The following is a 114,256-nucleotide window of genomic DNA, read 5'->3' on the forward strand; positions in this document are numbered from 1 at the left end:
TTAAACGCTGAGGCAAAAATCTATTAGATGAAAGTAAGTTCTGAAAACTGCTAATAATTTTTGTAATAATAATATAAAATGAAGAAAATGGCACTCTCTGCACGTCCCCAAACTATCAGGGGCTTATTTTAGATACACACTTTCTGATCACAAGTAAACATCATAGTCTAACATCTGTACAGTGCCATATGATGCAGAAAAAAACTGAACAAGATTCTGATTGCTGTGCAACCCCAAACTGAGTACTGACCTCGACCTGGTCACCCTGATGAAAATTGTCTGGCTCTGCCACTGTCTGTCTGTAGAAAGGTTCTAGGAGCTGTTTCTTCCCAGTGCCACAAAGCTTTGGAATGAAAACAATATAGTTGTAAATTATATGCTTTCTATGTGGTTTCCCAGAAACATATAGGCACTGATTGTTTTGTGTGTAGTGTATGTTTCCATATGTTAGTGTCAGTTTCTGTTTTGTGAATTTGAGTACAGTTTTGATTGTGCTTGGCTTTCTGTAATGCACCATGTTGTTCAGTGTATCGTTTCACACTGTCAGATAAATACTTTATCTTTTTTGCAAAAGATAATGAACCCTTTTGTTTCTTGAACAATATTGTATACAAACCTGTAGGTTGAAAACTGTCCTTGGGCCTTCTAAGCTGAAAGAGAATGAAAGATCCTAAAAGGTCAAAGCCCCAAAAATGTTTTTGTTTTTTCTTTCTTTATTTCTATTTTTTGGGGGGGAGAAGAGCCAAAGCTCACATTTGCATGCAGTAACATTGCAATAACACAGAAAGGCTGCTATAGACTTGTGTGTCTGACCTGTTGTTACTCCTGCAGGCTCTTATGTCCGAGACTAAAGTCTATGAGCATCCCCTGGATCAGATAAAAGCCCTCACTTTCATCCATTAAGATCTACTTTGTTTATTTCCTCGACTCGTGAGTCGCCCATATTCTGAACTGAGACTGGTGGTGAACTACCAGGGAGGTATGTGAGATTTTCCACAGTCAGTCACAAATAGTAACTTTCCATTGCATGGAACCAAGGTCCTTGCTGAGAGATTACTTTGATGTACCTTATCTGTCTCTGAGTGCCCTCACTGTTAAAAGGCAGCAAATTATAGCTCTAGAAAAGGCAGAGGGTATTTGCATGGGAGAAGAACGTCTTCATCAGAGTGAGGATTGACGGCCATTCACTGGCTATGGCATTGTTTACGTTTGAGACTACTAGCGTCCACATACATGTCTATCTGAGCCTGCTGGTGCACACATACAATATGTCAGTTGGTGCATCAGTGTCTGGATGCAAGCTGTGCCAGGCCCTGTTGCACAACGTCCCCAGAGACAGATGTTGCACTGTGATCTTCCGTTTCCCACACTTGATGAAATCATGGCTCATACAAGATAAGGAGCTGCTACAGAGGTGACACACATAACTGTCAACACAGCTGCAAGGTAAGCAAACACTGTATCAACGGATTTTCACGGATCACCGTAAACAGAGACATTTAACAAGAAGCATGATCGAACCCACATCAGAACCACCTTTGTTTCCCAAGTGCATACTCTGTATGCATAAACCACTGCAGATGATGGTGTGGTTAACAACATTTAGGCAATCCCATAAGGAGGGGACTGAGAAGGACAAATAGCAGTTCAGCATTCAGTGTTCTTTCTTCTTCTGTGGTTCCAGATGAGTCAGGGCCTGCTGAACCTGAGATAGAGCTAAAGAATCAAGAAAAGCCTGGAGAATGGCACAAGTTGGAGCAACGACCGGAGCTGAAGCCGGGTCCAAAGTACGGGATGGAGCTCAGGCTGGGTCTAGTGTTTAGGATACTAGGGCCAGTGCTGCACCAGATGACACTTTAGCAATTTCAAACATGGTTGCCAAAATATTTCATATCTATGAGCACAAGATTTGTGCTAAGTATAATAAAACACATGCTATTACACATATCAGAATCTATTACTGATTCAGATGAGGCATATGGCTCAGGTTTGGCCATGGCCATAGTAAAGGCTGGCCGACTGCCAACGCCTCGATGTGATTGTAGACTCTTAATGTTTGTAAAGGGGAAACAGGCAAACACTTTCCCCCTAGAGTAAATTCATGGGCTTAATGCATAACATACAACATACAACATAATACAGTAAATCTATATCATTCACAGTGCTGTCTACATATAAACTGTCTATGTTATGTTGAAGTCTGCTAACCACATATTTACACAGAAGCAACAGGCTATAGCATAGCATGGCTATGTTCTCACAACACCATGGAAATGAATACATGTGACCTAACCTGTGAGGTTTCAGACTGAAAGATAAATATATTGTGTTTTGTGTGATTGCATTTTTTTGGGGGTGGGATGGGGGGTGGGGTGGTCTGTCGTGACCTGCAGAAAGAAGAGTCAAGAACCTCAGTAGAGTAACCTAATATAGAAATCCAAGGTTTTACAATCTGTAAAGAGTTAGGAGGCGGCGGAGAAGAGGGTTTACAAATGGTTCTGGGCACATTTCCCACAAAGGCGGGAATTCCATCCTGGCTTCACCAATCTGGAGATGTTTACCTACAAAATGTGGAAGCATGATGCAGTGTCTATGTGTCAGTGTCGGCATGTGTATGTGTGTGTGTTTACAAGTGTGTGTGTGTGGTCAAAGGAGACCCTCGGCTCTCGTGACTCCGGCTAGGGATAGGGGGAGGGGGTGGGGAAGATACTATCAGGCCCTGATTTCTGTGGTTATGATGACATCCAGATAATAGCAGACGCACACACAGACACGCGCACACACAACAGATACACATGGCACGAGTGTCTCTCCTGCTCCGAGCCCGCCACCACCGGCCTCTCACGCACTTGCGCGCACACACTGAAACACAGACACACACACCAGAGTCTGAAAATTACAGCTTAGCATGCAAGCGTTGAGCAGATGGGTTGCCTAATGACTGTTGTGTACAGTGCAGAGGGAGTATGCTGCTTTCCCATTACACGTCCCCCTTACAACTAGACCCCAAAGCGCAAGTCTGGCTTTCATTTACTTTATGTCTTAACTGGCACTAGCATGACATATGTAAGTTGCAGGTGGTCAGACTATGAAAAAAAATAATGAAAACATATTGGAGACTGCTCTGCACTTGCCTTTTTTTGGAGGCGGGGAGAGGGGGAATCATCACTTGTCAAATGCAATGTGAAGTTTCTTACTTAGCATTGAATGACTTGATTAAATAACATCATCTCCTTGGTTTTTTTTAATACCTGTTTGTTTTCAAATGCAGCATAACGTGATGAAAGTCTTTTATAGTCAAAGCGTCTACAAACAACAATTCTTTCAGAAGAGAAGGCTTTAAATGACATCAGTGTGTTAGCGTGAGAGTCGAAGGTAGACTGCTGAGGATCTGTCATGATTGCTGTCAAGGGATGATTACTTTAAGATGATCTCATTTAATGATCTAATATTTTAAAAGATATCGCCCTACTCTCCTATCATTAAAGGGGGGATAATTTGCCTCTTAAAATCAACCTGGGCTCCTTTCCTTCTCCTCTGAGAATACTTGGACAATATCCTCCCGTCAGACGAATTCCAGAGAATACAATCAATTGAAATTGGAAACACTCAGAAGTACTCCATTATTAGAGCTAATACAAGGAGACAAAACTAAATTGACCAGTTTTGACCTGTATGATTTACTCTCTGAAGAGCATACCAGTCTTATGCTGTATTCACTGTTTTGCTACAGTTTCTTCCATTTCTACTCACTTTGACAGACATACTCTAAATAAAATAACAGAAACACCTGACCTGAAATCACCCATCGCACAAGAATTACTGAATATTCTACAGCTATTGTATCCTGGTGGTGTAGCCTTTCAGTTCAATGGTGACACACTGGTGGCAATGAGCTACTGTAATTATCTCATTAGGTGTAATACATTGTGCTACTTTTTTTGTCATTGATACAATAGCAAAAGCCATCTCTATAGACCTTCCCCTCCCACCAACATAAGGCAGATCAAACACAGATTTTTCCAGACAGTGAAGCAAAAATAGGTTAATTTAATGTAGATGTAATGTTGTTTTAGATATAGTTGGGGATATAAGAAATGTTTTCCAGCAGTAGGTTTTGTTTTTATTGTGTAATTCTATTGCTCAGACATTTATGGCGGAACCTAATTGGGATCCGAATAAAGAAAAAGATAAAAGAAAGTTATTTGTGAGGGCTGAGTTTATACACTTCCATATGAGCCCTCTAGTTTTCTTTTAACGTAGCTCAATGTTTTTAATTTACTTGCTTACTTAAACAATGATTTATTCAGAAGATCAGTTCAAGAAGTGCACAGTGAGTTAGGCATGTTACAGTGTTAGTGGTGTTTGGAGAGGGGTTGCTCTAGGAAGCAATGAGCCCTCAGGAAATTTTCGAAGATGTAGAAGGATGCTCCAAGTCGGATAGCATTTGAAAGCTCATTCCACCATTGGAGGAACCATAAACGACAACAGTCTGGACTCCGATAGCCTTGTGTCCAGGGAAGGCAGCGCCAGACGACGATGCTTGGAGGAACACGGTGGCCGAGAAGGAGCACAGGCCTGTACGACTGATTTCAAATAGATGTGTGTAGACCCAGAGGTGGCTCTGTAAACAAGCACTAGTTATTTGACTTTGATTCGAGCGGCCAAGTGTAACCAGTAGGTACAGTAAGAAGCAAGTTGTCAAACATGTATATACAGGATAATAGTTTTAGATTATAATTACTTTTCAGCAATTCCAAAACAGCATAGAGCGTCAATGCTGCTGCCCCATAGTCTCAATTTCCACTGATATGCCTGATGATTGATACCTAAAATACATGCTGTAACATCCAAAATATGTTAATAGCTCCATATAAAAAAATGGGATCATCTGACAAACACATTTACAGAGCCAAACCCACAAAGTGTATTGAAGAAGCACACATCAGGTCACACTCACAGCCTTACATTTACACGCACCTATCTTTATTACTGGCTGCTTTTAAGAGGCATCAGTCAGCAGCTCGCTCAGAGCCATATGAGAGTGTGATGGATGCTGTCTTCATGTGCGTGACCCCTCTTTATGCATGTTCAGTGGGTGCGTGTGGAAGAGACAATAGGGGGGAAAGGCCTGTCTGCAGGCTTGTCTATGCCTAATCTTCAGTTGCATGCAAAAGGTGGTGTGTCAGACAGCCATGAAGGTAACTTCAGATGGACAAACGGCCGCTCTGTATTACATCACTTTGTGAAGATGCCTTTGTTTCTGTGAAACCAAACACATGCACATGAATGACATGGCGAACTGGCTGTAATTGAGATGTCTGTGCAGGGAGGCGTGTTGAACTTCTGTTAGTCTCAGTTTCTCCCCTTCTCGCACGATATCTCATCCATGATACCTCCCTTCCCCATTCTCCTCTCTCTCCCCCTCCGTCTTCATCCTCATCACGCTGTCTCACTGTGAGGCGCAGTGCTGTGATATCCTATACAGTCTGCACTTTTGACCAACGGTCCTGGATAATGGTTTTCAGATTCTTCAAGGTGGCCTGAATCTGTGCCAGAGCTGAAAATGGAAAGCAAACACGAGTCCACCACCCTCTGTTCCTACTTAGCTCCAATGTAAGCTGATTATTCAGGTTCTTAGAAATTTCTGTCATGCTTTTTCATGTGAGATTCCCATCCCTCAATGGCTGCACAGACAGAGCGTGAGTTTGTTTTATTACCACCTGTCTTTATGTAATACAGTCAGCTATGGAGGAATCAGTCATTAGTTTCACAGGGGAGGCCACAAGAAATGTGCTGAAATACATCTTTGCGAAACCTGTGACCCAGGTCTGTACAATGAGATTAGCTGTCACAAGTTGTGTGTGGATCATTAAACACAGCGTTGTCCAAAGTCTCACATGAATTATTCTGGGTGCTTTAACAAGCTCTCCTCACATCCCACATGGCCTTGGTGTGTGGTTCCTCCTGACCACAGAACTATGTTTACTCTACCAGCCTCCTTTCTTTCTAGTCTTACAATTGTTGTGGTTTTGGAGCTGCCTGAGACTTGTCTAGCAATCCATGAGTCCACCATGGTGTTACTACTGGACAACAGAAAAAGTGAAATTAAATATTGTAATGCCTTGGTGGTATCTTTCATTGCTAGGGAATTTGCTATGTAAACAGCCAATATTTCAATCAGATCAATGACACATAATCCCTGTGAGGTCCTGGTGGGCATGCAATTATTGGACAGCTGGGGCTATTTTCTATGAATTCATGCCAAAGTACAGACGTCTGGGAAAAGCCTGAGATCTGGGGCTTGTTGATGACTCCACCAGAGTTGATGCGAAACATCTAAAATTAAGTAGAAAACATCCTGCAGCATGAAAATAAAGGAGAAAATTACGAATCACCTTTGTTTCATTCAGTTCAGTATAAAGATTTCTAGTCACTGACGTGTTATGTGGTTGGTTCAGTCTTTGTTTTTATAGGTTTTTTTGTTTGTTTGTTTGTTTGATTTGCTAAGCAATTATATGGGTGGGCAGTCACACAGACGTAAGCAATTGCGTCACTGTTCAAAACACTGAGATGTTTTAGCACTGTGCTGACTGACCTGGTCTTCAGTTCGGTCTACTTCTGCTTCAAACTGTTTTACAAAGTTCAGTACAAAACTAGACCTATATAAACACTCTATAAGGTTAACAGCTCAGGAACCACCTATCTGCAAAGAGTTACTGCATCACTGTTTCGGTTCATTTTATGGCCGTTGTATGCCTTTTATATAGCTTTCAATACAGACAGAAAAGGAGACTGGAGGGAGAAAGATGGCAAACGGAAAACAACAAACATACAAGCCAGTTGCGGTTAATGTTCAACCCCTTGGCCCTTTGGCCACCAATGGACATCTGCATCATGATTATTTATGTGAATTACAGGGTCTTTCAGTAAACTTTTATATGGAATTAGCTACTGTATATAATGACGCTGACAATGACACAATAAGTCACCAGTGAGGGGTCTACTGATTCAGTAGACTTAGCTCAGATTGATGATTTGGTGATAAAGATTCATTGACCACATACTGAAAATTTCCACCTGAATTGAGGGTCAGAGTAGAACTTCCACAAAGTGGACTGCTGGTATCTCGTTCAGATCTCCTGAAGTTCTCATGATTTTCAACTTGTAATTAATGTAATTGATTGGACAGCTCTAACAAAAAGGTGCCTCTGCTGCCCCTTATTGTTGTCGAAGTGAGTTTACACATCCTACCAAGATACTGTACATCCTGATGCCCTTTTCGTTTCTGCACCCAAACTTCCATCCAGCCCTTTTACTGAGCCCCTCAAAGAGCACCGTGCCCGCTGTTTGTGCAGACCAGAAATGTTAAGACCACCTTCAGGAATATGGCAACCTATGCTGCCTGTTTCAAAAACATGCAATGCACCATAGTGAGCTGGGTTCAGACAGCTGCCCTAAACACCTGCAGGTTTTGCAACATCACTGTAATGTTCTCCACTGCAGCCCCTGAGCTACACTGCTCTTCGGTAGAGATGAGTGGTGTGACCACATAGAAGTCACACAGCAGAAAATATATTGATGAGCTCTGAAACTGATTGATGTACACGTTCCATGTTAGAGGATCACACAGTCTAAGTGTGTCCAATTGCTGAGTAAGGCCAGCAGTGGGCTGGAGAAGAAATATAACTCTCGGGGCTTGCATGAATTGTGTAATTTTAAAGATTTGATAGAGCCAGATTTTTGAAGCACGCACAGTGCATCCACAAGTGTGTGTTTTGTTTTGTTTTTTTATCAAAAATTATGTCAGTGAAAAAATCTCTTAATGAAGTCCATCACAACCTTCAGTCTATTATTACAATTTTTATAAGAAGTGAAATAAAGAAGGAGAAAACTGCACGCTTACCTAATTTTTTTTCAACTTTTATGTGAGCGCTTTTCTTTTCTGTGTGCACGCCATCCGTATGTGTTTTTGTGAAGTCCCCCTCTCACTCCCCCAACCACTTACACCATCCTATACCTCACCCACCTCCAGCTGCATAGGTGTGAGGTGTGTGTCCTAGTGTGACAGGAGCAGGGCAGGCGTTACTACAGTCCTAAAAGGTGATGAGGCCAGTAAATGTGCGCTGAGGGGTGGTCTGTGAGCCTGCCCCGGCTTTGGCAGGACCCCTGGGCCCAAATTGAAAGCAGACGTGTTTGGAGTTCATTCTCTGAGTTACTACTGTTCAATTGTGATTTACAAGAGTGTGTGAGATATGGAAATCTCTCACGCAACTCAAGATATGGGCTGAGTGAAAGCACATTGTGAAACAGGCCCCTCCACCCTGTGGGAAGGACTAATCTGTAAACTCATGCTATCCCTCCATTTGGTCAGGACTGTTTATTCAGTGTTTTCATCCTTTCAGCCTGTCATCTTCTCAAATAGGGGAACAATGTCCTATTTGGCTAATGGGAAAAGCATGCCAGAAAAGCTTTTCTGCTAGGGGTGCAAGGCTGAATTTTGGAGGGGGTTGGTTAATGCGACCAGGATAAGGAAACCAGTACTATCCTCTATGAACAAATACATGACATAAGATAGCATCCATAAATTCACGAAAAGTATTTAGTAATTAATATCAGCACTTTCTATTCACCTCTGAATAAGATTATTGTGTACTGCTGGTCCCCACATTTTCTATGCAGTTTTTCTGTTTACTCACAGACATTTTTGTCCAATACAATCTAAGCCACAGTACCTGCAATTTCATAAACATTTTCAAAATTAAAACAATAATATTTACACATTTTTAAACATTGCAGAAATACTGACCAGTTGAGTCACCTTTTGGATAATTGCTCACAGTATTTGGTTTCACCTGGGAAACATCTTAGGAGAAAACTGATTTAAATCCAGTGACTAATGTCTCTATTAAATTAGGACTAGTTAAACCTAATTTGTCATCAGGTATAAACAAATTAAAGTAGATAACCACATGTTTTTTAAATTCATGCATCATTATAGTCATCTGGAGGATGTGAAAACACAAAACCTGGCACAGACTATAGCCTGATCTCCACACTCTACTATTAAGAGATATGGCTCAGCTTGTTGAGTTTCACCTGTCCTATTTGACAATACCAACAAATGTGGCTCAAAACAGACTCTGCACACTACATGTACAGTAAAGCTGGCATATTTTCCAAGTTTTGACGATGGCTGACTCAAATAAACAGTTTCTGTACAGCCAGAAACAACACCTCTGCAATCTTTGCACTAGTTCAGAAGTCTTTTCAGTTACCTTCAACAGCCGAAAAAGAAGGCAACATGTGGAAAGTTACAGACTTTAAGTAATAAAAACTACAATAAAGATGCATAAAACAAAACTGCAATATCATGCACAGCACTGAAAAAATAAAAAAAACACTGATTACATTGTTCATATGGGTTAATTTAGTAACTGCTTTAATATTTTACTCAATAATATTAACTGTTTTCACTGTGCGTGCTTTGTTTCTAAGCAGAGTGGCTGTTAAATAAATGTTTCAAGTGCTTTTTATGACTAATTCCCAACAACAGATGTCACAGGTAAACAGAAACACATGTTTCCCTCATAGGTTTAGTAGTTTGTTTTGTTGGAGCGGACGACAGCAGCACACCTTTGGTTAGAAACCAGGCCAGTTCAGGACATAACTGTTCACAAAAGTTATTTCCTCTGGCCTGTGTCCTGGCCTCTTGCATGCACATTGCCTCACAAGGGTCTCCGTTGGACACACACACCCAAACACATATACACATACACAGCACACACCAGCCTCTGTCCTGCAGACAACACCTGCTCTCCACACGAACAACTCCTGTTCATCTATGTGTGTCTTGCTACAAAAGTCTCCTCCCCCTGTGGCAAATCTTGGCTTCGCAGGTGATAGAAGACTTAAATGAAACGCTGAGAAACGCTGACCTGTGACCTGGCTGGAATAATGCTTAGCCAGAGACATTGATGTGCAGTGCAAGATGAGAGTCACAACAAGATAAATGGAGGAAACCCTGGTGTGATGCCATTGTGTAAATCATCATCTAATCACCTAGCAAGCTCAAGGCCAATCACACAAGGCAGACAGAGAAACTTACTGGCGAGTTAGTTTCTATCAGGAATTCATTTAGGGGTAATGTGTCTGTTCTCCTTCCAACATCAGCTCCTGTTCTCCAGCTCTGTTCTCCAGCCTCTCCAACCTCCACCATTAAAAAGACATCCATCCTTACAATGAGACAGAGAGGGAGGCACGACAGAGATTGAAAGGCACTGTTATCTAAAGAGCCACAGACAGTGGTGCTTTACTTGTCAAAAATAAAACCACATGGACACATCACACGGACACAGGCGAGCCTTGGCATGCGCACACACTCAAATAATTCTGATTGACTTACATATAACATCTGTATAGACGATCCAGCTACACAAACACTCGTGAATGATGGAATGCAATGTGAATTGTGGATGCAAATAAACGTGTAAATACCACAGAGATTATGTTCAGTGCTGAAAGCAACAGATATAAACTTGATTAAAAATGGATTTTGCTCTGTGTTTTGATAAATCCTTGCATATACTATAAACTCCTAGTTGTATATGTGATATGTGCGTGTGTGTGTGTGTGTGTGTGTGTGTGTGTGTGTGTGTGTGTGCACTCATGAATCCATGAACTTGTCAGCCTTTTGTAATGAGGGTTATGAAAATAAAACACAAAATACTGGCTCTCGCTAACTTCTATCATAACAGATGACACAGACATTCCTCTCAGAAGCCAATGAACAGTTGAGTGACTCAGTGTTATGGTTATGGCTCCACTAAAGCCAGTAGCTATGAGAAGATTAAGGAGGACTTCAGATGGATCCAAAACGAGCTCTGCCCCAGAAGGAATTTTATTTGGCCTTTCGCTTGAGGGAGATTAATTCTGATCATGAGTCCTTTTTGTCTGCTTATTATTTTCACTAATTACCGTTGCTGATACGGAATTGAAGGGCAGCTGATTAGTGTGTGTTGTGTGCCTTATGACCGGCTGGAGGTGTCTCCACTCTCTGCCTCCCTTGCTGGCCTCTCCTGCTGTCTGTATGTCTGTAACAACTCCAAACCACACCACAACTCAAGTGTTCCATACAAGTGATTCACAGAACATTCACTTTCTTTGTTTGTTTTTTTTGGGCTTAGGGTTTTTAAGTGAATCTACTGTCAGGGCACACATTTTATTTTTGGATTTTGAGACTACAAACACTTGTGTTGTCCATGTGCCAAGTGAAAAGTGAAAGTTAGAACGCAAGAAAGAAGAGCTCTTATGGAAAAGATACCGTATCCTTACCTGGACCCTGGAAGTTGATTATAAATAGTAATTTGTTCAATAAAACTGAGGCCAATCAAGACCAATCACTACAAATGTGACCCTTACAGTATCATTCTTTTCCCATGGTACAAAGTGCCTGGCATTGCTTCTATTTTGTGATGAAAGAGATTAAACATTAGAGTGGGCAGTTCCTGTCAACATAGCTCAGCCAGCGTGGTCTCAGACAAATTCCAAAAACTTCATCTAATTTGTACTGAGAAGGCACCTTGCACGTATGCTAATGCCACAGCAGAGCCTAGAAACAGCTACGACTGACAAAGTGTAGCTGGAGCTGATCATAGGCCTGACAGTGCACAGGCTGTGCCACTTTCAGTGCCCCTCTGTAACTGAGCTCCTGCACTTTGTGTTTTTGAACAGATTTAGTGCTTAGTGGTTACTTCAAGGTCTCCTGCTACACTGAAACTTTAGTGTTGTCCCTCAGTTGTTGTTAGTTGGGATAAAAGTGCCTGTCAAATGAATAAATCTAAGTGTAGACCAATAAGAGCTGAGCCTGATATGGTCTTTTATGGCCACCGTCCATCTGACAACATGGACTACAAGTACCCTATGGAGTCTTTGATCACTAGTGGCACACTGGAGCAATATTTTTCTGAGAGGGTCGCAGTGTTGTTTTGTAGGTGCGACAAAACACATGTTGTCAATGGTTTTATATTATTACACTGATCTCCAGGTCGCTCTAATGCATCAAGAGGCAAAGAAGACTGCTAGTGAGTACACGTAGACATAAATAGCGGGTTTTTCAAAAAAAAAAAAAATGGCTTTACAAACATTTTAAGAGGAAGAAAATGCATTCAACACATTTGTTAGGATTCAGGGATACATACAATATTCCTTCCCCACCAATGGCAGTGGTGGAAGACGTACTCAGATATTTTATTTCAGTGATAGCGCACTGTAAAAATATTGCATTACAAGTCATAGTCCTACATTCAAAATCTTACTCAAGTTAAAGTACACAAGTATGATCATCATAAGTATGATCAAAAGTACATGAAGAATGATCATCGAAATTGCATTGTTAATATTGATGCATCAGTGTGTAAGTAGCATTTTACTGCTGTAGCTGCACAAGGTGGAGCCAGTTTTAACCACTTCATACTTAATTTAGCCCAGTCGTTGCCAACATAAGGGCTGGGCCCCTTCAAAGAGTCACAAAGTAAATCTAAAAGGTCATGAGATGATTAATGAAAGAGGAAAGTAAAAACAAAGTTCTGATACACAAATCTGTTTTCAGTTTTTGGACATTTCTCTAATCTTTCTGGATAATTTTTCCTCTTTTTGGCTTTAAACAGTTATTTAAATAAAACCATCTGAGAGGTTTAGAGGGGAAGTGTCTCTAACAACTCATAGACATTTGAAAACATGACAAAAGAACCCTTTTTGCATGATTTTACAAGCTAGAAAACTAAGCGTACATTTTAGTAAGTAACTACAGCAGATAAATGTAATGAAGTAAAAAGTACCATATTTATCTATAAAATGTAGTGGAGTAGTAGCATAAAATGGAAATGCCCAAGTAAAGTTGAAATACCTCAAAACTTTAAATAAGTACAGTAACTAACCACTGAAGATGCAACAGTTACCCTACAACAGAACACAGAACTTTTCTGTAAAAGTTCTGTTTACCACTGAGATCACTTAGCTTTCCAGACAAACAGAAACAGGTGAAATACCTTTTATGAAATATAAGACAATGTGGCCACTATGCTGTGTTAGTATCCATTTCTGTGTGCATTAAAATGAAAAACTAAATACATAATTTGTGTAAAATGTAAAATTTATTATTGATTTAACCTAATAGTTTTTGAGGGCAACATCAGTGTTACATTATTCAGCAGGACTGCATAAATTGATAGCAGAACATGAAATCACAAAGTACTGAAAACAAATCTGCACCACCACCTCTGTCAACATATGTTTCTGTATTATAAAGTATAGTATCTCTATAACATTACTTTAATATCTATGTAGAAAATTCAAACACTACTTATCTGGTAGGATTGAGTGAGTTTGACATACTGTCATTCTTGAATGTAATGTCTAACATCAGTATAATATATAGTATAGTCATAAACGAACATTTGCCTGACAACCGTAGATTTAATTTATCACATCATGTTGCAACATATGTTCTGTTGTAGTTACTCCACAGTGAGTTTATCTTTTTTTCATGTGATATCAGTATTACAGAGCCAGAGCATCTGTTAAGAGGCTCTCCACATAACAAGGGAGAGATCCATCAAGAACAACTCTAGAAAGACTAAAACAGTTTTGTCCCCAAGCCCCCCAGGACACCAGCCCTCCTTTCCCCCCTCTGATGCCAGATTCATGCCAGGTTCATTAAGTGCCCCATTTAGCTCAGTGAAGCCCCACGCATGGCTCTTTTCATGAAGTTAATATGCTTGGTGTGTTTGAACCTCATGCATGTTATTATCACTGCACCCTGCTGTTTGAATCCCCCCTCCATTTTTTATGATTAGGCTAGAATGTGCTGCACCTAGATGAGCCATGGCATTTTATTAGCACGCTATTTGTTACTGTGTTTTTAAAAGCATGTTGTGCAGGAGTTTTAACATGTTATTATTGTAAAAAACCTGCACTCCAGCTGCATGGCCAGAGAAACACAGACAGGCGCAGTTAACGTGACAAAGAGGCAATCACCAGAGATAGGCGGTGAAGTGAGAGAAACAGGACAGAGAGAGTAATGAAGAGAGTCAGAGTAGTAATGAGACACTCATCTGGAAGTATTTTGTGTCAAAGAGGAAAGCAATTGTGGTTCTGTAAAAAGTCGTGACAGCAATCTCCTACAGTACAGAGCCTTATCTGAGGCATTAATTTCAGATAATTCTTTAAATAAAGCTCTTTTTAGATAACACACAGCTGCTGGGAGTAATTATGATCATAATTTATCTAGATAGTCCAGTGCTCATACTCAACTTACCGACAAGTGATATTTTTTCAGTAGAAACGAGACCACAAAACCCAGAATGTACTAATAAAACAGGTAGATATATTCAAAGCTATAGGCTATTTTATTATATATACTATATTGTCTATTAGCTGCAAATGATTTGTATGTAACAAGCTACTTTTTGACACCTGATAGTTAGCAGAACATCTAGTTAAAAAGCTAAAATCTGTATATTGTACCGCAACCATTCATTTGGAGTCAACACATTTTCCAAAACCTATGGTGTTTGCAAACTGAGGGCATTTGGATGTAAATTTACTCAAAACATTAAATACACACCTGGATGTGAAGAAAGAGAAAGGCGGCAAGACCTCCATGTCCATGATCCTTGGCTTGTAGTTTAAATTTGGCATGGAATTTAGCATTTAGCATTTTACAGATTTTCATGGTTTTCTCAGTAGGCATATTTTCTAATAAACAATTTACTTGAGAGACAATTGTACTGTGAAGGTTATAGGCTTCAAATTCAGACATGAAGGTTAACAAAAACTGAGTGGTGCTTCATGTGGACGTGACCGCAGCCATTTAACCTACCAAGAATTGGCTGAACAGAGCAAACGGCACCAAGAAAGAAATAACAACAGACAAATACAAGGATCATAGAAAAATGTACCTTTTACCACCCGTGGTTTTGCTTGTGAGACAACTGCACTATGTCGAGCCTCAAAGACTGTTAGCGCTATGAAAAATGACATCAGTGTAATGCAACATGTACCATATATGTTGAAAGATTGCTCTGTTGTTTATTTTCATTATGTTCATCTTCCTATTTTACAGTTAATGGCAGCACATATAGCTGAAATCTTTAGGACTGATTCTATGAGTCTATAGCCATGCTTGCAGCTCTCTGAGTCTCTACAGTAGTGCTTTGAGCTAAATTTGACATTAGATTTTTATTCATTTTGTCCAAAGTGATGTATAAATGAGATTAAATCCAAGCAACAAGTGATCAAGGAGAAGTCTTTGAGATACAGTGCCTTAACACTCATTTCATGTTCCACCTGGCACAAGCTTGCATGCAAATGAAGAAAAGAAGAGAGGAGGACAGAGAGAGAGAAGGGACATTAGGTGAGTGAGTACTCTCAGAGGAGGTAGTTTCCTGCTTCACTTCAATGAAAGTAGGAGTAGTCATCCTTCAAATGAATGAGAGAACTTGGGTAGGTGCTGAGCTAATGGCTAACCCATAGCTGTGCATTACTGATGTGAACCTAAAGCAAGCAGCAACAAGTTGCTGGAGAGTAATAAAAAGTTTAGTGACATAAGCTGATTGAAGACTACACATGCTGCCATATTTTGGACCAGAGGTTTTATTGTGCATGACATTCATTCTGAACTTTTCTGGTTGTAAAATCAAGGTATCGGAAAAAGTAAAATTCTGATCTGATGATGGTGCTAGATGGTGCTACATGAGTTAAGAGATCACCAAACTTATTATAGTTCATACCTTATAGGAGGACATCAATGTTTGTGCCAGATTTCAAGGCTATTCATCCAACAGTCATCAAGGTATCTTTCTCAAACCACAAACCACAATTGTTAAACTCACTGTGCCACTGGAAGAAAAGTCAGGGAATCGTGAAACCCATTAGTATGCATCTACTGGCAATAATGAACGTCTATACAAGATTTCATAATACATCTAATAGATACAGTTTTCAGTCAGGATCAAACTGGTTGTCTCTGCCCAAGTAAAAAAAAGCGATGCCACTAATGTGGATAAAAATGTAGTAATTTTCAAAATATTCAGCCAGTCCAAGTAATAAATCCTTGGAAAGGTCATTCATCCCAAGGGTATAACAATTTGTTTTACTTTAGATGGACCACACCAAAAAGGAGTGAGTGTTGAAAAGTGGGAGCAGAAAATTCGGATTAGTGCAGTAGATCTACATGAGAGCTTGTAACTGCAAATGTTCGAGACTCCTCTCATTGCATCAGGAAAGACATTCAGTGCTCATACTGGCAGAGATAGTCAAATCCATGTTGATCCAATCCTCAGTACATATAGAGTTAATGTAAATAAATAGAGAAAGACAGAGAGTGGAAAATGCTGCAGAGATAGATGTAGATAAATTCAGTTACATGAGACACCACAGAACTGTCAGGCCATGCATGATTTTCATATTATAAAAGAGAATTTAAGACTCAGAGTTTGAGAAGCATGTCTCTTCCTAAGCTCTACTATCACTCACCCATTGCAGTGCTAAGAGTTGGGTTATTTCAGTGCATTTGATCCAGCTAAGATGGGGATGTTGTTGTCACACAATACCAAAAAAAGATCAGGACACTACTAGTCTGAGAATATTCTGGGAATTGGTTTGTTCATATAAAAAACCTATGTACCATAAATATAGCTTCAAAATTGTATTGTGTGACCAAAAACTATATTCTTTGTCTAAATCTATAGGAAAATATACCCTAGTCTGCAAACATAATGATTCTTTCAGTCTTTCTGACACTAAGTGGATTTGAGAGGACAATGGCAACCTTTAAAAATTGTAGTATTTGTATTTTTCATTCAGGTCTAAACAGCATTGACTGGACTGAGAAATGGATTGGTTGGCAGTATGATGGAAATGACATGTGGCTACACAGTCTGACTGTTGTCGCTGAAATACACTAAATACAAGAGATAGAGACTGTATTTGAGCACAAAATAAATATGTGCTCAATACTAAATGCCATTTCTACATACAAAAAACAAATGTGCTGGCCAAACACAACCTGAGGGAGATTGGCAGGAGTGAAATCCCATATGTAAGAAGAGAATATGGCATTAGATGAGAGATGGCAACAAGGTTCTTTTCCTACAAAGAAAGTGGTCAACTACAAAATCACAGGGTGCACAAAATGACTCACTTATACCCCGGAAAACAGCTGGTATCTTTTCTTCATGCATTTATGCGTCAAATTATAAATCAAAACCGAATTAGACGTTTCTATGTAAACTGTCCACTGTTCTGAGTCAGAAACTCAAAGAGCTTATTTTAGAACATGTTTCTCCTTTAAAGCCACGCAGGCAGAGCATGTTTTTATAAGTAAGGCTCTGCTTTTTCTGATACATGAACAGATATGGTGAGCAGTTAAGACTGTGATCCCTAACAGCTGTTCCTGCATTAGATGGGATCAGCATATTCCCCTGACAGCAAAGCACAACGCCGGTTCACATTCTCTAACAAGGCCGATTACACCGGCTCTAATGCACTGCAACTGCCTACAGCATCATGAAGTATTCCTCCAAACAAATCAGAGCATGTTATACAGAAAATTGACTCATGGAGCCATGTTGTCATTAAATCACATTTTTTTCAATAATAATATCACTAATTATGACATTTTAAGTATTCGTTTCAGGTTATCAAGTGTTGAGTGAATAAAGTGACAAAGTCAAAAAGATCTTTCTGTACATTTTTTAAGTTGTTTTTTCATCGCTGTTAAAAGGGAACCAGTTGCAATGAAATTTTGTTCAATTGTGCACTGTCCAGCGTAGTTTTGAATAACAATAAAGATGATTTGAGTTTGAGTTTGAAATGTGGAAATATTGTTGTTATTATGTGACTTTCAGTGGTGGAAGAAATACTGAGATATTCACATAGGTAAAGGTTTAATAAAATAACCGGAATCATTCTTTAATACAATGATCTTTGTTTTTATATGTAAAATCTGTGAGTATATACAAGATGTGTGCTGTTGAATAATCATCCAATTCATTGTTATCTAACATGAACAGAAATATTACAGAAATTATTCGCTTAGACATGATGTCATGATCTTTTAAAAGGTAAGAGGTTGTCCTTTTTATAATATTTGCTTTGTGCACATCGATGTAACATATGTGCTGGCCATGAATATAGATTTGTCACTCACATACAGTCTAGGTACAGGACCTGTGGGTACAGGTTAACGTTACATTTCAAAAGCAAACAATGCCCTCAGTGTGGTGTTCACATCAGGTTTGACAGTATATATCTAATTCAGTACACTCAGGCTGCATGCACAAGAAGTCCCTGTGTGCAGCAGCAAACACATTTATTGAAACTACATCAGCAACTTAGATCTAACACCTCAGGCCACACAGGGACAGCAAAACTGACAACCTGAGCTGTGACCATGTGTCACCTTTTACAGCACTAACACTCGTGTGTCAGCAGGACCCAGGAAGAGACACTTCAAAGAGCCAAGCAGAGAGGCAGAGTGTGAGTGTGAGTGTGAGTGTTTGGGTGTGTGTGCGCACGCGCGCGTCTGTAACACTGTGTATACGCGTGCTGTGTTAACAGAGTACTGCAAATCCTGCTGTCACAGACAAAGCTTCACTATTCCCTTTGTACACTACCTTAAATGGTGAGTACAGCCTCAACATTTGAAAACCTGTTGTTGTAGTGAGACAGTGTTTAAATTGTGAAAAATGTATTTTTGGACATATCTGATCTGTATAAAACAATTTAAGATGAAAAAGAATCTGAACTAAAGGAAGTAAAAGCATGTCATATTTGCTAAGATTAAGCTTTTCTTGACATGAAAATATTACTTTTCATCTCTTTCTCATAATTCAAAATAATGGCTGCATATCATTGAGAGAAGGTGATGTTGGCTTGGGAGAGACATGATATTGGCTGGAAAAGCTCTGTTCCTGGTGTAGTGAAGACATTTCACTTTTTTAACTGAACTGGCTTTTCAAGCTGTTCAAAGGTTTACTGCTATTTTACAAAAAGAGGTGTTGCACTGTTGTGTATGTGCGTGCATGTGTGAGTGTGTAGTGTGTGTGTGTTTGTAAGCTACAGTTATTTATAGTTAGAGCTAATGTTGTGAGGCTCCATCCCTAGAGATCCCCAATTATCATGGAATTTAGAAAGCAAAAGCTAAACCCAAACAGTCTAAAACAGTGCTAAGAATAGACTGACCTTAGACATAATCCATTCTCCCAGCATAATGCAGTCATATCACTAGAAAACAGGGTAAAGAGCACATACACACATACAGACAGACACAGAGGCTCTTCTCCCTCCAGGAATGCTTTTAGACTTTTCAGAGCAGACACTGTGTGTAGGCAGATGTCGCAGCAGTAATAGTGGAAACTATCATAAATTCTGGATTTGTGTGCTAACACTCCAAGAGGTCCTTGGGATACAAGAGAGTGATAAATCACATAGCATTATTCTTTTGGATTGGAAACAACTTGTTGAACAACTGCTTATCTGGTGAGCCCTCAGACAATGAAGTGATGTGAGAGTCGCATGACAAGATTTTAATTAGAAAGTTCCCAGAAAGACAAATCCTACAATGATGTATTTCATTCAGAAAAATAAACCACTAAAACAATGACTTTTTCTAAGTAAAACGGTGCAATAGTATAGGAAAAGTTAGATATAAGCCAAATAGACACTTAAACTTCACAAAACACAGCAACAAATAACGTCAGTGATGAAGCAGGCACACTGTGAGGCTCTGAGACCAGAGCTGGAAGTTAGTCTGAATCTGGAGTTGGAATGGGATTTGAGTTCATTGTGAGCTTGCATGTTTGCGTGTTTCACTGCAATCATCTAAACCCTCACTGACTCTGTACTGGCCTCAACAACATTCAACATAACATTCAACAATGGGAATCGATTAAACTGAGCTGTAAGATTTTAAGCGCTGACCTCTGCTCGGCAGAACAGCACTTAAGTCGGACAGAAAAGGAGAAGAGAAAGAGAGAGATAAACAAAGTAGCTAGACAGACTGATGGGAATGAAACATACAGTCATTGAGATTTAAAGAGGCTCACTCACGCAGGTCTAGTGTGCCTGCCTCACGGCCACTGCACTTCCTATGCTACTGTAAACTCCAGACAGTGCTGGGGCCTTTGATCCTTCAACAGCAGCAGGCAGCCATTCTGGCTATAAAACCAAACTACCTGCAAATATACACATACCTGTGTGCACGCTCGCTGATGCACACACAGACACGCATGCATAAGTTTTAAGTACAAGTACCTTCTGATAATATATACTATGATGTGTCAACTGAGGACGCACACGCAGCTTTTAAGTCTCAGTTTACAGGAATGCTAGTCCTTTGAAGTAGACTTATGATGCTTTTATTGTGGCATTACATTACTCTACAATTTCATTACTACACAAAGTAATATGATTACCTCTACTAATTTGACTACTACTAATACAATAATCATTATTGTAATAATGAGAGAAGAAAGGGTAACAAGAAAGAAACAAAAGACTAAACTAAAAGAACAGTGTGTCTAAATGAGTTTTGATTTAAGTGTTGTGATTTATAATCTGATATAGATGAGAGTAAGTGAGTAAGTCCTCAGGGAGATCATTTTACGGTCTCAGGGCTCTGATAGCAAAAGCACTAAAAGTAAGAGACATTTGACAAGAATAACAGGTGACTAGTTTTGCCACTAATGCTTGGGAAAAACAGTTCCTGTAACAAAGATAATTAATCCATTCAGGGGTTAAAAACTGATCTAGTCAAAGCAAAGGTCACATGCATAAGCCCAAAAATCTCTCAAGCACAAATGCAAAAGAAAATCTGAGGTCTGCCAAGTCTACACTTTCCTCATCTCCCCTCTCCTCATCATGTGAGGTCAGTGATGCCGTCCTTAACCTGTGAACTTGGCGGTCTTGTAAAAACTCCACAAAGAGTTTCATTAAACTGCCACAATCAAATACTCAAGAGGTGTTCCAGTGGTATGCAAAGCACCTTTCAGATACTAAAGTTTGTACCTTAACATTTTCACACAACTCGGTTTTCATTACATGCCATTACTAGCCTCTATCTTAGGAGCAATTTTACTTGTAGGTCCCTACCAGGTGCTACCTGGCCCTGACAACATAGCTCCAAGGGTCATGCAAACCCCCTCCACCATTAGAGGGTGGCAACTTATGGATAATGGTTCTGTAAAATTCTCATAAGCAGCTAAATTATCTTTTATTTGCAACATATTGTCCCATATGTAATGGAATCATGCTTTTATTTCTTTTGAAAAATGAATTGACCAAAATCTAGGATTTTGCCGTAATCTTAATATCTAGTTCTCTGGTATTTGCAATGTGATGGCTGCTGTTGTTAAGTATTATTTCCTTTGAGTCCATAAGAGTGTGAACAGTCTCTGTGGTGTTACTAGGGACAGCAGAACAGGCCAGAGTGACACCTAATAGATCAGGTCTTTACGACCACCAGTTTAGAGATGAGAAGGAGACCTGCTGCGGCCAGAAGTCTCTCTCTCTCAGGCCTGCAGCCCTGACCTCCCTGGGGGAGCGCGTCATTAGGGCCCATATAAACTTTTGAAGTCGTGAGTCCAAGGAAAGGCCAGGTATGTAAGGCAATAAATTGTGACTTTAAATACAAACACGAAAAGTGAAAGAGTGCATGACCCCTGACACGGAGATGACTACTTCTGAGCAGTTATGTCCTCTGTTTTTCTCCCCTCGGATGGATACCTGTCAGCCATAACTTATTGCTTCCCACTGTTACACTCAATAAGAATGAGAACTAAAGGGTGTCTTTGAAGCTTTTTTTTTTTTTTTTTTAACTTGCGTCAATAAATCCTTACCAATGATTCAGTGGAACTACGTAAAACCACTAATTAATTGTGACATTTAAAATGATAGGGAAGGAATTCTTCAAAGCTTAGTCATTAGAGCAAATATCTTAACCATCAGTTAAGTGAATGTGAGTCACTGTGAGTTCTGTAACATGCAAAAAGCTCAAACCTATTAAAGAGCAACATGTTTCTTCGAAATGCTAGAGAGGTTGTAGTAAGTTCTGCAAGAGTGAGCGTGCATGCAAATGTTCTTAAAGTACTTAGGAGCGCATACCAAGGAGAGCCTGCTATTCTAAGAGTTTGTAGCTCCCTCTCATGTCCAGCGGGTGAGTGACAGCAAGAGGCAGGAAAGAGGGTGTTTCTCCACTGCATCTCGGCCAGGGACAGCTGACTGGTTGGGATCTAATTGCTCTCAAGTGAGGTCAGCAGGAGGCATTTATCTAAGCAGAGTGCACAGCGACAGTGGAAGATGCACAGAGTCGGCCTGCCAGAAACAGGGAGACATCCATGGGAATTGACAGAAGCTCCCAGCTCTTGTTTAGCTTTACTGCATTACTGGATTTGGTTTACAACTGAGGCTACAGCTGTAGAACTAAAGAGTCTTCAGCTTAAAACTCTTGCTGAAAAGGAGCACACCTCTGACATCTCCTGTCATCCCAGAGAGCACATGTAAGTCATTAAACTATGGACTATGAACTATTTTTTTTAACAATACAAGCAGCATAGTTTGTTTGTCTGTAGGTACATACTGTATGTATATTGATACACAGGAGATTATAGACCATAGCATAGCAATCCAACAGCACCGATGCAATATTTCTGTCCTATGTCAGGGAGACATGTTTCTGTCAAAGTACACCACAGAATTTTTTTTGATTTACTGCTAGAAAATGTACAATACATTCATATGGACACAGAAAACCAAAAGCTATTTTAAGGGTGTTGATAATTTACGGGAGCTCTCCTATGGAATTGGCTGAATCCCAGAAACAAAATTACTTACTGTAACTGTGAGTATAATATTTTTTTCCCATCTGCATTAGCTAGACTCAAACAGGTCTACTTTTTTTTCACAGTGACATCCTGCATAACATTTCCTGAACTGGATTATGACATCCCTTGTCAGACTATGGTCTCAAGAGGATGGAGCAGTCAAAGCGCACCGTCACTGAATAACACTGTCACTCGTCTTCTCCCTCTTCAGACCACTCTCCAGCTTCAGCAACCCCCAACCACCTTCACACAGTCTCCTTTGCAACCACACCGACTCAACGTCCCACCAGGACTACGACTACTGCGGAAACAGGGATCCGGAGGTCACAGCACAAGGGTCACAAGTCAGGGTTCAGGGGGGGTCGCTGGGCTGAGGGATAGTGCGCAGATCTCTATCTCACATTTCAGTATGTTGTTCACTGATCCCCACTGCATTGTATTATAATGCGCAAATGGATGCTGACATGGAACCTTCAAAATCTGTTCTCGGGACTGTACCTGCACGCAATCTTTCTGTTTGGCAGTGTGTGTGTGGTCTACAGTGACTGCACTCCAGAGCAACTTGCCGCCATCATGAACTGCTCCAAACATGAGCGCCACACCAGGAACTACGACTACATGGAGGGAGGAGATGTGCGTATCCGACAGCTGTTTAGCCGCACGCAGTGGTTCCTAACAATTGATGACAGAGGCAATATCAATGGGACTCAAGATCCCACCGACTGCTACAGTAAGGATGGCTCTTTTTGTCTAATTATAATACCAATGGTCTGCATTTATTAGGAATTAAAAACACACACAAAAACAAATGTGAAATAACTTGAATGCAATTGGGAAGTAGGACTGCAGAGTTAAGTTGTGAAATCTTTCCACTGAATCAGTAAAGAACCTTTGGCCTGTCAAGGTGACAGAAGCACGTGGGAGGTGTTATTGTACGCAGTTCTAAACAGTGTAATCACAGTGTTAATAACTTATGTATCTCTGTTAAAGCAGCCAAAGTGACAGTGGTAAAATGAAGCAGGTGGGGATTTTGGCTTGTTAAACCATAACATCATCTAAACACAGGCTGTAATGAAGTAAACTGAAGGGTCTCAGAGACTGATGGGTGCCAGGCTTGTGTGACTTCGGACTCACACTGGCACAAACTCACATTTGCTCAGCCTGATTTACTCTTCTACAAACTTACAAGTGTCAGGATGAAATCTGAAGACTAAGAATTGGCATGAAAAATAATGAAAAATGATATTTGGTTACTTACACAGAGGCAGACACCATATTGTGTCAAATTTAAAACTACTGTTCTAAACAAAGAAAGTAAAATTTGTAAAATAATACATGCTAGTTAGGTGTTATGGCTAATTTTACTTGCTTGCCATTGTAACTGACACTGTAAATTGTTAAAATGGCTACTTTAGAGCCAACATTTTTCAAAGCTCATGCGTTTAGACACTACTGGAAATCTCTGTCATGGTGAGGATGTTTTAAGTGGTTATCATTTCCTCCTATCTGACAGTGCGGCTGTGGCTGGAATGTTGGCTTCACAGAGAGATGCCTCATGGAAAAGATGCTTGTGCAACAACTGGCAATGAAAACACAAAAAATTGATACACCCATATGTGGCTGACAATCGCACGCTAAAAGCACAGAGACATTAAACCAATAAGTCTTTGAAGAGACCGGCATGGTTTAGATGTACAGTACATGTAATAAATTAGTGATTCATACTTTTTGGGTGAAGTAAGCAAGAAGTCCTGAAAAGACAACTGCATAAAGAGAAAGCAAAAAAGAAGAGGCCAAAATGAGAAACTTGGAGCTGCATTATTTTTGGCTTCTACATTCTGTGTGCCTCCGCAGTAAAAATATAGGCCTACTTCCATCTCTTGCACCACAACAAGTTTTTTCTTACTTTATTATATTTCAAAGGATTGTTTTGATGAAAAATCAAAATGTCTCCAAGGCAGATTTTGTTATTTCACCAAAGCTTTTTGCAATGTACAGAGAACTAAAATGTCACACACTGTCAACACTGATACTGGGCAACACAGACAAAAAATGTTTCTGTGTGCTGCCCAGGGGTATTACAATAACTTCCAGTAAAATTTTGTTCTGAATGTGTAAACAAACCCATGTTTCATATATGATAACAGATAGATTTACTACTAACAATGTAGAAAATGGTAAGTACAAACACATGTAGGTTTGTGTCTAAGTGAAAGACCATGACATAGTTTAACCAAAAAATGTGATAATAATATCAATAAAAACTTGTGTTAAGCCACAGCAAAGAGCAGATGTAAAACTTCCAACAGTATGAAAACTAGAAAACAGGATATTCAAGGACAGTAACTACTATATACAGTATTTAAAAAGTAGTAGTATCTTTTAGTTTTTATGTTGCCACTCAGATTATGGAGTAAGAGACCTGGTGTCAGGTGCAGCCAAATAAGAATAACACAGAGACTTATTGTATCCTATATTCACTTTCAATTCACTATAATTTGGTAAATGCCTAACTATAATACTGTAGTTTCAGTGCTGATAAATTTTGATAAAATAATCATTGCATTTATAGACAAAGTGAATAAAAATTATTCACATTAATTTGCCAGACATTACATGCTCTATATAATTACAAGGCATTTACTCTAAACACAGTCAATATTGATCTAATTGCACAATAACACACTGTTCCTGGAAGGCTGTCTGCAACATCCCTAAACACGCATGTAAACTCTGGATTCAAACTCTGTTCATAAAAAGCAGAATTAGGGATTACCCACAAGTTAGTTTACTTAGCCAGGGGCTGGACCAAGGAGTGATGACAAATCTGTTCAAGCTGAGGATAGCCTGAGAGACTATCCGCATCAGAGCCAAAATGTTAACAGTATGTGTGTGTGGAAATGTGTTCCATCTTACCACAGCAGACCAAACAGCTGTAGCTGTTACTTGTAGGGAAATACAAACTGTCACTTGTGGGAATAGCACTTACATGCTATAAGATCACACCATAAGATGCTATGCTTCTTAACAGCCATAAAAACACACTAGTCTAGTGAAATCCAGTGGTGTGACATGCAATTGCATCTGAAATGAATGATAAGCAGGCTTTGAATTTATATAAGGGGGGGATTACAGAACTTTGTGATCACCTTCACCTCAAGTCACAGAAATAAAATCAAACAGGGGAACAGAAAAAGCTGGGTTAAACAAATACAAGCCACAGTCAAAGGGCAGTGATAGTAATATCAAGTGTAAGCAGAGCACAAACAACATTCCACAATTGGGAGACTGCCATCTGTTTGTGATCTAGCAAACGCTAAAACGCAGCATGCTCAATGTCAGTCTGAAAAGCTTTAATAGACTTCTTCCCCATTTCCTCTGCCTGCATGTCAAATGAGAGAACATTTACAATATGTAAAAATTAACTGCAAGGTTTTTAAGCTTTTAAAAGTCTGTGATTTGGATCTCATTTGCATCCTTGAAATGCATATGTTACTCACTTTTACTGTTACTATTTTGAATTAGGTTTTGGAGTTTTCTTACTGTATACATGAGCTGTGTTTCTATTTTTAAAGATATAATTAATTTTAACCTTTCAGTCTAAAGTCTAAAGACACTACCTTCATTGTGTTTCAATGACTAGACTGATAGACTGGTGCTATTTGCTTCAACAAATATTTTAAGTTTATAAAACCAGAATGGTACTCAGTACTATGCATACCTCCGCCAAGGCCAAACAATCCTACAAGTCTTTGTATGTCTTATAGCAGACAAACCATAATGATCCATATATTATTCCCTGAGAAACTGACCAAAATGTCAAAATGTTAAGGAAAGTGAAAAACAAGTCCTGGATCTGCCCTTTTAACCAGATCTTCATCAAAATTTAATGGGCTCTCCCTTGGCCCATGCCCCATCCCTCCACCAAGTTTGGTGCAAATTGGTTCAGTCCTTTTTGTTTAATCCTGCTGACAAATAAATAAACAGACACTGGTGAAAACATTACCTCCTTGGCAGAGGTAATAATAAAAAGATCACGAACCAAAATAGTTAGCGTAAGTGGTTTTTCTCTCCCACAGATTTGAAGGGCAGGCCTAAAGTGTAGCGTGCAAAGCACATGCAAGGAGGTAGTTTTCTCAGTCCCAGGAGAGAGAGGCCTAATCTGTCTCCCATATGTGCTATGGCATAGGTTGTGGTTTGTGTAACGGCCACCCAGGCCAGTTAACAAGGCTTGAATAAAGCCAGAGAGACCACAGACTGATTAAGCACAGGAACTTCCATCCTGTTGGTTAATGAAGATGAATGTCGAGTGCAGTGTGGAGCTGAAGTGAAGGCTGGATGATGATAGTGTCTTATCTGTCCTGTAATATGTGTCATTTCCCCTAACTGTGTGAATGTCTGGCAGGTATCCTGGAGATCAGGACAGTGTCTGAGGGGGGCATACTGGCCATCAAAGGTGTGAAAAGTCAGCGTTACATATCCATGAACAAGGCTGGAGTGCTGCAAGGCAAGGTAATATTTTACATCTGTGAGAAAAATCATAAACTGCTTTCAGCAAATCAATGAATACAAGTATGGCAAAACATCCATTTGAATGTCCAAATGCTGGCCACTGCAGACTGTAATATATTGAGGCTTTTATATCTTTCCATTATAGGATACCTACAATGAAAACTGCAACTTCAAAGAGGTTTTCCTAGAAAACTACTTCAATGCTTACTCCTCGGCAAAGTGGACTAAAAATGGAAAAGAAATGTTCATAGCCCTGTCGCAGAAGGGAAAACCAATACGAGGGAAGAAGACCAGGAGGGAGCATATAGCATCTCACTTCATTCCTATGAAATGCAGGGAGGAGGAGAGGAGGGCAGAATGAAAAAAGCAAAGGACTAAGTTGCAATTTGTGTATGATTTGAGTCACGTATTATATATGTAAACAGACACATGTAAACTCATTACCAAATCACACTCCACTCTCCTCAAGTTGTAGATTAGTTGTGTAATGTTCCATAATATGTTGTCATTTTCATTTGAGAAAACAACAGATATCAGATGGGCACATTCAAGTATTTCAAACATCCTCAAATAAGATGCTGAAATGAGAAAATATTTGAAATAGCTTCAACTGGTACACAAACTGTAAAACCACTAAAGTCTACTCAATGTTATTGTTATTTTGAGTTAAATATTGTATTTCCTTATAAAACAGTTAAGTGTTTTCTTATAAAACAGCAAAATATATTACGCACAGTCGGGACTGTATCCTTTTCCAAAGATGATCTACACTCAGCCAGATGTGGAGACCTGTGTGATCAACATAAAGGTCCGGAAGAGAGATTTGGTTTGACTTAGATGTGCTGAAGCAAGCTGGACTTGTCTTTTTAGTACAAGTGCTCAGAGCACACAAAACATAGGCACACTAAATACAATCACAACAGCATGTTCAGTGAAATTAGAGTACGTAGGACCATCTGTTTGTGGATGACCTGTTTTGATCTGTCTGTTCTTCTTGCATTGATAACCAGACTCTGGTCAAATGCATTGTAGCTGCTCACTGACTCCCTCTTCATTATCATGTGATTTTGAAATGCTAAAATATTCTGCTGCTGCTGAAAAGCTATACAGATTAAAACACAAAGTGAACAACAAAATAAATGTGTATGTTATGCAATCTCTTTCTATCAGAGTTAAAAATCTTGTACACTAAAAGGTCGTGTATTTATTTATAGATTTTTTTAAAGTTTCTATTAAAGGCGCTATATGTCTCTTTAAACGAAACAATGGCTGAGGCTCTGGGTAAGTAAAGAGCTGTTAATGCAAATCTTGGCTATGTAGCAACAGCAAAAACTTACATATAGCACCTTTGCGCAATCCCTGTTTCTTGCAATGTCCATTATTCAACCTGGATTATTTACTGTGAAATTGTTGAAGTATAACATTACAGACTGCATTCATGGTTTTTTTGACTACAAGGCAGAACAAAAGGCTTCCCATTAAACTCACAGGACTTAGCTTATTGAGTTAATTTAGTTTATATATTAACAAGTAATGGCCCACATACACATCTTTTTGATGTCATTTTTCCAATATTCACAAGCACTTTTTCCTTCTTTGATCAACGGTTTTTGAGAAAAATATCTGGTACTGATATCTTTATCTAAAGTACAACCTACGTCTGTGAGAAGTGTTAATCCTCAGTGAATCTGGCAGTACTAGCAACCCTTTAACATTATGCAACTTCAGGAAGATAAATCTTTATATGAACTGAGCAACAAGCTCTGGAGTATGATGAAGAGGGAATTTTATTCTGCTGACACACTGTCACAAACATTCAATACACCCTAATTAACTCAATAAATCAACTTGGAGAAATAAACAAGTTTTTTTTACTGTCTGTATGGTGACCATTAATAAGAAAGATGACTGTTATTCAATCACATCTTTTTAAGTATTTGTAATCTCAAGTCTAAATTGGCCTCATTTTTAGTACACGATAAAACTGTATAAAATGTACAATCTTCTGTTTGCAGTGATTTTGATCTTACTGGAAAATGACCGTTCAGGGGTTAGTCTTAACCTAATCTATGAATATCATTTGATAAAATTAAGGTTATTCAGCCTCTAATGCTATAATTCACACAAGCCTGCAGAGAAAATGTAATACGCATTACTGTTGCAAACTCTGATATTATCACAGTCCCCTGGAGATATTAAGCAGTCCATTTCTCAGCTTAGCCGATCTGACGACAAGATAATCAAATCTGTTGATGTTGTCTTTAAAAATATTGAATACACATTGGAAAGAAACGTTTGGGAAAACTTTAGTCTCCTTGGACAATCCTACGCACATGATATACATGAATAAGATCACTTAGTGTGATAAGGGAGGGTGAGATGTGGTAATACAACTCCAGGATAAATCAATTAATTTATGATGGAAGATAAAAATACATCAACATGGTCAAATGTCATACTAATTCCCTCTGAGTTTATAGTGTATTGAGTCTAAGTAGAGTCTTGTCTGTGTAGAAAAATATTGCAGACATATTGGCAGGGTTCCCACACCATACATTTACATGTATATACATGTAAAGCCATGCGTGCAGGCACACAAACACACAATACCACAGAGCGTGAGCTTTACCTTTTGCCTGGGGTCACATCTGGCTTGGAGAACCCCTGTCAGATAAAGACAGTCAAATTGAGAGAGCAAACCCCTGAAATACGTTTGACCCAAACAACATCTGAGCAAGGTGAAGGCTTCTGCCAAGTCACGCAAAGTTAGTCTTAGCAGATAATTTGTAACATGCTCAAAATGTAAACACATTTCAGACTCAAGGCTGTGTATTCCCAGCAGGACGAGGGGAGGCTGAATCCAACGAGAATGAGAGAGAACTGTCATAGACGTGAGGCTACAGACTTCCAAGAGACAAGACGCAACACATGCACGCCAGACACATAAATTATACACACAAGGTGATCCAAGACCCACAGATTTTGTTTAATAAAATGCTCCTGAAATCACAAATCTTTTTAATGCTGTTTTTATTTTTTTTATTATTTTTTTTTTACAAATGGTGGGATTCCTGTGCACTTGTCTTCATCTGTTGTGCATTAGAGTTATCAAATAGCAAAATTATGGAACCAGCTACACTCTTGCCAGCAATGACATAAAGTTTCTTTAGAATAAAATATATTGCCTTGTAATATTGTAGAAGCTAATTACTTAACATGGATTATTTAAACAGCATGTCTCAATAGTTTTTATTTTGTATTATTAATAATTACAAATCAGCAATTGCTTGCCAGATGTAGTCATAACTTAAGGTCTAATGTCTTGGCTATTATTTGATGGAATCCAAAATTCAACATTAGCCAATAGCATGTCAGTAGATACAGTGGTCTGCTATGGTTTTCAAGTACAGCCACAGTACAGTTTTACAAATTCTAATATCAGGTTAGAGTTGTGTTACTGTTTGTAAGTCTGTGCTTCTTTATTTCCTTTTCTCAGAAAACTAGCTGAAGAGCTACTGTGCAGTTTGATGGACCTCCTGGGATGAATAATTATTCTCTGACAATGATTTACTGCTCATTGCAATGCTTCAAAACAGCAGTATTATATTTGCATTTGTTTGGAAGCATGAACACAGAAAACCACATGTCCCATATTACAAACAGCATGTGCAGACAAGGGCAACGTCTGCAGGGAGGTTGAAGGAAGTCTGACACTGGCTGCGAACAGCACTGCAGGCGAGGATGGAGCAAGACAAACAGAGAAGGGGGAGGATGAGAAAGTAACGGCAAGTGAAGATGAACAGAGAGAGAGGCTGGGGAGTCTCGTGCGATGTGGAGAGGTGGTCTTGGGGCAGCAGGAGAAAGGGGAGGCCCCAGGGGGGAGGGGTAACACGCAGCTGAACTTGATACATTTCAGGGCCGTAAACCTTCATTTCCCCAGAGGAAATCTGTGGTTATGCAACCTGGGGAATTCTGTGTTTGCAGCCCTTAGCACGGAACCCCCAGAACACCACATCATTGTGAAAGAGGATCAGGACCTCCAGCAACTCACCACAACATTGCACTTTCCCTGACAGTGAATTAAATCCTCACAGAGAAATAAAAAGTTATGATTAAAAGAAGATGTTTATAATCCCCTACAAGATTTAAGTCTTAAAAGAACACTCACTTATTCAGTCACCACTGAGTCCATCACAGAACTGAAGTAAAAATAAAAAAACAGAACTGGCACTGTTGACTTTTATTGGCTATTTTAACCATGGTAAATTAGGAAAGCATTGTGGACCAACAACAAATAAAACAAAAACCTCAAATGTCCAAATACAATTCTCCAGGAGCAAATGATACTGTTCAACTCAAAATTCTACCAGACTAGTGGAACAATGTAGATACTGTATGTACACCACATTTTTAAACATGAAAACTCCAAATGGGTCCAAGTTTTCTACCTTTTGGAGGTTGCAGAGGTCAACAGCTGACAGGCTAGAGACATAGAATAGACATAGCCATAGAATTCAAGTGAAATGCTATAGTGCCTCTCTAAGTTTTCAGATATAACGCAGATGACTTCCTTGCCGTATGAAGACACTGATTGTTTTTTAGCCAACATCATATTTATGAAACTTCACAAGGCACCACATGCTCCACAATTATGGTCATGTTTGGAGTCTTTCTCAACTCAAGCTCTGCTTTCAGTGACTTAAAGCTACACATATAATATTGTTTTTGTGCTGATTCTTGCTGGCGTGTAGTGTTAATCCAGGTGATTTTCCCAACATCACACATATTCTGTGCAAAAAGAGCTGAATTCTGTGGCCACCTCCCAGCCATGATGAAATGGCTAAGATTCTGTATAACTCATTCACTGATTGGCCCAGGTGTGGTGGCAGTTTCCGCACCCACTTTTATGTCACATACTACATTACCATGACTCTGCACAAGTGTCTGCCCCAACTTGGCCCACAGATATTCTGGCTGGGAGGAGCCAAGCAGAAATCAAGGGCGAACATACTTTTAAAATGTGCGCAAGTATCCCACTTTTGGACATATAATTTGGAAAGTAAGGGAAGTTTGTTTGGTTTCAGGCTCTTCATAACTTGTGTTTTTGGTTTAAAAATCACTGACTCGTGTTCATATATACCTAATCTGTTTATGTCTCAGTTATCATTGCAATTTCATATCTACAGAACTGAGCTACTCCATTTGGTCACAGATACAAAACCATTTTACGTTTGCAAGCTTGACAAATGATGATGCTATGTTTCATACATTGTATCAACATCAGTTTGTGAGGCAGATGTTGGCTACTCAGGTCAGCTCTCTGTCCAACAAATATTCTGCCAACTGCACAACAGCACTGAAGTTTTTCAGAGTTAGAGGGAACTTGAAGACAAGTCTTCAGTGGTTATTTCAGAGGTCCTGGGGGTGTACAAAATTCCTTTCAAATAAACTGCTTTGACAAGTTGACATCTCAGCAGCTTTTTAAATGAGGAATACTGGCAATGATTAAGAAAGCTTTTCAAACCCTGCTGATACATTAAGGTTAGTGGATTGGAACTACATTCTAACGAATAAATAGCCCCAATGAAAACTATTGACAGCAGGGTCTGTGGATTATCTAGATAAACAGAGTCATTGTTGTTGGAAAGATGTGCTGTGTTTTGGTTTTTGTTTTTTGACCAAAGAAAATTTTGTGTACCCACATTGTGTTCCCATATTGATGTTTCAAAAGGGGGAAGACTCAAAACAGTTTGGAGTTTCCAAGGCTTAATACCAGTTGAAGTGAGGAAATGTTTTTTGTGATTTGCGTGGATTGCACCTTTAAATAATTAAATTAAGTGAGGTTGACTTCTTTTTTGTGGCATTTTAAGCTCTATCCAGCTAAATATAAGTGAAGGAAGGTTTGCAACCCTTTAAGACCACTTTATCATTTATGTGTAAAACCTTTGGTTTCGGCATGCTGGATTCTCGGTTTACTTTTACAAATATAACATGGGTGCCTGGAGGGTTTTTTTAATCGTCCAGTTATCCCGGCACATGTACACAAATCAATGCACATGAATACATGTATGCAAAAGTGGAGCACTGAGTTTATTTCTCACCATGAACAGGGTTCTCTTTATCTCCAGTTGTGGGACTGAGTCAACTCAAATTCTTGTCTTTCCATGAAAAGAGTTTGGGCTTCATACCTGAAAACCACACCATGCAACTGTTAAAAAAACTCACATGATGTCAAATATGGAAAGACGATCAGTCTGAAAACCACTGCAAACACGTATCATCAGTGGGTAGGTACCTGAGATCCAGATGGTCACCAGGTCAGACAGGTATCTCTTGAAGCTGTCAACCAGTCATTCTTTTATTTCAGGGAATGTTCAATAAAATGCTGTGTTGACTGCTTGCGCTGGGCAGCTAGGATACACCTGAAAGACCATATTTTAAATATTAGATTCTTATATTTTTATTTGTCTGACTGTATTTAAAACCAGCAACAGCAAAATACAGAGGAAAATAATGCATCACTAACAGTCCCCTTTGAACTTTATCTGGACGGCTGTCAAGAGTAAGACAAACATTCCTGAAATGTGGTCAGACAGTTTGTTTTTTCATTCCTCTGTGTAAGACTAAACAGAAAACAACGGAAAATGAATGAATTTTAATGAAAAGACATGTCAGGAACAGTCAATCCATTCAAGTATGACGCAGGCAGATGGATCTCAACCATCATATTGTTGTGTCTAGCTGTGTGACAATTTAATACCAAAGGCAACACAGAGCATCAAGAACAAAAGATAAAAGACGTCAGGATATCCTGTCTGTGGAAGCTAAAACAGCACATTTTAGAAAGTCTGTTAAATTTTAGAAAACAGAGTTACTTTGCAACTGTGGAGGAAGAACCATCAGATGATGTCTTTAAGCACATATTGTACAAAGAAGACACAAAGACAGGCTTCTTTGCAACACAGCCTGCAGTGATGACAGGTAAGCCTGGTGTGAATAATATGACTAATATTGATACACTTGTGTTTCACTGCCATGATTCTCAAAGCAGCCTGGCACACAGTGCACATTTGGCAGGTTTCTGATTGTTTGGAATCTAATATCACAGACACTGGAAGGTCTCATTCGATACACATCTGTTTGCCATGCAGGTCTGCGTGCGATTGTCTGTTTCATAAAAAGTGTTCAGGTATCTTTGAAATCTGACATAAAACAATCTGTTTTACATCACATCAAGCACATCTGGCTTTGAACAAGACAAATTCATATTAATATTTTAAACTAGATTTCCCTTTGATCAGCCATATTGGGGAAATATCTGTGAAACCAGAATTTTACTAATGCAACCTTAAAGGGGAGCAGCTGCCTATATTAGAATGACTGGGTGCAGAGCATCCCAGATTTTTCCTTTGTAGTGGAATAAAAAGCATATCATAATAATTAAACTGAACTACCATTTTATTTGACTCTGTTATTCACTCTTATTCATATTATTTCAATAGCTGAAAAATCTGAGATGTGGATAACAGTTCAAAGGTATCCAGGCTGTAGTGAAAACATTAATTCAGAACTGTCAACAGAGCACGAAATGAGACTACAACACACATCACACAATAAGGTCTCTGTAATTTAGTGATAGTATCACAAAATCTGACAATTTAAGATTACAAATAATGTCACATCTTTGATGTGACATTACCATCTTTGAACATACACCAGAATGATGGACAGGAAGTCCACTATTCTCAATTCACATAGTAAAGTTTAAGTAGATGTCAGAGAGTTGCAGCTTCTGAGGAGAAAGTCAGATGCTTTGGCGCTATTTTATGTACATTTGACCTTTTATGTACTTGGGTTAATCAAAAAAGAAATATTCTTAACAACCACTAATCATTCACAGGCAGACATTTACTGTGGGCAGGGGAGCATGTTTTGAAAAAAATGTAGAATGTGGAAACAGTGAATGGGCAGCAAAAAACTGGAAAAAGTTCAGAGTAAAAGCTGCAAAAGTTCAGTAAAAAAGACATTTCAAGGGTTTATGTCATTCAGTCACATGTGGCTGAATGGTGTATAAATGAATTTTAGCTAGCTATGTTAACTCCAGTTAAATACATTTAGCTAAAGATAAACCTAGCTAAAAACAGCTAAACTGAGTCTTGTTCTGTAGTAAATCATATGTTATACTGTTCAGTTTTTGTTGAAACACTTTTAAAGAGATGTTAATTCAAATGTATGATAATTTTGGATGTAGTTTGTGGTTCTGCTGAGCTGTATTCCGTTAAACAGAGAGGAGTTACAGTTATTAGTCTACAGGCTCATAAAGTTGAATCAACAAAACAGTTTCGACACAAAACTCGTCATTCATGAGGGAGGATTTATTGCAGGACTGTTGACTTCATTAGTTTTAGCCAGGTGTTCCTAATAAACTGTCAGCTAACAACAAATAACTACACATAAGTACTATTTCATCTGTGGGAGGCGATAAATTACAAGGCTCGGGAGGAGATTCTGGGGGATATTATGTTTGTTTCCCAGTCTATATGTGTTTTCCCTTACCTTAAAATGAACTCTCACAACACCTGATTAGTTATCTCTGCAAGCCCCCACCGTTTACCGGTCTCTCATTCAGAACACTATTTCCGGCGTAGAAGAAGACGCTCACGCATTTATACGTAAGTTATACCGACAGTCACGTTTTTATCGGAACTAATGAGAGGACAACACATTGCTCGCAACTCAGCCGAACTACACAAACGTCTGTTTTCATCTGCTCTTTGTTATTATCTAACTTAAGCCGCTATGAGTAGTGTCTGCCAGTGCCAGCCGAGGCGACAGATGTTGTGCATAATAGCATGCTAACAGAAGCTAGCATGTCGACTGTGCTAAAACGCTAGCTGCAGTAAATTTAAAGTACTGTTATATCGTCTCACTGAGCTAACATGAAGATAGCGAGGGGAGAGAGGCATAAAATTAACTGAATGTGTGCTCTCTCACGTAGTAATCACTGAGTCCTGTGTTGTCGCTTGTGTTTAGCTCATTTTACATTCATTCATTAGCTTCGTCACATTAGCTGATGTTTGCCAGAGGTGGAGGGAATATCAGTTTTCTGGGGTGGACAGGAAATAACAGAATCACCTGCCTAACAAAATACAGTTCAACAGCAACACAAACTGCAACCTCCTAAACAACCGTAAAGTTGAGTCATCACCTCTCTGAAACAGCTTCAACATGAATTTTATAACTTTAATGAAGACTGTTTATTACAGGACTGTTGTATTAGACAGCATTACTTTTAGCCAGGTGTTCTTAAAAATCAAACAATTGAGTATATGTCATTAGATTACTATTTGTGATGCATCATGTGTTAGTGCTGTTAGACTGCTCTACTAAACTAAAGGTAATTGTCAGTATTTCATTAAAATGTTTCTATTATTTTCTTAATTAATTGATGATTTGTTAGTAAAAATTCAGAAAATAGTAATAAATGTTGTCACAACTAGCCTTGACACATTCATAGTGCTTGTTTTGTCTGACCAATGGTCCAAACATTAAAATGATAAAAAATAGACATTAAAGTAATTAAAAAGAAATCCACAAATTTTCACACTTGGGAAGCTGTAACTGTCAAATATCTGGTATTATTCCAATAGTTTCCAATGAACGTTCTATCAATCAACTAATTATTTCAGCTCTGCTTATGTATATAGTTAGCAAATTGTATGATTTTAAAGATGACAATGAGGTTTTTACCAGGAAAATAAAACAACTGCCAGAAAAGCCAAGGAAACATTAAATGTATAGATCAGCTGAAAAGAATAAAATGAGGGAAAATGACAAATATAATAGCAAGAAATAATGATCGTAAACACTGATCAAAATAGAAGCCATAATTTTACACACACACACACACACACACACACATATATATATATATATATATATATATATGCATGCCTACTTATTCACACACAATAGCCAGTTAATAAAATCAGTCATCAGCCTACATATAAAATGTAATTCTCATTCAGTCAATGTGATATTTTTGTGAAATCCAATGAATTAAAACTGGCCAAATACTTATGGACCAGGCTGTGTACAAGTCAAAGTCTTGCAGCTAATTTCAGTGTCAAGGTGCCCCAAGTTTTCTCATGTGAGACTAGATTATGTGTCCTTATAGCCAGAAAAAGACAGCATGTAAGCTACATTGTATTGTAATCACAGTATTAATAGTATTATGTGAGCTTTTTATTAACAACCCCCAGCTTGTTTAATGACTTTTCCACATTATCGGGCACCTCACCTTTAAAGTTATGTAAATGTTGGATCATTTCTTTCTGCTAATATTTGCATAATTTGTTTTGTCATTCTTGTTCAGCTATGAATGTAGGGTCTGCATACTTCAGCACTGGTCTGTCAACATTTAAAGAGCAAGCATGAGCAGCCTGGATCAAAACCAGCATCTCCATCCCAGTTGCCGTGACAAAACAACAGTCTCTAGTGATTCATCAGGCACTCGTGAGCTTGCCAAGCAGCCTCTTCAAGGTCTAAAATTGGCATCACATGCAGTGCTGGAGAAAGCGCAGCAGAGGGGCAGGTTGAAGTGCTCTAAATGTGGAGGATCAAGGATGTTTTTCTGCTACACATGTTGCTCATTAGTGGGTGTCAGCCTGCAAGAAATCCCCTTAATCAAGGTCAGTAAGAGGTTAGGACTCACTTGATTGTTCTTTTAAGAGAGGCCTTCAGCTGTGGAGTTTCTGTAATAGTAGTATCATAATGTAGTGGAAAATGTTAAGTCATGTCTTTTTATGTCAGATCTATGAAATTTTTGCTCATGGTGTGGTTGAAATGTAACTGTCTCCTATGTATTGTATGTTGTGCTCAGCTTCCTGTGAAGATAGACATCATCAAGCATCCAAATGAGACAGATGGCAAGAGCACCGCCATCCACGCCAAGATCCTCGCACCCAGCGATGTCACCATATACACCTATCCCTGCATACCTGAGTACGACAAGGACAAAGTGAGTTATTTTTCATCACAAAAAAATTTAGTTTATTGAACTCTTACATGTTTAAGTATCATTGTGAAGCTCTACTCTTTATGCCTGCAACTAAAGACTAATATCATTATCGATTACCCATCATTTTCCAGATTAATTAATTGACTCTATAGAATCAAAAAAGACAGGAAATAGTGAATACTACTGGTTATGTTTTTCTCAAGTTACATTGTCTATCTGCTCAAGAGTCCATATCACCAAAGATGTTCAATTTTCTATCACATAACACAAACATAATTCCACAAAATAAAGAAGCATAAACAAACTAAACTAAATGAATATTTAGTATTTTGTGTTTGAAAAATAAAAGTTAATTTGATTATCAAAAAAGCCGCAGAATATTTTCTTTTTATCAACTAATCAGTCAACCAGTTTTTCAGCTGTTTTCCTCCTTATTGTTTTCATATCTATGCTGCACAGTTCTCTTCTTTTATTTGTTAGGAAAACTCCATTGTCACTGCACCTTATATCCATTTATATTTTATTTTTATTGCAAGCAGATGCTTTTGAGTCATGTTCTGACACTGTTGCTATCCTCATTGATATTGAGGTAAATGCCTGTAACTGTACAGATCCATCGATCCTTGCAAATCTTCATGATGAAAAATTTTGAATTTTTTATAAAGTTAGGGGATAAAGTCAGTTGCTGTATTTTTATATTTCATGCTTGACAAGTTGCCAATGTCATGGCACTATTTATGTTAGGCATAATCAAATACAGAAATACAACTTTTGTATGTTTATTGTCTTTGACAGTTCTTCATCCTCACCTGTTTTACTTGTTTGAATAATCTTGAGTTTTTAGTTTTTTGACATTCTTTTTTTCTCCATCAAGTTGTATTACTTTTTCAGTCCTTCCTAAACTCAGCCATATGTAAATCACCACACTGTAGAAACAACATATTTTAAAAACATCTGTGTTTTGTACTGTAGTCTTGTTTTGTTTGATGGTGTTCCATTCTGAATCTGTGTTGTTTCTTCACCCTCTCTCCAGGTGGTGTTGGTGTTTCCTGGTCCAGGGGCTGTCTCAGTTCAAGACATGATGCAGTGTTTGCACGACAGGACTGACAGCAGGTCACGTGACTTTGACAAACCCTGCATTAAGAGGCTGAAATGTGAGGAAGTTCAAGGCTCCACACACACCGCAGAGAACCCGGAGTTGGGGACCCCAGATGAAGCAAAGGGCTTGGAGTCAAGGGCGTTTCCCCTGCAGAGGGTGGTCTTCATCGACAGCACATGGAACCAAACCAACAAGATCAGCACAGATGAGAGACTGCAAGGTAATCATAAAAGATTGCATTTGTGCTGCTTTTCAAAAAACTTTGACTGCTGGTGATTATTAGGGGCAAATATCGTTCACCCATAATGCTGTTTAACATGATCTCACTCTGTGTTCTCTTTCACTCACTGACTGACATGTGTTCTCCTCCAGATTTGCTCCAGGTTGAGCTGAAAATGAGGAAAACATGTTTCTGGCGCCATCAGAAGGGCAAACCAGACACCTACTTAGCTACTATTGAGGCTATTTATTATTTCCTCAAGGACTTCCACGAGCATTGCCTCGCTCAGGAGTATAACGGAGAATATGACAACCTTCTCTTCTTTTACTCCTACCTGCACTCAGTTGTCAACAAAGCCAAAATTTCTGCCGGAAAATGCTGAAGAATGCTGTGAAGAAAAACTGAAATCAGTTACATGAGACTATAATGAACTGTAGCTGAAGAGTAGGTTTGCATCCAAGCTCCAGTATGCCTGGCTGAGTGATATTTTATTTTGTAAGGGTGACTGCGACATCTATTTGTATAAGTGAGAGATAAAGCATTTTTGTTTTGTCTTTGTTAAACATGAATAAAGTGTGTTTTATACATGAGTAAATACAAGAAATATATTTTTGAAATCAAAGATCCTACAGCATTTTAACAAAACTGTCTGCAAAGTAACAGAGACAGTTAATTGGGGTTAAAACATAAAATGTAATAATGTGAAATAAAATAGACTTAAATAAGTTTAAATAATTTTTATTTACAAATCAGTACACATTTATGTTTGAGTTATTCATGTCCCTTATTTTCCCAAAAAATCATCTCATGAATTGTAGGTAATAGAATCACATTTGTTTGCAGACCCAATAAATCTGTTTTTCAAATATATATATATGTATATATAAACTGAAAGTTAATGCTGGAAATATAGTAATCTGTCAACCTGCCTCTGTGCTTGAGAACTACTGTACATGTTAGTAATGGCTGTTAACTAGTAGTAGGCCTCTCTGATCTTGGCTTGCAGGCTGTCACAGGTCTTCTTGGCATCTCCCAGCAACATTGATGTGTTGGGCTTGTAGAAAATGGGGTTATCTACTGCAGCGTAGCCCACACCCAAGGTACGCTTCATGACTATCACCTGGAGTAAAGTGTAAAAACAGTGCATGCAATTATGTTTGTCCAACTCCAAATGCAATTATATTGTTGGTGCATCAACAAACGCCAAAGGTAAGTTGAAAAAGGTAGACCAACCTGTTTGGACTTCCACACCTCCAGAACAGGCATTCCAGCAATTATAGAGTTGGGATCTTCTTGTGCTGCAGAGTTCACTGTGTCGTTGGCTCCAATGACCAGTGTCAAGTCGGTTTCTGTGGGCCAAAGACATTTACAGATTTATACCCTGAGACAGACGAACACGCAAACCGCTGGCCAAATGTTCTGCAATTGTCTTCACTAATGTTACTGGGTTCCCCAGCACCACACTTATCTCCCTCTGTCATAAACAGAAACATGTGTCTCAGACTGCATGCCTGGTTGCTAAGAAAACAAGACTGTTGCCCTGATAACATGGCATGTCTAAATATCAAGACGCAACACAAGGCTGCTACAAGTGGGGAATAAAGGGAGGGATGTGATTATTACACATAATTGATTGTGTAATATCATCTGACACCTTCCTGCCAAAGCGGCAAACATGCAGCAGTAGATATCCAAACAGCTCTCACTAGGATGTTATTTATGTTTACCTGGGAAGTCTTCATTGATCTCATCCATCTCCAGGACCACATCGTAGGGAACACCAGCCTCAGCCAAGAGGACATTCAGCTGGCCGGGCATACGACCGGCAACTGGGTGGATACCAAACCTGTTGGAGATGGGACATAAAATATTAATACTCATCAATACTTAGATCTAGGATAAGAATTTATTGTCTCTCTCAGGAGGAATTTGTCTCGGGCATTCAAGAGAAACACGGGTGTTGCAGCAGCACAAACCTGCTCCACATATGCATATATACTTTTGAATGATCTGCATGTAAAACTCACTTCTCCTGTATTAATGATGCAGTGTTAGCATGGTGTACCTGTCTCTTTCAAAACAAGTTCAGATTTATTGTAAGATGCACAGAAAAAAAAAACAAGCTGTGGTTAAGATTACATTGCATATTTTGTTACAATCTTGTGTTTACTTAGAAATACTATTGGCAAAATGTGATGTAACTACTTATCTCAGTACTATTTAGAAAAAATAGCACATTCATATTCTAAATCTGAAAACTAATAGCTATAATTGTGGCAGACAAGTATAAAGTTGCATAAAATGAAAATAATCATGTATTTGAAATTGTACTACAAAGGTACTTTTATCTGTATACTTACTAATAGCAGATAATGCAGATACTTCCCACAAATCAGTTGTTAGTTGTTTTTTGTTTAAAAGCCCAAATTAAAATAGTTATTTAAAGAAACTCCTGTGACTGTGGACTTTCAGTTTAACCCCAGCTGAGGACAGAGAAGCAGCAGTAATCTTGTTTATAAAGGAGACGAAGAGTGTAAGTGCCGACCCTCACCTGACAGTCTTTCCCTGCTCCCTCAGCATCTTCACCATGTCTGCAATTGGGTACTGAGCTTTGGCTGCACACAGACCCCAACCTAAACAAAAATATACAGAGAACAAATGTACAGTGGCCTGACAAATTGGATTCTTAATCTTAGGATATAATCAGCTTTATTATATAACTATCTAGAGGTCCTGTATTCCCTCTTTGGTTGTTTTTAGTTTATTATCCAATTTTCAAGCATTTCATATTCTGGATTTGTGCTCTTGTTTACTGCCCAATTGGAAGAAATAAGCATTTGACACAGTTATTGTTCATTCTTTCAACAGTCCAGCAGGGGTTCAACAACAATAAAACCAGTTATTCCTCTACTTTTGTCCTCCTTTCCCTCTCTTCATCAACCACAAGTCTCCTCTTTGTATTAAATCATAGTGGTCCACTGGTCTGAGAGACATTTTTCTAAAGAAAAGTTTTGTGTGTGTGGTGTGCATGTGGGTCCCCTGCGTGCAAAGAACTGCTTTCCCTGTGTCTGAGTAACCCCTGTTTAACCCTGGTGGTCAGGTACCTTGTAGAGTTCAGTATTACCCCTAATCGAGTTTTTTAAAGGCAGTCGCCCTTAACCCGTATCTTATAATTCCCCAGACAACTGGAGCCTTCTGTTTCCTCACTGCCGTGCTTTGTTGTTGACAGCGCATGGAGAAGTCTTGAATCTGGACTCAATAGCTCTTATGACTTTTCACTGTTTCTCTAATCAAACCAGCATGTTGGACCACACAGCTGTCCTTGCGTTGGTTTGGAGCCATTGGAAAACAACAGCAATCCAAGTATCCAAGTTATTCAGAGTGGTTCCTCTTGCTCAGGCCACTCAACAACTTCTCAGTTGTCGGACAAGTCTACCCTTTTCTGTTTAATAAATCAAGATGTTGTCAGCAGTTCACACTCAAAAATCAAACCCATCATCCTACTCTCTGCTAACAAACATGTACCAACACACTCACTTTATATACTGGATGGTGTGTCACAAGAGCACCGGTCCGTGGGATCATTTCTGGGCAAACTGCTCCCTCTTGTGGTCACCATGCTTCAGTATTCAGACTTTAATTAATTAGCACCATATCAATCAGTCTAAAGCCTCTCCAGAGCCACTGCACAAACACTTTCGATCCACATTTTGGCAGAGCAGTCAGGCACAGCCGTTCTGTCAGGTGAAGTTAATCAAATGAGAAAGAGCAATGATTTTATTGATCCAGACAGTCTAAAAAGCTGCAGCTGGAGAGCAGGCAGAGGAGGATCCACACGCTGTCCAGCAATGAGAGAGTCTGATATATTTAAGTTGTGTTCCACTTTAGTCTCTGTAAATCAACCAGTCAACCAAAACCTCTCTCTACACCTGTTTCTTTCAAAGGCTCCAGTTGTTTTCAGGAGTGTCTCCACTTTCTGCTGGAGAGGAGGCTTTTGCTAATGTATGAAACATGTATGCATGGTTTAAAATTATCAACAAAATGGTAAAATGTGTCTTTAGGTAGATTTAGGTAGACACTGGTTTAGTTGTAACTGAAATTCAATCACAGTTTATTCTCAAATTTAAATGAAGTATTTAAAACAACACTGTTGAGTAAGTCGTCTGTTGGACTAGCTCCACACACAATAACAGTAATAACCCTGGTGTTCCTCTTACGCGCTGATCGCTGACTGGCTTTGCCTTAAATTTAAAGGGGAACTCCACTGATTTTTCACATTAAAGTCTGTTCACAGGTCTTGGGTGTTACAAATGCATGTGCATAAAACGTTTTATAATCCTTTAGTCTCCCCAGAAGGATGTCTCTGAATGCATGGAATAAAAGAGAGTTCTGCTGCAACAATTTCAATTCTTTAAACACTTTTCTTTTTTTTTTTTACAAAAGACAAACATAAATATTAAATTGAACCTCTGTCACTGTTTCACACAGAATCTAATTCCACATAACAAGCAGTAAAATGCTCTAAAAATGTCCAAATTATTTTGGTGGGTAAAAAACAACCCTCGACATTCCTTACAAACACCCTGTGGACTCCCTACATCTTGTATTACATGTACCTGGTGTGATGATGATGTTGTTGGCCTCTTTGATTATGTCAATGGTCTGGTCCACGTTGACCTCAGTGTGAGTGCCAACAATTTCCATGGGCTTACCACCTGCTGTGGAGGTGGTGCCATATCCACCCAGGATCACATTGGGCAGGGAGCGGTTCATAGCCTTGGAGGAAAGGAGGAAAATAACTTTAGCACTAGCATATTGTGTGAGTTCACATGTGCGGCTGGATGTGTGTGTCTACTCACCACACACATAATGTAGGAGAGGATGGCACCAGAGGAGCCAATCAGGGCACCAACAATCGTCATGAGATTGTTGTCTAGTAGGAAACCTTCAGCACAGAGCGCCCATCCAGAGTAGCTGTTCAGCACGGTAATGACCACGGGCATGTCAGCGCCCCCGATAGCTGCTGTCAGGGTTACACCCTACAGGGACGTTGGGCAAGTTGCAAAGAAGTAAAACAAGGAGTTAGCAAAAACATTTGAGCCACTTAAACCACTTGAACCAATTAAAATTAACAAGGTATGCCTAATCAATAACAGCAGCCAAGACATTAAAGGTGCTATATGTACATTTTTGCTATCACTACATAGCCAACATTAGCATTAACAGATGTTTACTTCAGCCATTCATGCATTTGTGAGAAAAGAAGACAGAAGAAGAGAATAAATCCTCTGAGCAAGGGGTAAGGGAATGAACTTGCAACATTTCTTAAAGAAGGTATGTAAACAGCTGTTCAGGTGTACCCTCTCCTATGATGAAGTTTCTAGAGTATTTTATTATATAATATCAAATGTCACTCTGTGGATATAGTAAGTCACTGGCAAGGTACCAGCATTTTCTTCAAGTAAAAATATTATTTAATCCATGTATTTAAAAGAGTGATTAACATTTTAGCATGTTCCAAAAATAAATTGATGAAATGCATTTTTGCTGAAAGAAAATTTGTACATCCTTTTGTTTTGTTTTGTTTTAGCTTAGTAAAAACTCACCATAACAGTGGAAAGCCCAGACACTCCCAGTAGACACCCCATGCCAGTACCATAGCTGGAGCTGAGCATAAAAGGAATCATGCCTCCCATCGATGCTGCCATCAGACCGGCGTTCAAAACGTGTCGGCCCGGCAGCAGCAGGGGGGCGGAGTCGAGGATGCCTACAACCAAAAACATTTTCAGCAAACATTTTCAGAGAAATTACTGCCACTCTTCTGGAAGGCTAAAGGGAAATAATGTGACAAAATAAATCATGGCAGCACACTTTTCTCTTACGCAGTATCAAGAGTCTTTGAACCCCCAGAGTTCTCTGTGGAGGCCTCTAATCAGCTGTCTGAGAGTCTGTCCCATCCATAAATCAGACAGCAGTCCAACACCAACCACAGCCATTGCAGCCACTTCCCTTCCCTACCCATAACAAATTACCGGAAAGCCTCACATGTGTTCCTCTTGATCATTCGCACTGCAATGTAAATTAGCGACTGCTGACACATGCACACAAAGCACGAGTCCAGGCCTGGATTTACCAGAGGATCTTTGGCTTTGACTAGATGAAAAAGACAATCAATGCCAGAGGACGTAAAGCTCAGTGTGTATATATATCTACAGTATGGGCATATATGCTGCAGATGCTACAAATATTTAAATAAAATCCATAACCTTGAAGTTTGCCGTAGGCCACCAGTGATCCACTGAAGGTGACACCTCCAATGTAAGTGCCCAGATATGCCACTGTCTTGAGGACACCGGCGGCTGGATGAGTATCCAGGTGGGGGTACTCGATCATAAACTCGGCGATGCAGGTGAGGACTGCCGCCAACCCCACGAGGCTGTGGAAGGCCGCCACGAGCTGCGGCAAGTCTGAGATTTCAATACGCTTGGCAATGGTGAGACCTGCAGTCGCGATACAAAGATCAGCCCAAAAGAGGAGGAAAAAAAAGACATATTTCGGTAAATCTCAGTGAGTTACTATGTTTGGCTGAGTCAAATTCCAGACACCAAACTTCTCATGCACATTGGCTGAGTTTAAATACAGAAAAACATTTATGAAGTAAAAAATAAAAGTCTAAAGAAAAGAGAAAATGGTTAAAAGGCAAACACCTGTTTTCAGTTACAGGGCTTGATCTTCAAAGCAGAGCTGATGAGTCCTAAGTTAAGCATTTAAGTGTGTTTTCTTGAGAACATGGGGACACTGATATAACACTGAGTAAAGCCTCATGCTCTGCTGTCTGTGTGAGTGTGTGTTGACTACAACATCATTTATCTTCCTGCTTTCTCAAATCACTATTAACATGTACAACATTCAGAAACGAAGACGAAATCCACTCATCTCTGTATCTGGACAGGATGATTGATGTTCTGTTATGAATTAGCAAAAAATTCACACTCTTTCAAGACCAGTGGAGTCGCATGCAAAGTTAATACCATGTAACTCATCCATGATGGTCTTGTAGTTCTGTAAACACACTGTTGGACTTCAAAAGGAGCCATGCCCACGCTTTATTAATTTTGTTTCTTTTTAAATGGAAACCCAGAGACTCCTTGTTGGTATTGAGTTTCCCTGCCATGATAGCACAGCAGGCTTATTAGGGCTTTAAATGACAATAAGATCTGTTCAGAAAGTGCTGCGATGAGAATCAGCAACAGAGTAGGCATTTTGCAGCTTAAGAGTCTTGTCTATCAGCTATTTGAAAAGAGCAGAACACATCATGTATATTTCAATTGTGGACCCTCTAAACCAGGAATCTACCTACCTAGGGTTCCACCAGTGGCCATGGCCAGAGACATCTGAGACAGCAGCTCTGGTGAGGGTTTGAGGGCGCCGAGGGTGGCGGCGATGCCCCCCGCCACTCCCATCATGCCCAGGGCATTCCCCAAGCGACTGGTGCCCTGGGCAGAGAGTCCCGCCAGTGCACCAACACAACACAAGCCTGAGCCCAAGTACATCATCTGAGGTAAAAAAAAAAAAAAAAAAAAAAAAAAAAAAGAGAGAGCGAGAGAGAGAGAGAGAGAAAGAGAGAGAGAAAGAAAGAAAGAAAAAAACACACACACACACACACAAGACAGTTGTGTGGTGCTTGATTACAGTCATAGTCACAGTAAACGCAAGTCATAGTCAAGTATAGTCAAGTAAAAAACGTAATCAAAATATTCATTAGTGCTGAAAAGATTAGTTGATTAATCAATGACTTGATCTATAGAAAATGTAGTCAGTAAATTGTTTCAGTAATTAAAAAAAAATTGCTTGGGTGTTAATATATTAAATATCTTTGTGTTTGGTTGCACAAAAGAAGTTAAGAGACATCACCTTGGACATTTGTCATTGTAACACTCATCAATAAAATCATGTGTATTATGTGCGAGATGAACTACATTTGTCATATATGGTAAACAGTGGTTGCAACATTTATAAGAGAATTGAAAACAACTCAAAAAGTTCACTATGAACACAATCACAGTCGTCTAGAGTACCAACACTCTTTTGGGGGAACAAATGTGAGTGGAATGACAAGATGTACATCCCATCACCTGCTCAATGCTGTATCCAGCTGCAACCGAAGCTCCATATCCTCCAACAAATGCAGTTCCAGGCAGCAGATACAGGTAATTGTACTCAGGAGGGTCAGTGGGACGCTTGAACATATCCAACATCCTCTGGGTGATCAGAAAACCACCTGCACACACAAAGAAAACAATGACTTCTTTTTTGTTTTTTTGATTGGGAGGACAATGAATGTTCTCTATTGTTATTTTTGTGTTGGATATCAAACCGGCAATGTTGATGGAAGAAACGAAGGCAGCAGCCAGGGCAAGACTCTCAGGCAAGGTGGAGGGTGTGAGACCTCCACCCATCAGCACCAAACCTCCTACTGCCGTCAGACCTAACGGAGAGAACAGGCAGACAATAAAAAAAGGTTAAAGATTATATAACATCACTATAATTTGGCCATAACCACCTTATACTGACTCCTGACCTGAGATGGCGTTGGTGACAGACATGAGGGGTGAGTGCAGAGCAGGGGTCACGCCCCACACAGTGTGGTATCCCACAATCCCAGCCAAGCCGAAGGTTGTGACCATCTGAGTGAATGCAGTGTTGGGGGAGATGATGCCCAGAGCCAGACAGGTGGACACACCTACAAACAGACAGACAGAGCAGAGCAGTGTTGTTGTGTTTGTATGCCTCTGCACAGTTCTTTCCATACTGCTGTAGTGGGAAAAATGTGCAGTTGTTTATTTCCAGTCTCTGTTAACTATTAAAGCCATGGAATAACTCAACAGGAAAAACACACACACACGCATCTATATTTTTTTTAACAGGTTATGCAAGTGTGATTATTCATAGTTTCTCTGAAACTTCAAAGAACTGAAAAATATATTCTCCACTGTGCTTAATTATAATGGAGTGCCTAATTAAAAAGTTAATGATCTCAGTGCTCTTAGCAAATGTTTTTTTGTTGTCGTTGTTGTTGCAGTAAATCTTTACATTTGAGAGGCTTAAAATGTTTTATATTTTTGGCTTGAAAACAGACTTGCTAATTAATCTATAATCAAATTGGTTGCTGATTCATTCAGCTGATTCAACTGTTTCAGGTCTATATATACCTACATACTGGACAACAAAAATAAAGCATAAGAGTAAGAGATGAAGGAAAAATCTAACAGTTTTTTAATGTTTGAGAAATTTAGGCCAAGCAAAACTAAAGAATGTTATTATTACTTATTACTACTAACTGTATAATTTTCTGTATTTTTTCTTCAGTTGTAGTTGGACAGAATTGGTAAAAAAAAAAAAAAGTCTTACAGATCCTTTGTAAAATAACACAGTGCATTGTGCCTAATGTCTGGAAAACATGGATGTGTAATCATGTCTGACCTGCAGTGTAGACGCCAGCAGAGGTCATGGTGCGGTGGAAGGGAGAAATCGCCGCTGCTTTCTCAGCTTCCAACTCTATGACTGATTTCTGTTTTACGGGGGGCGGTGGGACTGTTTTTGGGAGCGGGGATGGGAACATGTTCTTGCCGTCCTGGATACACCAGAAAACACAAAAGGGAACCAGTGTGAGAAACACAGAGGACGTCCACAGAGTTTTGCGTGAGAAACACACATCAAGACATTTGGAGTCTCGCATTGTGGGAGATCTCGCCGGGCTGGTGGGAGCACTCATAATACAAACTCATGGACTGCACTGGAGATTACACTGAACAAACAGCAATCACGAACCAGTTACCAGTGGTTTTGAAAGATAAATCATCTTTTAAGGGGGCTGAATAACGCTCAGTTTAACGAGGGGTAAGCTGATATGTCCTGTTGAGGTTGCACGCCTTCTCTGCCATAAACAATGTGTCAAAGCCAAAATTCCTGGAAAAGTATATTTTGAAACGTTCATAACATTCTTGCCGGGATACAACATGAGCTATTCCCAGCTGGGATCTGGTTTTTAGTACTCATTTGGCACTGTATCCTAGCATGACAGGATCTGATAGCTCATGCTGAGAGTGAGGGAGGGATGCCAGTGGAGACGGAGGCTGCCAGTAGACAGAACAAATAAAAACCCACCTTCATAACAAGAGTCCCACGGATGACATGGTCGATTGTTCCATAGTCAAACTCATCTGTGGGCTCATAGTGGAAGTATTCCTTGTCTGGGCTAATGGCCTTCAGCAGCTTCAGTATGTTATTTGAATACAGAGTGCTGGCCTGGGTGGCCATGCGGCTGGGCAGGTCTGTGTAGCCAATGTGTGTTACTCCCTAGTCATTAAAAGAAAAGTATACCATTAGCCAATTTTACACATCATGAACAAAACACAAAGTCAGAATTTCTTCTGTTTCCAAACAGAAGACTCACCTTGTGAACATGCAGCTCACCAGGCCTGGTGGTCTCGATGTTGCCCCCTGCCTCTGCAGCCAAATCCACCACCACAGAGCCATCCTTCATAGACTCCACAAACTCCTTCTTGATCAGAATGGGAGCCCGCTTCCCTGCATGAGAACACCAGGAGACAGGGGGACAGGTGAGATGGATCAAATGTTCATAATATCACGCAGTCTGAGTAATAGGAAAGTCAGAGAACAATGGATCCACATTAACGCTGTATTAATCAATTTTTGGCCACAAAAGGGAAAGAAAAACATCTGAACGAGTATCAAAACACGCTTAGCGAGTTGCTATGGCTAACATGTTAGCAATTAATTTCCTACTTAGACAATCAATGCACCATTTGCATTTACTTTAAGTCTGGCCACCAGACACTGCAAGTTCCAGTATTGACTCTTTTTTCAGCTTTGATTTAGTCCCCATCAACCAAAAAAATAAAAATAAAAAATTAGGGTCTTTAGCCACTAGATGATCAACATTGTATGTTTACAAATCTGACAGGTGGTTTATCAAAGTTTTTTTTGTTGGAAACTGCTGCTGATGAGAGTTGTTGAGTCTTAACTATAAAGTGAATTTCCAGGCTGCAAAACCAAAATAATAAGCGAACAGAGACTAAAACTCTCAGCACACTTGCACACTTGCAGTTGGGGTTTGTCACTGTGAATGATCACTTGCATGTTTGTCATCTGGTTCTATGTTACTGTGCAAAAAAATTCTGATTAATGCAGCTTTAAACAACAAAAGATAAACAGAAAGAAGAAGAGGGTACTGGCGCAACTCACCTGGGATCAGGGCAGTGCTGATGAGAATGTCGACCTCTTTACACTGCTTGGCAAAAAGGGCCATCTCAGCCTCAATGAACTCTTTGGACATCTCCTTGGCGTAACCTCCAACTCCCTCGCCAGACTCTTTGATGTCTACTTCTAAAGGCTCTGCTCCAAATGACTTGAACTGCTCCAAGGCTGCTGGCCTGACAGGGAAGAAACAGTCAGGTTACTGTCAAAACCATGTTCATTGTAACTTTCATCACTCAGTCTGCAGTCTGAGATATGATGTCTTTTTTCCCCCACATCTTCTACCTGGTGTCAAATCCTCTGACTATGGCTCCCATCGACTTGGCTGCCCCTGCTGCTGCTAAACCTGCCACTCCACCTCCAATAACCAGGACCTGTGTACAGCAGAAACATCCATATATATTATTGTAAAGTTGTAGGGCAAGGAGACGGACACAGTCCACTGTTACACGTTTTGTTTGCAGTACACTGAGGAGAAAAGGAAAAGACTGAGGGAAGATGGAAATCACTCATGTTGGCTTGTGCGATATGTGGACCGTTACCTTAGCCGGGGGTACTTTTCCTGCAGCTGTGATCTGACCAGTAAAGAACCTGCCAAAGTGGTTGGCAGCCAGAACCACGGCTTTGTACCTAGAAAAAAAATATATTCAAGTTACGTTTACTTTAACTAGAGGTTCTTGAGCAGCTCCAAACATATGAATCTGCATGTAAATGTCTATTTGTCATTACCCAGCGATGTTAGCCATGGAGCTGAGTGCATCATAGCCCTGTGCGATGGTGACCCTCGGCACCTGGTCCATGGCCAGCACAGTGCTCTGTCTCTCTGACAGCTTCTTCATCAGGTCTGGGTTCTGTGCTGGATAGATGAAGCTCACCAAGGTGGAGTTGGGCTTCAGGAGGTCTACCTCGCTCAAACTGGGGGCTCTGACCTAAAGCAGAGAAGGATGTTGTAAATGATGCACAGAATGCACAGAACTGTCTCATTAGCAGATCAAAAAGCAGATGTGTACGAACCTTGAGGACCAAGTCCGAGCCGAGGGCTCCCTTGACGTCAGTGATGGTGGCTCCGGCATCTTTGTACAGCTGGTCGGAGAACTTGGATTCCTCCCCAGCTCCACTCTCCACCTGTACCTTGAATCCCTGTTTGACCAACGCCTGCACCCCGGCAGGTGACAACGCCACGCGACGCTCATTCTGTACCGTCTCCTTAGGAACGCCCACCACCACGTCCTTGTAGAGCACACCTGAACACACCAGCTGACAGTTGAGTTTGCAGTAGGTAAAAAGCCACAGACTGCATTTGCAAGTCTTTTTTGAAGCAAAAACAAAGCAAAAACATTTTCAAGTGAATATGACTAAATGAGTAAGATGACTAAATGTCTTTATCTTTTGGTGCAACAACACAGGAGAGTGTGCGTATGGAGCTTAGATTGTGTGGCTGCGAACAGTGTCAGGTTTCACATTTCTCTCCATACACGGCATGCTGACCTCGCCACCATGGAGACATTATTAGCAGGTGATTGGCTCTGAGCCAGTGCACACAGAGCGGCCTACACTCCCCGCACAGACACCCTCAAAATTCAAACTTAAAAGCCCTCAGCAACTTGACAAAACATTCACAAACACTCGATGACAAACGCCTCGCAAAACAGCACCGACTCCATAAACAGATGTTTGTGAATGGAGTCTGCAGGACTGCCATTAACATTTCAAATGTCACCTTTAACTGACCTCTCACATGTTCTTACATGTTAGCAGGGCCTACAGCTCAGCGAGCAAAGTTACTCCCTGGTCCACAGTAGTGTTCCCTATTTTGGGAACATCTCTAGCAACCTGCTGCAAGCAGTTCATGATCTGTGGAGTTTTCCACTCTTCTGGCCAGAAGGAGCGTGTCCTCGAGTGAACTGTTACTCTCTCATTCCTCAACTCAGACACAGGGGAAATCCAAACTGAAGAAAGTACACAAACCCCAGCCTGTCCTCTCTGTGAAAAATAATGTTAAGGTTAAGCTGAGAGATTTTAATAAAGCTGTGCAGCTTCCTTACCTCTGGAGGCCTTTTGGTCCCATAACACAGGGAAAGTCCTGAACTGTCTCCTTCCAGGTATCCTCTGACGCACCCCTCGCTGGAGGAAAACAACAGAAGAGCTGGAGATGCAGCGCAGGAGGGTCGACATGGCCACTGAGCGTCCGCCCTGAGACTCCCTCTGGCTCTTGAATATGAACCAAAACAAGCAGAGGCAGGCAATAAATTAAAACTACTTCTGCATCTACTGTCAAATAACAAAGAGCATTATAACCCCCCCCCTCTTCTCTGAGCAGGTCCTGAGCCCCACAGTCACACACTCACACTGTGCTGCGAGGCCTACAGACAGCAGAGTGACATTTCAGCTCTACAGGACACGACACACACACACAGGGCCCAGGGTTGATTACAGACTCCGGGCTTGTTCGCGAGATCTGGAATTATGACGGCACAGAGGGAAACTGTGCCAAGTCTGGCCTGGTTGTTGTGGGCAGCAGCAGAGAGTAGCGGGGCAGAGAAATAGATAAGTCAGATGAAATGTTGTGGGGCAAGAGGGGGACAACTCAGGACTCAGACATAGGCACATGAGAACTGTAAAAAAAAAAAAAGTGGTGTTTACAAAAACTTGTCTCTCTAAGAACACATAATTTCATTACCCAGAAAACAGATAAGAGTGCGGAAACTTGTAGTAGTCTGCTTGGTGTTTTGATTTCTGAGTCAAACCAGTTGTTTCTGATCATGTATTTGCTCTTTCTTTAATCCATTCATTCATTCACTCACTGAATCACATAGTCAGTCAGTGCCCTTCATCCTCCACCTCCTGATTCATTCCGAAATTAAAAGACTGCTTGATTGCGCTATGATTATTCTCAGACTTGCCTCTCAGATTTCCAGAAAGAGCAGGTTAATGGTTCAACTTTCCCTCTGCAGCAGGGTCACCTGTGAGACAGACGTCCTACCCAAAATTCCCTCGTCTGCTTGCGAGGACAGACAGACGACCTTCCGCAGTTTCGATATCACTGCTGCACTATTTATGTATAAATAGCAAGCCACGTGACTTCACTCATGACCACCCTTGAAGCAGATAAAACACTCCTGGAGAGGCTGCTTAAAAACACCGCCAGACTACCTGCGAGTTAAAGGCTGGATTAACATGATTATCAGAAATAGTCAGTGGTAATCAGTGTTGCCAGGTTTGACTGAAAATAAGTTGTCCAATCAGAGCCTAGAACCCGCCCAAATACCGTAAAACGCCCCAATTTTATTTTTCATTCAGGAGAGGAGTTTTTTGTACATCTTAGCAATCTGTAGTATAACATAAACAGATATAATGTATTGGTTTAGTGAGATACCTGTGGGCTACAATTTGAGCCCTGTTTTTTTAGCCTATGTTTGTTATATTCAGAAAATGAAGTATGCCGAATTCAATATTAGCACTTTCTGTTTGATATGTATCATTGTATACCAGATAATTATCAATAAATTAATTTGACGGTGAATAAAACTTAAAACCATGATGATTCTCAGGCAAGTTCTGAACAGTCTTTTTCGTGGTTTCTGGGCGGGTTTATGGGCATTTATTTGTGTTGGATATAAGAGATAATGATATCCTTGGTGATTAGAAGTCACGTTGAATCTAAAAATATGTGTATCATGTCTCTGTATTCAGTTTGACTGAGTTATGATTCGGGTTCTTGACACAAACTGTGGCTAAGAAGTTTAAAGAGGCCTACCTGAATTACCTCTGCTGCCGCATGCACCTGTGTCTTTGACCTCACTCAGTATCTTTGACTCCTCTCCCTCTGCTTCTCCTTACAGTTTAAAAAGCTCTAAAATAAAGTCAGTCCACCTCGGAAAACTGTATTTTCTTTTTTTGTACACACGGCGGCGCCAAAGCACCAGAGAAAAACACAGAAGTTACAAATTGATGGACGACCATGACTATTTCCTTGCTTTCAGTGGTGTGGGCCCCACATTTTAATACATTTATTGTCTCACTCTGGATCCTACACAGAGACACTGTTATTGTATTGTATTATGAAATTAATTCTCAACAGTCCTGTACCTTCAGAAACTTAAGGCTAAAACTCAAATATATACCGAGAAAGATATTAAAAGAGAATTAAGAATTAAAATTAAAAAGACGGAATGTGTAGATGAATAAATAAAATAAATATAATAATAACATAAAGCAATAATACACAATCTTATGCAATTTATTCATTGGCAAATATAACAGGAAATGATTAAAATAATTATTTAAAATCTTTTTTTTTTTTTCAAGATTACGCCTTATGTAAAAATATAATAAAAGCATTAAGATCAATTCATGTTCTTCGCTTGTCATTCTCGTACCAAACATTATTTCTTTCCTGGTAAATGCATTCAATAGATTAATGTGCAACGCGGAAACAGTTCCGTCTTTCACAGGACAAGGTTTTGGTTGGCCATCTAGTTTTAACGCCACATGGATTTTGTAAACACTAGTCGCTCTGTTGCTGTTGTCAGCACCGCTAACATTCATTTCATTTCAGCCACTAGTCAGTAATATCATCTTTTATCTGGTAAGTAACTGTGCGACAGTTTTTATTAAAATGTATTTATCGCTGCTAAGAGAGAAGTTTTGGCTAACAGCTAGTAGCATGTAGTCTATCTGATACTGTAGCTGTAGTAATGGCACTACAGCACAGCTTCACTCCTGTCTGTTGTTTTTGCACTTTTTAGCCTCAAATTTCATTGTTAATTATCTTATGAATCTCTATTGAGTAGTGAGTACACTTAGCACGTTTTATTTATATATCATAACGAGACAAGCTGTAAATAAAAGTGTTGATGCTTTAATATCTCATTCATGTCTGTAGGCTTCATGAAAGAAATGTTTTAACAGTGAAAAGCGTGAGGTAGCCAAAGTGAAGTGGACCCCAGGTGATTAATGCATTGTAAGAACTAACACTATGTGCTTGTCTTTCTTTATTTTACTGTCAGTGTGGTCAGTGGCTGCTGCAGGTCAATGAAGTCTCTGAGGCTGCTGTCAGTGGCTCCATCAGACCGGGGCTCCCAGAGATGCAGGCTGGGTCCGGGCTTGATGTCAGCGCTGGGTCTGAGTCTGGGCTCCCCGCTGCTGGTGTCTGTCCCCGGAGGAAGCTGCCTGTGCACCGCCTGGCCCAGGCCTGATCTGGCAGAGGGATTTCTGCAGATGGACCTGAAATGTTCCTCTCCCAGTCTGATGATCTCTCACCCTCCCACACACCTGAGCCTGGACCCCGACCAGCTCACACCCGTACCCTGCTCCAAACTGAAAGGTGTCAAGATAACTGTAGTAGTCCAGAGTGTTGATTTTAAGAAGCACACACCTCCTCGCATTGTTCATGAGCTTGTTAAAGACATGCTGAAAGGTGTACATGTCCACAAGAACCATGTGATAAACCTGGAGGATTTTGACACAGAGGTTAAATATGTTGTCATTGAAAGCATCAATCCGGAGTCTGCCAGCACTGGGTTTATCACCTCGAAAACTGGTGTGGAAATAGCTGGCATCCAGACGGTCCGGCATTACCGGAGCCGGCTGCAGGACCAGAACACGGTGTCACTAGGGGGTCTGGATGAGGTCAGCATGTACTCACTGTTAATGACATTATTGGTGTTCATTTGTAGAGTGTACTCCAAGTATGTGACACCTGTTTACTGTATTTTAGGTGAGTGCCTCCCTCAGAGAGATGCTGCAGCTGCCCCTGCTCTATCCAGGCACCCTGAGCTCTCTGGGTGTGTCGTGTCCCAGAGGTGTGCTTCTGGTGGGGCCTCCAGGTGTGGGCAAGACCCTGCTGGTCCGCAGAGTGGTGAGGGAGGTGGGGGCCAGCCTGGTGGTGGTCAGAGGGCCAGAGGTAAAAAAAAACAAAAACTAATCACATACTTTCATATACTCCATGTGATTTCATTACATTATTATGTTGATATTTTCATATGAAATGTATGCATCTATACATTTAACAAAATCCATGTTATACATCTAAAGTGTACTGAGACACTGTGATTTTATACCCAAATAAACTTACTTCCTGACATTTTTATCTGTTACTTTGTAACACACTGGCAGAATTTGTGCATAATTACAGTTTATTATTAGTAATAGTGATTGTTAATGATTATTTCAGGTGGTGGGATCACGGCCAGGTGAGAGTGAGGAGACATTGCGGGCCGTGTTCGAGCGGGCTCGATCTGCAGCTGAAGAGGGTCCCTGTGTGCTGTTCTTAGATGAGCTGGACTCTCTGTGTCCGAGGAGAACTGGCTCGTCGGCACCAGAAAACCGCCTGGTTGCTCAGCTCCTCACTCTGATGGACGGGATGGATCAGTCTGATCGCTTCCTCATCGTCGGAGCCACCAACCAGCCCGACCGCTTAGACCCAGCACTGCGAAGGCCTGGGAGGTTCGACAGAGAGGTACGGCGAAGGATGAAACCCATAAATCAATACGTAATAATGACAGTAAATCTCTTGAATTTTTCATCTTTGTTTCAGGTTATCATTGGAGCTCCCACCTTGCAGCAGAGAAAAGACATCTTGTCTGTTCTGTGCACAAGGATGCCTGTGTGTCCCAGTGTGGACATGGCTGAGCTTGCACAGAAAACTACAGGTTATGTAGGAGCAGACCTCAGTGCCCTTTGCAGGGAGGCTGCCATGCATGCTATACGGGAAAATTCAAAGGTAAATATTTCAGTGATGCACTGTATTATGTAGATATAAAACACTTAATATTTTATTGCTCGTAGGGTAACATTTTAGCTCCCTTTAGGTCAAACATGTAGTACTTTCTGTCAGAATATACCCAGATTGAATTGCAGTTCACACAGTATCTCAAATGTGTTACAGATGAGTTCATATTTCTCTGCTTTTTGGATCTTTGAATTTACAAGTGGGGAAACAACAACAGTACAATTGTTGCTGAACAGGAAAATCTCTCATTTATGCTCGACTTTACAGTTAGAGAAGACTATTATGGTGCTTATTTGGGAAGTGTAAAAACTTAGTCCCTCCAGAGTGTTGAAGACATAGATTTCTGCATGTTTTTTCTCATGCCTCTTTGACATTGTTGTCTGTAGGGTTCAGGAGAGCAGGCGATTTGTATGAAGCACTTCCAGGAGGCCCTGAAGTTGGTGGGTCCCTCCTGCCTGCGGAGTAGCCTGGGCAGGACAGAGCTCTCTTCAGTGTCTTGGGAGCAAATAGGAGGCCTGGATGAGGTCAAACTCAAACTAAGACAGGTAAACAGCTGGCAGTGCTTGAATTATACAGTGTAAAACACAAAGGGTCGTCATCTGAGCTTGTTTACTGATATTGAGCTAAAGTTTTTCCTGCAACTCAAAGACAAAACCCCACATTTGGACTTTATTGATTTTATTTCTCCTCCGTCTGTCCTGTCTTGTGTCTGAACATCAAAGAGTATCGAGTGGCCGATGATGTACCCCGAGGCATTTGTTCGCCTGGGTCTCAGTCGGCCCCGTGGCGTTCTGCTGTACGGACCTCCAGGATGTGCAAAGACGACACTTGTCAGGGCTGCAGCAACCTCTTCCCACTGTGCCTTCCTGTCTGTCAGTGGTGCTGACCTCTATTCTCCTTATGTCGGAGACTCAGAGAAGGCTTTAGCACAGGTACTTTCTTTTCACAGCCCGTAATAAGAACTGTGAACGGCTGCCGTGTTTGTGTCCTCCTGTCTGTTTCATCCATAAACACGTGCACCTGTCTATCCCTACGTAGCTGTTTCGGCAGGCTCGGGCCTGTGCTCCCTGTATCCTGTTCCTTGATGAGATTGACTCTCTGATTGGCTCGCGGTCAAACGGTCAGACGTCGAACAGCGTACACACACGACTCCTGTCTGTGCTCCTGAATGAGATGGATGGAGTTGGCCTGAAGACCTTAGAGAGGAGAGGGACGGAGAAGATCCTCCAAGCAGAGGGCGTGGAGGAAAATCACACAGAGGAACAGGTCAGATATCACACAGTTGTGTTTAAAACTCTCACCCCTCCTTCCACCTCTTAAATCACAACATCTGATCAATGTGAAGCTGTTTAGTGAACATGTTCTGATATGAGCTCTCTCACAGTTGGGCTACCAGGAAGTGTGCAACAATGATGTGATGGTTGTAGCCGCCACAAACAGACCTGACTGCTTAGACAGTGCGCTCCTCAGACCTGGCAGGCTCGACCACATCATTTATGTCCCACCACCTGACGAGCAGGTAAATCATATCTCCCATGTCAATGAAAATAGAAAACGTTAGGGCATAAAAGCAGCCCAACATTTTTAAAGGTAAATTAAAAGTTGATATAACTTTGTCATGTCTTTGTCAAATGCACAGAAAAAGCTATCTAACCTCACCTGCATCATTTTCTAGGCTCGACTTGCCATCCTGAGGGTGTGTACAAAGTCAATGCCTGTGGGTGCTGATGTGTGTCTGGAGGAGCTGGCAACAAAGACCAAGCTTTACTCTGGTGCTGACCTGGAAAATCTATGTAAAGAGGTAATGTGAAGCGCCACCGAAGACCTTTTTTTTTTTTTACATCTGGCTATAAAGTGCAGTGTTGATATTGTTGAAATATTTTTGTTTTCCAGGCTGCTCTGTTGGCGCTACAAGAAGAGAACATGGAGGCGTCTGTCATCAAACAAACTTGTTTCTTGGAGTCCCTCAAAAAAATGAGCCCCTCTCTCACTGCCCAGCAGATCCACTCATTTTACACAATACCACTCAGATGACAAACCACATGTGACCGTGTCCTCTGCATTGATAAATTGTATTATAACACAAAGATAAGTTTGAAATAAAATTTGTAAACCCTGACCGCTGGTGTCTTGTATTTTCTCTTGTTTTTTGTCACTGACAAGCACCCAAAATGACTGAGATCAAAGTGAAATGAAGTGAAACCATCTCACAACCATTGATTTTCAAATGCAGCCACAAGAGGGCGCTGCACACTTAGAAAATGTATTGATCACCAAAATGGATCTGTTGACGTATTGAACCTCACTGGTGCATTTCAGTGTAGGAAGCTCTGTCTGTCTACGTGCCTTTCACCTCGTACTACCCCTCATCCTGCCTACATCAGCCGGGCTCACAGGATGCTGCGCTGAGAGACGTCAAGGACTTCTTTGCAACAACAGGTGAGACCTGCCACACACAGCTGCCTCTATGACTTGTTGACTTTATTTCACTGAATGGACTCTCAGCTTCATTGTTAAGTGGAATTATTATACATTTCTCCTCAGGTATTTGAGAAAGCTGAAAAAATGAGTGGATTTTTCCAGCTGTTGAGAAAGAGAAAGGAGGTGAGTCATCTAGATTTGATTAAGTTAAATGATTTTGTATTGGTTTTATAGCCTGTGTAGGATATGTTATGCATTTTAATATTATAATGCACATGTAAAAACTTTTTTTTTTATGTGTGTGCCAGCTGATCCCTCTGGTCGGGTTCATGGCTTTTGCTGCAACAGGAGCTACCTCTGCTGCGATCTACTTTCTATTTACTAAACCTGATGTAATGTGAGTGTACTGTACTTTTTTTCCTCTTATTTTGATAAAACTATACTCCACTGTATTTATTTAAAAAAATGCACTTTACCCTTTCTACTGTTTTCATACTCTAACCTGACTTCTATCCATGCTTCTGGCATCTAACAAATGCCTAATTATAATTTTCATTCACTGTTTTTAGTTTGAATAAGACCAGAAACCCAGAACCATGGGAGAGAATAGACCCAACAAAACCCCAAAAGGTAACGACTAACATTACATAACATCTCTTAATGTTGTTATGGATGGTAGTAAATAGAATCTTCCAGGGTGCAGCTTCAATCTGCTGAGTCACTGAGGAGGAAATGTTATCAAATTAGGACCAGCCAGTTTATATCAGCACACAAGCTGGCACATGCCACCATGCAGCTTCTCATGTTATCTGTCTCTTTAAGTTGGTGTCGTACTTGTAAATAGGTCAGGTTAAGCCTAATTTTTATTTTTGGCATTTCACTGCAGCTCATCACCATAAATCAGCAGTGGAAACCAGTGGAGGAGCTGGAGCTGGTGAGGAAGCTCACCAAGTAAAGAAAAGGCGGGCATCTGCTAGAAAGGTCCACAGTCTGACTACCTGTCTGCCCCCCCATCAGTCTAACAGAATCCTTTCTGCACAAACTAGGACGCTTTGACACTCAGTGTGCGGAAATGCTTCTGCTCCACTGGTGGGGTTTCACCCTGCTAAGCCCAAGGACGCCCATCCACAGCAGTAGAAACCGGTGGTAACAGATATAACTCATACTGTCATGAAGTCAAGGTGAAAAAAGACTTAGTCTGGATTTGTGTGCGTAGATTTATATTGAATAAACTGCATTAATGTGACAGGGCAGTTGGTAGTCACTGCAACCCAGATACTCTTACGATAGATGTGAATGTACGATTATGTCTGATGTCTGAATATGAAGACACAAAATGTAAACTGAGTAAATAATGTACTGTACAGTGTCAATAAATTATTATTGTGATCAGAGTGTTGCTTCTGTTCTCAAAACTATAAACATATTTATGGAGAGATGAATATTCATGTTCTGTGTCACAGAGCTAATAGTGTTATCTTAGCATCATCCACCTCCCAGTGCTAATTAGTTAGATTTGGCCAGAAAACATGCTGAATCCCTTTTCTTAATGTAAATACAATACAAAGCATGGTAGAAGGAAAAGGCTGAATTGTTAACAAAGCCAATGAAAAGACCAAAACCAACAATGAAGATGAGGTCTGTTACGGTTCAAATGGCTTTTTTCACAGCAGACATTTGTCTTTGTGGGACAAACACAGATTTTAAAAAGCACTGACGACAGGTCAAGTGGGACAGTGAGCCGGCACATTCCAGGACCCTTGAACCAAAGCAGCTGCATTGAGTTCACCTATCACTGATTTAATAATTTACAGCTGTGTTTTTCTTACTGTGTCATATCAAAATGCCGTCTGAGAAAAAAGCTGTCCCAAAGCTATTAAAAACACGTAAAAAAAAAAGCCACATGATGAGCTGTATCTGAAATCCCTTGTTCACTCACCACACCCTGTTGTTTACTCAATAGTGAGCAGTAAAATTGAGATTTCAGACACAGCAATCATTATCATTTTGCACCATCACTGACAGGCAATGTAGGAGATCTGAGGGGGGATGAAGGAGGATGCCACCCTCCTCATTAGCAAATTGTATTCTCCTGATTAACCTTAGAAGGAGCTAAAATATGAGCAGGCAACACACTTTTCGTTTCCAGTGAAGAATGCAAACATTGCTTCAGCCAAATTAATATTACAAGTGGAATGAGAAACGCCCTGAGACTCTTGAACTCTTGAAACTTTTCATAAAATGTGTTGGTTGTGAAATGGCTTGGCTTCAGAAAAACCACATCTTGGTTAGCGACCTCCAGGCGATAGCATGTGAAAAAACATCACAAGCACGACTATGATGACTATCATGTTTATTTTCAGTTATGTTTTTTTTTTTTTTTTTTCTGAGATGAGTGTTTTTTCTAACTAACTTTAACTGACTATATTAGGCTATTTTCTGCTTTGCACATGTTCATTGCATGTCCTTCAAGGAATTGAAATGGTAAAAAAAAGAAATTCACAAGGGGTCATGTGGGTCATGTAACTTAAAATGGCCCTGCTTGAAGTGTATTGTGAGAAAACCCTGCCAACTCAGTCCACTGTATAAACAGTGGTTAAAAGACAATAGTAGAGACAGATGGATGATAAATGGATAAAATGGAATTTCAGAATTAAAATTGTCACAGTTGTGGTTCATGCGTCCAACAACAATGTCCTTTGGTGTAAATGGATGTGGGAGCAGGGGATGTTCCCATCGAGCCATTCCCCCTTTTAAAAGATAACAAATCACATACTGCTGAAAATGCTGAGCTGCTCATTGTGGGATTGTTGGCAGAAAGTATTGTATTTGCTGTAGACACCACTTCATTTGTTTCATTGTGGAATATTTGAGGGCACTACTTAGTGAATACATTTACACACTCATTCAGATACTCCAGTAAAATGGTGGACAGGAAATATAGTCCACTATATATTAAATAGGGAATGATCTCAGACACGGTTTATTTTGAGTGGATCCTACATGACTTGTAAATACACTAGAGCATCAAATGTGTATTAATGCACCACTGAAAATAGTCCCCAACAAATGCAATATTTACTCCCATTTGAGTAACACTTGCCAAAAGCTACCGTGCCCAGAAATGACTGAGCTTTTTATAAAATCTGTGACTCATTTCTGAAAGAATAGTTTAAGTTTTTGGGAATGATTTTGAGGAAATACACTTTTTAACTTTCACTTCCTTGGTAATGTTGGTGATTACAAGATCAACAATCTGCATAGTAAATACAAAGCTAATGCTAACAGTTGTTTAGCACAGCATTAGCTTAAACAGCTAGCTTGGCTCAGTCTAAAGATACCAAAATCATCCACTTTAAAGAGTACTAATTAACACATTATATCTTGTTTGTTTTATTCATACAAAAACTAAAATTTAAACAGAAGTTATTGCATCTAACTAGGACTTATTGAGCAGCTAACCCAAAACCACAACTTCTCATTTTTTATACTTTGTCTGTTGTCAGAAATAAAAAAAAAAAAAAAAAAAAAAGATTTAAAGTTAGTCAGTAAGCTTTAGAACCTCTGGTAATCTTATTTTGTTACTTTTGGACAGAGCCAGAGCCATTTCCAGTCTTTAAGCTATGCTTAGCTAAGCTAACCCTCTGTTGGCTCTAGCTTCATAGCTAATTAGGCAGGAGTGACAGGAGTATTGATCTCATTTCTCAGCAAGAAAGCCAGTAAGCGTGCTTCTAAAAATGTTGACCTATTCCTTTAAAGATTTATGTCTCTGGTAGGTTGTGGCCACAAACAGTGTGGAACAGTCAGAATGTAATGAGAAACTGAGAAGACACATTGTCGATATATGGGAGGACAGGTATAACAACTAACAGGTAAACGACAACAGTTCCTTCCCATTTAGTTGTCCTACTAAACCATGCCAGTTGTGAGCACAAAACTATTTCCATGGGAAAGGCACACCTAAAAGGAAAACAGCCGTTAATAATGTTATCAGATCTGGCTGTGCTTTCCCTGCTGTTCCAAATCACAATTCTTGTCGTCAAAAAGGTCTGACGTTTTAAACGACTGGGTTAAATCTAATTAATATTCTAATATTTAACATACCAAACAACCATCAGCAGATTGAGTTTGCTAAGTTAAGTTTGTTAAGTTATCATATAATTGTAAGCATGTATATGTGTGTAAATTTGAACATGTACATTTTCTTGTTGTTTGTTTGCAGACAAGAAAACGATGAGGTGTGGCCAGCTGGGACAGCTATAAAGTAATTACTGCCAAGCAATGGGTTAATGCACTCATCTGCTTAGTTTATGGCTGCATGGGCATTAAACACTCCCATTGTGTTTCATAAAATGAGACAATCCTCTTAACGTCCATCTCGTATCTCAGGGGAGAGAAAAAAAATATCTGAAAACTCTCCTGCAGTGTCATGACACACATAGCCTACTGGACTGTTGGCTGTGCCACGAATCTGAATGGATGTCTTATAAATTATTAAACAAGAGGTGTGAAGGTAGAAAGAGAGGACAGACATGGGTATTGTTTCCTGGTCTGTCTGGGTTGCTCTTTTCTCAGGAAACATTTTCCTCTTTGGTTTGACACACATACATATTAGCAAGGGTGTTTCACATTTAAAACACTTCCTTCCTCTTTGCTGCCTGTCAGTGTACAGTATATATATTTCTGATTTTCAATGCTATGTCAAGGCTGCACAATCACATTTCCTAGCTCTAGGGAATGTAAATAAGAGGCACTGTGGACGAGCACTGGCTTGTATCGTGGCTTGTATCATGTAGGCAAATACTCTGTTGGGGCAGGTGTCTGCTGCAGTCAGATCTTTATTTCGCCTATCAAGCTATGTGCAACTGTAAGGTTATTTAGGGAAACAAAGACGGAGGAGGAAGGATGTAGTGTGTGTGAGCTGCTGGAATTTGTGTACGTGACTAGGTCACACACATCATGACACCACAAACCATGTGACTTGTGAGTAAAACAGGTACTGCTCTTACAGAGCATGAGAGAGAGGTGGAATTCCCCATGTGTTATCGACAGTGGTACGCTCTGTTGCTTTGACAATGAAAACACTGTCACTGTTAGAAAGAAAGTGAACTCTTTTGACTTCTGTGACTGGTGGTCCTTAAAATAAAAACATACCTATTGTTTCTTTAATGTAGTCTAATGTAATAGAGTCAAACACTGGATACTGAGAGAGCTCAGTACAGCATTTTATGGCACTCTAAAGTAAAGGCAGGGCAGTCAGGTAGATGCTGTTAACTACTGGCTCTGCTGTAAGACAAACACAAATCTGGTTCATTGGTTTTATGTGAATACACCTGTTGCTTGGAAACACTCCCAGTCCTACACTCCCAGTTTACTCATGTTCACAATAATAAACCCTTGATGTGTCTGCATTGTTAGTATCATCCTTGTTTTGTCTGTAGTCAATGTGTCACTAGACAATAATTCACAAACAATATGTCTTGGGGTTGACATGTTAAAGGACTAACTAACCTATTTTCACCCAAATATTTATGGACTATACTGTATAGAACAGATATCTTTGGGTGGCTTTATTTACAAACCAGTTTCAGTTTTCATTAGATAAAGATGACATGAACTTGAATAACCCAAAGTTTTATGCTGCTGTTCAGCCCATGTGTGCACTAAGGGGAGTATATAGACAAGAGTAATGCTAACTATATATATATGTACATGTTATCTTCAAAATGATCCTGTCCTTTCATTTCTCTGCTGTGACAGAAGTGCACCACCTAGAGTTGGAAGGGGACAGCAACATATACAGCACAGCATAGTATGCATTCAGCTTCATTTCACAAAAATTCTGCGTTAAGGCCTGTTTTATGAATTTGCATTAATAAATTTAATTTAATTTATAATTGTGTGTTCTCACAATCAATAACAGAAATATGGGTGATTAGAGTAATACTAACCCTTCAGGAATTACCAGGCTGTTTCCTAACTTCAATTTGTCCAGACAAATTAGATAACAAGAGACACAAAAGATTAAATGCTTTATTACAAACAAAAACAGTGATCCAGTTCCTGATTTCCCTTGATGATTAAAATCTGAGACAGGGAAAGGTTTGCAATAAACCCCCCACAGCCTCTCAACACTTGACAGAGAAAACACTATAAACACCATAATTGGCAAATTTCAACTCACATCTTCCTCCCTCAAAACACTGCAACTCTGAAATACTGTAGATTTCACAAACTTGTCTGCATTAGTACACTGTCAGTCACTGATATGAAAAGAAAGCTGAATATATATGTATAGTGTGAGGCTGAAACCATACTGAAGTTGGTTCAACCGCTCTAGCATTTACCATTATTCAAAGTCAGTCACACTTTGATTGTCAGTTGCCTGCTCAGCACTATGAATTAAGAGACGTGCTAGAATAAAATATCAGTCAAAAAATTATTATTTGTTATTTTAACTGTTGGTCAGTGCAGCCAATGTGGACTACTTCGAAGAATATCTAAGATTCTTGTCTTTTTAAAAAAAAAAAAAAAATCTGCCTTACAACAGACTTTGGCTGAAGAATTTTAATAATTAAGTGCATTTGATGACATGTAAATTCTACTAAAGGGACACAATGATAAAGGTTTTTTGCCTCACTCATGCCAGTGGTGAGGAGTACAGCTTATATGTACTGTGACCACAGTTATTATCAAATGACATGAGGTACCTTTTCATCTGCTGACATCCTCGGTAAAATAATAAAAATCTTAGTCCTCTCAGTAACAAAAAGTTAAATTTACATCTGATGACAAAACATCAGCTGTGACAAATCAAACATTAAAATACAAAAAAAGTTACCTGCTGGAATAGGCTTTAATGGTGAATTAAGAGCAAGTTTTTTTTCTTCTCAGCTGAAGCATTGAACCTCCACTCCGAAAGCTGTGCAAGCATAAGGGCATCCGGTCCCTGGAGGCTTGTGGTGATCCTTTAATTAGAAACGTGCATCTGCCTTTGTTCCACTGACTGTCCTTTGGCACCAGTCTTTTTCCACCTATATAATGTATACTGTTGCTCCTGTGATGGCACTGCGCTGTGACAGCAGTGCGACATCCATCCAGACCCTTTTGTTTACTGTGTTCTCTGCCTTCTGGCAAAAAAAAAAGCACTGTGGAAGTCTATGTGTGAGCATGAGTCTCTCTTTAGGCGCTCGGCTGCTGGCAGTTTGCACAACTGCGCACCGGCCTCTGCCTGTGTGTCTGCACCTGCACTGTGCACCTGGTGATACCATGGGTGTGGAGCAACAGGTGGCGGGCCTTCGCCTGGACGTCCTCCCATTTGTCAGCACTAGAGGGCGCTGTGGACACAAAAATGCTTTTAAATATACATGAAAGGACTCACAGTGTCCCAACAGAACTGAGGTCAGCAATTACTTTTAACCATGATCCAGGTTTTTTCAGTGTTGCTGTTGGGAGGCCAACATTTTACAGGTGCAGTGGAAACACTGAACACTTATTGCAGAAGTTATTTTTCCTGTTACCATTGAAATGTTTAAATTAATACTTATTTGACAAAAATGAATAATTAATGTGAATATACTGTATGTTCTGTGTTACATTACAAGACTGGAGATGCAACTGACAATATGGACTATATTATATCTGTTATTCTTCTGGTAAGTTTATTTAACTTAGGAGGTGACTGTTATATTTATACTGTTAGACTTATGAAAAACATGATAATTTTCACGTAAACGCAGGTTATTAGATGTAAGGATGACAGTGAGTGTATTAAATTTGTCTTTGGTGAAAGGGAAACTAAAACTGAAATGGAATCCCTTTGTCAGTGAGACAACATTTTTTTGGAGGAAAAGATTTGACAATAAAAATATCTGCTGTCAAAAAGGTCTGTTCCATACTACATATTAATTCTAATGTATAGTGTACACACATCTCAAAGAACATAAACAGAAGAACAAAAGCTACAGCAGCAGCTAAGATCAACACGTCTAGGTCTGCAGGTCTATTCTGCTGCTGCTATCACTTTTGTTTCCTGTGGTGAGGCAAGTTGCACATGTTGCTCTGCTTTAACAATGTCCAAACAGCTCTCTTGTGGAGAATCTAGAGCCTGCTATACAGGAATATGAGGAAAGTGTTTACTGTTTCAACAACAAGGTTCACACCTCAGTACAGGTAAGATTTTCTGAGGGACCAACATGTGCTATAAACTACATTTGTGCAAGGCCATCAGAGAAGGTTTAGCACTCATTTCTGTTTTTTGAACATGGATGGAGCAGTGATACAGGGTGAGAGCCAAGGGAAGACCTTGCACTTAGGTTTCTTGAGAAATTAAAAAGAAAAATATTCTGTGGTCTAATGAACTTCAGACATGCTTCAACATGCTACATTTGGCAGAAACAAGTTTCAGCATCACATCCACCTCACATCATCCCTACCATGACGACTGACAGTGGCAGTATCACTTAAACAAAGATCAAAACCAAATACAAAAGAAATTTCAGACCAGACCTTGCTACAGTGGGATAAACATTTCTGCTTTGACAGGTTGCTGACATTGAATGCGCTGCCAAGTCATCCTTCAAACAGTCTAAATCAAAGTGGCCAAGCCAAAACACTGGGATGTAATCCTCTGAGAATCTGTGGGAGGACTTGAAGATAACTGTTCATGGACGCTTTTTATCCAATCTGACTGAGTTAGAAAAAAAACCTTGAAAACAAGTGACATGCCAAAATCCACAACCAGCAAACCAACGGGAACAAGTCCAACAACACTCCAAGATGTAATCGCTGCTAGTTGATATGCAATTCACCATGTAATCATATCATTGTATGTACTGTGGACAAAAAAGCAAAAGCAAAAAGTAGTCAATCTGAATGACTTTAGATTGACTTTAGGATTCTGAAAATATCACAACTAACAATTTTACCAAGCAGATTTGCATTTGCCAGGTGTGTAAACAGACTGGAAGTAATTCTCTGGATTGACTGGAATTTACGAAATCATACTTGGGAATATATTTCCTCATTTCCACAAATTTGTCTCCTATATTGGATGCACTGATGTTATGCTACTACTCACTGAGCTGGAGATGTACTAGTGCAGCAGTCATGTCACCAGTCAGTGCCCACACATTCAGCTCATCAACTGATTGGACATCCTCCAACTTCAAGAGGTCCTCTCTGATTCGCTGAGAATCCAGGTGCTTGGGAACACCTGACACCGTGAGATAAAAACACTGTTAATGCACTCACTCCACACTCTTAATACTAAACAACATAATCTGACATTGCCATGACTTACCCTCCAGCAAAATTAGTATTGTGTCTCGTATGATGCGGAATGTGGTGAAGATGACCAGAATGGAGAAGATGTAGGTACAGATGGGGTCTGCCAACTTTAACTCTGGCTGTGAAGACACAGGGTTACATCACATCAACAAATGCAAATTACTGCAGAGTTTCAGAGTCAGATATGGATGTTTGATATTCTAGGCAGATGAGAGGCAGTTCAACTAAGCCATCACCTGCATCTCCAACATAATTTTCAAATTCAATCAAACACTCTCTTAATTACTCCTCTCAAGTTATTTTGGTAATAAAATATTCTTTTACACTCAACGCAGTTGCAATTAATGGATAGCACTTAATTTCATGAGACTGTAAGTTTCCTGGAAAGAACCATATAATTTGGTATCAATGAGTCCTAAGCAACGATTCTAGGAAGTAACATTTAAAATAAACTGTGTTGACATTCAAAACAATTATTTTAAAAAGTCAGGGTACCTTAAAGCGGACAACGTAGGCAGCTATGAGCACCCCGACACTCTGGAGGAGGTCTCCCACTGCGTGGATGAAGGCTGCTCTGACAGCCAGGCTGCCATGTGGCCTCTGCTGGTGACCCGACCCAGCCGACTGAGAACCTGAGGCAGCTGCTGGGCCATGGGAGTGACCGTGGCCATGAGAGTGGAGGTGACCACCTTGGTTTAATAAGAAACCCATTCTAAAGGCAAGACAAGAAAACAAAGAAAGAGGGGTTTATTTTGAGCAATATCTTTATATATAATTTGTCCAATTCACATCATGGTTTCACTGACTTAAAAACAGCAGTCATTTATTCACCTTGACTGTGGTCAAACATTAAACAATGAGCATCAGCAACTTAAAGCTGTGAAGTGCAGTTTACACTGTACTTTGGACTGAACTATTAAAATTTGATGATAGTCTACACTCACAAGAACATATTCAGCATTGTTATGTCACAGTTTTCTTTAAACAGACATTTACATATGAGCGTTTCACTTACATAATATTGACAGCCACCCCCACAGCTGCAGTGATGAGCATCACATCTCCATCTATGTCGAAGTCTTGGTGTATTGTCCTCTGAACCGCCTCATAGACCAGTATGGCCGTCAGAATGTAAATGAGCATCACACTGAGGACTGCCGATACCACCTCTAGGCCAGGAAATAATCACAATCAGTTGTATGAACAAAGCACATTCATAACAGTAACAATAAAAGCCGTGAGAAAAACCTGATTTCAACAGGTGACTCTAAGACAGAAAGAATGTACCTTTTTGTATAGTTTATGAGTAAAGAATACAGTTCACGTAATAAGGATGAGGCAATTAAATATATTATTGGCGTACGTAACAATATCAGAATTATGCTCAATATATCAGTGAGATCTACCTGACAGATTTGCTGACACGATCTTTCAATTTAAATGATTCAGACAGTTAAAATTGTAGAATTTCTATCAATTCTCATGTCTGAAACCTTTCTGATGATTAAAAAGGTCAAAGCCCACCCCTGATGATATTTACTACAACCTCACACAAGATGGAAAGGCTCTAAGTGTCCATCCTACATACTGTTTCTGATTATAACTAATAATGTATCTTTACATAGATGGTACTGAGGATTTGTGATCATTCTACCACTTTTATACAATGGAAGATGCCTTCATTAGTCTCAGTTTATTCCTTGTTGAAAATAAATTAAATACTAAATTCATGCTATTCTCAGATTCCAGAGATCTAGGTATAAGAAAATCACCACTCTGACCAGCTTTAACTTAGAGAGTGTAACAGTTCAGATATCTTGGTATCTGACCTGAAGAGATGACATTACATTTAAATACAGTATCACATAGAAAACCTTGATGGTAAAGTAAAACAGAGGATAAGCAGAAACAGAACCAAATTCTCTCTAATGAATAGTAAGAGGACAATACAAGTCTCACTGCTGCATTTTATATAACCAAGGTAGGCTGGATGTGTTTATTACTTATAAAGCCCTTGTTGGACAATTGCCATCTTATACCTCCACTTTGCTGCTGCTCTGTATAAATAATGATTGTTTACATGAAACTTTTAGTTTTGCATCAGCTGACTTAGTGACAGTCTTTTACATCAGATGGATCCTTCAAAGCTCTCTTACAAAGGTTTTGAGGATCCACCTGCTGTAACTGTTTTATTCCATGGTGCTTATCTCCCAGACTGATCACAGACACTGGACAACAGTGTAATAAACCTACACAGGCAGTATTTTGATATAACATATCTGCATCAAACACTATGGTTACACTGTAATATATAAACGCCATTGGTGGAAACTAGACACACAGTGCAGTTGTAATTAAATTATTAATATCTATATTGGTAACAGCAGAGCTGACTGTGGGGATCTAAATTTACTTATGACTGATTCTAAAATGCCCTATCAGTAATCTGATCTGGATCGAACGCTGCTGAACACATGCTGTCTTCTGTTTGACTCACACTATATAGACCGAGTGGAGAGAAAAAGGGAAGTAAAAAGAAGAAGCGTGAAGGCTTGTGAAATCAGAGACATACCGAGGCGATGCAGTCCGAAGGTGTATCTCTTGGTGGGTGGCTTGGTGGAGAGCCAGAGGGCCAGCAGAGAAAACAAAATGCCCACCACATCTGCTAATATGTGCAAAGCGTCGGTCAGAATGGCCAAGCTGTTTGACACATAACCACCTGAAGGTAAAAGACAGTGTGATCAGTTAAAATGATAAATGCTGAGTGATATGAAATGATAAATGAGATCTATCTATGCTATTTGTGCAGGCACAGATTTTGAGAAACAAAACACAAGTTCAGATCGGTGTGACTCCATGGAGATATACTTCAACAGCAAAGTATGTAGTTAGATCTTCAGGTAATATGACAGATGCTCCTTGGAGCCACAGGAACATTTAAAGGTTTTTGGGGATAATAATAACAGCAGTTTGTAAACCGCAACATAAAGTAGTATATGATCCCCTAGGTGAACAGTCACACACTATCAGCAAAAACTTAATTGAAGAGGCTATGTTCTAGTCACCACTTTTCTATTAGAAACCACTGACTCATACAGAAAACAAAGGTCCTCTGTGGGCTGCAAAACTGAAAATGTCAAGCACATGTCAACCTGAAGGTTTTCAAAAAGGAGAATATATAACATGGTCATTTTTAAGTTTGTGCCATGGTTTTTTCCCTGGACAAGCACAAAAGCAAATCAGTAAGGCAGACTTTTAGAGTCCCTGCACAGAGGTTGAAATGATGGTTGGGCATGTAAAATCAATCACAGAGGCCTCTGACTGCTTTTCACCCGAAGAAACTGCAGCAACTGTGATCTCAATCTTGAGCTCAGAGATACAGATGATGACTTTGATAATATGAACACCTGTACAGTTCCTACTACAATCCTTCACAATAACTCTGAAACAAATACAACAAAATGTACTTTTTTCCATTTTTGTTGAGATGGCCAAGGATTCAACAATTTCTGAGGCAATACAGTGTGAATGTGTTGTATAGGATTGCATTATACATCCTGAGCTCAATTTACAATAATGAAAAAAATCCTTGCTATTTTCTAAAGATATTTAGGCTTGCAGATAGTTTTTAGTTGTTGAAAGATGTTTGTCCGTAGGGTGTCCCCCTGCTTACTCCCACAACCGCCTTACTTCCACAACACAGTAGAAGTAAATGTGATGAAAAAGTTCATTTAAAACAATGGACACAATCATGAGCAAGGGGAACTTCCACTGCCCTCTGTCTTGCCATGATCTCCATGACTCACAGTATTTAGAAGCTTGTCAACAAGAATACTAAGAGAAGTTTTTGAAAACTCAGTTTCCCCTCATTAACATGCAAATTTTTGCAGCAAGGCACAACAAAATCTAATCAGATAATCTTGAGGTTTAAAGTTTCTACTAAGTATTACTCGAGTTATTGTCTTCACAAGAATGCAACAACAGAGTCACAAGATGGTACATGGTATGTGGGGACATAAAAATAAACATTTCTTGTGAGAAGTAACACTGAGGAGCTCCATTTTATGGCAATTTCTACTGTAAACAGAGGCAGTGTGTGCATCAGGAAAAGTGGCCCATCTTTGCTATAAAATCTTTCTACAAAACCATGGGGGCTATGTGAGAAAATGCTGTTGATGTTTTACTACAAATTTCTAACAAATTAGTAATTAATTAAACGATTTAGACCCCCAAATGACACAGAGAAAACCTGGGCTTTTTAAGTAATCTGCTAATTGCCTTCAGCCTTGCACCTTGGAGGTGGACACTTTGAAGGACACTTAGGGCACTACTTTCTGCACTAGTTGCAGCCCTAATAAAATAAACATATAGTTTATTTCTGCACCTGCTTACCTATAATTTCACCTGTCATGAAAACTAAATACAGTATAGCTGCAATGACGAGCCTCCTCATCACCCTCCTGTGCTTGATCAGCTCCTTCTTCTTGGTGCAGTTATCACAGGGGTCCATGTTTAACCCCGGGCTGCCCACACTAGAGGAGGAGTCGATCAGGGAGTCATCATCATCGTCCGCCACCACCAGCGTGTTCACCGCCACCCCGTTGGACGGAGCTCCGGCAGAATAGTCCGACATCTCTCCGGACACCACCACCTTCAGCTTGTTGAATTTGGGCGTCTCATCCTCTACCAGCTCATCGGAAAAGTCAAAGGGAGCCGTGTCGCTCAGGTCCCAGTCGGTCCGCTCCCTCCTGAGAGCGGACCGCACCTTGCTGAAGAGCTTCCCACCTGACATCTTTAATAATTATGAGGGCGAGGTACAACCATGTAAACTTTATCTGTAGGTTACTGTCCTCCGGGGTAATCATTCACATTTTTGTAGAGGGGTCCGCGCTTGTTTTCCATCTTCGCACCTGGAGCAGCAACAAGAAATGAAAGTGACACCAATTAACTCACAGAAAAAATCAGTCCACGTCAGTAAATCTCGGCAATTTCATCCACGGTTATCACTATATTGTCACTGTGAAGTTGACATGTTTAAAAAACGCCCTTGAGTAACTCACATTCCCGCATGAACTGATAAACTTTAGTCCTCTTAAAAACAGGTTCGGCTAAACAGTAACAAGCTAGCTAGTAAAAATTAGCTGTCCTCTCATGTCAGTTAGCGACTGAAAAAAACAACTTCTGGTGTGGTAGTTCGTTAGGAAATAAGAGCCGGACTTACCTACACGTGTACGTTTCGGTGGTACAAACTTTGTTGGTTTTTAAATAAAAAACTTTCGTGGTAATTCTGGTGTAAACATCAGAGTCCAAACATCACCACCTCCCCACTCGGGAAGTCACCACCAGCAAGTTCGGTTTCGTCCGCAGTCACGTGATGACGCAAGGGTCACATGACGTCTGCTCAGACGCAGCAACAAACCGAAAATTTCACTAATCCTGGGTTTTCTTCTGTCTTAGGTCAACAAATCTCAACTCCACACAACTGCAGGCACTCTCAAATACACACTCAAACAGGTAAGATGGTGTCGAGTGATGTAGGGCGTGTACAGATTGTCTGGCTGCTAATAATGTGGCGTGAACATTGGGAAGCTGCTAAGCTAAACACTTCCTTAACGTGTAGATGCTCGGTATTTTTGATAAACTGTGACCCCGATGTAATACTTCATCTGAAAAAAGTGTGATAAAACCTCCATCTGATTGTCTCGGTGCCACTTTTCAGGTCATATAATCAAGTCTGGGTCAGCAGAGTCGCTGCATATGGAGGTAGAGGGGATGGAAGATGAAGGACCTTCGTCCCAGAGTGAACTTCCACAGAGTGAAGGTGTGTGTGTTTTGACGTGCTGCCTACCTGTCCACACCTGTCTGATCCTCATGCCTGAATGCCAATATAGGTTACATGAATCCAGTTTGTGCATCCACATTTACTAACTTGTAAGGAAGGGACCACGAACATCAAAACAATATCTAGAATTAAAGATGAAGTTCATACATGTACACATATAATCTACTAGAGGTGCTGTAATTAGTTGATTAAGTGATTAAGTCATTTGTTTAAGCGGTATTCAGTCGTAAACTGAATTTTAGAATCTGCGGATGTAACCTTGGAATCTGAGAAATTGCAACTGGCATTTCCCACGTTTTTTTTATAATATATATATATTATCATATTGTAATCATAATGAAAATAATTGATATTTGCAGCCCTAATATATACAGTGACGTTCAAAATGGTCAGTTAGTTTAGTAGTAAAAAATAAATAAAATGTGAGATGGACTGCGGAATATCTTCAGTACAGCTTTCAGTCCTTATTATGTCAAAGACATGACCTACAGTAGACATCTCAAAAGAATGCAGTCTTGCATCTCGTGCTGGCATTCAGAATAAAAGAGGTCAAAGGTAGTATGTCAGATTTCAAGTCCTTTTTTAAGCTAAAATTGGCACCGGGCCATGAAAAAATATATTGCCAGTAATTTGTTAATTAGGGGACTCACTAATCGCTTTGTACATTTTTTCTTACATGTTTGACAGATCTCCACTTGGTACAGCAGGGGTCTCTGCATCTGGAGAGCTCAGCCCCCGTAGAGAATGTGTTTGTGGATAAGAAAGCAGTGGACAAACTCACAGAGGGATTACTCTCTCACTACCTACCAGATCTACAGAACTCTAAACGAGCGCTTCAAGAGCTCACGTGAGTATTTCCTGGCTTGCTGTGTCATGAGTTATTACTTTTGCAACTAATGAAGTAGCATTAGATAATCACTGGAATACTTTACAGTGCTCCTTTTTTGGGCTGCTACTAATGCAACTGTTTCTAGGGCTGCAATTATTGTTCTTTTTGTTTTCTCGATTAATTGTTTGGTTTATAAAATATCTGTGAAAGTGGCAAGCACCTGTTTTAGGTGTAGATCAGGTAATTATGTGCCATAATGGGGGAAGTTTATGTCAGTTTTATTCTGACTAAAGACTCTTAACAGAGGTCACAAAGGTAATCATGCGATAAGAAGAACTGGATGGATGGGTTGAGCAGTTGAGTGCCATTGTTTCACTATCAACATGCTGGTGTTCACGTGTGTATTAAGCCATGTAAGAGAACCAATACTATGACAGCTTCACAAACATGCAATAATCCATGGGATACTTTTAAATATCCTGTCACTGGCATTTATTCATTTTTACTCTGTCAGATGTTTTAGTTTAGAATTTTCACTAGATGTCCTTAAACATGAGTAAAGCATGCATTTTTTCTTACCCTTCTTGTCTTTTTTCTTGCCTCAACCAGACAAAATCAGCTGATATTGTTAGACACACTGGACCAAGAAGTCACCAAGTTCAGAGAATGTAATGCCTTACTCGACCTCAATTCACTGGTATGTCTGGACTGAATTCTAATCTCATTTGTACACTTTCTGTTGTTTATACTCTGCACACCAGACAGCAGGAAAGTTTTCTAATCTAGCTTGTTTTCTCTCTCTTTAGTTTACAGAGGCGAAGGTTTACCACAATAAACTGGTGAACATAAGGAAAGAGATGATTATGCTCCACGAAAAGACAACTAAATTAAAGGTATCTCTCATCTGAGCCAGATCTAACATGAGTGTTTTGTTTGCATAGATAGTATAGTTGACCACATCTTCTAAGACAGGTTGTTGGATGATTAAATGTTGACTGGTTTCTCTCAGAAAAGAGCTTTGAAGCTGCAGCAGCTGAAGCAGAGGGAGGCACTGGAGAAGGAGCAGCAACGTGAGAAGGAGCTGGAGAGAGAGAGGCAGCTTATCGCCAAACCTGCTAAAAGAACGTAGGATCTCCCAAGTTCTGTATGCCTGCTGTATTAAAGGACCGTACAGGTGGTTTTGCATGTTTTGGCCTATTTATTACTTATTAACTATACATCACATTACTGCTGACCATTTTCCAAAGTGCAGATTTTTTTTTTTACTTTACCTTTATTTGGCAGAAAACAGTAGAAAATCAGACATGCACTGGGACGGCAGTGAACAGAGGAGATAAGACACAGCTACGATTTCCAACCACCTCACTCCTGGGGTTTTTGTGGTCATGATATATGCTTCTCAGGCTCCAACAGCCCAATGTGTTTCTCTGCCATCCTGACAGCCATTAAAATCTACTTGAAGCATGCTTGCTCTAAATTATTGCACAGTGCCACAGTTTAGACAGTAAAAGTAGAGATGATTTTATTGCTTTATTGCTTATCTCAAACAAACAGGTTCAAAGTGCAGGGCATTTTAATTGCAATTTTGACATCAGAAATTTGAGTCCAGGTGTCCCACCTGTTCAAACCTGCTGTTAGGAATTATATGACATTATTAAGATAAAACTGAGATTAAGTTTAGACATATTTTTTGTTTGTCTTTGTTTGAAAAGTGTTACAGAAAAGTCTGTAAATATCTGTTCTATCATTTACCTGACTTTTTGGTTGTTATCTGATAGCTTAACTCCTGTTGTTTCTTAATTTACATGGCGAATCCACCTTTATACCTACACTGCAGCAGGAACCAAACTCAGAGCAAGCCAGTCTTTATTGAAAGAAATGGACACAGTTGCTGTTCAAAAGTCCATAGAGAAATCTTAAAGACAGCAATATGCTTTGGAAAATGGTTCACTTCTCATAGACAGTGTATGTGATCCTTAGTAAAGGGGCTAAAACTTGCAAAAATTGATCCTTTCTTTCTGAGATTGCCAAGATCACCACAAACCAAAGACATGGACTAAATCGTTGAATGCTGGTATTTTCCACTATCAACCTCTGATGACACAAACTCAAGCACTTCCCAGAGAGTGGAACAAATTACTCAAAGACACTTTTGCAGCCATCAGACAATGTCCAGGAGGAGAGTCGGTGTGTTTGCTGTCTTTTGTTAAAGTATTAATATAAGTTGTTGTTCCTGGGTTTCAGGCCCTGTTAGTGTTGAATGTTATATTGTAACAGGTATGTTGTTTAAAATTTCAAATAGGTCTGCACTAAATTTGACTGACTGTATGTCTGGGGTCTAGATAATATGATAATTGATGATAATATGCACCAAACGTTGCCCACACCATACACAGCATCTGTAAATTTGTGAAACAGACCTTCCAAGAGGCTTCTATGCACTACCTACACCTGGTTTGTACCATTAATAATAAAAGCAATACAAACTGGTTTATGGTAAAGTGACTTACTTTTTTAGTTTTGGTACAACATCCTCTAAGCTGTAGACTATATGTGAGGATTATTATCCGCTGTAGTCCTGTTTGTCACAGTTGCAAGAGTCATGTCTTCAACTCCATAATGAGGTGTAAACTTCCTGTCATGATTTCGTCCGACCATCCATCCATTATCTGTACCGCTTATCCATTAAGGGTCGCGGGGGAGCTATCCTAGCTGATACTGGGCAAGAGGCGGGGTGCACTCTGGACAGATCGCCAGTCCTGTCATGAGCCTTACATGCAAAATTATCTATTATATGAAGTGTATTAAGCATCTCAGTCCACCAGGTGTCAGCAGAGGCCAGGTCCTTCCACCAGATCTGGCTGCAGGCATTTCTGCACCAGCTAACACTACGGGTGCACACCTTTAACCAGAAAAGAAAATCTGATTAGTGAGTTCACCCTAATTAAATCTTTGTGTAGTCTTTGCTTTTCATTTTTTGCACACGATTGTTTGTTCTGTGCTGTTTTGGGTGCAGGTGAATGTTGTTGACAGCAAGAAGAAAAGAGCAACAGGATTGATATTGGTTTTCTTGCTCTTGTTGGTTCCCACTTCAACCTCAGCCTTTCTCCCCATAAACCATGAGCTGTCAGTGAATTGGTAAACACCAGGCCAGTGTTTTCAACAAACATATTCTCTTTTCAGACGCATTTTATCCACCATTGTCACGTACCAGCTGAACAAAACAGGGAGTTTGTTGACAGAAAAGTAGGTTACATTCCTCTGTATACCAACACAACCATGCATCTGTCACACCCCCCTGCCATTTCGCATAAAACTCTAATTTTATACTCACTACTACAGCAGGAAACTCAGTCAAACCCAACATGGCTTGGCCCACCCCCGCACAGTCCTTCTTGGAGCAGAAACTACACCACAGTATGGCCATGAAGGGGTCCAGATTCAGAGAGAGGGGGCAACCTGATGAAAGTGAGGCACTGCAGTGGAAACCACATTGTGAATATAGTTTTCAGTACCTTGACTTTTGGCTTTTGTTTGACATTTTTTCTGTGTCTAAATACAGTGGCTCTGTATACGAAAGCCTTTTGCAACACTAATTGTTGTCGTTCATTTTTCTGAAACTGGGTCAGTGTAATGTGAAGACCAAAAAAGGAGAGAAGTTCTGCTTGAGTCTGTATTACACATGAATTATCTGTCATTTTTGTTTAATGTAGCACTATTCATCTATTTTATCTACCAGCAATGATTATGAAATGAGCAGATCCCCATTTCATTGCTGTGTTCAGATGATTTAACTTTGCAAATGAAGGTTGGGAGCACATGCAGTTCTGCTTAGGGCCCCACAGAGGCTTTTTTCTGGCCCTCGAGTCTCCAACCATGGAGAAATATACAAATCAATTGAATAAATAATCTTTACAAAAAACATTTGTAAACAAAATGTTTGTAAAACATTTAGGATTTGACTTCAGAATCTTTACTTAAAAGCTTTTTCATGAACTTCCAGTTGTATCTCGAAGTTCTCCAATTAATCTTGATTTCATTTATTCAGTTGAAAATTGCTTTTATTCCAAGAGGCCAAGATCTTGGTTCAAATTTTTTTGGTATCCTAATATTTTGGGAACTGAATCTGGTCTTGATAAGTTAACACTTTGATTGAATAGGGCTTTGTTCTTCCAGAAGGTGGGGGCGTATAAGGCCTCGGAGGTAGACAGCTCAGAGGAGCAGTGGTTTCCGAGGCTGGGCCCTGCTCCTCTAAGCATTTGGTTTTAACTTGTCTCTGCTTTTAGAAACTTGGCCGTCGGGGAAAACACAACCCCCCTCCTCCCCTCGCCAAAGCCACAAGCAAGTCACAGACATGGAGCAGCAGCAGTTGATGATGATGTTGTAGCGGGCGGCCTTCCTGTCTAAGTAAACAGTGATTCAGACGGGTGAGGAGTGGGAGGCTGTGGTCTGCATCAGACTGGCAGCACCAGGCCTCTCCCAGACCCACCATAACAGGATATGGTCCTGGAGCCCACACTGACGACGGTTGCATCATGTTATTATTTCCCTCAGGTTTTTACCATTTGGTTGGCGTGGTAGTATTCATGCACGCTGGGTCCCATGTGAAGAGCTGGACTGATGGTTCTGGAAAACATATCTCTCTGTGGTGTTTTTGACCAAAGTGACAGTGAATGAGGTTTCTTTCCCTTCTCAACCAGCTCTTATATAACTCTTCATGCGCAAGTCTGGATAAATGGGCATGGAGAACATTAGTAATTAGGTTTCTGTGACTCAACAGATGGTACAGAATAGATATTTAAACACAACAGTTTACTATGTAACCACCACATCTTTTCAAAACAATAATTATAAAACTCACATTTATTTGAACCTTGTGCATTGTTGGAAAGTAACTGAATAATACAATGACTCAAAAACTGGGCATTTTACTGGGTGTTTACTTCACTGTTTTTATTTTTATTTTATGATACTTGTACTTGTAGATTCTATTTCTTACTCCAGATTTTGCAGATTTTACATACATATTATCAGCTTATAAAATCGCACGTACTGTTATAGCAATACATAGATTTGTTCATTATGCTGTTGTCTATTTAGTTGCACAATACCAAAAAGACATTAAAATGGAGTAATAAAGTAAGTCCTTAATAAATGCTGTAATGGTGCATATTCCTAAACAAATTTTAAAGTTGTACTGACCAGCTGACACAGGGAGCCTGGAGCTTTCAAGGCCCAGTGAGTTCTGAACCACTTATTGTATGTTAATGGATCAGTGTTGATGATACAATAATAGAATAAAGCCAATGTAAACACTTTGGAAGGTGCTATTTTGCAAAATGTATAATCTTAACACCTCAGCGCACTGACCTTATAAAGCCTATGTAGCACTGTAACTAGTAGCTAAATATTTTCTCATTGTGGTGTTGCTACTTTTACCGAAGTAAACTATCTAAATACCTCTCCCACCACCTGCGAGCTGCAGTGACGGCAGTGAAATGTGTACAATTTAAGTGTCTAATGCCATGTATGGGTTACAGAGTGTCTTGTTGTGTCTGCACTGTGGTATAATTTCTCCCGAGGCCAGTTCCACTCAGCGTAAACACAGACAGAGTGGGTGAACCACAGCAGTCGTGAAGCTGTTTTCACATCAGCCCCACAGGTGCTGCGTTAACCCTGCTCAGCTCACTGCCATGCTGGCTCTGGAGGGTCACATGTTCAAAACAAGCCCTCACAACAACCCCAGTTGTCACAGAGGGTTTTATGGCACAAATGGCTGGTTTCACAGGCTCCTCTTAGACTGTAGTAAAAAGTAGTAAATATAGAAACATCTGTAGGCTGGAAAAGGAGGCTTTGAAGAACAGTGTACTTGTGGTGGAGGGAAAGAATGATTTGATTAAATGAAATGTGCCCTTTCCTTCTTGTTTTCTTTGGTTGGGTAACATAAGAAAACAGGAGGAAATATTCTAAAGGATGAACTGCAAAGCTGTGAGCGAGACAAAGAAATTGTTTTCAAAGAGGTGGCCACAGAATCACAGTCACCTCTACTGCCAGGATGGTTAGTGGTTTGCATGGCCATGTCCTGTCTGACCTGTGTGTGAGGTGGAGATGTGATAATCCAAACCTTAAATGTAAGGAGTTAGAGGTCTGAAGGGAGGATTTATAGTGTTGTTTATATGCTCTATTTGAGTCAGCCGCCGCAGACTGTTGCTTCCTCTGCTTTTTGGATGCACTGTGGAGAGGTGTGTAAGGAGACAGAGCAAGAGACAGGCGCAGCACAAACACACATACACCCAAGCAGACAGAAAGGCAAGCAGACGCATACACTCGCTCACATACATAAACAAGATCCAGTAAGAGCCAGTACTGCAACCCTCATAACCCTTGCTGTGGTGGTTGGTGTGGTTAAGAAAACTGCAGGGTTTGTGGAGGCCAGAGGCAGTATGGGTGTCAGAGGACGATGTCCTCCATCACTACGGCACAACTCTTCCGTGAAATATCATATATAAGGACAATAAGTTCACAGTAACCTAGTTTCTGGAAGCTAGGGCATATTACCTTATATTACATTTATATTATTGTTTTTATATTTAATATTCTGAGCTGTCCCTGATTAGACATTAGAAATTGCAGGGTAAAGTGTGGAAGGAAGGAAGTATTGCAGAAATAGAGGTGAGTAAAATGTAAGTAGCCATTTCTTAGTACAGATCAGTCTACACTTTTTCTTTTTCAGGGGAGGCCTTGCCAGCAGCAGTCAAGGTTACATAACTGCTTATCTCTCACATTCGAGTCTAGACCGACCAGCTTGCACACTTTGTTAAGTAACACCCTTTTTCAAATGAGTTAGCTACCCTTTGAGGAAATTAACACCATCTCATGATGATCTTTGGCATCAAAGTTGAGCATGTTATGAGTTACTGTCAACATGCCTAGCCACGGGAAGGATGTTAACACACGTTTGAGCAAGAGTCATGCAGGGAACGCTCGAAAAACGATATCTCTGTTTGTGACTTTGCAAAAATATACTTTCAAAACAAACTTTCTGCCGTTAAAAGTTTGGTCCAAAATAAAGAATTGCATTGTAAACACATGGAAGATTAGGTATTTTGGTGTTTCTCCCGCTCGACAACTAAAGTAGGCTACAGGAAATTCCCAAGATGGATGGGATTGTAACAACATCTCCCGCCTACTATCTCTCCCTCTCCCTTGATACATGTGAATTTCAGTGTGCCGGTCTGAATGATTCAACCCAGTCCATACAACAACCCATAAATTAAAGTTACATCTAACTTAAGCTTGACTGGTAGCACACAAAGAATAGAGTGTAAATTACACAGACTGTTTACTGTTTGTAGCTTGTGGTTGTGTAGTTGTGTGTTGAATAAATTTATGTTATAAGAACCTTGCGGCTCAACAATCACAGGCCACACTGGGAGAGCTGGAAGATTAGGAGAATGTGAACATTTCTGTGTGTGAAGACACATATAGCAGGTATGTTGTAATGCTCCAGAAAGGAAATGGGGAGGGTAAATACTGAGGAGTGTTTTGAGGCCATCACAATGCATAAATATGATAATAAAACCTCAATTATAAACTATAAGTGAATAACAGTACCAGGTTTGTGAAAACACAATTTAAATGCTTCATAAGACAGATGTTCAGTCTGTGCTGTTGCTGCAGAAACTCTGATATGTCAATAATCACACAGTCTGTCTGGAACCAGAGAAACCCATAAGAGCTGCTTTGTGCTCTGTGAATAATACAACACATGCTCTTTTTGTCAGACCTCCCCTTCTCCCTCATGCAGTGTAATATCAACATTTCAAGATTGTTTTATTCCAGGATGACACGCTGAGCAGTGGGAAAACAGTGACTATTCAATGGAAAAAGAGTCCCTGCAATAGATCTAAAAATATTATTGTGTAGTTTGTTTTAAAAGGCGTGTTTGTTATAAACAGCACACTTCACCTAAAAATAACTTAATCATTGATTCTGAATCTAAATGAATTCATAACATGTTGGAAAGGATCTTACTATAATGGATAATACACACAACAGCAAGAACCCACATGCAGAGCTACAGGAAGAAAAAAAATCAGGTCAAGAAGTAGTGGGCCGAGGTTTTCCGTACATCCAGCTCTGACCTACTTCCATACATTCCTATAGTAACATTACATAATGTGTACTTTCACGGCAGAGTGAGGACAGTGTGAAACTGATTTTACTCCCTTGCAGGCGCCTAATGCACCCATGACTCAGATAGTACCAGACTTCTGTGGATGCTAAAATTCAACTTTAATCAACTGTATTTTTCCATTACGGCTAAGTTAATACTGTACTGACACACATGGACAATATTAATGCATTGGCCTAATGGCACTGTATTGCATAACTGGACTAGCTGATGGTAGTTCATGTCATTTCAGTTAAAAATATTCTCTGCCTTTGCAGATAGAGACATTTGTGTTTAGCCCACACATGAATGACAGCCCTCCTCATATACACATAACGTAGGAATAAATACATATTACCATATGTGTGCCTGCAGTCATAATACATTAAGCTGTGTATGCAACCAAAAGCCACAGCTTCATGAAGCATCTGACAAATCTGTTGAGCTTATTTATTGCAGCTGGGGTAAAATCTTCAAAATAAGTATTTGCGTAAGGGAATAAATAACTGCTGTAAAAAACAGTCACTTTAAAAAAGTGGTGTAGGAGTTGAATAGGGCAGTCCATATTATTTTGTTTCCATTTGCTCCAAGTGATGGTCTGCTTGCATCCAGTGATGCTACTTTCCTGCCCAAAAAAGTGTACTCAGCTTGGTCTTGTTTACATCAGGTACCCAAACTAATGTATCACCAGGCTATCAGTATAGTGTTTTTGTAGAATACCACAAAATGCTCATCATATAGATGGTGATCTAATGTCTGACACTGAATTTCACATGAAGCCAGGTAGATCAAGTAGATTATATTTTTATTTTATGTTTTTGGTTTCGATCTGCATTATTACACAAGCTGTCGGTCTGTATAAGCAGGCAAATGGGGCCTTCGAAACTGTAACTTATTTACATGTTAATTTTGACTTTATTCCACGTAAATAGGCCCAAATGTGTCTGAATTTTGATAAGGGTTGTGCTCAAGACCCAAGGTCATATTCAATCGTGTGACTCCACTTATCACCTCACACCAACTGTTGCCTGGGAAAGAGATAGTGATAGCTGCCAGCGCACTGCACCTGACTTCGCAGCTAAGTGTTTAAGGGGGTACTACAGTGTATTGAAAAAAGTAACCATTTACAAATGTGCATTTTACACATGCCAAGATTCTTAAAGTAGTGGTTCTCAAAATTTATTTTGCAGGACTTGACTTTGTACTGCCTTACCACAGCTGGAGAATAGTGTTATTATTATTATTATTTTTTTTAATAATCACAAGAGCACAGAGTTGGCAGGAGGATCATTTATTGACCAAGTGCAACCATCCTCTGATCATATCCATCAACTCTCTTGGGAGTGTAGGCTGTAACAAAGCAATAAATATGGTAGATATAAAATCATGCCAGCATTTGATGCTGTTAGTTCAACATTTACATTTTCAAAAAAAACATAGCAGTCGGCTAAATGAGCTGCCAGGTAGAAACTTAAGGCAAGGCGGTCTTCTGCTTGCAGGTTGAGTATATGCTCCTTTTAGCTGATCGTATGACCTGCAATACAGAAAAAGAAATAATCAGAAACGTACATTTAGATAAAAAGATTTTGTTAACAGGACAGTCAGATGATTTGTGTACCTTTGTTTGTTAAAGAGACTTCTGGATGTTATTCAGGATGTCACCATAGACAAAGTTGAAAAGCTCCTCCTTTGACTTGGTTCCATCTAGCTGCGCTGTAATAGCAAACAGACATTTAATCAGAATGAGAAACTTTACAATAAGCAACAATACAAAGACATTATTTAAAAAAAAAAAAAAAAAAAAAAAAAAAAAAAAAAACACACACACACACTTACCAACGTCAACAGCTGATGCCTCCATGATGTTCTTGTGTTTCAGGTACATGGGCCAGACGTGGCCATCGAACAGGCCGGGGGGGTCTGGCACCGCATAGTTCCTAGAGCTGCAGAGAGACACCGCACCAGTTACATAAAGGTAATAAGACAGTCTAGACTACAAATGCCAATTAAGAACAGCGTATACACACTGAAGCACTTACCACCTCCTCTTTTTGCATTCTTCATATGGGATGGAAATAAAGTAGCGTTGGTTCAGCACGTCGATCAAAGGTCTTAAAAAAAAAAAAAAAAAAAAAAGATAGAGAAAAATTAATTTCAGGGTTCACGTTCAAGTGGGTAAACAGAAATGTAATGAGCTCTATTTTTTTTTTCTTTTTTTTTTTTTTACCCGTAGGTGTAAAGCAGGAAGCCCTCCACGATAAGGATGTGAGTCTCCTCATCCTCCTCGTGGTCAGACTTTGGAATGATCTCAGTATCCAGGGTGTTATTAACGCCATGCGACTTCTCAAACTTCACCGGGTTCTCCAACCACGCGTAGATCGTGCTCATCATGGCGTCCATGTCCAAAGCAGTAATGACTGGAGAGGAGGGGAGGGAGGGAAGGAGGAAATAAAAAAAAAAAAAAAAAAAAAAAAAAAAAAGGGGGAAAAGTGTATGGAAGATTGTAGAAAGTGAGTATAAAACACATGTTCAATATCCAAGTTAGGCTATAAAGCATGCAGATTACAAATGAGTCATCATGTTACAGCAAGAGCAAACACACACACACACACACGCGCACAGACCAGACAAACAGGCGCACACCCACATACAAACGCTTCCATTAAAAACCCAGGCTTACCATCGTACTGCTTAAAGCCATCTTCACCAACTTCAATCTGATCTTGGGGCTGAAACATACATTGATAAGATGTACCCAGGTACATTCCACTAGTGCTACATGGAAGGCTCTGATAGCGTTTTTACACATGAGCACACACTGTAATCTAGTAACACAGGCAGCAAAGTGACTTGTGTTACTCAGAGCAATCCCTTTGCTTAACTTTATCCAAAATTTAAGAGAGTAATGTGTGTGTGGGGGGGTTATTCGACTCACCTTGAAGAAGTCATCCTGATGGACAACACAACAGTTGGGCAGGTTCTTGATCAGTCTGTTGGTGAGGGTGGTTTTCCCTCCATTGGTTACGCTGCAAGGAACAAAGCAATAAAAGGCAATAAATAAAGGAGGACGCAACCCCACATACAAGAAGCCGAAAGATTGATAGGAGTCAGATAAAACATTGAATCTGGAACATCTGTGTGATGGAGCACGTACACACGTTTCATTTTACAGGTCATGTGCCATTAAATATTAATTTCCCATTACATTCCGTTTAGTTATAACGCATTTTAGACAATTAAAACCATTTATTTACACGTTAACCCAAAATTAACACAGATACAAGATTTCAGGCATTAATATTCTCGCCATGTAAAAATACACAAGGGTGTGTCGAAGGGCATATGGCTGGTTTACTCTTATTACATGCCTGTAACTATTAGCAATAGCTTTGTTTATTGACTGTATTGGTTTGGCTAGCGGCTTAGGCTAAGTGTTTACAGAAGCTATAAGATGAACATATAGATATATATTTAGATACTGGACATTTCAGCAATAGAACAATAAAAAAGGAAGCGGCAATTTAGCGGATGTCATGACCGCCCTTCCCCACGTGTACCGGGGCCTAGCAGCTTCGTTAGCTACTTTAGCTTAGCCTAGCTTAGCTTCCGTTGTCATTCATTCGCCGGGACTCACCCGCCGATGCCAATGATGTACTTCATGTTGTCGGAATGGGTTGGTCAAAGCTCGTAGAAGGAAAAAAAAGTCGACGAAGAGTTCAATAAACCGGTTCAGGATCTCAGTGATCAGACGGGAAGAAAGCTTAAAAAAGAGAAGGTTGCAGCAGGAAACGTCAACTACTCGATTCCTCCATGGCAGTAGAGTTGAGTTAGTAAGGCAAGAGCAGAGACGAGGTGTCGCCCGGACGCGGTCTTCCACCGAGAGAGGACCTGTGGCTTACTGTAGCTACTACACATACTGGAGACAGCGACGTGATTGGCTATTTAAACACTTCCAGCTCCATGGAAAACCCAGAGCAACCAATCAGGAGCGAGTGTCACCGCAGCCCAGCCCCCTCCTCCTCTGAACCCTAGCACATGATGTAATTTTAATTTTTAATGCAAAAAAAAAACAAAAAAGAAAAAGAAAAAAAAAAAAAAAAAAAAAAAAAAACGATGGAAAGTAGTACCAGCGTTGGACGAAGCATTCAGACATTCTACTGAAATAAAAGTAGATAATACTTCCGTACTACGTTTAATACAACAGTCCTGCAATAAACATTCACTTCTTGAGAGGTTAAATGATCAGTTTTATTGAACTTGTTTTTGTGTTTATTCAACTGTATGATAATTTTGGAGGGTGTGGTTTACGGTGGTGTTGAACTGTATTGCGTTATACAGAGAGGTGTTTCTGTTATTTTGTCTAAACTCTCTGACATAAATGGGGACAAAATAATAGAAACAGTTTTTCAACAGCACCACAAACTGCTTTCATGGGTCATTTTGAGACCACTTTACCTTAAGTCTCTAATGTTTAGCCTTTTTATATATTATTGTGTTGGTGCCACTTTTACTTGAGGTTTACCCACCTCTGAATCTTGACAAGTAAAATGATGCCAGAGATTAAATTAAAAGAGAATAGACCTTTATCTCTTTATCCACCTAAACATAAAATAAAATCACGATAAAGACGGAAAACCCAATGAAACAACAACATATCCATACAGTCAAACAGTCAAATAAAGACATTTGCAAAACAGTGCATGACACATTCACACAAAAGAGCACACATATTCACAGCTTATTGTTGGCAGCTTTTAACATATCTGATCTATAGGAAAACAGGGCCTCTTTTTAATACCGGGGCCTTAACAGATACATGTGAACCACAGGACAACTTTGCATTGCACACACGGAGCAGATAACCTATCATAGAAGATGAGGCTGACAGTACTGCAAACGATAACATCTCTTGCACTCACTCACATTGCTGTGGTGTTTATTTCACCAGCCTGCAGCTGACCTCTCTCTGTTTTGTTTAGAAACTTCCCAACCGACTCCATGACACAGTTTCCTGAGGTTACACCAAAATATTACTTGTGTTGGGGTTTACATCCTCGAGAACCTCAAGTATGAAGAGGAAGTCGCCAAGTGTGGAATTCAGTTCAGTTTGTAAGATTTCTATTCATAGTTTGACTCATGGCTTCATTCTGCCAATTTGCAGCCTTAGACTGAGAGTTTCTTGACTTTCTTGAAACCTGCAACAATATATACTGCACAAAAGCCCGTATTAATATTCATGGATATGAATCTGGTGTAATGTTGAGCTGAGATGAATAAACTTCTCCATTTCTACTCTGGCCTTGACATCTACAAGGCCAGATAAACAGCATCCTCCAAATCACATTAGACCACCATGTGATACAATGACAATACCATCACCTGATTTTGGTACTTGGTACTTAAACAAATTCTTAGTAGTTGTAGAAATTCTTGGTACTGAAAGCGTAACTTATAGGCCTAATTGTGTTTTCCATGGTTTTACTAGATGTGGTGAGGAAGACCTTTTATGTGAATCCCCTGTTCTGTTCACTCCCGTGATGTGACATTTATTTTGTACGCATGCATTGCCTGCCCAAGCAGCTCCTCAAGAAGTCATAGAGAATAACACCCTCTGATTTGAAAGAGACTTGGTTTGTCAAATTTTATTTTATAACACCTTATCATAACACAATAGCTCAGCTGCTTGGTAGATTAGCTGCATCAGATCAGACGTGTCCTCTAAGTTTGAACAACAATACTGTTTTAGTTTAGCACATTTGTAGCTGTGACAAATATCTAGTTTATCAAAGACCATTTTAATGTGGTATTTGGTAGCCTTTTGTTTGGTGAGATGCACTCTTGTATCATGTTAAATAGGCATTAAATTTTTGTGCTAACAAGTGGTGGAAGAAGAACTTTTCCTTATCATTTACTCAGATGAAAGTAGTACGTAAAAATCCACCATTTAGATAAAAAGTCATGCTTTCAAAATGTAAACAAAAATTTGAACTTATTTATTTAATGATATACATCAAACTGTACTTAAAGTATTGAAAATACAAATTATAAAGTAAAAGTCTCTTATCAGTGTTATGTTATCATTATAATTATAGTGTATTTTGTTACTGATGTATTACTGCAGCTGAAGGAGGTGTAGCTAATTTTAATGACTTTATAGACTTCTTTGTAATTTAATCTATTTATAACCTGATAAGTATAATGTTAATGCACTACAAATACTACAAGTATAAAATGGTAAGTGCAAGCACAAACAGGAAATACACACAATTGACCTCTGGCCCTGACATGATAGAACAATATGAACGAGTATTTGTCTTTTTTTGTTAATCACAGGTTTTCATTTTGTTTCGGTTTTTGAGGTATTTGTACACATGACTCTAGTAATGCTGTCTGCTCTTTGCTTTTTCCATGTAATACAATGTGAGTTTAATAAGTGTTTCCACTCACACAAATATTGTGTCACGCAATTTAAGTCATGGGTGTAGGGGGTCAGAGCATGAGTCTGCTTCCTTTAGAGGAATGTCAGTTGTCTTAATTCCACTGGTCATTTTTGCATGTTGCATTAACGTTTCACAAGACTCTTCCTTACTGGTAATGCAGCTGCTTTGCCTGTCTATATGACCATATAGCATGATTAAATCCATCAAAATGAGGTGAGATTCAGAGTACAGAAATTTATTTTGTAGGTGAAGATTTTGTCACTGAACCTAACACGACCTGAGATGCTGAATCAGCTGCAAAGCAAATATTACACTGTCCCACACATAAATGTCTCATAAACCTGAGAGATACTGTGAGGTCTGTGAACATACTTCACTGACTGTACAATGTGTTCTTCTTGGCTTTTTTTTCTCTCTTCCCCCTGCCTCACTGCTTGGCCGTCACATTTCACCTCAGATTTTCAGCAGTCACATTCATGTCATCCTCCATTCTTCACATTTAATCTGGTTGTATTTCCATAAATATCATATTTTCTGCATGACTGCGGGTTGTCACAGTGAATTCAGGAAATTTAGGAAATCCTCCAGTCTGGCTGTGTGGTACAGTTGGTGGATCACGTTAAAATCAAGATGCGCATAGGATTGCGTAAATGCTGATTAGATTACAAAACCTTAAGCTTTTCTAAAGGTTGAGAATTGTATTTGTACAATTACTCAGGGAGCTGATGCATTTTAGTAGTTACTGCACATTTTGTTCTGCTCTACCAATGCCTCAAAGCAATCAAACATCTGACTGCCATCTGGTGGCTGTGATGTAACCTCTGTTTGCAAGTTTTTATCCTGTACATTTTCTCTGTCAGGTCTCCATGACAGGCAGACACAAATACATGTACGCCCACACTGTTTTGCTATATGCTTCTTTATGTGTACTTAACTTAGAAATTGTGATCTTTTGCTTTAAAAAAAATTCACTCTGCAAAAAAGATGACATGGAATAGCTCTGAATGGGAGGGAGGATATTGTATAAAATGTGTTCAAATAATTTCAACCTTGCTTTCACAAACTGTTGCTACCACTGGTATGTGTACTTTCACTTACATTTGTACATGTCACTTAAATTTTCTTTGGTTTATGTTCTTCCTTGGTGCATCAAAGTCAGGTTGTTTCCCCTCCTGTTTTTCATCTATGTATTCTTCTTGTTATTGTACTTATACTTTACATTTCATTCAGTCATTTGGCAGATGCTTTTATCCATAGTGACTTACAAGCAAAGGACAACATTAAAGTGTTATTTGGCGTTATGTGAAGATGCACAAATGAAAGTAGAGAGATTAATTAATCAGACATTTTGAACCTTTTCCCTCTTTTAGTCAACCCAGTGAAGACAGATGAATCGACAAACAGATAAGGGTATTTGTCACATGCATTGACTAAGGAATTAACTATGGACAGCATGTGAATGGTATGACAGTAAAGAAAATTCTAGGAAAGAGCGATTGAAAAACCGGTATGTGGAAATAATGCACTCTCTGTTTTTCTAGAACTCTTTTGTGTAGTAAAGAGCAAACAAACATATATATATAAAAAGGGAAAAAAACAACAAAAAGAAGAAGGGTACAGCATTTTTTTAAGTAAAATTTTAAAAAATTAGGAAAAGGGCTTAGAAAGGGCTTAATTTTGGTAAATTTACTCGAAGATATAAATCAGGTTAATAAGAGTGGTGCTTAGATTTGCTCGTGGCTTAGACAAGGAAACCAACCTATAGCTTACATGTTTAAGATAAAGGTCAGACTCAGAAAGATTGAACCAGTGATGGAATCACAGGCAGACAATATACAGTATAAGTTCAATTGAAGCTGTGGTCAAAACCCTTATAGAACGTCATATTTGCAAAAGGCCCAAAGAGGAAAAATACCCAGAAATAGAAATGAGAGATTAGATTAGAGAAAGGTGATTCTCCTCTCGTCCAGTAGGTGGCAGTAACGTGCCTGTGGGCTGCCAACCGGCAATGAATCAAAAGAAGAAAAAGAAGGTTTCAGTGGAAAAAATGAACAGTGGTCTACGGCGAAAAGTAAGAAAATACGCGAATAAATAACCACGATGATTATTTTTTATACTCACAACAAATTCATAAGTGGTCACAATGTTATCCTCGACTTAATACCTCAGAAGAGTTGTCTTCTTGTCGCGATTTAACAGGTTATTAAACTCTGTAATTGTCTTACTAGCTAACTTCTTGTTATCTAACGCCAGTCACAAAAATGTGTATTTGTTATTGTTTTCTCCCCCTTAACCCTACTCTACCCTACCCTACTGTTTAATTATACTCCAGACCACCGAGCAGTCACTCAGGAGATCCAAATAGGTCATTTTTAAATGAAAGAAACGTCAAACTATGACATTTTCCTTGACAGAAAAATCACCACCACAGAACAGCAGCTGTTTAAAAGTTAGCCAGGCTAGCTAACCGACCGATAGCCATTGACATCCGTGCATTTCCGTGTTTATTCCTGTTTAAAATTGACGAAGAATTAACATAGTTTTAGTTGTGGCTGTGGCTCCTCTTGTTTTTCATTTTCCCATCTCGCTCCTGTCTTCAGTATAAATAATTCAAGCTTTAAACGAGTGGACACTGTAGTTAATAGATGTCACAGTGGATGCATCTGCTTTATGACTTACTACTTACTACTTTTTTTTATGCTATCCAGGTTCATCTATCTATCCGGAAGGGAGTATCCCTTCCCCCTTTGAAAAAATGCAACACCTGCTGCTCTCCAAGCAAATTTCATTGTCCATTTTGTTTACCAGTTTTTTTCAAACCCACAAAACGCTCCAGACTTAGAATTCATTTGGACATTCATCTGAGGAAAGCCTTTCATATTGGAGGTAAGGTCTTAACATCTTTAGTTCTGTAATTACTTGACGGTTTCAGCAAAAAAATATGAATTCATAATTAAATGTATTGTTCATATTTCAGAGTACACGGTCCACAGATGCGGGCTGGATTGCAACAAACGGCCACATTATCACTGTTTGTACTGCACAGAGACATTGGTGAGAAGAAGAGATTTCATCAGTCATATACCAAAGTGCAACCAGGCAGAACAGCAAAGAGCCCAGGACGCTGCCATGAAGTATGAAGTAAGCTTCTTGCTTTGTTCTTCCTGAGCAACCACAGCTTTTTCTAGCCTCCCTATGTCAGTGTTTACTATCAGCAACATATTATTAAACCCCTATGTCTTTAACATACTGCACAGCAGCCAGGGGTGAATATCACATAGTGTTCCTTGCACCTGTTTAACTGTTGATTGTTGCACCTGTTGATTCTATGATCGGCCTGCACTTATGCACAAGAAAGTACACTTATGTACAGTCACATTTATGATTATGATTTTATAATGTTGGCTTTGAATTTAATGTCTAAAACCCTAGACCAGCTAAAACCTTAGCAACTTTGATTGTTTATGTAGTTAGGCCCTTCACTGAACCCTACAGATTTAATTATGTTGTTTAAATAATTTCTGTTGTTTTCACAGGAGAGAGAAAATGACAGTGGTGACATCACCGTCATCCCAGAGTCAGATGACAACAGCAGCAAAGGAGCAAGCAGCAGCAGCCAGCTAGTGTCTCCCATCATTCCCAAGTCAAACAAATGTGACACAGTGGTGAAAAAGAAGAGGAGTGTGGAGCCACAGTCTTCTAAATGTCATCAAACTGTGCAGACAGACTTTGATAAACCACAAGACTGCGATGAATACTACTTCATGAACCTTGTGAAGATGTTTAAAAAGTTGTCCCCGCAGAAAAAGGTGGAAGTCAGGATGAAAATGGAGAGACTTCTCTTTGAAGCTGAGTTTGAGTAGAAGAGGATTTACGCACTCAAACAAAATTAGTTTATTTGGTTACAGTTTTATTGGAAGATTGCGAGAGGGAGACTTTCAGTGTCTTGGCTTTTTATTTCTGACAGTATCTTTGTGTCCACTGCATCTTCATTGGAGGTGAAAAACTGTATTTCTCTGATAAAGCCTTGTTATTCAGCTGAGAAGCCCTGTCGCCCTCTAGAGCCCAGTTCACTACATTTACAGCATAATTTCTTCACATGTTCATTTGCTGTTTGCTAGCAACAATCATTTGCAAAAAACGTGATGCTGCCGCCATCTGAGATTTGCCTGCATGCAGCGCTCACACATCGCCTTTATGAAACTCCTGGTTTGTTTCAGAGGTTTCATCAAGTGCAATTTACTGTTATACTGAGGTTGGATTTGCATCAAGAATAACTATTTACTCTGGATTTTGTGCATATTCCTTAATTTAGTGTACTGTATGGTTAATAAAGAATAACCAAAGATTTATTTAGTGAAACTGCTCAGCCTACCTCACAAAGATGAACACTACTAATACTAAATAAAGCAGGTTTTGTATTTTCAGTTTTTCATGTAGATTTTTATCTTTTACAGCCCTCCTGGTTAAGTGTGTATGTGGGTGATCAACTTATGTGTGTGGAGACAGACATGAATTTCCTGTACAAAGACTTTATTGATTATAAAAGTATACAAAAATAAGTTACATTTCCAGTAATGTAAAAATGGATCAGCCAACACCTTCCTTATTGTGATCACCTGAGGCACATGGTTATACAGTAGAAGTATCACGAACAAAATGAGCTCAACTCAAGGTCCAGTTACTATTTTTTTCTGAGTTTGAAGCACACGTCATGGTCTTCATCAGAGAATAGACCTTCAAGTTCAAGTACAGATGTTACTTTACAAATACTGATTTCAGTAGTTTATATAATAAATGTGACAACATCACAGTAAAGAAAATGTTTTGTACAAAATGAGGAATTCACAGAGACAAATGTACTAATAGAAAGATATAATAAGAGCAGTGGTTCCCATCCCTTTTTCTTTATCTATTAGCTGAAGCAATATTTGTGCATCCTGGTGACCTAGTGTCATACTGTGTAACTGCAACATCCCTGGTTTGGTTTACAGTGGGGGTGCTTTATTGCATGGTGGGGAACCACTAGTTTACACAGTATTAATGATGCTCAGAGGGATACATATTTTCAAGAAATCTGTGTCAACTTTAAATTTTTGACGTGACAGAGGAAGCTGTAAGGATCTATATTCACTCATTTTCTGCCTTGTAGCAATAGACTCCATGCTTGTGCTGTGGGGGTGGAAAGCCAAAGCTGCGGACCCCTGGCTCAGGGGGACCACAGTTTTTGCGTGGCCTGGTGATGGCGTAGCGAACGCTTCCATCAGCCAGCCAGCCCGCGTCGCAGTGGTCCAACCCTGTCAGCTTCCAGGCAGCGTAGAGCTGTCCGACTTTGGCGATTTCTGCTCCATCTGCCTGACACATCCTCTGAGCTTCCGTCAGGTTCATCTTGTGAGAGGGCTGAAAATAGTAGACTCTCCCTTTGAGGGAAAACACATTTATTGTGATATTTAAAGATCTCTCATTAGATTAGATTTTTTATGCTGCTTATTTACTTTTAATTGTGGAATAATCAACACTGTAATGCAATAAAGAGATAATATTTATGTAAGTTTCCTTTCATCCTGTTAAGAGATTTAACAGTTAAAGACGGTCACTGTGACTGTTCTACTCTTGCTTGAAGACAACAAGAACAATGGCAACTGAGACAAGCTCAATCAATTTTATGGAGGAAAACAAATGAATCTTTGGTATTTACCAGAAAAAAAGGCTAGATTTATAATTATATATACTGTAACTCTTGGCCTTGAACAATTGTAACGTGTATAACATTTGGGAAAAGATGTCCTGACACTCATACTTTATTAACAGTGCAATACAATTGTTCACTGTTGGGCTGAAGTCCGTGCAGGTTTAATGCAGCTGCACATTTTTTACAGTGGTGAGGCAACAGAGGCAGAGAGCTAAGTTTTAAAGCAGTGTGGTGGCACTTGAGCACTGAATTGTATTTGCTGATGAAAACCAAACAGAGGGTGTCACTTTTTCAAATAATGACACCACTTCACTGTAGGAAAAGCACAGGTGCAAACAATAAAGCTAATGACCTCTGAACTCCATTTAAAAGCTTCAGTTTCCAGGTTCTGGTGTTGTGAATGCTAATTATTGCTATTACTAACACCTGTACTTTTCCTGTTATAACAAGTCAAATTGTCAAACTGCTGTGAAAAAGGCCTTTTTTTCTTACAACTAGATTTTGAGCCTGTGACAGTGTTGGTCTCACCCTGGAGCGAAGAGGAGAAACAGAACACATCGTAGCGATGAAGGTGCAGGTGCCGTCTGCCGTAGCTCCGGACACCCGGGGCGAGGCCGTGGCCCCCGCAGGGCTCTCTGGGCTGAGTGATGGGGTACTGGACTGTCCCGTCAGCCAGCCAGCCCGCATTGCACCAGTTCAGGCCCTCCTTCCAGGACTGGAAGAGCTGTGTGAAGGTGGCCAGTGACGAGCCCTGCTCCTCACAGACCTGCCGGGCTCCCAGGAAGCTCATGTGGTAACGACCCCGAGGGTGCTGGTAGGGAAACACCACACCTGGGTGGAGCAGTTAATTAAGACAGCTGTGAGAGAGAAAGTACATGGACTTCAAAGTATAACAAGAGACAGTAACATGTTCACTTAAAATATTTGTATTATAGTATCAGTACATCTACTCTTGCTACTTCCCTTACTACTACAGTTACTGGTGTGTTTATTACAGATAGGGCAAAGCACCCCCCACACCACCCTCTAATGCCCCCAGACTGACAGAGAAACAAAATGTCTACATCTGCCATGTTGTTTGTAGTCATTTCATGTCTCTTTGTGGTACATTAAGCAATCTATCTCCAACATTGATCCATGAATAGAATTATACGTAGGCTCTGTGTAATATCTGCCACATTGTGGACATATTGTACCTTGTAACTCCAGATGAATTGAAGTGCTCCTGTCCTCCAGTCCGTCCACCACTTCACAACGGTAATGGCCTGTATCATTCAACTGGAGGTCAGTCATCAACAGTGCAGCATCTCCTGGGAAATCCTGTCTGAGCTGCACACGACCCCTGACCAACACACACACACACACACACACACACTGTGACTTATAGTTAAAGGGAAACAAACTCTAATAGCCACTAATGACAGAAAATAATAATAATAATCATGAATTGAAATGAAGTATTTGTCCTTTCAACAACCTGAACTCTCCAAATGTTCGACTGCGGGAGCCGATCGCCACCAGCACGTCTGTCTCATCGTGTCCCCCGGCAGCAGCAGGGAGCCGGGACCACTTGACCCTGACCTCTCTCTGTGAACTCAGCTCAGGCTCAAACCAAAACCTGCATGGCAGGGTGACATTACCCCCCCTGACTGCAAACACTGGTGTCTTATCAGAGTCCACATGGAGTTCCACACCATTCAAATGAACTGTGGGACATATAAACATTTCATCTAAAAACAGAGCTTAAAAATATTGCAGCTATATATACATAAAAAATATGACCTGAAGCCAGGTGAAATACATCATGTGCATACTTTCTTTGTTGCCATTTCCACTGAGGAAATGATGGTAGAGGAACTTGTTTGGGATTGTGGGGGCAGTCAGGGCCCAGTCTGAGACAACCAGCTGAGCCCCAAACAACAGCTGCAGTGTTCGGAGGCAACAAATCATCATCTAGGCTGTGGTGACAAATCCTGATCCTTAGAGGTCTCTGCACAGTGCTCAAGCCTGTGGAGAGAGATCTGCTCGTTAGTCCTTTAATCGGATGTTGTGGCAAGACTTTGCCAGTAGTAGGCAGCATGTCACCATGTCAAAAAACTCTATTTATTCTCCATCAAGATGTAACTCTGTTACTGCGACAGCTCTGGTGCGCCCTGCACAAGTTAGTGAAAATAATGTTTTAATGCTACTTTGTTCTTCCACAAACCTGTTACAGCATTTCCAAAAATTTTAATAAAATAAATGTTGAATTGCGTTATAATTTTCCCACACTGTAGACAGGCTATCACTGTATATTTTTTCACCTGTCTATCCATTAGCAAATACCGACATTTGCTAATTGCCACCACCTGTGACAATTATCGACCGTTTAAGAACATAACACACCCGGAGGCAAGGTGAGAGCAATTTTAAAAAAGCTGCTAAAGTTATGATAAATTTAAAAAGCGAATGTCAGAATCTGAGGCTCATTTCACTAATAAAGTGCCTCATATGAAGAGTACAGATCACATTTGACGCACTGTCATTTTGTTCACTCACCGCAAAACACCTTGATATCTTGCTTGCGTGGTTTCTGTCCCTTCGACAGGGAAGTTTTGAACACAAAGATGTTCAACAGTCTGTTCAGTGTCTCTCAGAGGACACAGTGGTTAATGGCCAAAGAACAAAATACAGCAATTATAGGTGTAGTCTTCTCCAGGCGTCGTTGATGATAAAACAGGTGCAAATAATTCAGTCTACCTGTTCTTACTTTTCGCTGTAACAGTAGCAGGGCTGTTAATGCTGCTCTATCGCCGCAACTGGAACAACAGCTCAGGCTAAAGGGCTATAAACCTCCCAGTGTGTTTCTGCAATGAGTTAAGGGAGGGCACAGTGATGCCTCATATGGAGAAGTGCCCAGTTTCATTCATCAGTGGTAATAATTTCAGACACAGTAACAAGTGTTGTCAATTCATTGGCAGTTTTTATACTATGGCAAAATTTTATTATTATTATTATTATTAAATTCCCCCATACTTTGTTGCCTTTCCTTTCTTAATTCTTCTTGTACTATTTAACTTACTTTACTCCTGTCTCTGTACTCAGGTTTAACCAATGTAACCCTGCAATTGTTAGTATTTATTTATTTCCTTATTCATTTTTCCTTCAATGTACTTTAAGATTGATTTGTCTTTGATGTATGATCATATATACACATCTAAATTTTTCTTGTTTGTTTTTCTCTGACGGCACATTACAATTTTCCTGTCTCTGTGTTATCCGTCTCTTTGTTCTATTTGTATATATTTTATGAATATTTACAGTCCAGTGTGGATTAGTAAAATTGGATTTTCTTTACATTTAAATTTTCCCAGTTCCTCAACATTATCTGCAGAGCTACTAGAGATTTAAAGATTTAGGACCAAGTTATTTTACTGAAAGAATCTAAGCCTCATCATTAACCAATGTAATGTTAATGTTAATATGAACTGTAGTATAAATATGGTTTTAACAGAAGTGATAAAATTTTATTTTGCTTAACAGTTGAAGTACACTGGGTGAATTATTGTCTTAAAAGTACAGACCAGTTGTTTTGTCAAACAGATGTTTGTTGCAGAGGGTCCCCACATCACACCAGCTGGCAGCTGTGTTTTCCTGGAAGCACTATGATCTTTTATAGGACACCCTGCTGCAAAACATACACCAAATACACATCAGCATACAGTAGACATACACAGACACAGTGAGGACAGAGATGCTCCATCCTCCACAGCATTCATTTCATAGAGATGAAAGCTGTTGCCAGGGGCCAAGCATACCAGGGCTGTGAGCTTAGCAGGGAGATGAAGGGCTAACAGGGTGTAATTACTCTCGTAAACAGCAGGCCAAAGCCAGGTAGTCCAGCACGGAGAGGACTCACAACACCTTTGTCGTGTTGGGAGAGTTTGTGCAAGAAAGTCAAATGCAAAGTTCCACTGTAGCTTCCTTTCATGTTGGCTTTGGGCTGCAAAATGTTCCAAAACAAGGTCTACTTTCTGGATTGTATCAGCATCTGAATAATGCAGATACTTGAATGGCCAGTCACAGTTCTTTTTAATAAGCATGTTCCTCTCCTTCATGCTGCTCCCCTGACCAGTCTGTTCATGCAAGAACACCAACACCCACTCAGACATGAACATTGTCTGACCACATGAGAGTCTATGGCCAGCAGTGGGAAGTAAACTGTTTACTGCTTACTTTACTGTCAACAGTTTTGTGTCTCTTGATTGAAAAGAAGCACACACAGATTTTTTTTTTCAAAACATTTAATAAATGATCTCAGTTCAAGACCAACAATGAGATTTTAAAAAAGGATGTAAAATAATTATTTTCTACACATCTTCACATTTGTTGTAAAAAGGGTTAAATTACAATGAAATTAAATGTAAGACTGAAGCTGCGAAAACCTGCTAAAATGTGTAAAAAACAGACATCACATGAAAAACTTGATGCAAAAATCCCTACAGTTTACAATTCAAACATTTGATTGACTCCATCAGTGTGCTGCAGTTCAAAAAAAAATATTTTTTATCCTTGACATATTTTCTCTGTATGGATAGTTGGAAATGCCGAAATATACAATATATTGCACAGGCCCTGTGTCGTTATGCTAGTTTGTGCTCAAGTAACAAAAACAGCAGCCAGACAACAGACATGGTGAGATATACTGAGTGTGCTGGTGAGGATGTTTATCATCCATCCTCTGCAGACTGTTAAAACTACAAAAATAGGGTTATTTCCTAGTGTGGGGCATACAACTGAAGTTATCAAGTCTCCAGATATGAGAGAGCCTGAAATAAATTTAGATTCTTAGAAGGAGCTAATACAGACTATGAGCAAATCTGTGCAAATTTTGTAGGGATCAAAATCTACTAAAAGCATGAATACTCAATAGGAGATTCTGTGAGCACTTACAAGCTGTAATGTCAAACAGTTTTATTAACATAAACATAAAAAAGTCACTAGTCAGAAAGTGCTACAAGTGTTAAAGTCCAAGCTATTCAGCAACCATCATCTCCGTGGAATAAACAGATGATTCTGTTTAACATCCATTCTGTGTGAAGAGACGGAGCAGCTGGATGAAGATGGAGCTCTGATAAATGGTTATCAATGAGTTTCTAGTCATCGCAGCCCAGCAGCTCCATACGTAGAGAGATGCGCTCGTGCCACTCCCAGGGGACAACTCGAACATAGCGGGCGTAGAATGGAGGCTCAAATAGATTCTTCTTATGGGTGTTGTTGTCAATGTTGCCTTGGAAAAGCTAAAAATAAATGTTAAGGTTACGGTTAAAGCAAGAATAATAATATTGGGAAAATGTTAGTGTATATGACGCATGTGTTGCTCAATTCTCCTGGCACTCCTGCAAAATGTTCCAAAACAAGGTCTACTTTCTGGATTGTATCAGCATCTGAATAATGCAGATACTTGAATGGCCAGTCACAGTTCTTTTTAATAAGCATGTTCCTCTCCTTCATGCTGCTCCCCTGACCAGTCTGTTCATGCAAGAACACCAACACCAAGCTGAATGAGCACATTTTGGTGTTAACATCTACCAAATGTCTTCATGGCCAGCTGTTAATCAAACTGAGCTGTGCTGCTTTTTGACAATGTGACAAGCCCAGATCCCACCAGCCTCACCCAGACGTTCAGACAAAGCCCCAGGCAGCAGCATTATGTCATGTGCCTGCTAGCTCTATGCTCAGTAAAAACATCAAAGCTCTTTTAACAGTTTTATTGGATCATATGAGTTCAGACACTACAGCCAAAACAATCCATTAAAGAGCAGGAGAAAAAATATTTCCTATTCCTCTCAGAAAAAGAGGCTGTGGTGGAGAAGACTGTATTACCTTTTAAAGAACTAAGGTTGATGCAAAAATGCCTCAGAAAAAAGGTATTAAATCATTTAATGCTTTTAAAAAACTCTGCATTTAAATGTGAGTCATTTACTAAGACAAACATATATAGTCTACTCTATTAGGGAAAGACATTTTATTGGTTGATGTATGTCTGACCTTATCATTGCCGGTGCTCTCGTCCTTCACCATACTCCATGACTCTCCATCGTTACTGTAAGAAATTTTAAACACTGACACAAACAGCACCACCCCAAAGTCCTTCGCCCCCTGAGTGATGATGCCTGTGAGGCGCTTTGTCTTCTCTAGATCGACCTGGCGGAGGGACAAAGAAAACAGTTACACAATCTGCAATCTGCAACATCTGCCGGCGTCAGCGATGACATTTTACCACTGACGGCTCCCTCACCTGGATCCACTCTGAGCGGTTGTTGTTGGCAGGAGACCAGGCGTTCGTCTTTCCCTGCTTGTCCAGTCTGGCAAACTGAGGGTACCACGTGAAGGTGTCAATGCCCCATGTGCGGTAAGAGCTGGAGGCTGAAATCTGCCCATCCGAGATGAGGCGAGACTTCATTCCCAGAGGCTCTGAGCAACCTGCCGTGTTTGAATAAACTATGAATCCAAAAAGCGAGTGGAAAGATGGAGGGAGGGAAAGCGACAGAGGGAGAAAGAGCAGACGAGAGAGGGGGAAATGACAAATGAATACACCCGAAGAAAAGACAAATCAACCTCACCCACCATTTTAAGAAGGCACGTGACTGATTCAGTTCATTTTTACACCCACCAATAACCAAGTGGAAAGAACAAGGACAGGCGCACAGAGGAGAGTAGAAGAATGCATGCAGTGCGAGGAGCTATGTGCAATGTGTATACATTTAACATATTAAGTTCAAAGAAGACAAAGCAAAAAGGGACTGAGGTGGACTAAAACACAAATATGTTTCTGTCTGTGGTTGGAACAGCTGCTTTTATTGTGACATAGTGAGGGTAACCCACAGATTTCTGTTTATACTATACATTTTCTATGTGGTCTAACCACAGATAGATGTTATGCAGAAGAAATAAACTCTGTCACTGTCATTATGCCTGTCAGCAAGACTGCAGTAAGAAGAAATCAACACAGTAAAACAAGAGACAGAGGGAAAAGAGGCTTTCTTTTCCTCGCTGCAGGGATTTGTACATACTGTTTTTACCTTCCCTCAAAATGGAAACTTCACAAACACTCTCACTTAATTTGACTTAAACCTACAGTAGGCCACCTCTTTTTCATTAATATCAAATTTGTTTTTTAACTGAAGTTATCTTGCTGAGTTCCTGAACATACTATGTGCATTAAAACTGTGCCAGATGTTTTCAGTGTGTTTTACCATTGAGTTCACAGCCCACCAGCTCCATGCGCAGCGTGCAGGCCCTGCGGCAAACCACAGGGATGATACGGATGTACTGGGCCACGATTGGAGGGTCAAAGAGGTTGGTCTTTGTGCTGTCATTATCTATGTTGCCCACAAAAACCTGTGGCACAGAGACACAGGAAATGAGATGAATGAGCTGAGAAAAAGAAGGTTTCTGCTGCTGTAAATAAGATGTATTTAATGCAAGGTTAAGGTCTAACCTTGTCCCTGCGTTGGCCATCCACTCTGTAAGTGGTGTAACTGTTTCCATCAAAGCTGCTCGCCACCTTGAAGGCCTTGATGTACTCCGCTGCGCCCATGCGACTGGCACCCTGAGTGATGATGCCTGTCAGACGCATCTTCTTCTGCATATTAACCTGGAGGTAACAACAACATTGAGTGTTAATGAACCTCACAGCTCTCACTGGTCCGTCAGTGTCACCTCAGAGTTTTAATTAATACATTCAGTCTGGCCTCTCTCACCTCGATCCAGGGGTTCCTGTCATGGGAAGCTGACGTCCATGCATTGACGATCCCTTGGTTGTTGAGACGAGCCAACTCCGGGCCCCAGCGCTGAAGACCCAGAATGCCGTAGTGCACAGAAGAGGCAGAAATCTGCGACTCAACAATTGAACCTCCCTCCATCCCCAGCAGAGAAATGCAACCTGGGACATAGCAATTCCACTGTTATCAAAGGTGGAAGTTATTAATTACACTAACTTCTGCTCTCCACTTAAACCTGTCCACATTTTAGTCATTATGTTGACTGATGTTAAGTTAATATTGAGAGAGTATGTCTGATAAAACTGGCCTTTTGTAATAGTGAATACAGTACATAGAGAGAAAAGTGAACATATATATATCAGAGAAGGTGAACATACGTAGCTGGCACTGCTTTCCAACATATGGTGTGGGGCACTGGCAAGTGTAGTCTCCATCAAGATCTCTGCACATCCCTCCATTCTTACAAGGCTGGCTGGCACAGTCATTCACATCTGAAAAACACAACAGCTTATTATTTTTTAAACTCTTTTTAACTTTAGATTTATAGAGAACCAACAAAAAAAAGTCAGTGGTCACAGATGTGGTGCACACCTGCTCACTAACACTCAGAGAGGACAGAGGGAGGAGGGTGGGGCGATGAGGCAGGTGGATGGACACAATAGCCTCACTATGTCTCCAACCTACATTTAGTGACAAGAAGTTTCTCCTAAATCTAAAGATGTTGACAGAAATGCCCCCTGAGAAGACGGGACAGTCTTAGCAACCAGATTAAAGAGCATGACAGGTTAGGGGTCAAAGGTCAAGGCTGATAATTGTATTTTGTGTCATGACTCAATGAATGTGAACAGGCACAGGAGATTTTAGGATGTTATATCTATGTTGTGTCGCCATCACTTAGTCCACAAACTAACTGAGTGTATATTATGGCAACTAGATAATCAGCATGGAGAACACAGAGAGCTCTGGGTCTGTATTTACAATAGATCTTAACATTTAGGAATCGCTGTAAGTGGTACTAAAAGTTCTCAAGAGTTTCTTCTTAGCACATATGCACAAAGCTACTACATCTAGTAAAGTAAATAACAATGAGAACTCTTTGGCTAAGAGCAGAGGCGGGGTTGATTCTATGGCTACAGATTTATTTATTTATTTGTTTTGCCATTTCTGCCTTATTGATAGTGATAGTAGAAAGAGATGGGAAAGGAAAGGGAGAGAGAGAGGGGGGATGACATGCAGCAAAGAGTTACTACCATGGATGACATCTTTTTTCATGAATTACATTTATTACAAAATCTATTTTAAAAAATATAGTCAATGACATAGATATATATAGCTAATAGTGAAATCAGTCAATAAATGTTGGATGTGAGGATTTCTATTTCTCTCTCCTTCTACTCAGGACTCTGCTTTCCACTCCAGTAACCATGGAAACAAAGCAAGTCTGTCCTCACTTCCTGTTTGCCCCATTGAACTCTGCTCCTGTAACACTCTCTCATCTCCATTAGGTGGCACACTTGCACAACATGTTTATCTACAGCAGCGGGATGGGAGCGTAGTTCCAACTTGACAATAGCACACTTCTCTTTTCACTCATCTTCAAACAGAACCAAAATATTTTCAGAGAGAAATACTGAACCAAGGGCTGAGACGACGTTAGACCAAACGATATACCATTCAAACAGACCTCACTGTCAGTACTTTTTCCTACTTGCAGCTTGGTTCTTGAGTTCTTGAGCGGCACCAGGAGACTGCAGGTGACCAACTCATATGACAAAAAACTGTAGGACCTGTATTAAGACCCTAGTCTTTGCATATATACATTATGCAGTAGTTATTTCTGGGAATTATTACTTATCAATCTAGCTATATATAAATATATATATCATGGTATGGCTTATGTGTGCAAAGTAATACATTGCATGATTAAAAGTGCCTGGTTGTGTCAATGTCAATACAAAATAAGATAAAATTGAAAGAAACTTTTTGTTCAGCCTTATTTTACCTGTCTTACTTCAGAACTAAAGCAGATGACAGGTTGACGTAATGCCACATGGGTCTGTTTAATTCTCATTCCAGTTAACACTAAGAGGATTGCTCACAACTTAGAAACAAATGCCTGTATGACCGTGACAACATTGGCACAGCACAGCTAATAACACTGAAAAACAACTGATCCTACCAAGAGACAGACCGTGAAATAACCTTTACTGATTTGCTCTTTAAATACAGCCTGCACCGTGCTGGCTGTACTGAACATTTTATTTTGTTAACTGGGATGTTTTTCTTCATATTTTGGCAAAAATATTAACATGACATTCATGCCAAGGAAGCACAAATTAAAGAAATTAGAAAAGAAAAAAGAAAATAAATCTGAAATAGCAATTTAACTACCATCAGTTTAAACTATGAACTTATGTCTAATGTCTATAATGTAAAGGACATGTTCCACTCCATTCCAGCACCTCGACACCAGTTCAGCCTATGACGTCTGTCTGAATCAAAATTAGAAAATGTCTGGGAGTGGACGACCAGACTGCACAAACACTGCAATTGGTGGTCAGATTGTGGGCTTTGGGAGGGTGAGCTGTTCATTCACAGAAGATATGTCTTCAGTAATAGCACGAACGAAAGTTGTATTTTCAAACAATAATTCTAGCTTTATTGTCACTATGAGGTCGCTTCTAGTTGTTTCAGCTCACAATTATCGGTGTCAGTCATAGATCAGAAACACTTTCTTTAATCCAGTGGGTATAAATATAATCCCTTATTTCCTCCCTTTTCTTATACCTTTCAGTCATCCCTCTATTAATAAACTGTTTTGGAATGTTCTGTATAAAGATTGTAATGAATAAAGAAAAAAGCAGGGAGTGCTGCTGTCTTTTGAGTTAAACCGCATTGCACAGTAGGAGGAAAGAAGCCACAGTAAACAATACCACAGTCCTGGTTTGGTCAGTAGCATTCAGTCGTCAATGATACATCTGTGTCAAGATGCCTTAATACTCAGGAAACAAACTATCTGTCCCCCTTTACCACACACATACTGACACATTTACAGTTTCTACATTTTGTCCTTGAACTAATCTGAGATAAGAAAAGACACTCTGGCATTTTTCACAGATAAATAAAAGCTCACATTCTTGAAAAACTCACTCACTGTCACTGAATAAACAACAAGAGTTCAAGAATCATCATTCAATTAATAACTCAAAGCCAAGTTAGCTATTCTCTTAAGAGGATATGATGGGATTCACTATTTCCAAATTCCCCATCTGATTTGGTTGAAGCTTAAGCACAAACAGATTCAGTGCTGAACCTGTGCGGAAGGCGTTTGCATGCTAAGAGACTTGGAGTGGTCTTTCACTAATTAGCCAAACAGAGTGACCGCAGAGTCCACTGAATGAAACCCTTTCATGAAGCTGCTGAGCTGACTGAACATCTCTGTCCCCCACTGATACTGTGACAGCATATGTGTTCACACCTCTAGAAAAATGTCCTGAAAGTGGAGCACACTGGTATTTGTATTACGCTACCTAATGACTTGTCCTGGCCAAATCTGAATCATGTGCATACTTTTTCTTATCCATCAGTATTATGATTTTTGTGTCTTAGTGCTAAAATTCAAAAATATTTATTGAGAGTGTAAATGTGTAGTTGTGTAAGTACAAAGGTCAAAAAAGGCAGCTCAGGGTTTATGAACCACAACCAGACGTAACTTACTGATCTGGCAGTGCACTCCCTCAAAACTGGGTGGGCACTTGCAGATGTACTCATTGAAAACATCTCCTCGCCTGGTGGGAGCGATGATCTCACACAACCCATCGTTTTTACAGGGATTGGGGCTGCAGGGTCCTGAGAGGAAAGATACTAGTTTTAGCATATAATTCATTGTGCTTTGTGTCCAAAAATATTCCTCTTCTCCCCTACCTGTCTCTGTCAGGTTGCAGGTGTCTCCGCCAAAGCCATCTGCACAGATACAGATGAAGGGATCCTCTCCTACACCTGTCACACATGTTCCTCCATTGTGGCACAGATTCACCTCACAGTAGTCTCCTGTGTAAATGAGATGGAGAAAAACAAGGGGGTCATGTTCAAATACACCTCACATTTTGGCACTAAAAGCTGCAAGAAACTAGAATGCACTGGTGCTATATGTTCTAAATCACTTGCTGTTTCTTGAAAGGAAACTCTTGGTCTCATGTTAGTGTTGTTAGTCATGCTGCTCTCTGCAGCTACAAGTTTTAGCCACAACTGAAGAGAACAAGCTACTGTTCGATATGTTAAATGGTTACCAATAAGCATAGAGTAATGATAGAGTAATGAACTTACTAGTCTACTAGTAACTAGTCTGAGAGTCTGAGTCTGAGATATTTCATCCTTTAGTCTACATATTCTGCAGGTCAAGCAGGTCACCCCCGGTTTGTAGCACAAACTTTCAGCTAAAAAACTGTAGTCTCTGAGCCCAAAGCCAAAATAACCCTCATGACATTCTCACTGGTTGAAAAATAATAATAATAATCTAAAAATATTTGATCTCTATGACAAGTAAAGTGAATGTGATGTGTAAAATTAGCTGAGTGTCACTTTAATATCAAACAAGGATGTGTTACAGAGTTCTCTGTCCTCAGCCAATACACTGAGTTTTAACAGGTATCAGAATCTGTAGTGGGAGAGGAAAAAAGATGTATCTACTGTGTTTTCTCCTGTTGCTCAAATGTCTTGACTTGAATGTTGGTAACAACAGTGGTGCTGCACTGCTGAGTCACAGATCCTGGCTGGATCAGAAAAATTATGGCAGAGAGCTCGAGTGGGAGCGGCAGGGCATAGATTCATGAGTCACACTGGAGTTGTCACACACTTACAAAACCTTTAACTCATAATCTTTGTTAGTTTTTTTTCCTCTTTTTTCTTTAACCAGTCTGTTGACTCATCAGATGCCACGTCAGAGCCATAATTCAAGCTCCAACTAGACTTTGTTGTCATTTCCCTTGGGATCTGTGAGATAAAGACCTGTAGGGAAATGTGAATACTGAAGGCCTTCTCTTTTTCTGAGTGTGCCATCACAATAATAAGGCATAGGAAAGTGATATTGAGTGTGTGTATGTGCAGATTTTGTCCCCTCTCTCACTGAACTGTTTTCATACTGGAACACATCTGACAGTTGTTGTCGAGCCACTTTGAACTGGGCAGACTGGCTTTGCTACTAAAGTGACATGTTTCAGCAGAGAAGCTTTATGCGGTTTAATAAAACTGGCAACAGAAAATTATTAGAAGTATTTTGTTTGTCTTTTTCAGCTCTGTATTTAGGTGTCTGGTGTCTGTATGGGCATGAAAACCAGCTGTGATAACAGTTAGTGTTTCCTGTTGCATAGATTTTAATAATAGCGCTTTTCATTATCTATTAATCATGTTATTACTTTCTAAAGTCCAATGTGACGTCAGCAAATGTCTTGTTTTCTCCGCCCAACAGTCCAAAACTAAAAGATATTCAATTATATTTGTTATCATATAAGGCAAAGAAAAGCAGCACTGAATTTAGAAAGGGGAGGTTTTGCATTTTTGCTTGAAAAATGCCTTTTTTTATTCATAATTTCAGCTCCATCTAATTCTAATTGAAAATCTAAAGGTGTAAACACGTTTTTGTGCAGCAAACACTGCCAACAAGAAGTGTGTCTACGTGGAGGATTAAGAGCTTGCAGGATTAGCCAGGTTGCACAGAAGCATACAGCTCTTTCAGGAATGAGCAGTTACACAACATGACAGTGCAGGAGCTCGTGAGTGGCTCAGGACACACACACAACACACCTGACTGACAGGTGGGTAATGAGAAAAGCCATTAGTGTATACAAACATCATGGCAGCAGAAAAACAGCAGCCGCGGTTAAAGCACTCTGTATTTTACCCTGAGCGTTTTAAGTGTGGATGTTTCCAGGTTGAACTAAAGTGAGTGGACAGCTGGTTCCTGTTGGCTCTGAACAGGTTCACATATGGTGTTATTCTCTTCTCCATCTGCACCATCTCTTAGAATGACCAGGAAGATATCAACATGGACAATAATGCGTAACAATATAATCTAAAATTACAGTCTCAACAAATTTATTGTGACCAGGATGAGCCCTTTGTTGAACTGTTGACTATTGTAAGTAAGATTTCTTCTATAGACCTGGCTCTTACCATATAACCACTGTGTAAAACAGTACTTTGTAATAACAGAGTCTTGCATGTAATAACAGAGTAGCCTCACATTTAATCACCCATTTTACCATGACAATAATAAGCTGGTATCTTGGGATATAGGGTGTACAAATTACATATTGACTGCTCTCAGGAAAAGCAGTATGTTCATGACTGAACCCTGAATGTTGAAGTCATTTTCATAGGTTATTTGTTGATGGAAAATCTTAAAGACGTCATCATTATGTTAAAACTGTTGTGAAATGAAATGAAAGACGTGCATTTTCATTTAAATGACCAACCATTGAAACCCACATTAATTGAAACCCCATCTTTTCCCATCACCTAGAGACCTTGACACACAGTGGGAAACTCAAAGCTGGATTTCTATCACCCAGTAAAGTAGCTGCTCTAGGAACTGGTCTGATTACACTGAACTAACCTAGTGAAGAGAGAAGGGGAAAAAAGGGCATGGAAAATAAGACTAGCTGGCATGGTACAGGGTAAAAGTCCCTTTAAGGATTATATGGAAAAGTGAATGAATTCTGGTGTTATATGTAGAAATCTCTGGGATTCTACAAGTTAACAACATAAACTTACAACAGGAGTCAATCAGAGGTTCTGTGTGAATGCGATTAATCTGGTTTTAAACGTGTCGATGATGAAAAACAGACTTACCTCTGACTGAGCACAGGCAAAGTAGAAGAACAGATGCTGTTAGAAACGCTGTTATTACATTTCCGGGACGTTTCATGTTTATTTACTCGTACTTTGTTTGTTCCGCAGGTCTGTTTGTTTGTTTGTTTGTTTGTTTGTCTATTCGAAGCGGCCGCTAACCTCCTAACTTAATGCTGCCTTAAAGTACCGTCGGAAAAACCGGAATTCTGACTGGAATGTTAAAGAAGGACGGCGTGATGAATGAGGGAGCTGGGATTTTTCATAATACCCGAGTTAATGACATGTGACGTTACCTAAGGGGCGGAGAGCTCGGAGCTATGGCAGTACACAGATAGATACGGAGAGAAACGTTTGCTAGCATGTTAATTATTTGAAGCCTTTTGTTTTGCCTTCATGCATTTCTATATTTTTGCTCTTTGATTAATTTAAAGGTAGAGATGCCCATTTCCACTAATGTGATTAAAGAAAGATCCTGTCAGTTATTATAATGAGAAACTTTCTCAAAAGAATTAGTTACTAGATTAAAATAATGGCTTAATATTTCAAAAGATTGAGTTAGTATCTCAAAATGAGGAGAAATCTTCACCAAATTATGTTTCTTATTATCTTGAGATAGATCAAACAGTCTAATTAGTTGTAATTCCCTGATCTTAATGCACACGAACAATATGTGTTGCTAAATATCCTGTTTTATGATGAGCATGTGAAGGCACCACTTAGCCTCAGGAAATACTGCCAAACTATTTTTTTCACACCCATTCCAGATGAAATGAAAGTACCTCAGGATGACTTTTAAATACACATCCATGAAGACAATTTACATATTTTATTTACTTACAGAGTCTGGAATAGGCTGAATTAACCTTTTAGGATTCCCAGGGCAAACATTTGTCGTTTGATTCCTATTGTCCCCCATGTGCACGTCAGTGTCATTAAGTCCAAGACTCCCACAAACCAACCAATTAAGCAAAAATTCAAAAATTCACTAGTTGTGGCTATGAATGTGAATATTTGTCAGCTGCTACAACAGTAAAATTAGCATCTTTGAATTTCTGACTGTTAATTACACAAAGCGAGCAATTAATACAATGACTATAATTATATAATTAATCTTGATGAGGAAAATATTTGTCAGACCTACTGCTAATGAAAATAATTTTTGGTTTCAGCCTTACAGCTCTTCAGTGATGGAATAATACAACCTTGTCTGGGATCTTCTGTCTCTTAATTACTCAAAACACACAATGTTACTACAAATTAGTTCAATTTAAATGAAAACAACTCAAGTCTTCAAACCAGATTTGAAGACTTGAGTTGTCAGCTGCTACAACAAGAGTCCCTCTACAAGCCTGGGGACACCAGATGGGGGACCCTTCATAGCTGATTTTGTACTTCAATGGTGCAAATTAATTGCAAATTTGTCAGAATTCTGGAGCCCTTGGGTGGCTGCCTGCTTTGCCCAGTTGGTAATCCAGCCCTGGTCTGGAATCACAGAATGATTGTCCCCCTTCAAGTGATTTAACAGTTTGTTACTTTGAATTAATCCCTGTGGGAAAACTCTGTATTTGACCCTTGCCAACTATTTAGGAACACAGCAGCCACAGTGCAGCTCCCAACCACATCCAGGTCTGAGGCCTCTATTTCATTTGGTCAAGGGCACTAGCAGGATATCACTAACACCAAAGATTCATTCACCTTGGATAATTTGGCAACGATTCTGATTTGAGAGACCATGACTGCCTTATTAGAGATTATACTTATTTTTTGACAGAAAACCTCATGAAGGATGTAAATAGATGTATTCTATGAATTGCCTATTGTATGTGGGTAGCATTTAGCTCTGAAAAAATATGGCACGTGGTAAAAAATGTTACTATCACAAAGCATTAAATGATCGACAGAACTGTTTAATTTCCAATTTCAATTAATTCCTTAAGGCATAATTTAACTTTATTTTACCATTACAAGAATTGTACAGGGTTGAAGAGCTTCATAACATAAAGTGTTAAATCCTGTCGCCATCAGGTGGACATACTCTGTAACTGCAATAGGAGCTTATTTGGTCTTGCTCAGTTTTTTTTAGTGTCACTCAACTGCTAGACCCAATGCCCATGGTGTGGGCACATTAAAAAGGCCCAAGACCGAAAGAGACAAAAAATGACCACAAACCATGCAGCTCTGTACTTTGTGATCATTCTGTGTCTTTTCAGGATATATCCCAGGTGAAGACCAGGGTCCTCCTGACCTCTTTGGTCCATATGTCCATCCATGACACCAAGTAACAAGCAAATTTGTACTCGCCATTCCTTACAGTGTATGTGTATGCCCCAAAGATGATTTAGGAAGTGTAAATTAAGCATATGTTATATGGTCACATTTTTGTTGTATCAGTCAGAGACCAATAAAATACTGAAGGTTTCCCACGGACTACTAAAGTGTGGGTAGAGTGGAAGAAAAAAGTAAATATTTTTACAGTAAAACATGCTTGGATACAGGAAATAATACTGGGAAATAAAACTGAAGTTTGGGGAAAATGGGATTAGATGGGAGCTAAATGGTTTCATTATCATGTCCTCTACTTCATTTGATGACTTGGAATGAAGACAAGGTAAGAAAGGGGCTATATTTTTGCTCCTGCATGTCTGTTCAACACTGTCAGGCAGATAACAACAGGTACGCTGGAGTAGAAAAGAAACGCACCTTTATCGAATGCACAACTGTCGAAGGTTTCTGTTGTCATTCAAGAAGGAAGGACTGTAATGAAATAATGTAACGATATAAGATACAGAAGAAGCTGGACGAGGAACCCTAAAATTAAGTCTTTTAATCTCACAGAATATGGGCAATTGTTACTTCCCTGTTCCCCGTAAGGTTGTTTTTTCCTACTGTGCTTATATTTGCATAGAGCAACCCGTTACTATTTTATCATGACCGTATTCATACAATAATTATGCTACACTGAAAATTGACTGTAATACAAAGTGTTACCACGTTATCAGGAGGTACATGCTACAGCCTATGGAAATCAGTGGAGCTGAAACGTTATGTAACAGGTTTCTGCTCACATTCCTGTCACGTTTTGGGAGGTACTCTTCAAACGCGCTTGAAATACTAATGTACCCACAGAGGAAATACTACAGACGATTTAATTATGGATTTGGTCATTGGTTGCAACATTGTAGTAAACTGCAAAGACCATTGTTTTTTGT

General features: G+C 39.8%; 10 protein-coding genes and 1 long non-coding RNA gene across 22 annotated transcripts; 5 read left to right on the forward strand and 6 right to left on the reverse strand.

Moving 5' to 3' along the window:
* Window positions 1-256: 256 nt before the first annotated feature.
* Window positions 257-36,078, reverse strand: LOC108887897 (uncharacterized). Its single transcript, XR_001961711.2, has 4 exons — window positions 35,952-36,078; window positions 33,691-33,817; window positions 33,497-33,583; window positions 257-343 (listed from the first exon to the last, which is right to left on the reverse strand). It is a non-coding gene; the product is annotated as an uncharacterized LOC108887897 (long non-coding RNA).
* Window positions 22,129-29,253, forward strand: fgf7 (fibroblast growth factor 7). Of its 2 annotated transcripts, none has more exons than XM_018683568.2 (4): window positions 22,129-22,559; window positions 22,967-23,613; window positions 27,289-27,395; window positions 27,541-29,253. In XM_018683568.2, the coding sequence occupies exons 2-4, from the start codon at window positions 23,328-23,330 to the stop codon at window positions 27,754-27,756; spliced, it is 609 nt and encodes a 202-aa protein (XP_018539084.1). In that variant the 5' UTR covers window positions 22,129-22,559; window positions 22,967-23,327; the 3' UTR covers window positions 27,757-29,253. The 2 variants fall into 2 exon arrangements, with proteins under 2 accessions (XP_018539084.1, XP_018539085.1); XM_018683569.2 differs by having other exon boundaries at window positions 23,095-23,613.
* dtwd1 (DTW domain containing 1) lies at window positions 35,922-40,604 on the forward strand. Of its 4 annotated transcripts, none has more exons than XM_018683566.2 (5): window positions 35,922-36,067; window positions 37,771-38,086; window positions 38,278-38,415; window positions 39,449-39,734; window positions 39,887-40,604. In XM_018683566.2, the coding sequence occupies exons 2-5, from the start codon at window positions 37,829-37,831 to the stop codon at window positions 40,114-40,116; spliced, it is 912 nt and encodes a 303-aa protein (XP_018539082.1). In that variant the 5' UTR covers window positions 35,922-36,067; window positions 37,771-37,828; the 3' UTR covers window positions 40,117-40,604. The 4 variants fall into 4 exon arrangements, with proteins under 4 accessions (XP_018539082.1, XP_018539081.1, XP_018539083.1 ...); XM_018683565.2 differs by having other exon boundaries at window positions 36,058-36,150; XM_018683567.2 differs by lacking the exon at window positions 35,922-36,067 and adding an exon at window positions 36,173-36,590.
* On the reverse strand, window positions 40,457-54,905 carry LOC108887893 (NAD(P) transhydrogenase, mitochondrial). 3 transcript variants are annotated; one of them, XM_018683564.2, is made up of 22 exons: window positions 54,772-54,905; window positions 53,060-53,225; window positions 52,029-52,258; window positions 51,744-51,943; window positions 51,557-51,644; window positions 51,300-51,388; window positions 51,003-51,190; window positions 50,191-50,324; window positions 49,902-50,093; window positions 49,218-49,368; window positions 48,316-48,477; window positions 48,112-48,222; window positions 47,870-48,015; window positions 47,095-47,290; window positions 46,001-46,234; window positions 45,341-45,501; window positions 44,594-44,773; window positions 44,351-44,510; window positions 42,286-42,367; window positions 41,462-41,580; window positions 40,968-41,083; window positions 40,457-40,854 (listed from the first exon to the last, which is right to left on the reverse strand). In XM_018683564.2, the coding sequence occupies exons 2-22, from the start codon at window positions 53,187-53,189 to the stop codon at window positions 40,708-40,710; spliced, it is 3,216 nt and encodes a 1,071-aa protein (XP_018539080.1). In that variant the 5' UTR covers window positions 53,190-53,225; window positions 54,772-54,905; the 3' UTR covers window positions 40,457-40,707. The 3 variants fall into 3 exon arrangements, with proteins under 3 accessions (XP_018539080.1, XP_018539079.1, XP_018539078.1); XM_018683563.2 differs by lacking the exon at window positions 54,772-54,905 and adding an exon at window positions 53,918-54,076; XM_018683562.2 differs by lacking the exon at window positions 54,772-54,905 and having other exon boundaries at window positions 53,060-53,417.
* Window positions 54,906-55,467: 562 nt separating this feature from the next.
* Window positions 55,468-59,866, forward strand: spata5l1 (spermatogenesis associated 5-like 1). The gene is made up of 11 exons (XM_018683561.2): window positions 55,468-55,602; window positions 56,024-56,645; window positions 56,734-56,919; window positions 57,190-57,474; window positions 57,553-57,738; window positions 58,134-58,292; window positions 58,470-58,679; window positions 58,786-59,013; window positions 59,132-59,266; window positions 59,423-59,548; window positions 59,641-59,866. Exons 2-11 carry the CDS (start codon window positions 56,049-56,051, stop codon window positions 59,779-59,781), a joined length of 2,253 nt encoding a protein of 750 aa, XP_018539077.1. The 5' UTR covers window positions 55,468-55,602; window positions 56,024-56,048; the 3' UTR covers window positions 59,782-59,866.
* A 173-nt stretch (window positions 59,867-60,039) lies between these two features.
* lg2h15orf48 (linkage group 2 C15orf48 homolog) lies at window positions 60,040-61,562 on the forward strand. Its single transcript, XM_018683560.2, has 5 exons — window positions 60,040-60,186; window positions 60,292-60,351; window positions 60,477-60,565; window positions 60,738-60,798; window positions 61,055-61,562. The coding sequence occupies exons 2-5, from the start codon at window positions 60,313-60,315 to the stop codon at window positions 61,121-61,123; spliced, it is 258 nt and encodes an 85-aa protein (XP_018539076.1). The 5' UTR covers window positions 60,040-60,186; window positions 60,292-60,312; the 3' UTR covers window positions 61,124-61,562.
* A 4,625-nt stretch (window positions 61,563-66,187) lies between these two features.
* slc30a4 (solute carrier family 30 member 4) lies at window positions 66,188-74,823 on the reverse strand. Of its 2 annotated transcripts, none has more exons than XM_018683555.2 (8): window positions 74,678-74,823; window positions 73,849-74,366; window positions 72,029-72,175; window positions 70,472-70,625; window positions 69,952-70,168; window positions 69,470-69,575; window positions 69,248-69,382; window positions 66,188-67,505 (listed from the first exon to the last, which is right to left on the reverse strand). In XM_018683555.2, the coding sequence occupies exons 2-8, from the start codon at window positions 74,246-74,248 to the stop codon at window positions 67,351-67,353; spliced, it is 1,314 nt and encodes a 437-aa protein (XP_018539071.1). In that variant the 5' UTR covers window positions 74,249-74,366; window positions 74,678-74,823; the 3' UTR covers window positions 66,188-67,350. The 2 variants fall into 2 exon arrangements, with proteins under 2 accessions (XP_018539071.1, XP_018539072.1); XM_018683556.2 differs by having other exon boundaries at window positions 74,682-74,811.
* bloc1s6 (biogenesis of lysosomal organelles complex-1, subunit 6, pallidin) lies at window positions 74,797-81,051 on the forward strand. Of its 3 annotated transcripts, XR_007814380.1 has the most exons (8): window positions 74,797-74,970; window positions 75,176-75,277; window positions 75,986-76,145; window positions 76,737-76,824; window positions 76,934-77,020; window positions 77,137-77,301; window positions 79,311-79,595; window positions 80,414-81,051. XR_007814380.1 is itself a non-coding variant. In XM_018683559.2 (7 exons), the coding sequence occupies exons 1-6, from the start codon at window positions 74,847-74,849 to the stop codon at window positions 77,254-77,256; spliced, it is 681 nt and encodes a 226-aa protein (XP_018539075.1). In that variant the 5' UTR covers window positions 74,797-74,846; the 3' UTR covers window positions 77,257-77,301; window positions 77,412-78,616. The 3 variants fall into 3 exon arrangements, 2 of the variants coding, with proteins under 2 accessions (XP_018539075.1, XP_018539074.1); XM_018683559.2 differs by lacking the exons at window positions 79,311-79,595; window positions 80,414-81,051 and adding an exon at window positions 77,412-78,616; XM_018683558.2 differs by lacking the exons at window positions 79,311-79,595; window positions 80,414-81,051 and having other exon boundaries at window positions 77,137-78,616.
* A 4,524-nt stretch (window positions 81,052-85,575) lies between these two features.
* Window positions 85,576-88,216, reverse strand: mibp2 (muscle-specific beta 1 integrin binding protein 2). 2 transcript variants are annotated; one of them, XM_018683553.2, is made up of 8 exons: window positions 87,935-88,215; window positions 87,236-87,326; window positions 86,981-87,029; window positions 86,528-86,717; window positions 86,340-86,411; window positions 86,137-86,243; window positions 85,919-86,013; window positions 85,576-85,834 (listed from the first exon to the last, which is right to left on the reverse strand). In XM_018683553.2, the coding sequence occupies exons 1-7, from the start codon at window positions 87,958-87,960 to the stop codon at window positions 85,928-85,930; spliced, it is 621 nt and encodes a 206-aa protein (XP_018539069.1). In that variant the 5' UTR covers window positions 87,961-88,215; the 3' UTR covers window positions 85,576-85,834; window positions 85,919-85,927. The 2 variants fall into 2 exon arrangements, with proteins under 2 accessions (XP_018539069.1, XP_018539070.1); XM_018683554.2 differs by lacking the exon at window positions 86,981-87,029 and having other exon boundaries at window positions 87,935-88,216.
* A 7,097-nt stretch (window positions 88,217-95,313) lies between these two features.
* LOC108887886 (hyaluronan and proteoglycan link protein 3) lies at window positions 95,314-99,259 on the reverse strand. The gene is made up of 6 exons (XM_018683552.2): window positions 98,971-99,259; window positions 98,247-98,439; window positions 97,910-98,138; window positions 97,629-97,774; window positions 96,961-97,263; window positions 95,314-96,160 (listed from the first exon to the last, which is right to left on the reverse strand). The coding sequence occupies exons 2-6, from the start codon at window positions 98,383-98,385 to the stop codon at window positions 95,871-95,873; spliced, it is 1,107 nt and encodes a 368-aa protein (XP_018539068.1). The 5' UTR covers window positions 98,386-98,439; window positions 98,971-99,259; the 3' UTR covers window positions 95,314-95,870.
* Window positions 99,260-100,875: 1,616 nt separating this feature from the next.
* Window positions 100,876-111,299, reverse strand: LOC108887885 (lactadherin). 2 transcript variants are annotated; one of them, XM_018683551.2, is made up of 10 exons: window positions 111,048-111,299; window positions 108,123-108,248; window positions 107,916-108,047; window positions 104,576-104,689; window positions 104,178-104,359; window positions 103,916-104,071; window positions 103,671-103,815; window positions 102,713-102,897; window positions 102,463-102,618; window positions 100,876-101,711 (listed from the first exon to the last, which is right to left on the reverse strand). In XM_018683551.2, exons 1-10 carry the CDS (start codon window positions 111,121-111,123, stop codon window positions 101,568-101,570), a joined length of 1,416 nt encoding a protein of 471 aa, XP_018539067.1. In that variant the 5' UTR covers window positions 111,124-111,299; the 3' UTR covers window positions 100,876-101,567. The 2 variants fall into 2 exon arrangements, with proteins under 2 accessions (XP_018539067.1, XP_018539066.1); XM_018683550.2 differs by having other exon boundaries at window positions 102,713-102,915.
* Between the last annotated feature and the right edge of the window lie 2,957 nt (window positions 111,300-114,256).

Source organism: Lates calcarifer, linkage group LG2 (genome assembly GCF_001640805.2).
Source record: "Lates calcarifer isolate ASB-BC8 linkage group LG2, TLL_Latcal_v3, whole genome shotgun sequence".
NCBI lineage: Eukaryota > Metazoa > Chordata > Actinopteri > Centropomidae > Lates > Lates calcarifer.

What these genes read in the sequence shown, in the direction of transcription:
- dtwd1 (XM_018683566.2), top strand. Translation starts at nt 37,829, where the DNA reads ATGAGCAGCCTGGATCAAAACCAGCATCTCCATCCCAGTTGCCGTGAC. An exon ending in AAGAAATCCCCTTAATCAAG is followed by an intron (nt 38,087 to 38,277) that starts GTCAGTAAGAGG and finishes TGTTGTGCTCAG; the next exon opens with CTTCCTGTGAAGATAGACAT. An exon ending in CACAGATGAGAGACTGCAAG is followed by an intron (nt 39,735 to 39,886) that starts GTAATCATAAAA and finishes GTTCTCCTCCAG; the next exon opens with ATTTGCTCCAGGTTGAGCTG.
- mibp2 (XM_018683553.2), bottom strand. Translation starts at nt 87,960, where the DNA reads ATGAAGTACATCATTGGCATCGGCGG. An exon ending in TTCCTGCTTTACACCTACGG is followed by an intron (nt 86,412 to 86,527) that starts GTAAAAAAAAAA and finishes TTTTTTTTTAAG; the next exon opens with ACCTTTGATCGACGTGCTGA. An exon ending in GAATGCAAAAAGAGGAGGTG is followed by an intron (nt 86,244 to 86,339) that starts GTAAGTGCTTCA and finishes GTCTCTCTGCAG; the next exon opens with CTCTAGGAACTATGCGGTGC.
- slc30a4 (XM_018683555.2), bottom strand. Translation starts at nt 74,248, where the DNA reads ATGTCAGGTGGGAAGCTCTTCAGCAAGGTGCGGTCCGCTCTCAGGAGG. An exon ending in GGGGTGGCTGTCAATATTAT is followed by an intron (nt 70,169 to 70,471) that starts GTAAGTGAAACG and finishes TCTTGCCTTTAG; the next exon opens with AATGGGTTTCTTATTAAACC. An exon ending in CCTACGTTGTCCGCTTTAAG is followed by an intron (nt 69,576 to 69,951) that starts GTACCCTGACTT and finishes GTGTCTTCACAG; the next exon opens with CCAGAGTTAAAGTTGGCAGA.
- fgf7 (XM_018683568.2), top strand. Translation starts at nt 23,328, where the DNA reads ATGCGCAAATGGATGCTGACATGGAACCTTCAAAATCTGTTCTCGGGA. An exon ending in AGATCCCACCGACTGCTACA is followed by an intron (nt 23,614 to 27,288) that starts GTAAGGATGGCT and finishes AATGTCTGGCAG; the next exon opens with GTATCCTGGAGATCAGGACA. An exon ending in CTGGAGTGCTGCAAGGCAAG is followed by an intron (nt 27,396 to 27,540) that starts GTAATATTTTAC and finishes TTTCCATTATAG; the next exon opens with GATACCTACAATGAAAACTG.
- lg2h15orf48 (XM_018683560.2), top strand. Translation starts at nt 60,313, where the DNA reads ATGAGTGGATTTTTCCAGCTGTTGAGAAAGAGAAAGGAG. An exon ending in TTTACTAAACCTGATGTAAT is followed by an intron (nt 60,566 to 60,737) that starts GTGAGTGTACTG and finishes CACTGTTTTTAG; the next exon opens with TTTGAATAAGACCAGAAACC. An exon ending in ACCCAACAAAACCCCAAAAG is followed by an intron (nt 60,799 to 61,054) that starts GTAACGACTAAC and finishes ATTTCACTGCAG; the next exon opens with CTCATCACCATAAATCAGCA.
- bloc1s6 (XM_018683558.2), top strand. Translation starts at nt 74,847, where the DNA reads ATGACGTCTGCTCAGACGCAGCAACAAACCGAAAATTTCACTAATCCT. An exon ending in TCAAATACACACTCAAACAG is followed by an intron (nt 74,971 to 75,175) that starts GTAAGATGGTGT and finishes GCCACTTTTCAG; the next exon opens with GTCATATAATCAAGTCTGGG. An exon ending in AAAAGACAACTAAATTAAAG is followed by an intron (nt 77,021 to 77,136) that starts GTATCTCTCATC and finishes GGTTTCTCTCAG; the next exon opens with AAAAGAGCTTTGAAGCTGCA.
- spata5l1 (XM_018683561.2), top strand. Translation starts at nt 56,049, where the DNA reads ATGAAGTCTCTGAGGCTGCTGTCAGTGGCTCCATCAGACCGGGGCTCC. An exon ending in TCAAACTCAAACTAAGACAG is followed by an intron (nt 58,293 to 58,469) that starts GTAAACAGCTGG and finishes TGAACATCAAAG; the next exon opens with AGTATCGAGTGGCCGATGAT. An exon ending in AAAATCACACAGAGGAACAG is followed by an intron (nt 59,014 to 59,131) that starts GTCAGATATCAC and finishes GCTCTCTCACAG; the next exon opens with TTGGGCTACCAGGAAGTGTG.
- LOC108887886 (XM_018683552.2), bottom strand. Translation starts at nt 98,385, where the DNA reads ATGATGATTTGTTGCCTCCGAACACTGCAGCTGTTGTTTGGGGCTCAG. An exon ending in TGGAAATGGCAACAAAGAAA is followed by an intron (nt 98,139 to 98,246) that starts GTATGCACATGA and finishes TATGTCCCACAG; the next exon opens with TTCATTTGAATGGTGTGGAA. An exon ending in CGAACATTTGGAGAGTTCAG is followed by an intron (nt 97,775 to 97,909) that starts GTTGTTGAAAGG and finishes TGTGTTGGTCAG; the next exon opens with GGGTCGTGTGCAGCTCAGAC.
- LOC108887885 (XM_018683550.2), bottom strand. Translation starts at nt 111,123, where the DNA reads ATGAAACGTCCCGGAAATGTAATAACAGCGTTTCTAACAGCATCTGTT. An exon ending in TGGAAAGCAGTGCCAGCTAC is followed by an intron (nt 104,360 to 104,575) that starts GTATGTTCACCT and finishes GCTATGTCCCAG; the next exon opens with GTTGCATTTCTCTGCTGGGG. An exon ending in ACCGCTCAGAGTGGATCCAG is followed by an intron (nt 102,619 to 102,712) that starts GTGAGGGAGCCG and finishes TCCCTCCGCCAG; the next exon opens with GTCGATCTAGAGAAGACAAA.
- LOC108887893 (XM_018683564.2), bottom strand. Translation starts at nt 53,189, where the DNA reads ATGTCGACCCTCCTGCGCTGCATCTCCAGCTCTTCTGTTGTTTTCCTC. An exon ending in GCTCGGACTTGGTCCTCAAG is followed by an intron (nt 51,944 to 52,028) that starts GTTCGTACACAT and finishes TCTCTGCTTTAG; the next exon opens with GTCAGAGCCCCCAGTTTGAG. An exon ending in GTGGGACTCTTGTTATGAAG is followed by an intron (nt 49,369 to 49,901) that starts GTGGGTTTTTAT and finishes TGGTGTATCCAG; the next exon opens with GACGGCAAGAACATGTTCCC.